General features: G+C 52.7%; 5 protein-coding genes and 1 pseudogene across 34 annotated transcripts; 3 read left to right on the plus strand and 3 right to left on the minus strand.

Moving 5' to 3' along the window:
• Positions 1-3,738: 3,738 nt before the first annotated feature.
• On the minus strand, positions 3,739-26,193 carry DRAXIN (dorsal inhibitory axon guidance protein). Of its 2 annotated transcripts, XM_081057713.1 has the most exons (8): positions 26,091-26,193; positions 13,336-13,817; positions 10,766-10,956; positions 9,530-9,641; positions 9,058-9,147; positions 8,000-8,056; positions 7,452-7,541; positions 3,739-3,985 (listed from the first exon to the last, which is right to left on the minus strand). In XM_081057713.1, exons 2-8 carry the CDS (start codon positions 13,784-13,786, stop codon positions 3,873-3,875), a joined length of 1,104 nt encoding a protein of 367 aa, XP_080913839.1. In that variant the 5' UTR covers positions 13,787-13,817; positions 26,091-26,193; the 3' UTR covers positions 3,739-3,872. The 2 variants fall into 2 exon arrangements, with proteins under 2 accessions (XP_080913839.1, XP_080913840.1); XM_081057714.1 differs by lacking the exon at positions 8,000-8,056.
• A 206-nt stretch (positions 26,194-26,399) lies between these two features.
• On the plus strand, positions 26,400-38,381 carry MAD2L2 (mitotic arrest deficient 2 like 2). 4 transcript variants are annotated; one of them, XM_081057748.1, is made up of 9 exons: positions 26,400-26,521; positions 33,808-33,859; positions 33,953-34,071; positions 35,359-35,430; positions 35,864-35,964; positions 36,742-36,836; positions 37,145-37,218; positions 37,717-37,809; positions 38,052-38,381. In XM_081057748.1, the coding sequence occupies exons 2-9, from the start codon at positions 33,820-33,822 to the stop codon at positions 38,091-38,093; spliced, it is 636 nt and encodes a 211-aa protein (XP_080913874.1). In that variant the 5' UTR covers positions 26,400-26,521; positions 33,808-33,819; the 3' UTR covers positions 38,094-38,381. The 4 variants fall into 4 exon arrangements, with proteins under 4 accessions (XP_080913874.1, XP_080913873.1, XP_080913871.1 ...); XM_081057747.1 differs by lacking the exon at positions 26,400-26,521 and adding an exon at positions 32,893-33,071; XM_081057745.1 differs by lacking the exon at positions 26,400-26,521 and adding an exon at positions 33,195-33,369.
• Positions 37,816-44,984, minus strand: FBXO6 (F-box protein 6). Of its 6 annotated transcripts, XM_081057717.1 has the most exons (8): positions 44,806-44,955; positions 44,155-44,307; positions 43,795-43,913; positions 42,699-42,991; positions 40,726-40,852; positions 40,153-40,248; positions 39,163-39,298; positions 37,817-38,964 (listed from the first exon to the last, which is right to left on the minus strand). In XM_081057717.1, the coding sequence occupies exons 4-8, from the start codon at positions 42,958-42,960 to the stop codon at positions 38,725-38,727; spliced, it is 861 nt and encodes a 286-aa protein (XP_080913843.1). In that variant the 5' UTR covers positions 42,961-42,991; positions 43,795-43,913; positions 44,155-44,307; positions 44,806-44,955; the 3' UTR covers positions 37,817-38,724. The 6 variants fall into 6 exon arrangements, with proteins under 6 accessions (XP_080913846.1, XP_080913843.1, XP_080913845.1 ...); XM_081057719.1 differs by lacking the exon at positions 44,155-44,307 and having other exon boundaries at positions 44,809-44,955; XM_081057718.1 differs by lacking the exon at positions 44,155-44,307.
• A 1,097-nt stretch (positions 44,985-46,081) lies between these two features.
• Positions 46,082-52,476, minus strand: FBXO44 (F-box protein 44). Of its 20 annotated transcripts, none has more exons than XM_081057738.1 (6): positions 52,281-52,470; positions 50,643-50,935; positions 48,612-48,738; positions 48,384-48,479; positions 48,137-48,272; positions 46,082-47,242 (listed from the first exon to the last, which is right to left on the minus strand). In XM_081057738.1, the coding sequence occupies exons 2-6, from the start codon at positions 50,905-50,907 to the stop codon at positions 47,060-47,062; spliced, it is 807 nt and encodes a 268-aa protein (XP_080913864.1). In that variant the 5' UTR covers positions 50,908-50,935; positions 52,281-52,470; the 3' UTR covers positions 46,082-47,059. The 20 variants fall into 20 exon arrangements, with proteins under 20 accessions (XP_080913864.1, XP_080913860.1, XP_080913848.1 ...); XM_081057734.1 differs by having other exon boundaries at positions 48,384-48,506; positions 52,281-52,382; XM_081057722.1 differs by lacking the exon at positions 52,281-52,470 and adding an exon at positions 51,893-52,024 and having other exon boundaries at positions 48,384-48,506.
• On the plus strand, positions 49,914-50,585 carry LOC308501393 (tubulin polymerization-promoting protein family member 2-like; annotated as a pseudogene). The gene has a single exon. The product of its transcript is annotated as a tubulin polymerization-promoting protein family member 2-like (transcript).
• On the plus strand, positions 52,421-57,914 carry FBXO2 (F-box protein 2). The gene is made up of 6 exons (XM_081057721.1): positions 52,421-52,555; positions 55,546-55,914; positions 56,338-56,467; positions 56,552-56,647; positions 57,123-57,261; positions 57,487-57,914. Exons 1-6 carry the CDS (start codon positions 52,534-52,536, stop codon positions 57,619-57,621), a joined length of 891 nt encoding a protein of 296 aa, XP_080913847.1. The 5' UTR covers positions 52,421-52,533; the 3' UTR covers positions 57,622-57,914.
• The last annotated feature ends 43,575 nt before the right edge of the window (positions 57,915-101,489 follow it).

The following is a 101,489-nucleotide window of genomic DNA, read 5'->3' on the forward strand; positions in this document are numbered from 1 at the left end:
CTTCCGTTTCTACCAAGCAGCCAGGTGATACTGGTTCTGGAGTACGCTGGGAGTAAGGAGGGACTAGAAAGCCTCTTGCACCCAGAAGTCATGGATCTTAAATCACATCAGCCGTCCTGACGTAGGATACAGAAAATACACTCCCTGCAATGTACGCCCTTCGTTCTGCAAACTGCCAGTTAGTTCCTGCCGTCCCCTCCCCAACACATGCACACACACTCCACACACCCTCCTCACAATCTCACATGAGAGTGAAGGTCATCATAGTCCCTTCCATCCCCGTGAAACCCTTGAGGAGCCTAAATGGTTTGCTTTGTTGGCCCTTCCCACTGTCTTTCCCAGCATGCACTTTTCCTTACTGTTCTGTGTTTTATAAAACATGTTCCTTGCAGGGCACATGTATCACTACTGTCTCTCCAGCTGGAAAGTGAATCCCATTCTGGGGAACTGGACGCCCATTACTCGACATTTGATTTTATTGGGTATGTTGAATATGGCTTGAAGGATTCACCAGAGCATCTGAGCAGAGGAAGGGAGCCACGGCTTTGCGATTTGACTTGTCTCTTACTACCCAAAGGGCCAGTGAAGCTGTCACGTTCCCATGAGACTTGGCCCTCGTGTTCTCTGACCCTCAGCGCACTCCCAGTAGGCTTGGGAGCCACTCTTGGCGATGTCAGACAAATCACAGAAAGGCAGCCTTGTGGGAACGGTGAGTATCTCTGGGGAATGGCTGCAAGGCTCCACAGGAGGAATGCAGGAGGCCACAGGTGACTGTCCCGCAGCTATTGGTTTCCACTTGGCCCCCTACTCTGCTCCCCACCGCCAGGGTATATTTTTAAAAACTCATGAACCTGTTATCACAAAGCCACCCACACCTCCAGCTCTGCCTCAGGGTCTGGAATCTGTGCTGCTGCCTCAGGCTGCGTCCAGAGCAGTTTTCCCAACCTCTTTGACCCACACTTCCTTTCTAATGGAGCATCTCATGGCCCCAGTGTTCCAGGGGTAACCGTTTGGGCAAGAAGCCTGAACGGTGACTTAGAAATGACCTTTGAATATGCAATGGATCATTATCAAAGAACAGAACACCTACCAAAATTATCCTCGAAAATAAATTAGCTAACACTGGAAGCTTATTATGTGCCGGGCACTGTTTGAAGCATATAAAAAGGTTTTTTGTGATTACTTCTCACAACACCTCTACGAAGGCAGAGTTATTATCCCCATTTTACAGATGAAGAAATCAAGGCACAGAGCCCTCAAGGAACTTTTCTAAGGTCATAAAGATGGTGAGAGGTGGAGCAGGCCTTTGGTCAGCAGGTGCATTCCCACAGTCAGTGGGACGAGAGCAGCCCTCAGACCCAGGTGCACATTAGGGTCACCTGGAGAGCTTTGAAAACACATGACACCCAGACCAACCTAGTCCAATTAAACCAGAATCTTTGCAGGTGGGTATCAGGGCCTTTAAATATTCCTCAGGTTATTCTAATGTGCAGCCAAGGTTGAGACTAGCAGACTAGAACAGGCATCTATTTGCAAACGGCAGCCTATGAGCCAAATCCAACCCCTGGCCTATTTTTGTGTAGTCTACAAATTAAGAGAGGTTTTTACATTCTTTAATGTGTTTTAGAAAATCAAGAGCCGAGTAAGAGTTGGTGACATGTGAAAATTATATGAAGTTCACATCTCACTGTCCATAAACCGTTTCATTGGAACACAGCCTAAAATATTTCTCTGGCCCCCCATGGTAAAGGTGGTCAAACCCTGGATTAGAGGAAATTGGCTTCTGTACCAGCAGAAGAAATTTAAGATAGACCTAAGGAAAAACTTCCTGCCAGGGAGGTTTTCTTAAACACTGAGGGGGGTTGGAGGTCCCTAACTCTGGAGTTAAGAGGATTCCACTCCCACCCCCCATTGCAAATGCTAAATGGAGGTAGCTAGTGCAAATAGGGCCTGAATTTCCAACCGTGGAATACTCTGGTGGGCAGTGACAGTTCTGTGGGTCCTCTCAGCTTTGTACCGACCTTCTGTTTTCCATTGCTGATGTCCGGGGCTGTCTAACTGCTGCCCCCCCAGACATAAACCGTGTTGGGTTTCCTGCCTGCAGCCTCACCCCGAGGCCTCCATCAGTCTCAATCAGCCACCACTGTGAGGCACACACAGGGCGGGCGTTGTCTGCTCTCAAATAGACAAAACTGCTGGCGGATTCGATTTCCAAAGAGCCGGCTTTGATCTCTTTCAGTTCCCCTGCCCCACCTCCCAATATTCCCATGTCCATTGAACTTGAATAGGAGAAATGGGCAAGCATATTTGGTTTCTCCTAGATCTGTCTGCTTTCCTTGGTGCCAGACCCCTGACCTCGACTGATTTCTCCCAAGGGAGTAAACAGCTCTGGCATCCTATGGGCGTGGTCCCACCCTCAGGCAGGTGTCCAGGCTGCAAGGGATTTGGATGGGGAAGCCTTTTGTCATTCGCAACCTGGTTTGCCCTGGACCACATGCCAGGGGGCAGTCAAGTGGCACTCCGGAGGTGACCTCTAGAGCCAGCTCTGTTGGGAGAGACGGTCTGGGTGGGCATCATGGGTCTGGCCTGTGGGGGGCAGTCAGCTCCAGATGGCACCTTGACTTCAGCAGCACCCCAACTCCTCAGTGGGCTCTGCTGCAGAAGTGTGGGAGGGGGTTCCTGACATGGTCTTCTGTGAGGCCTGGGAACCACGCGATGAAACAGCGTGGGTGCACATGGGCAAATGTGTGGGTTTCTTCAGTCCATGTGTGCAATAGATTCTCAAAGGGCAGTAAGTCCAAAAGGTAAAGAACCCCTGAGGTGGAAGCTGTCAGGAGAACTCCGAAGTATACGGCCCAGGACTGGGTGAGTAAGGCCATAGGAATCTATGGAACCCATCATAGTTCAGAATGCCAGTTTCCAGGCAGGCCCATCTGTTCCCATCATGCCTTACAAGCAAGCAGGTGCTTCCTGCAGGTTTTGTTTTGTTTTGAAGATGATACACCTTTGTCCAGGGAAGGAAAAGAGCAGTCAGTTATTGCAGCTTTACTCTAGCAAAAGGAACTACCATGGAGAAGCTGGGATAAGTCCTTAGTGGTGGAGGAGCAAGAACGTGGCCTGTGGAGGCCCACAACCTTGGCCCAGGTTCACAACCCAGATCCATGTTTACTCCCTGGGGCTTGGGTGCTCTCAGTGGGGTCCCAGGACCAGCAGCACAGACAGGCCGTGGGTTTGTTAGAAAGGCAGAATCAACTGAGTCAGAATCTGCATTTTCACCAGACCCCAGGGGATTCGTACACAGGTTAAGGTTTGAGGAGCACTGAGATAAGACCCTATATAAGTCATATGACTCAACTGTGCCTCAGTTTCCTCACCTGTAAATGGTGACAATGTTTACTTTAGGTTGTGATAACTAAGTGGCATATGCCATGAGTTTCGCACAGTGCCTGGTACATAAGAGGTGTTCCGTATTCATCTCCCGCCCTTGGGTTCCCTATCTCTCAGGGAGTTTCCATTTCTTTTCCTCTCAAAAACCTCTTCTTTTTTCAACTTGAAGCTGTTGCAGTGCTGCGGTAAGACAGTAGAGGGCACTCTCGACATTTCCATGGCTGAGAACCCCCGCGCAGGGCCGCAGGGCTAGTGTGGGTTCCCCAGGGGAAGGGCGCTAGGTGCAGGGGTACTGCTGCTCTGCTCCCGGGCAGGCAGTTTCCCAGAGCTCCCTTCCCGGGGTTAGTGTCCTGGGCCGAAGCTTGCAGTCTGTCATTTGGTCTCCCATGTGCTCTCCCACTGCTAGTTATAAACAAATTGCCCACTTCTGCAAACCTTCTGCCCTCAGTCCCCAGGCCGGTGGGGAGGCGCCTTGCGTGGGGCAGCTAGACATTGATGAAGGATCCCTGGTCGCCGTTGGCCGTCTCGGGCTCCACGCAGCGCCCCTTCCTCCGTGTGACCCTGCGGTTCCGGTGGAACTTGGCATAGCAGCGCAGCCCTAGGCAAGGGAGACAGGATTGGGGTATGCCCAGTCAGTCCCCTCTCCATCCTACCCCTGCACCCTCTCACTATCACTCCCTTCTTTATACTGCCTTACAACCAACCCATCCTTTGCCCAGCAGCCCGAATGGGGAAGAAAGGAAGGATGAACAGATGGAGCACAGGGGATATGTAGGGCCATGAAACTATTCTACGTGACACTGCAATGGTGGGTGCCGGTCATTATGCATTTATCAAAACCACAGAATGTACCACACGAAGCACGAACCCTAACGTAAACTATGGACTTTAATTAATTAATTAATAATAATAATGTTTCAAAATTGGGTTGTCAATTGTAAAAAGGTGTACCACACTAACGCAAGATAATAATGAGTAATGAGGAAACTGTGGAGGGGCAGAGAGGGTATGTGAGAAATGTATTTTCTGAACATTTTTTTTTTTTTGTAAACCCAGAACTGCTCTAAAAAAGTGTATTAAAGACTTTGTAAAGAGATACAAATTCTGCCCTCTCCCCATAAAACCCCCCATGACTCCCCCATTGTACTCAAAAGGAAATCTGATAACAATCTTCCTGCTCTGCTTCATATACCCGGCCATTTCCTGCCTCAGGACCTTTGCACTTGCTGTTCTCTCTGCCAGAAATCCCTTCCCCAACCTCTTTGCATAGGTGGCTCCTTCATGGCCTTCAGCTCTCAAAGAGACCCACCCTGGCCACCCTAATGAAAGCAGGTATGGCTCTGCTGGCCCACCCTGGGAAGGGTTTCCTGGCTGTGTCCCTCTCCATGATGGCCTAAGACAGGCATCCCCTAAGATACATGCGTAGATACACTTTTCATTCAAGGCCACATCCTCTGGATGGTGGGGGAAAAAGATGTCAGCGTGGCCTGAGCAAATCCTACATTTCAGGGTAGGAGTGACCGCAGAGAGAAGTCATTGCTACTTTAAGATCCCGTTATGTCACTGTCATGAGAACAAAAGGGCTGCTGTGAAGTATGTGCTTGGTGGTCTAGAACTGACACCTGGGTTCGTGGGCTTTTAGACCTGTGGCCACATAAGTGACATTTGGGAGGGGACGGGGATTCATGAGCACGAGTGGTTGGTAGCCACAGAAGCCCTTCCAGAACCCCCCAGAATCCAGGCTGGCCCTGACTGCTGGACTTCAGCTCTGAGCCCTGTGTTCAACATTCTGGGATATCTCAGGAGTCTTCAAGAGCCCTGGTCCTCATGAGGGTTCCTGGAATCCCATAGATCCGTGGTGTGGCATTTTGGTGACAACTTCCCCTCCTCCTGGACCATTTTAATGAGCTGCCTGAGCTGTCACTTCTACTCTTCACTTTTTTTTTTTTTTTTTTTTGAGCCTGAGTGTCCAGGGTGGAAGCAAGAGTTTTGGAACCGACCGTTGTGAGAGGGATCAGCTGAAATGAGCAGGTGGGGCTTTGGTTGCCGACATACCCTCTGGATGCCTTGAAAGCTGCCCCCTCCCACCTGAAGCCCAGGGGCGGAAGGAAGGATTCCTGGGCCACCCACTGTGTCCAGCCAGGCACCAACTGGGTGTGTACAGCTCAGTAGGGCCAAGTCCCCGGCATTTGGGCAGGCTGGACCTAGAGGCCAAGGACTGAGGTTTGGTCCCAACCCTGTTCTGGGCTCCCTCAACTGGAGTGCCTCCTGCCTATTGTGTACCTCAGTCTCCTCCTCTGTGAAATGGGGCCCTGGCCCTGCACACACGTACCAAAAGGCAGCTTGCCAGCATCCATCCCGCCTTCCGCCCCTGCCTGCCTCTATCCCCTCTCACCTCCCAGCTGGTCCTCCGTCTCCATTGCTGCCCCCCACAGCCCTGCAGCCGGAGAGAGCTTTTAAACTTCTAAGTCAGAGCATGTCACTCCCCTGCTTAAAACCTGCCTGCAGTTTCTAATCACAAATCAAACAAGGCTGACAAGGTCCTCTGACCAGCTTCTCCCACCTCCCCTTGTGCCACTTCCCCATGGCCACTGTGTGCCAGGCCCACTCAACATGCCAGCTTTGTTCCTGCCCGAGGTCCTTTCTTTGTTCTTGCTTCTTGCCTGGGATTCCCCCCACCACCGCTCCCAGACCCCCCATCTTCAGGTAGCTGGTTCCACTGTCCACTCCTGTCCATCCTTTCTGAAACAACTCCCAGACCTCTGGATTATTTTCTTTACAGACCTATTACTTTCTGAAGACATCTACTTATTTGCTTATTGTCTACTCATCTCACTAGAATGGACTCCTTGGGTGCAAACCTGCTGAATCCCCAGTGTCCAGAACAGTACCTGACACATAGTAGGCACTCAACAAATATTTCTTGACTGACTAGATGAATGAATAATCAGACCTATGTTGCTTTATTGCTTTCATAGCAGATAATTTCTGAGGCTAATGTAAGCAAAAATAGGGCATGCATGTCAGGATGGTTAAGAGAGGGACTGAGACAATATTCTCTCATGTAGGAGATGTGAACACTAATTGAATATTGAATGCTATTGAGTAATTATTGTTTATTTTTGGTATTGTTTTTAAAAGAATACATATCTTTTAGAGACATATACTGAAATGTTCGTAGATGAAATATAGCTCAACTCTCAGGAGTTGTTTCAAAGTCAAATTGAAATGGGGGAACAGGGAAGGGGAGAGACGCCACAGATTGGTGCTGAGTTGGTAATTATTTAAGCTAGGTGATGGGAAATGGGAGTTCATTATTCTACTATTCTAACTACTTAGTATATATTTAAAATGTTTCAGAATACAAAATTAAAAATATTGCCCTACTTTTCTAGCTGTGTGAGTTTGGGCAAGTCACTTAACCTCAGTTTGCTGACGTGTAAAATGGGGATCATAATAGCTCCCTTCCTGGGATGGCTGTGAAGATTTAAGGAGACCATGGGAGGAAAATGCTTAGCACAGAGCCTGGCGTACCTGGGCACACCCGGGCAGGAGGCACTACTCCAGGTGGGCGCTCAGAGGAGTTAAAGAGGTAGCCAGGCCAGTGCATCCTTCCCGGGTACAGGCTGGGAAATCCACCCCCCAGCCCTGTTATCACACTTGGAATGCCTCCCCTGAGATAGAATTCTGGCCTGTGAGCACCAGCCTTCTCGGATTTGATCTTATTTAAAGAGATAGGCTCCTCTTTCCTCCCTTCCACTCCGTCCAGATCATGGGAAATCATGCCAGCTTGTATTTCATGAGGTGAGAAAAGCAAATCTGAGAAACGATGCCAGAATTCAGACTAAATGAGTTCACAGATTGGGAAGGCCCTGAGCAAAGCTGTTCTTGCTTACGGCTTCAGCTCCCAAGGGATTCTCCCATCCCCTCCTTCCCCGCAGGCCCCTCAGTCCACCCTCTGCCAGGAAATCGTGTCCCCCACTCAGTGCAGACCCAGCTTCAAGGAGAAAGGGAGGTTTCGTGATTCTCAGAGTACAAGGGACCCCCTGGGAGTCCAGACTCACCTTCCACACACATGCAGTCGTCGAAGCATTTGTTGTTGAGGCCCCGGTTATGGGGCATGCAGAGATGCTCCCGCAGGTCGCAGCAGGTCCCTGCCAACACAGCAAGCACACATGGTCAGCCAAGCTGAGTGGACCCTCCCTGCCACGCTACACACGGTCCCACTGGACAAGAGATCCATCATCTCTGTGGCAGGGCCGTGCCCCAGTAGGGTGGGCCATCTGGTGTGCAAGACTCCCAGCCGGAACCACCGAAGGATATCGTGGCTGAGGCCCCTGGGGCATGTGGCAGAGACCCCAGCTGCCCCAGATGGGCTATTGATTGGTCATGGGAGGGGCAAAGGTGGTGTGGGATCACTTCTCAGGGAAAGCGGGTAGAACAGCTGGGGGCTGCAGTGTAGAGTCAGCTTGGAGCGGGGGTGGGGTGGAGTGGGGGAGCCTTAGGGATCATTGACACCAACGTCCTCTTTTGACAAATGGGGAAACTAAAGCCCCTCTCCCCTCCCAGAAGCAGATTTTCCAAAGCAGGCTTAAGGCGTGGCCTCACCCACCACAGAGCCAGCTCTCAGAGTGACCGTCCTGTTGGCCTGAACTCCAGCCTTTTCTTTCTGCTCAGGGTGAAAACAATGGTTTGGAAAGAAAACAGCCTGTCAGGGAGCTGGTAGTCTGGCTGGTGGTCTGGCTTACACAATGCCAAATGCTGGTTCGGTTGCTGTTTTGTAGAATATTCTGGCTACTCAATTAACAAGCATGGTGCCACCAAGGTGTGTCACGCGGATCTCCCTCCAAGGCATTTGCTGCCCAGCAGCAAAGAGAACAGTTAGCTGATGGCCTCTAGTTGTCAGCACCTTCAGGAGCCACCTGGGCTAAAGTCACAATGTCCCTGAGCAGCCCCAGCCAGTCGGGGTACCAGGGCCTGGCCATCTCTGCCCAAGGTGGGTCTCCCCTTGGAGGTACTCTTTGCTCTGGAGTCTTGGCCGGCCGAGACTGCATCACAGTTTTCCCTGTTAATTTCTGCTTTCTCCCCCTTTTATTGTTCACAGGCCTTACCTCCCCTCCCCTAGAATAAACCTGCTCATCTAACGCCTCTTCAGTATCTGCTTCCCAGAGGTCCAGACTGACCCAACCAGGGCCAGCAGGTTAGGACATCAGACAAAACATCAGGCTCCTTGCTGAGCATGTCATCAAAAACCTCCCTAGAAAGCCCAGGAATGTCATGATGGGACAAGGACAGAATTAAGCCCAACCAGGTTTTAGGAGGAAGAAGTCAAGAGAAGGACCATCCTGACTTCAGGCAGCGTGGGGCAGTGGTTAAGAACCAGGCAGGCCCAGGTTTGGGCCACTTCCCAGCTATGTGACCTTGGCTGAGACACGGCCTCTCTGAGGCTCAGTTTCCTGGCTTGCACATTGGGGATCACAGGGTCTCTTCCTCTGGGTTGCTATGAGGATTCAATAAAGTTCGACAGCAGCTCTCAGTAAAGTGGTAGCTGGAGTCGTTATTCCTTACGTATCCGTAGAGGGTCAGGGACCCGCAGGCCCTGGGGAGGTCCAGCCCACCCCACTCAGGGGGAGAAAGCACCCCGCCTTGAACACGATGCTGCTTCGGTACCTGGTAGGCAGTCTTGGTGGTGGTCACATGGTTCCCCTTCGGCGGGTGATGTTTCGTTACCATCACCAGAGAGTTTACCCCGGCTTTTCTCTGGGGACAAAAAGATCTGTGGTCAGTTGCTGGGGCCAGCAGAGCAGAGAGATTACGCTCGCGGATGCAGGTGTCAGAGTGTTCACACTGCCTCTCCCGCAGTGTGGCTCGGACACTCGGCTTCAACGGAGGCTTCTCTAAAACGGGATCCACAGCAGTACAGACATACCGTTTTGCTTCTGTTTTAGAGTCAAAGGAAAGTGTTTGGTATGTGATAAGCTCTTGAGAGCAGCGTTTCCATTTGGGGGGCCCGTGCTCGGGTAGACTCAATGCCCTGCCCCGCCACTGGGAGTAGCTGTAGGTCAGGCAGGGGGGACCAACAGATGGTGGTGCAGGGAGGCAGGGAGCCCACGCACGGGAGTGGTCGGGCAGGTGGACGTACCTTTCTTCTTTGCAGAGGGCCAGACCTCAGGTTTTAAGTCCTCATAATCAGTCCAGTCAAACAAGGCCATGTCCAGTGTGGGCATCACCTCCCCGTCAGGCCTCGGCTGAGCCTGCAGAAGGTGGGTGGAGAGGAGGGAACCTGTAGCTCCCAACAAGTGGAAGCTGGAATGTGGGGCTCCCGGGTCAGAGGGCAAAGGAGGGGGACCTCAGAAGCCAGCTCATCCTCTGATAGAATCCCAGCCCCGAGACACGGAGGTGCGGGCTCCGGTGGTCACTCAGACGATTTTCTCACCGTGCATTCACCAGCCCGCCAGGATGGTGCCTTCAGGTAACCGACCCAGGCGGAGGAGTTGTCCATCAGACCCTCTGAGGGCGGGGCTGGGAAGGCAATCATGCTTGCTCGGGGTCTCTACACCCAGGCGAGCGAGTTGGAGGAAGCCGCCTGCACACTTCCTGGTCCCTCCTCTCCCCTGAAGAAGCTGTCAGCTCTCCGTGGCACCATTGAGGCCGTGGCCACGGGTCACTTCCACTCACAGCCCTGGCCAGCCATCTCAGGACTGGATCTGCCCACAGTGGGCAACACAGGCAACATTCAGGGCTGGGTGCCCCACGGATGGACTTCAGGGGGTCTGCGACAGCATGGAGAGCCGTGTGTTTCTGGGGGGTGGTCCATAGCTTTTATCAGAACCTCAGGGGGTGCAAGACCCGGAAAGACAATGAGAAAGATCTATTGTTGAAAAATAAGGTTTCTTTCCTTCTACATATGTATTTTATTGATCATTTTAAATATTACTTTGAAAAAGAGAAAAACTTCAAAGCCACACTTACTCGCTTTCTCTGTCTCCATACATCTCCTTTAAAGGTTTGAAACAGATGTTAAGTGTTAACTAATGCTTGTTAATTCTGGGTCCTGGGGACCCAATTTTTTACATTGCTGTTCTCTGTACTTTTTGGTATGTATAAAATTCTCCCCCAAGGGCCTTCTTGATGCAGAGCCCAGTGTGCTGAGCTGGCACTGGCTTCCTTGGCTGACCCTCGAGTGAGCTCCCAGGACCACTTTCTCCGGGACAGTGGCAGCCCGTCTAGGACAGAGCGCCCCCCTGGGCTGACGGCCATTAGGAGACCTGGTTTCCAGCCAATCCCGGTGGTTTTCACCAATTCCATCCCACTCCTGTGCCTCATGATGTGGTCTCAAGGACTCTTCCAGCTCCAAGGCCATTCTGAAGCCCCTTACCTGGGGCCACAGAGATGTGACAGGCAGGATCAGGGATTCTTTCGTGGCAGGTGCTGCCTCAAAGGTGGTGAGGTAGAGGATGGTGGGGGCCAGGCTTGTGGAGGAGTCCTCCATCATGGTATCCAGGGGCTGGTCTTCGGAGAGCTCCACCTTCTTCCTCAGGGAGCTGGGACCTCGGACCAAGCCTTGGCCTGAGACAGAGCAGGAAACACAGGGCCTTTATCTGTTTGCTACCCCTCATCACCCAAAGCAGAACCTACATTTCCTGCTGCAGACAAAGGGGTAGCGGGGACCTTGTGACAAGTCATTGGCCCAGCAAACATCCCTGCTGCCTACCCTCCTGGGGAGGTGGAAATGGTGGACTGGAGATGCTTGAGTGTCTTGGGTGAACTTGCAGTGTTGCTGGGAGACAGCCCAAGGAGTCTCCCTCTAAAGTAACATTCTAGGAGGTCCACGCCTCGGTTGGCTGCATGCAGCCAGGGTGTAAGTGAAACAAATGGGAACTAATAGGATTAACGATGGAAGGCTTCCTGGAGGAGGTGAAATCTGAGTAGGGGAGCAATGTGACGAAGCTGAGAGGCATTGCAGAGAGAGTGGCCTTTGAAAAGGCTGGGAGGAGAGAGCCAAGCTTATGACACACAAGTGACTGCTTCCTACTGTCGTGATAAGCATCACCCTCTGTACTAAGCACCTGCTGTGTGAGAACCCTGTCGTACTACGCCTGGTCCTGCTTTACAAGTGTTATTTTATTTAACCTTTGCAGCAGCTCTGGGAGGTAGGTGTTCTGCCTTATCCACAGGGGAGGAAACTGAAGCACAGAGAGATCAGGTGACTTGCCTGAGGACACACAGTTAGAGCGTATTGAAGCCTGAATTCGAACTCAGGTCCACCTGAGTGCAAAGTCAATACTTTTAATCACCGATGCCACCTTCCAAGACACATGGGCATGAGGTAGGGTGAGTATGACCGGGCAGGGATGGGGTCGTCGGGAACAAAGGAGCTTTGAGAGAAGTTAGAGGGCCCGGGCTCATCCTTGCCTCGTTTTCTCAGTTAAGATCTGACTTTAAGGTTAGTTGGGTCAGTTGGGGTCACCTCACCCTCCAGAAATGAATCCCAGAGAATAGAAAGGGGACTTAGGGACCATCAAATCTGCTCCATTCATTTTCCAGACTTCACAACTGGTCAGCAGGGCTGGGGCTGGGCTTGGCCTCCAGACCTCTGATGTCCCCTCCTCCCCTTGCCCACTGTGGCTGGAGCTGAGCCAAATTGAGTCCAGCTCCGTGTGTGCCCTCTGGTTTGTCCTCAAGGATGCCAGGCTCCCCGCCCCAACCTGACACATGACCCCCAGGGAATGGGATGCTGAGAGTCTAAGCTAACCCCCCTCCCCACCTGCCAACTGTATTCTGCCCACTTGGGGGTTCTGAGTAGGCCTGGCAGGGAAGCAAGCTGCAGCTATTTGCAGAGGAAGTGGGGCTGAGACTCCACCACCCTCTTCCTGCAAAACCCCCACTTCATCCACGTTTTTAGCACTAGACCTGCCCCTAGAGGCAGTCTTGTCATCTGAAGAGTCTTGGAAATTGAGGTTTCTACCTGGGCTGGAGGCCAGGTGAGACCAGGGAGGAGCCAGCTGGGTGGAGCTGCTGCGACAGTTTGTTCAGAGACTGAATGGGCAAAGGGAGGGGGAGGCTGGGGCCAGTGGGCAGCTAGACGCTCACAGGGATGTGAGAATGTGGAGGAAACTTAGAGGAAGAGGAGGAGGGCTGTGGGGGGTGGGAGTACCCCATGAAACAAGCAGGGCAGAGGCAGGAAGAATAAGGATGTGACGCCTCTCCTGGGACACCTGCGTCCAGGTTGGAGGACTCTGATTCAGCATCACGAGAAAGCTGAGAATTCATTGGTAACAACTGCTCATTGTCCCTGCCACTTGCCAGGCACCATTCTCAGCACTCTACACATCAAGTTGTCTCCAGATCTAGACTGAGTGTAGATGGGGCCATTATCCTTATTTTGTAGAGGGAGAAACTGACGCACAGAAAGGTGACTTGCCCAGGGCCACACAGCTAGGAAGTGGTGGAGCCAGGATCTGAATTGGGCACATCTGGTTTCAGAGTCTAAGCTCTCAGACCCGGCTCTATGCTTCAGAGTTGATTACGTGATATGCTTGGAGGCCACTGAACTGGTCCATTTCTACTCAGGAGTTACGTTGGACGGATTTAGGTCAGATACAAAGTAGAACTTCCTAATTTAAGAGGATCATCTCCCGATAAGACCGAGCTTCTGTTGCAACATATCCCTCTCTTCCTCCTACGCTCCACTCGCAGGTCATTCCCAGCCTCCTCCTTTTACCAGATCCCTCTGACTTTGTGAGATAGCCTCCCCACCCCACAACCTCTGGGTGACCACTGCCTGCTTCCTTCCGGACCTCTGGATGTCCTCCCAGGGACCTCACGTCATTGACACTCCCAGCCTGCCCCTGAAATCCCCTTGGCTATTTGGATCTGAACCCTCTCCCTTCCCCCCGCCCCTCCTTTCCATTGTAGGACCCCAGCCTCTCCCAGACCTCCAGCTACCTCTGTGCAGTTTCAACCTCTCCCTGCGTCTCTTGTGCTCTCTGCCACGTTTCTTCACTCTCTCTGACCCTGGAGACCGGTTCTCCTTCTCAGGGTAAGGCAGTGCCAGCCCCAAGAGCAGATTCTTGTCCTGCAGCAAGCCCGCAGGACTCTTCCCAGGGAGCAGGGCCCCTGTCCCTTGCAGCCTGGAGGCCTGCCTTGTGGAGGTGACCACAGTGCCCTCCTGGGCCCGGCCAGGCATGCCGGAGCCCCGCTCCTTCTTGCCCAGGCCCCGCCGGGTGTGGTGGCTGGCCTGAGACGTCCACAGTGCTGGGCCCGGGAGGTTGATGTGATTCTCAGGGACGTTCCGAGCAGGGGTTCCAGGTCCCAGGGAGCCTGCCAGGCTCAACTCCAGGAGCACCAGGAGAACGAGGAACAGCATGGGGGCAACGTGGGTGGTGGTTCCAGCCATGGGTGGTTCCTTGCATGGGTTCCTTTTCTCCCTGCAAGGAAAGTAGCATATAAGGGGGCAGCTCGGCAGCCCTCCTCCCCCACTTCCCTGCTCCCAAATCCCCTCTCCCATTATTACAGCCCAGTGTTTCTCAACAAGACTAGAAAGGAACTTGGGTCCCCAGGGGACATTTGGCAATGTCTACAGACATGTTTGGTTGTCAAAACTGGGCAGCACTACTGACTCGACTGGATGGAGGCCAGGGCTGCTGCGAAACACCCTAAGATGCAGAGGCCCCCACGACACAGACTCACCTGCCCAGAAAGACCACTGTGCTGAGGCTCAGAACTCCTGGTTTACATAGTCTAAGCAGCATCCAGCTTCCAGAGCAGTCTAGAATTCCTTTCTCTGCATCAACCTCTGCCCTTTGAGTCCCCTAGAATGAGCTGAGTCCTTTCAAGCTCAGAAATAGGCCTCTAGTCCCCAAGACTGGACTCAGAGTCTAATCAAACAAACAGAATAATAGCGTTTGAGCACGTGCCACAGGCAGGAGTCGTGTGCAGCGCTTTCTGTGAATTTATATCACTTCGTCCTTTTAACAACTCTCTGGAGTGGCTCCTACTATTTTCTGAAGGGGAAGTTAAGGCTCAGAGAGGTGAAGTCACACCGAGTAAGTGGCATTCATGTCACTTGTATGCCTGCGCTCTGAACCCTAAGTGGCTGTCCTGGGACAGCCGTGTTTTGTCCTCACTCTTTTCTTTTCTTCCAAGGGTTCTGATGCAACGTGTTCCTGCTGGGCTGAAGCACTCTGGATGCTTGACTCTGGCCCTGCAGGGTAGGGTGAGCTGACAGCCCCCCATTCTTCACCCGAATCGGGGCCTCCTCAGGAAACCCACTGTTTTGCCCCCTTCCCACACCGGAGGAAGAATTGGAGCTTTGGCCTGTCCAGACGACTTTGGAACTAAGGAGGCCTGCGGCTGGGGGATGATGGGGGTGTCTGCCGGACTCTGGAGACCACCCCCTGCAGCCCCACCCCCCAGTGCCCACCCCTGCACCTGTCTCACTGCATCCAGACAAGCTCGGCACCAGGTTCACCAGGCTGATTGAATTTTATGGACTCCCCGAGGCCTCCTGTGTATTCCATGAGGCTCACAAAAGTGCTTACACAACGTTTCCTTGTGACCTGTGGCCACGTAATTGCCCAGAGCCGAGGAAAGGTTGGTGGGCCCATGAGGATTCCCGCATCTCCCTCCAGCCCTCTCAGTTCCTGCAGTCCTCACACTGGCCATCCCACCCCAGGCTCACTTTTAGCCAACCCTGACTAAGAGGCCCTTGACATGGGCAGGGAGGGCAAGAGGGAGAGGGGGGCTGGGGCCAGACCAGGCTGACCCATTCTGAGAGGGCTGGGGGTGGGGTGAAGGGAAAAAAAACAGCTCCCCCGACCCCCCACTCCTCCTAGCTGTTTACCCTGCTTTTCTTTTATCCCTGCCTGGTGTGTCCTGGTACCCTGGGAAGCCCAGGCTCCGGCCTCCACTGCCCTCCACTCTGTTCTTCCTAGAACCATGTATTAAGACAAAGAGGCTGTCCCATCACTTCCCATCTCGTCCCCTGTCCCTTGTCCCGGGAGCCACCGCACATCCCGGAGAGCCTCAGGGAGCCGTGTGGGACACTGGGATGGGCCTGTGACAACCCTGTCTCATCACACATCCTTGCATTCCTAAGACTATTAACTCTTCAGCCCTGGCCTACTTTCCTGGCCAGCTCACCCTCAACAGGAGGCTCCTCTGGCCTTTCCTTAATGAGGCCTCTGGAGGCTGGGGCTCAGGCAGCCGACCCCGACTCCTGAGATGGCCGGCCAGGAGAAGGGGGCCCATTTTACGGGGCTGTCAGTCAAACATTGTTTCATTTCGAGGGACCCCTCAAGCCCTGTTTCCAGGTCTGAGCCACATGCTGGCTAGTCTGCAGGCTGGCATTTGCCAGGTTTCACCTTCCCCTCCCTGTGTTTGAGAAAGGCTCTGAGTCTGTTGATGCTGTCTGCAAGCCAGCCCTGTCCTTCTGTCTTGCAGGGACACTCATAGCCTGGGAGAAACCCACAGAGTGCCCCCATCAACAGGGAACTTTTGAGGTGTTGGCTAGTGAATGGAATCCCCATCCTAGGGTGAGGGGGAGCAAGGCAGGACACCCAAAAAGTGCAGGCAAGAGATTTGGCAGAGGGGTGAGGAATGGGCAGACCCTTGGGAGTGTACAGGCAGCGTGCTGTCCCTGTGGCCACACAAGAGCCAGCCTCTGAGCTCAGTGAGCAGCCTGGGCACTGGTCTCAGGACAGCTTCTCTCCTGCAGAGCCAGGAGAGGAAGCCCAACCCCACACCCCTATCATGACCCCACCTGGATTTGCCATCTCTCTTTCTCCTACTGAAGTCCTATTGCTAAGACCCTGTCAATGGCCATGGGTCCATTCACATACGGAAAACAGCTCCCCCGACCCCCCAACTCCTCCTCGCTGTTTACCCTGCCTTCCTTTTATCCCTGCCTGGTGTGTCCTGGTACCCTGGAAAGCCCAGGTTGGGCCATCTTTATTCCCTCCCGCCCGTCATATCCTACGAATCATGCATTCAGCCTGCCTGGGGCACGGGAGAGCAGATTTCAGTGTGCAATGCTGGTACGCCCAGAGGGGGCCATCTCTCTCCCCAGAGTTTATTAGTAACATCCTTCTCCCAGACCCAGCCCATACTGCTGCCAGATAACTCTGATCATGACCCTCTCCTGCTCAAAACTGTCAGTGGCTCCCTATGGTCTTCCCTTTTAACCACCGACTCCGCACTTTGACACTTAAGACCTTATATAATGTGGCCCCAATCTAGCTTGGCAGCACTGACTTCTATTTCCTTCCCTTCACAGCCAATAGAAATGATTTCCTGCGCCCCCGAACACATCCCATCTTTCTTGTTTCTATTCTCCCTTAGGCCGTTCCCTCTGACTGGAAACCTCTCCCCTCTCCCCTCATCTCTCTGTGTCCAAATCCTGCCCATCTTCTGGGCCCCATCCCAAATGTCCTCTCATATAGGTAGCCTTGTTCACTACCCCAACTAGATATGCTCCCTCCTCCGTGCTCACACACAGCTCTGCCCAGCTCTTGAAGACCTCATGTGCCATTTCATGCTGGGCGATCAGCCTTTCTTAAAGCCCCTGACTAGACAGGAAGATCCTAAGGGGCTCTGTCTCTCTTTTTCTTCTGTTCCTATCAGATCTGTAGGTCCCTGAAAATAATAGGCACTTATAACTATGGATCGGAATGGAGGTGGATTGAGCACACACAAACTGACACCTGAGCAGAAGATCGCAAATATATTCTCAGAGTGTATGTGTGTGACAGAGAGAGAGAGAGAGAGAGAGAGAGAGACAGAGAGACAGAGAGACAGAGAGAGAGACAGAGAGACAGACAGACAGAGACAGAGACAGAGAGAGACAGAGAACGCTGGAGTGAGGGCTGGGGGACCTGGCACCACTTTGCCCTGACGACTGCTTGGAGATCTCTCTCCAAGCCCATGGGGCTTACGCAGATCTTGGCACAGCCCAGCAACCAAGATGCAAGTCTGGCAAAGAGCCACTCAGAAAACGTGGGCTGCTACAGAAGTCCTGCCAAGGATCCACAGTGATGAAGGGCTCCAACCCATTTCTGTCGCTCTGGAAGCCAGTTGGAAACTGCATCACAAAGCGCCAAACATCCAAGGGAAAAGGGGCAGCAGGCCCCCCACCTCCCCCCATCTCCCATCAGCCATGGACGGTTCTGCCTGTGGCTTGCTCACGAAGCCTGCTCTTCTCGGGCTGGGTCTGATCCCCGCACTCCCCACATTGGGGACAATCAACAGCGTGGAGTTGCCCCACAAGAGTTGTCAAGGGACATCAGGCCCACCCACAACCCAGAGACGGTGCCCTCACAACTGAGATGTAATAGTGACTCATTAAAAGCAAAGCGAAACAAAGGAAATCGATAATAGAAGCCGCCACTCCGTGAGCAGCTGGGAAGCCCAGGCTTACACGCTTATTCTGTCTATTTCTTATCGAATCCTTTCAACTGCTCTGCAGGGCAGGTCATTTTCCACCTTTTTAAAATGAGGAAACCGAGGCTTTGGGAGGATAAGCCACACATCCAAGGTGACACGACTGGTGAGTGGCAAAGCCTGGGTTCTCTCTGCACCAGTGCACAGGGGACACCTGCTTCCACCATGTACTCTCCTGTCATTGCTGGCAGTGCAGGCAGGACCCAGCAGGGGAGACCAGGCCCTGGCAGCTGGGAAGGGGAAACTGACCAAGGAAGGGAAAGGGGCTTATCTCATGCCCTTATCCTGTCCCCACACAATGCGGGAGAGTAGAGCTGCGGAGCTGTCTCCATCCAGAAGGCTGCCAGGAAGCAGCATCACATGCAAATTAAGGGAATTCATCCAGCCTGGAGCCTACGTTGATTCCTGAGCCCTTCCCCCCAACAGCCTTGCATTTGGGGTGGGGGTACACGAGACTAGGGAGGCTCCTGCCCCACCCGCCTGGCTGACAACAGTGGAGCTGCCACTAGTATCCCAGGACAGCCGTAGGTCCCGCATTCCTGCCTTGCTGATCAGCTCACCCGCTGCATGATGGGTTGGGTGGGGGGTGGGAGTGGGGGTAGCAGGAGGTGGGAGTAGGGCTGGCTGAGAGGAGTCTGATGGGAATCCTGGGGCAGGGGCAGGGATATCAGTGATGCTGATTATGGTACTCAGTCCAGGCTGTGAGCCAGACAATCACCCACTGGGAGAACTTGGCCCATCAACCCCCTGTCCTAACCCTGGGTCTCCTCCGGTGTGAAGGACATGTTTGAACCACTGTACTTGGTAGAGATATTTCAGGAGTCTCTAAGCATTTGCTTCTAACCTCACTTTTTAAAAATAAATTTTTCAACTATTTTGAAAACTGTAGTAAAAACAACACACTCCCAAAAGCATTCTCTACCCAATTTTCACAGGGGCACAGCCCCATGACTTAGGCTGCTCCTGGGTCGGTGAAGAATATTCCAGGGACGCAAGGAGAGCAGTTTAAAAGAAGAACTGTTGCCCTTTGCAACTACTCATTTACTGCTCCAGAATTTTCTGGACACGAGTCACCCAGGCCAGTTAGAAGTTCAGTCTTTTATCGACAAGTGCAACCGACATCCATTGCATTCTTTTCTATCCCTGGGGACAGCTTCTTTTTTTTCTCATTGATTTAAAATAAGGCAATGTTGTAAATTGAGGGCAAAACAGGGGTCACACAGCATCTCGAGGTAGAAGTTAGAGTCTGACTGTAAGTAGGACCTGAAGTTGTATCTGCAGGAGATGGAGAAAACTGTGATTTGGGGGAGAGATCACTGGTGGTGGTGGGGTGCTACACTGCTCATAGACACTGCCTGTGTTGGTTTTATGTATTGGGATTATTGATGTTTGCACGGGAAATGATCTGCACGGCTCAAAAAACTTGCGGTAGTGGGAGGAGAGGAGGAAGACCACTGGATCATTAGGTTAGATGATCCTAACGTGTGCCAAGGGAAGCTGGGAATTCATGATCCATCGGGACGAGGCTCCTCCGTCTGTCTGTCTGTCCAGCTGACAGTCCCCTGTGGGAAGGGATGCCAGATACCATCCTCCAGGGTCTGGAGTGAGTCCCCAGGGGCTAGAGACATGTACTGAGGCAGCATGAATTCAGAGGACATATTCATGAATGTTAAAAGATAAAACACAACACATATTAACTACCCCATTCCAGGGCCAACCCCCCAGCCCTCACCTGCCTTGCTCTGTTCATCTCTCTGTGCCCGACCCTCAGGCTGATGGGGTGACTGGGGCACTTCTGTCTTTCAAAAGATCTTAAGAAAAGGATGCAGGGTGCTGGAGTGGGGGTGGGGGGGCTGGACAGGGAGGGGTCCTAATTTTTGCTACTTCTCTGGCCACAACTCAGATCTTGAAATGATCCTTCCCCTGGAAATACCCTAACCTTCTTCAGCTCATAAGGAACTTGAAGGCAGCCGCCCTCTGTGAAACGTGGATGGGAAGAGACCTCTGACTCCTGAGAGGCCGAGAAACATCTCCAAGGAGATGGTGCTCCCTTAAGAAAAGCCAAACTTAGCCCAAACACACTGCCTAACTCTGGAGCAATCTTCTCGGGCCCAGGTGATGAGCTCTCTGTGGATCTGGGGTTTCTTGGCCTGCCAGGTACAGCTGAGCACCTCACAACTTCCCTTCCAGGGACGTGGGCACTAGCAGCTGAAATCTGTCCTTCAGAGCAGCAGACTCAGGCAGGACCAGCCTCCAGGTGGGTGCCCCCTTGTCACAAAACTCTCTCCGAGGTCCCTCCGTGCTTCAGGTAATGAAACAGCTTCCTAGGCTGCTCTTTGCCTCGGCCCCTGTGTTTCACCAAAACATTCTCCGCTTCAGGTCAGAACAAAGCTGATCACTAGCTCTCCAGCTTAAAACTCTTTAGTGGGCATATGTACGACACACACAGCAGACAAGATGAACAACTCCTTAATATGGAAAGAACTGTCACCCCACTCTCAGCCCTCCACACTCCAAGCCTGGGAGCCTGCGGGCAGCAATAGCATGCCCAGATCCCCGATTCTAGTTCTCAGGGCAGATTTTGGTAGAGGCAGAAATCCTCTCTGATGTTATGTTTCCACACTTCCATGAAGATTTTACGGATGCTCTAAGTTGGAATTGACCTGCCTGACTCTTCCCTCTAACACCTCATCATCATCTGATTGGACACTTCCTGGAATGGCTGGAATTAAAGAATGGAGGCCGCCATCCCCAGGCCTCCATCCACTTTTAGAAAAGTGGGGCCACTCTGCAGTCAGCTCCACAAACCTGGAATTCCAGTTGGAGGATTTCAGGGCTCCTGACCCCTTGGGAGCAGATTTCTGTCTTCTTTTGGGGGAGATAACTTATTCCCCCAGGGCTGAAAAATCGGCACTAATTTTGCTAGTTCAATCAAAATATATTCTAGATGAGAGTGGGGGGTAGGTGGGTGAATCCTAAATTCATGGGCTGGGCTCTTTCCAAGGCAATTTGGGACTAGACTTTATCCCTCTATCCCCTCCCACCATCACACCCTATCTGTGACATGGGATTCTTAGCCTGTCGTGAGATTTGACTATTTAGGAAGTCAACACTCTTGTGTGCTGTGTGTGTGGTTCCGGGAAAGGATGGAGACCAAGCAGTGTCCATCCTTTGGGGTGGGTGAGACTTGAAAAAGCTGCCCTGGGAGGGGCTTGTTGACAGCTGGGGTCTTGACAGTCATGAGCTATTCCCTACCCATCTCCCTGCCTCCCTGAGGCTCTGCACACCCCCAAATGCCACCTGTCCAATAGGAAGGAGGCTCTTAGCTCCCCCTAGGTCTCAGAATAGCCAGAGACCCCAACTCCTCCACAGAACGTTGTGCAGACCTCTGCCTGTCCACCTGCGGAGCACCAGGTGCTTCTTTACAATGGAAACTGCTGGGGAGAGTGACACCAGGTGGTCACTGTTTGCTGAGCTTCTCCAGGTGCAGGACCTGGATACCATGCAAAGGAACCTGCTCCAATCTGAAGGGAGACACAGGGTCCCTCTGTCGGGATATTGCCAGTCTGACTGGGGAAAACAGCTCTGGCCCTGCTGAGGTCCCAGGGTGACAGGGAGGATCCAGGTCTTGCCTTGGACTCCTAAACTGATGAGAGAGAGAGAGAGAGAGAGAGAGAGAGAGAGAGAGAGAGCGCTTCTGCCCTCAGGGCACTCTTAGACTAAGCAAGAAAGGCACCCCTGCCTAGGAAGCCTCCAGTCTAACGGAGGAGATCCTGTTGCTGCTCTTAGGGACTTCCCATTCTGACAGGAAGGACACAATTTTGGCCTCGGAAGTTCCCAGAACAGGGAAAACATACTCTTTGCTGGAGGGTGCTTTTAACCTGGGGCAAGGACACAGTCCCTGCCCTCCAGGTGTCCCCACTCTGACCTGGCAGAGGCCACAGGTCTAATGAAGGATTCAAGCAGACATAACAATTACTGATTCAAAAACACAGATGTCAACCCAAACCCATTGAGCTGAGCCATGCGAGAGACCCACTGAGCAGATTAGAAGAACTGTGTGACCTTGAGCAAGTCATCTAACCTCTCTGAACCTCAGTGTCCTCTCCTGTAAGATGCTGGTGGGTGTGAGGATGAAGGGAGGTAAGTTATATGAAGTGAGTGGTACCCAGTAAGGGCGCAATAAACAGCAAGTGTTGTTAGGAGGAGGGGAGAGAGCAGGAGTTGGGGGGGGAGGCTCCTGGAAGCATCTGTGTATTTGTGCGGGCAGGGGGGCAGGCACAGGTGGCCACATCCTTAGTCCTTGGTGAGGTGATCGATGGTTTCCATGGGGCAGGGCAGGACAGGCCCCGGACAGCCTGGAGGGGACCATTGTCTTGGCAAATGAGGTTTGGCTTCCCCCACAGGGGCAGCCCCATCTGCTTTCATTGTTGCCAACAGCAGCCTTGGGAATTCCCACCCCCCACCTCCCTGTGAAGGGATGTTGTTGGGGGGGGGTTGCTCCTCAGGCGTCCCACCCACCCGGAGGCTTCCAGCTTTGTACTCCTCTCCCCCAGTTTCCCACCCCCATCTCCGGAGACGGAGTCCTACTTCCTGCTATATGTTATAGGTACTGGCTGCTCTCCAGGCCACCTATTCCCCAAACTTCATTATCTTGGTTCTCAGACAATTTAACATCACTTGCTGTTTAGTCAGACCCATCACTTAATCATCAAGTGACAAAATGCCGGCTGTCAGCTCTGGCAGAGGCCAGTGTAGAGTGGAAAGACACCTGGAGTCAGACAAGCCTGGGTATGAATCCTGGCTCCAGCACTTAATAGCTGCGTGACCCTGGGCAAGTCAATTAACCTCTCTGGGCTTCAGTCCCACATCTGAAAGATGAGTATGTTTGCGTATCATGTATTGAGCGTTTACTAAGCTCGGTCTAGAGCTTTAGCTGCACGATCTAACTTAGCCCTGTGAGGTAGACAATATTTTTCAGATAATAAAAGCAAACATGACTCAACATTGGGACAAAGATCTGGAGGATTTGCCCAAGGTTGCATAGTAGACTAAGTGGTAGAGGTGGGATGTGTACCCATGGCCATCTGCCTCCAAAGGCAGGGGCATGGCCATTCCTCATGCTACAGTGACAGATAGCAGTGTAGATGCCATAACTGACAGGCATGACACATGCTGGGGACCTTAACTCAGAGCCTGGCACAAAGAGCGCCCCTAAACACTTGTGGGCTCTAAAATTAGTTCATCCCAGCTGATCTGGTTTTAAGCAGAGGTCTCATCCTTCACACCCCCACACACATCCATGTGTACACGTGATCAGTGCCAGGCCATGGTATTGTGGTGTGGGGGCTGCCAAAGCTGGGACCTGGCGGGAGAGGGGACAGCGTCTCTAGTGGCAAGGATTCAGTCACCTTCTCAGAGGCCTGTACTCCACTGGCCAGAGGCCCACTCGAGAGGAAGGGCTGGGGTAGGACAAGTAGGGGGCCTGAAAGGGTCAGAATAGGGGTGCTTGTATGATGAACCCCTTGGGAACACGCCCAGGACTCTTCTCTGCTGGGAGGTCTCTTCTTCCTAGGCTGTGGATACAGGGAGGTCAGGATGCAAATCCCAGCGCAGCCACGTCCTGGCTGGGCCAAGTGAAGGAACTCCCTCCCAGTCACATAGCTGCTAAGCGATCAGCTGGGATTCAAACCCACTCTGCTGGCCTTGGGCAGTCACTTCCCCGTCCAGTCTGTTTCCTCTGCTCTAATCAGTCACATTAATCATCCTCACCTTCCAGAGGGATTCAGAGCCCCCAGAACCACAGGGATACTCCAGGCGGCTTGCTCCCCCTCCATTCTCCCCAGCCATGGTCTTTTGCTCCAAGGCCAACTCTGCCCCTGGCCTGGCCAGCAGGACCCAGTAGCACCCAGGGATAACCTGCAGCTTACAAGTTTTAGTTGAATCCTGACTCATTCCATTGACTAGAACAAGTGTGCAGAGCACGTACTGTGGGTCAGGCCCTGGGATGACAAGTGGAACAAGACCCAGACCCACCCAGAGAAGTGCAGACCTCCAGAACAGGGAGGCAGGGGGAGCAGGAGGGCTTCCCACAGGAAGGGACATCTGACCTTGGCCTGCAAAGTGGGCAGACTTCCATTGCACACAGGGCAGGGGAGGCATTTCGGATAGAGGAAAGAGCCCTATAAAAACTCAGAGGAAGTCAGGGTAGGAAGACAGATCAGCTGTGGATGGGGGTGTAGTTAATTTAGTGGCAACAGGGAGCCATTGAGGGGTTAACGGCTGGGAAGAGGGGTGGATTGAATGGTGAGCAGGCAGAGAAGGTGCCATCATTTTCATGTGGGTGAGAAGAAAGGACACTCTGAAGAAGGTTCCTAGGGGTCGCAAGGGCTGCTCAGCTGGCTTTCCCCGAGGAAGGCTATGGCACGAGACGGCAGGGCCAGAGATGGTGGAAGGCCCTGGGTTGCTCGAGTTGGTCCCGTCTGCCAGGCAGAATCATGAGCAGGAGGCTGAATGAGGTGTGTGTGCTCCAGTCCCATTCTTGCCTCCCTAAAGAGAAAGGCTCTAGATGTCAGCCCTGGCTGTGGCTGAAACCAAAAAAGCCAGGAGAACCTGGAACTCGCCAGGTGGGAGGTTTCCCTCTTCTGGAGTTGGCCTCATTAAACCACCTAGCTCACACACTGCAAACTCCTGGGGTGGTGTAGTACCTGTTATGACGACGTAATTGATGGTCAGAGGGCCTGGGAGCTTACACAGCAGGTTCCGGGTCCAGGAAGGAGATCCCCCCAGAGGAAAAGGAATGGCTTGTGTGTGAGCTAGTACCATTGAAAAAGAAATCATTGCAAGACAGAGGTTCAGAACTGGGGATGAGTCACCTGGATGCCTCATGATGAATGACCAGCTGTTGGCAACAGCGACAGCCACGCTGATCTCATTTTGAAAGCAGAGACCCTTTTCACCTGATGTTTAAACTCTGATTTTAGAACAAGCAGAGGGAGAGGGAGAGAAAGAAGAGTGACTGTAAGAATGCAAATGCCTGTATGGGGTTTTCTTCGGGGTGGTAGTGATGTGGAATGGGGGTATAGTCAGGTTTCTCTGCAGTGTCTCTCAAGCCTTGAACTTTTGATCCATTTTGCCCCCCCAACGCCCCCGGGACTGTAGACTCCGTCCACGAGTCCCAGTGTGTGTACTGTGCTGGTATCCAGACTGCTTTTTCCCTGTTTCCAAACACATTTCTATAGGCAGGCGCTATTTTGATCCTGGTTTATGAAGGGAACACAGGCTCAACGAAATGTGTTCCTTTGTCCAAGTTACTCCCAGAGCCTGTCTGCCTGACCCCAGAGGGATGGTACTAAACCAATACCGGGGCACCTTTTGTGCGTGCCACCAGGCTGGGAGGTGGGCAGCGTGAAGTGCACTGGGCTGGAGAGACCCGGCAGAGGCGAAGGCCGAGGGAGCCCCAGTGGAGGAAGGAAAGAAGACTTGGCGGGAAACCCAAGAACCCTCTGGTCGCAAACCCGGCGCCCGCAGGCGGCTGAGAACCCCAGCGCGCTGATGGAGAAAAGCTCGCACTGGATTGGGAGACTGGCTGCGTGGGAGCCAGAGAAGGGTGTTCAGTGCCGTCGGGGTTGCTAGGGCGAGGTACTGGTCCCGGCCTAATTCGAGGGCGCGGAGCCAATGGCGGTGCCGACGGGGGACGCACCCCAGGGTCCCTTCCCCTCCCCCCCGCAACACACCCCAGTCCCCTGGGCAGCCTCGAAAGGAGCAGGAGGGCAAACCCGCCAGCTTTACCCGGGCTCAGGGAGTCTTCGAAGCTTCTTGGAACGGTGGCGAACTGGGGTTCCTGGCCTGAGAGACCACCAGGAGACTCAGAGACAGAGAGACAAAGGGAACGGGTCCCAGAGGGAGAAGGCTCGTGCCGAGGACGGTAGTGGGCGAGAGCCGCGACCCCGAGAGGGCGGCGAGCGCGCGTGCGAGGCAGAGTGTCACAGCGTGGAAAAGTGAGTGTCCGGCGAACGGTGCGCGGACCAGGGGCCGGGAGCAGAGCCAGGAGCCGAGGGGAGAGGCAGCGAGGAGCCGAAGAGGCGGACGGACGGACGGGTTCGAGGGCCGGTAGGTCAGGGAAGAACGCAGCATCCTCACCTCCAGCCTAAGTCCCCCGCGCTCTCCGCCGCTGAGCGCGCCAGGTAGCCCACCTTTGTCCTGGCGCGCCGCCAGGTGAGGCGGGAGGGCGGGGCCGGGGGCGGACCAAGGCCTGGTCTTACCTGTCCGGTCGGCGGGGCGGGGACCGAGGGGCTCCGGGCTGAGCGCCTGCGGAAGCCGAACGCAGCCGAGGGCCGAGCAGCGAAGACAGGACTGCGCGGTGAGGTGCGCGGGCGGCAGGAGGATGTGCCCGGGCTGCGCCGGGATGGAGGGAAGGGGGCGGGGGCGGGCGGGGAAGGGGGCGGGCGCGCGGGGAGGGGCAGCGGGGAGCCGGCTCGGCGGCCCCCCGCCGAGGGGCAGCCCGGGGCCGGCCCGGGCCCCGCGCGCTCCCGGCCCGCGCGCCCTGGCCAGCTGGACTCGGCGTTCCGGGCCCGCTCCCCAGAGGCCTCGCCGCCGCCGCCGCGAGGGCGCGGGGCAGACAAAGGAGGCAGACAAAGGCGGGCGCAGCCGGGCAGCCGTGCGGGCATCGGGCGAGGCGGGCCCACTCCTCCTGGTGCGTAAGAGCCACCTCGGCGCGGCCCGGGGCGCGTGGGACGGGCGGTGCGCGGGCAGCGGTGGCACAACTGTAGCGCCCCGCCGGGAGCGGGCGACAAAGGGCCACACAGGGGGTCCTTGGCCGACCCCCAACAATGGATCCGAGCTGAGCGCTCAGCTGCGGCCGCGTCTGGCCGGGTGGGGCCGGGCCGGTCCCCAAAAGGATTATTCCGCCCTAGGTTGTCAAATGGGACGGAAGAAATGCCGGGTGTGAGGGAAGAGGGTTGAGGCACGGCGGGGCCTTTGTAGCCTCCGAAAGTACGTGAAGTGGCGGGCGACGTTCTAGGAGAGCTCGCTCTTGGATGTAGGGGCGTGGGGTCTTCAAACGCTACCTGGTGATATTCCGGAGCGCTGATGGCCTCACTAGTGCTCCCCCAACCCGCCCCAGGAAAGGAAGCAAGAGAATCCCACCCAACACACACACACGCACACACACACACGCACAAGCAAGACAATTCTACCCAACACACGCACACGCACACGCACAAGCAAGACAATTCTACCCAATACACACACACGCACACGCACAAGCAAGACAATCCTACCCAGCACACACACGCTCTGTCCTCCCCTAGCCACTCCCTGTTCAAAGTCTGTCTGATGCTCCCCGGCCCGGACAAAGCCAGTGCCCCAGGCTGGCTCATCCATCACCACGCGGGGCGCCGTGTCCTGCCGACCCCGGGAGTCCGGGAATGCCGTGTTATGGGTCCCGCGGCCCCCATAACTCACAGCGGGGTCAATGGAGCCACCGGCGCTGCAAAGATCAAAGAGCGGTGGGGCGGGACCCGGCACGCGGGAAGCCGAAGTCTCGCCTGGCGCCCAGAGCTCAATCGTGGCTTCCCTTTCGACTATTTTCTCCTTTCTCCAGAGTATGGGAAATTATGGCTCAGAGGTTTAAGAGCTCCGCTCTGCGGTCATGCTGAATGCCTGGGCTCCTCTTCTGCTGCCATTCCACGGTCTGTCTGGGCAAGTCGCTTAACCTCTCTGAGCTCATTATTATCCCTAACTCTCAGGGTTCAAAGGTTAAGTGCCATGGACTGTGTAAGGAGATAATGTTCCTAAGGTTGGAACCATAGGAAACGCTCTAGAAGAGTTCATTGCTATTGTTACTGTAATATCAGCCTAATGGACAGCAGAATGGATTGATGAAGGGGCCAGACTGCTTATTTACTAGAAGGTTTGAATCCCCCATCCCATAAATACCTATTGAGCACCTACTACGTGCCAGTTCTGTTCTGGGCACTGGGGCTACAGTAATGAACAACATAGACCAGATGCCTTGCTCTAATGGAGCTTACATTCCAGTGAAGGAGACAGATAATAAGCAAGTGAACAAATACCTATATAATAAATATCAGGTGGTGATTAGTGCTGTGGGGGGAAAAAAGCACATTAAGGGGAGAAAACATGGAGGGGAAAAGGTGTTTTACATAAGGTTCCCAGGAAAGGACTCTTTTGTGAGGCAGCTTTTTAGCAAAGAAAATGAGCTAATGGGCCATGGGGCTGGGAGTAGTAGAGTGATGCAGGCAGAAGGGAGAGCCAGTGCAAAGGTCCTGAGGCAGGAGAGTGCTTGGTGTGTTTGAGGAAGGACAGCAAGGCTGGAGCAGCGTGAGATGAAGGCAGAGAGTGAGAGGATCATGGGAGCGTGCAAAGGCCACGGTAAAGACTTGGGCTTTTCGTCCGAGTGAGATGGGAGTCATTGGAGGGTTTGGAGCAGAGCAGAGACGTGATCTGACTTAGGTTTTAACTCTGATTCACTCTGATTCTTTAGGTTGAGAATAGACTGGAGTGGGGCAAGGACAAAAGCAGGGAGACCAGATAGGAACTGTGCCAGAGAAGAGGTGATGGTGGCTGGGGCCTGGGAGGGGGACAGTGGGCATGATTCTCCTTTTCAAGAATGAAGCTGTGGCTGGGCATTCACTGAACCAGAAGCAAAACACCGGAGGCTCTAGGCTGAATGCTGCTGCTGTGGCTCTACATGAGTGGGTGATCTTTTGCCAAACTTGGACACTGTTCTCCCAGAGCAATGCAGTAGGAAAAGGCAGATGTTAGGGGAGGCCTGGACTCCTAGCCCGTCAGGTTATGGTGAATTTGGACCTGAGTTTCCCCATCTGTAAGATGTGGTAGTTCAATGGCCCAAGTGGAAACAACTATCCATCAACTGGTGAATGGATAAACCACATGTGGTGGATTCATATGATGGATTATTATTTGGCCACGAAAAAGAGTGAAGTACCAATACACACTATAATCTGGATGAATCTTGGAAACATTCTGCTGAGACATAAAAGCCAGACATAAAAGGCCACATATTGTGCGATTGGGTTTATATGAAATGTTCAGAATAGGCAAGTCTATACAGATAGATGGTAGACTACTGGTTACCAGGAGCTGAGGGGCGGGGAGACTAGGGAGTGACTGCTAAAGTGTTTTCCTTTTTGGAGTGATGAAAATGTTCTGGAGTTAGACAGTGGTGATTGATGCACAACTTTGTGATGATACTAAAAACCACTGAAATGCACACTTTAAAGGGGTGAACTTTGTGGTTTGTGAATTATGTCTTAATAAAGCAGTTATTTTTAAAAAGTGGCAGTTGAGCTGGATGATGCGTTTTTACGCTGTGGTCCAGGATGACTTCAGAGGGCCTGAAGACTCCAAGGGGTCAACAACACTGGGGAGTCAGCTGAACCCCAGGGAGAAATGGCAAGTTGGCCTCTGCCCTGGCTGAAGTGTTGGAAGCGCCCAGTATAACTGGCTAAGGTCAGGACTTTGGCTTGGGTTCAAGGTCAGCAGTGGACCCAAGGAGCTGGGGCAGCTGTGCAGGTTGGACCTCACAGCAGAAGCCCAGATGAGGAGAGGAACTGTCTGCAATCTCTTGTTTAGGGATCTTGGCCTATGAGGATGCATGTCCTCCTTTAGGGCAGCTTGGGGCTGCCGGCTGCCTTGGGCAATGAAAATGGGGACGGAGCTAAGCATGTTATCGATGGGGTTTTGAACAGCATGATGGCTGGTCCAGAGTGTTTGTGCTGGGGGCTTTAGATAGTGTGTAGATTTTAATATCATTTTCATAATAGCCATTAATTGAACATTTATGTGCCAGGCATTGTGCGCTTTATATTTGTACAAACATTATTTCACTTACTCCTTGTTCAACCCTATGGAATTGGTACTACTATTATCTCATTTTACAGGCAAGAAAACTACACACCACCACCACCTATAGCCCAAGCACTGAAATCAGAGGTCTTTGCTTCTTATTCTGACTGTTAGGATTCTAGTCAGGCAAGTAGCAATGAGCCACTGTCTGCCATTGTTTCATTCCTCCACTCCTTTTTTTTTCTTTTGATTTTTATTAGAGAACAGTGTATTTTTCCAGGACCCATCAGCTCCATGTCAAGTCGTTGTTTTTTTTTTGCAATCTAGTTGTGGAGGGCGCAGCTCACTGGCCCATGTGGGAATCTCACCGGGCAACCTTGGTATTATGAGCACTGCACTCCAACCACTGAGCCAACCGGCCACCCTCATTCCTCCATTATTTCATTCACTCATTTAACACACACTGATTGAGAACCTGGATTTGGCCAGGCTCTGGGTGAGGGGCTGGACTAAAAGAATGAATGAGGCTGGGTCTCTGCTTAGGGATTGTTTCAACTGGCTGGGTCCCTGAGCATTGGGGTATCTTTGGGATTGTCACCAGGCTATATGTGGCTGACTCTGTGGCTCCCCTCACTTTCCTGTGTTTGGTGTCCTGGGAACCTTAGGCAGGGGTGGGATCCATGATGGGGCCTGTGATCAGCCTGGTGGGTATGGGAAGGGCTTTGAAAGCATCTTTGGGGTCTGGATACTGTTGCCTGTTGTTTTTCCCAGTTCACTCACTGTGTGCTTGTTCAAAGAACCTCAGGAACGCTCTTTTGCCCATACAGGCCTTAGTCTTTGTTGGGCCTTTGTATGCAAGACTTTCTTGCATCATGCTTTCTTTCTCTTCTTTTCAATTTAAATATTTCTTGAGAGTTATTTTCTCTCTGTCCTCATTGCAGACCCTCAGGGACATGCACCAGTTGGCAAATAAGCTCTCTCTCCTCCTAAACATCCATCCTTCCCTCCCAGACACCCTCCTACATATTGTCATTATGGTGAAAAATATGCAAATAACTTTGAAAAACAGTCTCCCAGCAAATGGGTATTCAAAAATGTAATAAATTAACCCCATAATATAATCTGGGTCCCCTGACCATCCATCATGCTGATGAGATTAAGATATGAAAAACCAGATGCCCAGAGCCCAATGGATGGAAATGACAGATGAATTTTCATAGAGCTCCCCTATGGCCCCTACCCCTGCCCCCATCTCCAGCTTCTTGGTTCCCATGGAACCTGAGGACATCAGAGGTTTAGGGAACATCTGTCCAGGCTGTTTATTTCATGAATGAGGAGACGAGGCCTTTTTGGGGTTAGGTTTGTCTCCCACCTGCTTTCCTCTGTTTGTGGCTGGCTCTGAACCCAAAGCCCCAAGCCTAGGCATTTTTATCTATGGATTTTTGACAAGGTGGGTACCCCAGTATTAAACATAGGTTGTTGGGACCTCAGTTTCCCCACTGGAAGAATGAATGTTGGATTGTAAGTCCTCCGAGGTTTCTCTGAAGTTCTTTAGCCCTGTGTGTCAGGAGATGATTGGGTGGCTGGCACTATGCCTTCTTAGGGCAGAGGGCTGAAGCTGGGGGCGCTTGGAAGGAGGGCCTGACATGTGCCCCCATGTTGCCCACACTGTGCCCTGGAGACCGCCCCACAGGAGTAGCTGGGCTCTGAGCATCTCCACCCCAGGCTCCAGTCCTAAGGGACATTTTACAAAGAATTGCCCCTCTAAGACTGCCATTTTCTGTCACCCATGAAAAAAGCTGCTTGAGCAGCCTCGAGAAAGAGGCACAGAAGGACCCTGGCTTTCCCCAGTAGCCAAGCATCACAGTGATTAAATCTCAAGGAGCCAGGGGACACCTTCTACAAGCCAGTGAGCTGCCTGGCTGACTGCTTGAAAATAGTTTGCTCCTGCATGGCGTGACGTGGGGAGGGTTCCCAAGTCTTGAGAAGAGTTGCTGTGCCCAAAATGTGCTGCCAGGTCCACCCGTTCCTGAATCATCCATCTCTCTGGGTTAAGTGTTGCAGTTTTATGAAATGCAGACTTTTCTAGGGAACAGCCCAAATCGCTTGTGGCAATTCCCACACTTTCTTGGCCATTAGGGCCCCCGGGGAGCTTGTTAAAGGGCCAGTACCATGCTGTGCACCCTGACTGATTTGGTAGGTCAGGGAGGCCTGGGTTCCCAGTATTTAATGGGCTCCCCAGGGATTCTGATGCATATTTCCAAGGACAGCTTTTGTGACCTGCTCTGCTGGCATTCCTGGCTTAATGGGCCAGGACACTTATTCCCTCCTCTGCCCCCACCCCAACGGAAATGTGTAAATGAAGGTTTGAAAGCTTCTGAGGTGAAGGACGGTGCAAGTCTCCTACATTTCTGGCTAGACGCAGATAGTCACAGATAGACGTGATTCCTAACAAGCTCTTAATGTCTTTGGAGGCAAGCGACAAGGTCCCCTGACTTCTGGTTCTGACTGGTTTCCCATAACTCACAGCGGCTTCTCTAATCTTAGTTTTCCCGCCTGTAAAATAAAGGAGCTGAAAATAAGTTGAAGACCTGGAGTCAGAATAGAAGTCAGAACTGGGTTTATATTCCAAATGTGTGGTTTTGGCAAATTAGGGAACGTCTCCTGAACTTGTTTCACCATCTATAACGTGGGTCTGTAAAATGGGTGCTTAGCGCCTAAGCTTAATGAGGGAATTAAAGAAATCAGTGCTTGACATAAAATAAGCGCTCAATTCATGCTAGTAATTATTTTAATATTAATATCATTATTTCCCCGGGGCTTCTCAGCCCTTTCACAGTCCCTGGGGACAGCTCCAGAACTGTAAATATAGTGGCCGAGACACCTCTGCCCGCGCTTCCCCCAATAGTCGCGTTGTGTGACTCGGACATTTTACTTAACCCCTCTGAACCTCATTTGGCTCATCCCTAAAATGGGGACAATTATAGTAACTATCCCATAGAATTGTTTTGAGAATTTAGTAAGATAATCCACGGACACAGTTAACTCAGTGCCTGGCACGTGGATGGACCTTTATGAAAACCAACTGTTACGATGCATCGGCCCCGACGCTTTATCTTCTTCGGAAGTAAAGTCAGGCTGTACAGGTTCCGGGTGGGGGTGGGGACGTCCCCGATGCACCCTTGTCCTCCCCTGTCCCCGCCCCGGAGCCGGCGGATTCGCTTTCGGTTGGGCAGCTGAGTTCGGGGATGGTGACTCCGAAGCTAGCAGTAGATGTCGCTGTCCTTAGTTCCCAGCTGTGACCTCCACCTGGCCCTCACCAGCAACACGTACCCACCCCCGTACCGCGCCTCCTAAAGCGAAAGAAATACCTCGGGGAGGAAGATTCGTAGCGATCTGATGTGGAGACTAAGGTTTTTTTTTCTCGCGCCCATCCAACATTGAAAGGCGGCGCGGCGCAGTCTCAGCCCACTCCGACCCAGGGATCTCGGGCGCCTAGGCCAGGCTCCGCCCCTGCCAAACCCCGCTGGGGCCGCGTGTGGGAGTGGCGTGGCCTGAGAGCCGGCGCTAGGACCCGCCGCAGCGCGGCGGACGTCACGAGAACGGCGCCCTGGCCGCGCGGGTTGAGCTGGAGGAGCAAGTGGTGGGGTTGGTGGTTCCCGGCGCCGGGGCCGGGCCCCGAGCCCCGAGCCCGGAACCGAGCCAGAGCCGGTACCAGGGGAGGAGAGTGGCGGGGTTCCCTTGGGGGAGGGATCTAGCCAGGCAGGGGGTGGAGTCTGATTCCAGCCTAGGTTCTCTTCCCGCGTGTGCCGCTTTACGCTCCCGGCCCTGCACATCCAGCTGTTCCCTCTGCGGCCCTTTTTGCCCGTCCAGCTCTGGCCTTTCCTGCCCCCAACCCCTCCCGAGACAACGGGCGAGGGGGCCAGTGGGACAAAAACCTCATCGAGGTGCAGATGATGCCCCTGAGCGATGACGCCAACGTGGGGGGGGGGTCCTTCCCAGTTCCCTTGCTTCTGTGTGCGGGGGTGGGGCGGTCCTGCCTCGATTCCCCTCGCAGGCGCAGGCCGAGTGGAGGGCATCTGGAGGCGGGAGGGCCCAGCTGCTGCCTGGGCTTTTGGAACCATCCCCCAGTACTGTCCCACCCCTTAGGTGGCGTGAAGAATGACCACGCTTACGCGACAGGACCTCAACTTTGGCCAAGGTAGGGGGGCTGGACCTGCCAAGCTGGGGTGGGGGGCGAGGGAGGGCTGTGCTGGCCGGCTTGCGTGAGCGCAGCGGGCTCTGCCCCTCGCAGTGGTGGCCGACGTGCTCTGCGAGTTCCTGGAGGTGGCCGTACACCTAATCCTCTACGTGCGCGAGGTCTACCCGGTGGGCATCTTCCAGAAGCGTAAGAAGTACAACGTGCCTGTCCAGGTGAGCCCTACAGCCCTGCTGGGGCCACTCCCACGTCAGAGCCGGTGGAGAGTGGATTTCTTTGCTCCCTTCCCCGCACTCAGGTTCAAGCCATTGTTTCTCAGTCTAGTTGTGTAGGACACAGCTCCCTGGCCCATGCTGGTATTATGAGCCTTGCGCTCCCCCCGGCTGAGGCAGTTGTAGCCAGTCATTGGTCCGCTGCTCACAGCAGCTCATGGCAGCTCTCTCCGGCTGCCGGCTACTCATGATGGCTCCTGGCCACTCATGATGGCCACCAGCTGCTCATGGCAGCACATGGTAGCACACAGCAGCCCACCTGCTCATGATGGTTGCCAGCCACTCACGCTGGCTGCCAGCAGAGTGGATTTTTTTAACTCGCCTCCACCTTCAGGCCCACCCCCTCGTTCATTCTCCAGCGGCCTGGCCTTGCTTTCCAGGTGCTGGCAGCTGCTGGTAGCTTGACAGTCTCCTACCGCTCACTGCAGTGGCTCCTTCCATCCCTTCTGAACTGGAGTTTCCCTCCCTAAGTTACCGACCAGTCCCTCCATCAGTTGTCCTCCGGGTCATGGCTATATTTAAAAAGATGCTAGTGAATGGGTGGTTTGGGGAGAGGATTCCTGTAAACCTCAGGCACCTTTGCTTTGCCCTCATTTACCCTAATTATAGATTAAAAAGCAGACAAAACCATAAGCTACGCTATCCGCAGTCTCTAGAAGTGCCTGCCCCTTAGAAGGCACTCAATAATGACTGAATACCGGAGGTGGTGGAAGCTTAAAGGATGTACGGGGGGAAAAAAGAAACAGCACTTACTGAGCACCCACTGTGTACTAGGTACTTAACTCACTTAATCCTCACTTTTTTGAGATCTTCACAGATGAGCTTTATTAAAGCTCAGTGAAGTAATTTGCCTGCAAACACACAGCTCTTACTTTCAGATTCTTGAGTTTTGAAAATTGATTCAATTTCTGGATCCCTTCTCCGGAAAAATGCCCATATGCCCAAATGCACACAATTTAGGGACTTCTCAGACTCTGGAGGAGCCCATGCACCCCACAGTAGGAACCCCAAATTTATATTAGGTGCTGATGTTGAGACTGAATTCTTCTAACTTCTCTCCGCCTGTGGACAATTCAGAGTTCTTAGCACCATGATGGGAAGGGGGGGCCCTTAGGGAAACTTTGGACCTCTCTCTGGAGGCAGACTTGGCTTTGGGCTCCTGGAGGGGGTGTCAGGTGGTTTCCCCATTGGTGCTGTGGGCCTCACTAGCCATCTTGGCGTTGTGTGCAGATGTCCTGCCACCCGGAGCTGAACCAGTATATACAGGACACGCTGCACTGTGTGAAGCCACTCCTGGAGAAGGTGAGGGCACCAGGCCCCCAATATGGGACAGGGTGATGTTGAGGCCATGCAGGGTCCATGACTCTAACACCCAGAAGCCTATTCCCTGCACCCTGGAGAACACCTCAGTTCTGGATTCTTCTCACATCTGTTTTTCTCTCCCCCATCTCCAAGTTCTGTCTGGGCTTGGCCCCCTCAGGATTTCCTCCTCCCATCTTGTCCTGCTCTCTGAGGTCCAGGATCCTCCCGGGCAGGCATTCTCTCCCCTCAGCCTGTACCACTCATGTCTGGGGGTGTCTACTTGAACCTCTCAGACCTCTCTGTGGGCTCTCAGAGACCCTCAGCCTAGAGGCTGACCAGGGCTGTGAAGGCTCCCTTTCCCATCCTTGGGCAGGGAGGGGGCAGGGCTGGGGATGAGGACGGGTTCTGGAGAAGAGTGTTCCTGTCCTTGCAGAATGATGTGGAGAAAGTGGTGGTGGTAATTTTGGACAAAGAGCACCGCCCAGTGGAGAAATTCGTCTTTGAAATCACTCAGCCCCCGCTGCTGTCCATCAGGTGAGTTGCCCACCTGCTAACTGGTGTGAGGTCTGTAGAAATACCCTGACCCTCACCCCTTTAAAGCGGCTCCTGAGTACCTTGGTAAAGGTCTGACAGGACAAATGCCAGGTGTGCCAACCTATCAGGGCCTGTGAGTGGCTGAGTCACAGCTGGCTGCCACGTGGTCTCTGGACACCACGCAGGTTACACAGAGAACCTCCTAGCCTCCTGTGTCACACCTGCAAAACCACAGACAGCACTGCCGAATGGCTAGACCCAACCTCACCTTATAGATGGAGAAACCAAGGTCCAGAAACATGCCATGAGCTACCCAGGGTCATCCAAATGGTAGCACAGCCAGGACAGACTCAGTGTCCTGGCTTCCCAGTCAAGTGTGCAATCCAGTCAATTAGAAGTTGACCTTGGGCAGGTGTGTTTGCTAGTCCGCTGCTGGCTTCCTGTGGGGGAGGTCAGGGCAATAGAATCTGTCCCCACTTGTCGTGTGGCCTTGGACAAACCCTTTCCCTTCTGGCTTGGGGTCTTGGTTTTCAGACTGGGAGCAGTAGCACATTAGAACCACCTACGGGGTCTCCCTACACCCCTTTTCCCCCATCCTAACTTAGTCTGGGATGGGGCCCTGCATTGTTTTTAAACTCTCCAGGGGGGTTTACGATGCAGACAAGGTAGGTAGCGGGGCCCTTAAGCCAGCTCTCAGAAGCACCTTCCAGGGTTGATTGCCTGCTGGTGAGACGGGGGCGCCAGGGTGATGGGAGACCCTCCTCCTCTCCTTCCCAGCTCAGACTCCCTGCTGTCTCATGTGGAACAGCTGCTCCGAGCCTTCATCCTGAAGATCAGTGTGTGTGACGCTGTTCTGGACCACAACCCCCCAGGTGAGCTCCCCCTCCCCCCTCCCTGGTGTTTCCATGGCTCCCTTGGGTTGGTCTGCGTTTTCAAGCTCCTGTTTGGCTGTACCGAGCCTCGTCTCTTCCTTCCTGCTTTTTAGAACCCTTCTGAAAGTTCCCCTCCTTCAGGAAGCTTCTCTGATTCACTCCACCCTGGCTTCAGTCTCCCTGTTGACTGTGTTTTGCCTTAGCATTTGGTTTCCACTCTGCTCTGGGGGGTTGCCAAACCAGCTAGGGAGGTAGGGAGTACCCAGGCATGGTGTGGTCCAGCCTGGACCAAACTCTTGCTTCCTCAGGCTGTACCTTCACAGTTTTGGTGCACACAAGGGAAGCCGCCACCCGAAACATGGAGAAGATCCAGGTCATCAAGGTGAGATGACACTGGTCTGGGTGCGGGGGCGGGCAGGGAGACAGCTGGGAGGCTCTGAAAACCAGACGCCCAATTTTGAGCGGGCAGGGCTGCTAGCCATGGCCAGTGTAATCACACATAGCTTATGGCAGTGCCTGGCACCCAGTGGGTTCTCGTTGTGTGTTATCTATGTGGCCACACACCTGCCATCGCTCCACCTGGGCACTCAGCCCTGAGACGCACGTGGGGCCATATGCTGGGGCTGCCAGCTCCCGAGGGGTTCTCCAGGGAGGGGGTGCTTGACCACGAGTTTCAGAATCTGTGCCTGGGGCTTGTTAAATCACTTAGGGGGCCAGCCCAGCTCTGACCTACAGACTTGGCCTGCCTAGTGGAGGAGCCTGGGAATCTACTTCCCTCGTGATTCTGATGCTCCTCAAAGCTCTGGAGGGGAAGGGGGGAAGCAAAGTGAGGGCAGGCCAGGTTCCAGCCCTTCATCTCCTCACTTGATTGCCTTCCTAGGACTTCCCCTGGATCCTGGCAGATGAGCAGGATGTCCACATGCATGACCCCCGGCTGATACCCCTCAAAACCATGACGTCGGACATATTAAAGGTGAGCTGCATGGGGACCGGGTAAGCTTTATTCAGGGTTTGCTGAGGCCTTGCCAGACAGCTTGTGGACAAGGCTAGGGGGAAACTACCAAGGAATGCCTGGCATAAGGCTCCTCCCACCTCTCCCCTTTCCCTTAATGCCTGGCTGTGGCCACGCAACCACACCCCGTCAGGGGCTCGTGGGGCCTCCTTACAGGTGCCCTGACTGTTCACCTGACGTGGCTGTTTGTTCCTGTCCACTAGATGCAGCTGTACGTGGAAGAACGAGCTCATAAAAGCAGCTGAGGGTGTCTGCTCCCCACGGATGCCACAACTGTTGGACTTTGGGGGCCCCAGCCGAGGGGATTGCTGCAGGGCCACCCTCATTCCAAGTGCTCTTATTGCCTCTGTATGGACCGCCCACCCTCCAGCCCGCAGCTGCTCAGGTCTGCTTGTCTTCATGGAGTAATTCTCCCCAGGAGGGAGGAAGGGCGCTGGGACCTCGATTTCTCAGCCTTTTGGGGTTCAACTGGCCAACACTGTCTGTCTCAAATATCATGCTGTGAGTTGTTTCAATAAAGGGGCCCCAAGGGCTGACCTGGGCCATCACTAACTGGAGTGGGGGGGAACAGGTGCAGCCAAATTAACCTGGGGAAGGGGCTGGTTCTCTACCAAAGTGCCAGGGACCCCCTTACGCGCCACTCCTAGACCCAACCCCAGGCTGGTTTTACTGAAAACATTTATTATGACAAAAGGTCAGCTATGTAACAGTGGTGCATTACCACCAACTGGTAGCTTTGCCAAAGTTGGAACTGGGCAGATCTTGGGACAGGGGCTATTACTGCCCACTGTAGGCTCAGCTCTTGCTTGGAGGGGCCCTTTGGCACTAGGCTACCCCAGACAGAGGACGGAGGAATGGCTGTCAGGTGACAGGCTGTCAGAAAGGCTTGTAGAAATGATGTGGAGAGGGCAAGTGGGCAGCTGCCTCCTGCCCCTGCGTGGTCTCAGACTGAGTGGTAGAGGGCGCTGGGTTCCTGGTCATCTTAGGACTGATGGTGATGCTGCTGTTGGTGACACGGGGCCCGTACCAGCCGGCCCAGTACTGGGTGTCTTGGCCCCCATGCTGGAAGAGGACGTAGCGCACGCCTGGAGGGTAATCCGAGAAGGTGTGGGAGACCTGGAGGGAGGGCAGATGAGGTGACCACCAGGACTGGGGAGGGGATGAGATGGGGTGACTGCTCACACGGAGAAGGAAAGGAAGGAGCCGGGTCCTGCAGGGGGGAGCTGCCCAGGCCAGAAGGCAGGCGGGAGAGCTGGGGGCATTCTCGGCCCTGGGACTACCCGTTGCCTGCCATGCAAGCAGTTGAGGCCTCACCTCTTTCCACCTGGCATCGCTCCACTGTTCGATGGTCACAGGTGGGGGCTCGAAGGAGGCCAGGACGATGTAGTCGGCTGAGAGCAGCTGTACGCGGATGGTGTAGGTGCAGCCACAGTCTACTCTGGCAGCAAACCTGGGGGCGGGGGAGGCTCAGGATTATGTGCCCCGCTAGGATGGCCCTGGAGGTAGGTGGGCAGGCAAGCAGCAGGCCTCCGAACCGGAGCTCCGAGGGTCATTTCCCTGCACTGCCCACGAGGCCCACGAGGCAGTCTATGTGTGCTGGGCCTGTCACCCGATCTGAGAAAAGAGGCAACCCTTTTGGGTAGCTCTGAAGATGTCACCTTAAAAAGCAAACGGCTCTCTACAAAGGCCAGGGCTGTCAGAGCTGTGTCCCCTGGACATTTCAATGGACCAGGCTGTGGATTCAATGGGAGATTGAAGGGGTGGCCTGTGTGGTGGGGACTGGCAGAGCTCTCCCTCTGCTCAGCCATACTGCCCCCCGCCCCCACCTCTCCACCCTCAGCGTGGTGGTCCCGGGGCCTGGATGGAACTGGGGTCCTGCTTGTGCGGTGGGCCCAGGCAGAGCCTGGCACAGCTCTGCACAGAGCGGAGCTTGAGAAAGATGTGGGATGAAGAGTGCAAAGGGGCAGGGGAGGCAGACAAGAGGCATGTGAGCAGCTGGGAGGTTCAGGAAGGCTGGCTCTTGGTTGTCCCTTCCTCCACTGCCTGTTCGTGACAACTCATCTGTCGGCCTCAGTCTGCCCATCTGTAAACTGGTTAACATCTCCTGCTGACATAGGGTGGTGGGGAGGCAGGGAGGTACTGCTGGTTGAGTGCTGAGTCTGTCAGCAGCGGGTGGGGCCGGGTTGGCCTGGCTGTCCTTGCCCTAGGACACTGCTGGGCAGAGCGGGCACTTCCCCCAGGCATTCTCAGGAAGACAAGAGGGAAGCACGCAGAGGGTGGGACTCGGGCCATGGCCCCACTCACCAGTCTGTGACTGTGATGTCAGGCCGGACCGTGTCCATTAGCTCCTTCCAGTAGCCCTCCGCTTTGAGGTCTACCAGCTGGGACTTGAGGCATAACCTGGGGAGCAGGAGGAAAGGCTTGCATTCCCAGGCCTGCTCTGCATGGCCTGGACCCAGGGAGGTGGTTCAGGGGACCCAGCAGTTTCCCCTGACCGCCTTAGGACAGCCACTGGCTGGTGTGAACTCGGGCTCCTACCTCAGTGCAGGCCCATGAGAAACAGGCAGGGAGTTGGATCCCCTTGGGCCCCAAGGAGGGCACCCCTGTGAACTCACGTTCCTAGATTCGGAACAGCCTGTAGACACCCCTCACTTACCCTAACTGCCCCAGGAGCTCCCAGCCTCCTTAAAGGGGTCTCCACCCCCACTGCCTATAAACCCCGCCACTGAGTTTATTCCTGCTCCCGGAAGCAGTAGGTTCTGAGCTGGTTTGGGAACATCAGCTCCCTGAAGCTTCACAGAGAAGTCCTAACATAGGTGTGGGATTTGCAAAAAGTGTCCCTGCCACCCCCTGCCTGCTTGGTTCAGTTTGTCTTACTCAAAGGATGTGACAAAGTACTTCTTGACTCTTGGGTCTGGAAAACTTGTCCCATGGTCTCCGGGGATGCTCTCCACCTTCCAGCGGTGCCCACCATTGGAGTCAATTCGCCAGGACATCATATTCTCTAGGAAAAACAAATCAAGGTGAACTCCCTGTGCAAACGGATAGGCTGGTCCTGGGAGGGAGGGTGAAAGGCTCATGCTCAGATCTCAAGCACCCCAGCTGCGCTTGGAGTGCCCCTACAAAGCCCCCTTCTTCCAACACGTTCTCACCTGTCCCCACCATATCAGCTCTGATCTGGGACCTTCGCCCTCCCACTTTGTCCCTAACTAACATGACTCCTAATGAAACTGGAAAAAGTATTACCAGAAATCCTAAACCAACCTTTCCTCACTTTTGTGTTGTGGGGGTGGGGGATGGGGCTCTGGGAAATACCCAAGTTTCAGTTCTCTAAGTATTAAATTATGAAGGGCCTATGATGCTAGTTGTGCTCTTAATGGCTAAGGTGAGTTTCTCCCAACGTGGACTGTTTATTTGAAGACTGACATCCTAACTATGTAACAGATCTGGGTACCAGAGACCGATTTAGTTTGTTAATGGTTCTTGGAAAGTTCTGCCCAGGGTGGGAGGGATAGCAACTGGGAGAATGGACACCCTCTGGGTTGGTGGTGGGATAGCATCTCCGTATTCATGGAAGGATCCCCACCAGGTTGGCTCAGCAGGTTCTGGTCTCCCGCTTCAGACTGAGCTGGGAGGACCTTAGTAAACAGCAGTGTTTCTCACCAAGGCCTTCCAGAACAATCTCCAGGGGTGCTTTTCCAAATTACTCCCTTGCTCCCTCTACAAGGAGCCCTTACCTATTCCCCAGGTGCCTGGGGTCCCCCAGTAGAGAACCGGAGGAGTAATACAGAAAACTAGGAGCTGCGCTGCACTGAGTACAGGCCCAAGGGGAGGTCCGAGCAAGGCTGGGGTAACCACTGCTGGGCCCAGGGCCCAGTGCAAGGCAAGGCTGCAGGTTGGCTCTGTAGGGCTGTGTGAGCTGAGCTGGCAGCCCGGCTGGGCAGTGCTGAGTGGAATCTGGGGGAGGCAGAGGGATTGAGTGTCTGGAGCGCTGTCTGGGGCCTCTGAGGGGCAGAGGGCCTTTGGCAGCTGGGCAGTTCTGGACCTTTGGGGAAGACACTCATCTTGGGGCCTAACGCTCCCACAAATGGAGCCAACCCTACTTATCTGGCCACCTCCCAGAATCCACGTGAGGACAGAGAAAGAAAACAGACACAAAAGGGATTCTACGAGTACAAACTATGCCTCTTAATTGCTGCTGTAGCCCCAACAGGAAGCATGGGGCCTGGTACATAGGTGCTAAATAAAGGGAAAAAAAACCCTGGCAAATACATGAGAACATTTTGGGCTAAATGGGACTCATGTTATGTGATTGCACTCCCCTCTCAAAATCCTCATTTTCTTCATCTGGATAATGGGGATGCTGGGAGGAAAATTACATCTGGGAAGACCTCAGACTAGTGCCTGGCACAGAGGAAGCCCGCCATAAACATTAGGCAGCTTGGACTGAATGAACTCAAGGGGGGAAGATGGATCTGCAGTTCAGTCCTTCAGCAAACGTTTCTTGAGCACCTGCTATGTGAAGGCATGGTTGTAGACACTGTGTAGAGTGGCACGCAAGATCCATTAGGCCCCTGGAACTCGAGGTTTGGCAGAGGAAAAAAACGAGATAAATAAGGTAATTACAGGTTATGAAAAGTGCTATGAAGAAACTAAATGGGGGTGGCACGACAGAGGTAGGGAGCACTGTTTTTAGATGGAGCAGGGCAGGTCTCTGAACTGAAATCCCAAGAATGAGGAGGAACCAAGGGAGCATGGTGGATGCCAGGGTTTGAGAGAACACTCCAGGTAGTGTGGGAATAGCAAGCACAAAGGTCCTGAGGTTCTGGAAAGGGCGGGGAGCAGCCCACCTTCAGCACAGGGGTTGCGTAGGAGGTTCCTGCGCAAGCTGCACAGAAAGAAGAAGATCTTCCAGTCGGCCACAGGCTCATCCCAGTCTTCCGTGATGAAGCCCTCCCGCAGGCATTTGCGCTTCCAGAGGGTCGCGACATCAATGAGGTCGCGCCAGAGGCTGCAGACAGAGCGGTAGCGCAGCAGTTGGCGGGCGGGCACATGCGTGAATACCTCCAGCAGGATGTTCTCAGGTAGTTCATTGATGCTGAGCAGAGCCATGGCTGGGGTGGGGTGAGGTGCACACACAGGTCTGTGGGGGGCAAGAGTGGTTATGAGCCCTGACCAAGGAGGTGGACCCCTCAGATCCCCAGGGACCTGGTCCAGGGACTCCTAATCCTGCTGCTTCTGTAAACCGAGGGCTCAGTTAGGGAGCATGTGAGCACCCTTCCAGCACATAGCAGACCCTCATCATATGAAGTGGTCGCGTGTCACACATATTTGAAAGAGAGCAATAAAAGTATTAAAGTCTTCAGCGACTAATTTTTTTGAGGGCTGTCCCCCGCCACTAAAAAAAAAATAATTGCTTAATTTTAACTCATTGGGCCTGGTGAACAATAACATTTTGCCGAGGCCACGCTGTTATCTGCAAGCTCTGGAAGGGTTTGCAGTGGTATTTCAGTGCTGTGAATTCACTGCTATACAATCTTTATGACACCCCCAGACTACGTCACAATTTCATTAAGTGGTGGGGCTAGTGCTGAGGATCCTACTTCTTCTCCCCAAATGGTTTACTTTGGCCTGGAAGGCAGATATGATAAAACACTCCAGTGAGGAGTCCCGCCTCCTCCCAGTTCTGGGGTGATGGTCAAGCTAGAGCCCCCTTTGAAATGCCCAGAAATGGAAAAGCAGATAGAGGGCCCCCCAGCAAGACTGCCTGGGTTTGAATCCTGGCCTGCGGTGACTGACTGGGAAGCTGGAAAAAAGGGGGTGATAACTGCCAACCTCAGAAGGGCTGGCACAGCTGAGTTAGTACAAGTAAAGCATTTAGCACAGGACATGGTTACTAACAGTTCTATCATTAGAGCAAAACCAAACCAACAGTCATAGAGCTACCTGCCCCAAGAACACCATCCTCTCTCTACATCTGAATCGCACAAGGGTTTTGGAGAATTTCCAGCGCCACCACCACACTGTCTGGGGGTGGAAATGAGGGTGGGCACACACTCTGGCCCCTGCCCAGGTCGGAGCATTTGAGCATGGCAGAGAAAAAACAAACATATATAAGGCACTTGTCCGTTGTGCGACCTACTATGATGCAAAAAAAACTTGTGGCTAGGTCTTCTGATTTTTCAGGAGGAATTCTAAACATTTTTTAAAAATATGAAACCTGTCAATTTTTAAACGTTGGCAACTTCTAAGAACACTGTTTAGGCAAAAGTCGCTGGGCTGAGGTCGGTACCAAGAGCTCCTCACCCGGGTCTTTGGCTCTGGTCGCCTGTTATCACCTCCCTCCACCCTGTTTCCGTCTTCCGTGGGCCTAGCGTGAAGCCTGACTGCGCGGGGTGGGGGTGCGGGCGGGAGTGACGCCCATCCTCGGGCGTTGGAGGCAGAAACCTCCACGCCAGCCTTAAAAAGCCACCTCGCACTTACTGGGCTTCCCACGTGCGGGGCCCAGAGTCACGCGTCGGTCTTTTCCCCGTCAAACCCCGCCCCCACCAACCTCCCCCTCAAAGCGCTGTTACTGTGCCCATTTCTCAAAACCAGAAGCTGAGTTGGGGGAAAGTCAGGCGCCCTCCCCTGGCCACGAGAGCCTGCCCGGAGGTCCCACACTGCCCCCGGCAGGGGTGTCGCCTGGGAGATGTGGCTGCGGTGCTCGCGGACGCCGAGCCTGTTTTGGGGCGGCTCGCCGGCCAGGCCCGGAGTCGGAGGCAGGGCTGGGCGGCGCGGGATTCCACGCAGCCCTCGCCCCGCCCCCCAGGACCCCACCCTGCGGTCCCAGGAGTCCCAGCTCGCCCCGGGCGGCGTCGGCGGGCTCGGTTATGGCCCCAGGTCTCCCCTCCCGCTCCTTCGGAGCTGGACACTCAATCCCTCCCGCGCTCGTCGCCTCCCCCGCCTGCCCACCACGACCTGGCCGTGGGGCGCAGCGCCCCGGCGGGATCGGAGCTCTGCGTCACCCGGGAGTCTGCGGCCTCCGCGGCGCGTCCGCTCTCGCCCCGCCCCGCCCCGTCCCGCGCCGGCGTCACGCGCCGCGCTCGGCCCGCCCCTGCGGCCCGGCGGGTGGTGATCTCGGTCTCGCAGGGCCAAAGCCGGGGGCCCCTCCCAGCCGGAGGAAAAGGGCTTGGGAACCTTAGGCCCGGGGCCGCGCTACGGGAGCCCCAAGACCGCTTTTCCTGAATCTCTCAGTCTCCCCCACCAGGCGGTCGGCGGCTCAGCAGCCGGAACTCGTCTCTTCCCTTTGCTTCTTCCTCCTACCTCCTGGGAAGCCCGCGGCTGCTTCTAACCAACTCCCATGCCCCCACGCCCTGCACCTGCGCGGGTCACTTCTCAGACCTCAACCGTAACCTGCTCCCTAGATGAGGAAGGGAGAGAGGACTGGTTCCCCTCCTGGTGGATGATGGCTGAAAATGAGCCTGGCTCCGTCTGGCTCCTACTTACTTTCCTTAGGGTGTGACTGAGGGCAGGCCTCAGTTTACTCAAAGATTAAAATCTCTGCATTTTTTGGTCAGGATTAAATTCATTAATTCCTTTCTTCATTCAACAGATAATTATCAAGCATCTGGTACTTCAGGCAGCCACAAAGGGTTGTGCAGGCTGTGCACTGCACAAAGGTGCCTGGCCCAGGTCACATTAACTCCTCAGGGCTGCATCTTCTCCAAGGAAGGGTGTCTATCCTTTGCTAACTTGCCATACAGCTAGTGAGTGGTGGTCCGTGCCCTGGCTGAGGCCCTAATCTAGCTCACTGTTGAATGAGATAATTAAATTTAACAGTGTTTATTAAGCATCGACTGTGTGCCAGACACCATTCTAAATGTCTTGGCTTCATCTAATGTCAGTGAAACTCTCGGCAGAGTAAGGAGTGCCCAGTAAGCAGTGCCTGGGATGTCACTGCTGACCCAGAATGAGGTGTACGTTTGCAGGGGCTGCCCAGGGATAACCCCACCCCCACCCACAGCCTTGTGGCCAGGCCCCAGAGGAAGCTAGCAGGGTTGGAGAGTTGCTGGGGTGAGGTGTTTACAACTCACTGAGGAGTCTTTCCCACGACCCTGCTTCTGTGATGGTCTGGCTTCTGAAATGTCAATTCTTCTGTACCTTGGACAGAAGCCACACATGTTGTACCTTCTGCAGGTCTAGGGCCTCCCATGATGTTTGCCATTTCCCCCCAGAAACCACAGGGCACAAGTTGGGCTGGGAGAACCTTTTATTTGGCCACATACAGCAGGGGCAGGATCAGAGCACTGCTGTCCTTCCAGCAAGGGGGCGGGGATGGAGTGGGGGGGGGTGGTAGGTCCTGGGAATGGCAGTTCGAAGGGTGGGGTGGGGGCTTGGAATGTTCTCCAAACCACTGGCCTAGGCATGGAGGTGGACAGGTGGCCCCTGAAAACCCCACACCCCACATATCCTGTGCTCATATAGCCTAGCTCTCAGAATCAGAGCCCAATCTTGCCCCCACTTACCCTGGGTTACCATGCACAGGATTCCGGGGGTCTTTGAGAGAACCCCATCCCATCTGGCTGTAGGGCTTCACTGACACTTCAGTGAGGACACTTCAGACCTGGCGTGGACCCCATCCCACCTGAGGCCTGCCCATCTCAGACGAGGCCTGAACCTCTGGGCCAAAGCCACCTCTCTGAATAGGTGGGCAGCGTGAGAGCTTGGGAGCAGCAGAGAATGGGACAGAGGCCAGGCCAGCAGAATCCTCCTCTCACCCCCATCTGTCTGAGCTACTTAGTCTCCTCCCAGCATCTGTACTATCCAGGGCAGCCACAGGCTTGCCAGATGTCTTCATGACTGTCCCTGCTCTGAGGACCCTCACAAAAGCCAGGGAAAAAGGGCACAGGAGGGGAAGGTAGAAACACATCTAGGTTGCCATCTGAGCTTGGAGACCCACCCTCAGAGTCTGAAGAAAGAGCTCTGGAGAATACCCCGTACCTCTCTAACCTCGGGGGCCCGCCCCGTCTCTTAAAGGCACCCACGCAGGCCTCCCCGCCATCACTCAGGTTGAGTCCTCAGGCGGTGAGCTGGCTGCCCACCGCAGGTGAGGGCTGCATGAACCGAGAGGCGCCACAGAGGTGACGGGGTGGGGGGGCAAGGATGAACTAAGAGGTCTGGGGGAGCCTGGTCCACCTCCCCTTCCCAAGCCCAGCCTTTGTCTGATAGTTTACCAGTCAGGGTTCTGCGGATGGGGCTTTGGGGGTGTCAGGGCAGCGGGGGGCCCGATGGTGATGCTGCTGTTGGTGACCCTCGGGCCGTACCAGCCGGCCCAGTAGTGAGTGTCCACGCCGCCGTGCTGAAACCAGATGTAGCGGACGCCGGGTGGGTAGTTGGAGAATGTGTGGGAGACCTGGGAGGGGGCAGGCAGAGGGAGGGAGACAGGTCAGGGGAGCTGACCATAAGGGGCTGATATCTTAGAGCTGGACCAGGAGTCAGCAGAACTAAGTTCTAGTTCTAAGTCTGTGATTTGGGCAGACGGCCTCCACCTGCTCTCTCTATGCCTCAGTTTCCTCATCTGTAAAATGGAGTAAAATCCTGGAAAGTCCGCTCCACAGGTTTACCTAAGTGCAGCTCAGAGGAACTGAAGGGAACTTCTCAAGCTGCTAAAGGACGTCCGATACAGTCATCACGGCACATGTGGCTTATTTAAGTTAAACTTAATTAAACTTAGATACAATTAAAAATTCAGTGCCTCAGTCACACTAGGCATCGGCTCGTACTAACTGTCAATATGTGGTTATACAGGCTACCAGACTGGACAGTGCAGACAGACCATTTCTATCACTGTGGAAAGTTCTATTGAACAGTACTGGTCAAGATCAGGAGGTGGCAAACTATGGCCTAGGGGCCCACTGCCTATTTTTGTAAATAAAGTTTTTGTGAAACAGCCATGTCCACTTGCTAAAAGCTGCTTTCACAACATAACCACAGGGGTGAAGAAGAGCTAAGTAGTTGTGACAGACCCAGTACGGCCTGCAAAGCCTGAAATGTTTGTAGCTAGCCTTTTAAGAAAATGTTTGCTGACTCCTGGTCTAGATAATAGTAATAAGCAATATTAGTAATTAATAATAGTGAACCTTTTTTAACATGGCTTTAGCAGCATCATTTCACTGATGTCTTTCAGAGCTCAGAGCAGCTGCAGCCAGGTGAAAAGCAGCAGAGGTGGGATCTGAACCCAGCCCTGTATGGCCGCAGTCCCAGCCTTGGCCAGTGTGCCTTCTGCCCCCTTCCCAACCCCACATACCTCCCTCCACTTGGCATCGCTCTTCTGCTGGATTGTTGCTGGGTCTGGCTGGAAGGTCCCCAGAGGCGCATGTGCTGACGACAGGAGCTGAACGCATAGCTGGTACTTGGACCCGCAGTCTGGCCTGGCTGCAAACCTGCAGGCAGAGAGGGAAAAGCCCATTAGGGCCTTGGAGATGGGGGGCAGGGTGGGGGTGGGGCGCCTGATTGGCAGTGCCCCCCCCCAGACCCTCGCCCCAGCCACTCACCAGTCTTTGACCTTGATGTCCGGCCGTGTGGTGTCCATCAGCTCCTCCCAATACCCTTCGGCCTTGAGGTCCACCACCTGGGACTTGAGGCAGGTGCTGGGGGTGGGTGGAGGGTGGGAGGGGCTGGGGCTCACCATTAGGGCACTGCCCTCCCAGAACAGGAGAGACCCCAGGGTGCAGTGACTTGGGATACCCCCAACCCCAAGACCCCCTGAGCTTGTATCTTACTAATAAGAAGTCACGAAGTATTTCTTGACCTGGTCATTGGGGAATTCCTTCCTCTGGTCTCCAGAGAGATCCTCCACCTTCCACTCATCACCTCCATTCACATCCAGGCTCCAGAACTCAAACCCCTCTGGCAGGAAAGCAGAGTTCACATTAAAATGAAGACCCTCAGTAGTCACCCTCTCCCAGGAACCCTTCCTCCCGCTCTTCTCCCTAGATCTTGGCAGTTGCCCTCAAGCCTCGTGCTGTGGGACACTACAGATCAATAGTGCCCACATTTTATTACGTGCTTTCTATGTTCCTGGTACACGGTTAAGTGACTTCTACTGGGAATCCTGAGACATGTGATGATATGAACTACTAGACCCCTTCTGTAATAGAGAATGCTGATGCTGGCCAGATCTGGGACTAGTCCTAGCACTACCAATGCTGTGTGACCTTAGGCAAGCTGCTTTCCCTCTCTGAGCCTTGGTTTTGTCCTCTGAAAACTGGGGTCAAGAACAGGGACTGGTAAATTTTTTCTGTAAAGGGCCAAAATATTTTAGGTTTTGTGGGCTATATAATGTCTCTGTCACAGTCTTTTTTTAAAATAATGCTTTAAAACTGTAAAAACTATTCTTAGCTCCTGGGCCAGATGTGGCTCATGGACCATAGTGTGCCAACTGCTGGTCAAGAACATGGTTCGTGGGGAGTCAAGTGAGACACGCATCAGAAAGCTCTGGACAGCCTGGAGTTGTTTTATCATCATTTTGTTCCAGAATTTGGCCACATAATAATTAGTTCCCATCCCATCCCAGTGTCTAGCAGATGAATGATAACATAGCAAGGGAAAAGGGGGGCTGTGGATGACTGTAGAACTCTTGATTTACTTGTAATATGCTGGAAAGAAGACTGGATCTCTCATTCATTCATAAACAAAACTTCCTTTGACCTCTGGGACAACCCCAACAGGTCTAGTCCTGGAGCTGGGAAACGAGGCCAACAAAATATGGCTGACTTCCTGGTCTTGTGTCTGAGGCACAATTAGTCCTAACTGGCAAACATTCCTTCTCCTAGGAAAGGTCACTGGGGAAATAATCTTAAGAGTGCAAACTGAGGCCACTCTTGGCCTCAGTCTGCTCATCTGAAAAATGGATGTACTACCAGTATGTACCTTTTAGGATTATTGTGAGAGGATTAAAGGAGTTAAACCAGGGGAGTGAGGGGGGTGTTGAGGGAGCAGGAGTTCCAACTCAGGGGCTCCCAGGGTCCTGTCCTCCCTGCCCCTCCTCCCACACCCCCGAGTCTCCACTCCTACTGTCCCCCCCCCTCCAGGTGACTATGGCATCAGAAGCAGAAAAACATTCCAGCGGGTTGCTATCTTCGGAGAGTCATCAAGCAGTGGCATTGAAATGAACAAGAACTTCTCCAAGCTGTGCAAAGACTGTGGAATCATGGATGGCAAGACAGTTACCTCCACTGACATGGACATCATGTTCAGCAAAATCAAGGCCAAAAATGCCTGAACCATCACATTTCAACAGTTCCAGGAGGCAGTGAAGGAAAGGAGCCAGAAGCTGTTCAAGGGGAAGAACCCGGATGAAGCCCTGGAGAACATTTATGAACATGTAGAGGGCAAGGGTCCAGCTACCACTGGTGTTACTAAAGCAACAGCCATGGGCGGGGTGAGCCGGCTGACAGACACCAGCAAGTACACAGGCACCCACAAGGAGTGCTTTGAGGAGAGTGGCAAGGGCAAAGGCATCGCAGGACAGGAAGAGGTGACTGACAACTCAGGCTATGCGAGTGGTCACAGGGTGCTGGCGCCTATGATGAAAAGGACAACTAGGGAGTAGCCTCATCTTAACCTGCCAGCCCTTGACCCTCCATCTTTAATATCATGGAGCCTGGGAAACAATACACATCTGTGTGTACAACAACAAAACAACAGAAACCATCCAACTTGCCTGGCTCCTAGTAAGTGCTTAATAAGTGTTAGCTGGCCTCTTGACAGTGTGTGTGTTGAGGGCATGCCAGACCCACTCTGTACTTCACCTTCAGCACACGGGTTGTGCAGGAGGTTCCTGTGGAGGCTTCGCAGGAAGTAGAAGATCTTCCAGTCGGCCACAGGCTGGTCCCAGTCCTCCGTGATGAAGCCTTCCCGCAGACATTTGCGCTTCCAGAGGGTCACGAGGTCGATGAGGTCTCGCCAGAGGCTGCAGACTAGCCGGCAGCGCAGCAGCAGTTGGCGGGCAGGCACATGCGTGAACAGCTCCAGCAGGATGTTCTCAGGCAGCTCGTTGATGTTCTCCACCGCCATAGTTCCTGGCTTCTGGATGGACACTCTCCTGTGATTATTGAAAAGCTAGACTACAGACCTAGGCCTCTCCCCAGGACCTGGTATTTGCAGCTCCCCATGGTGGTGGAAGTTCCCATCCCAGGTCTGCCATTTACTGTGTCAGGAAAGTTACTGTGCCTTTCTGAGCCTCAGTTTCCTTCTCTATGAAATGGGGTCAGGAACAGTAGTTACCTCCTGGGGAGGGTTAAAGGGGCCCGTGACACAGCAGAAGCTCAGTAAAAGGTGAGCTATAATTTTATTTTAGTTTTTTACTGGCACCTTACAGCAACATCTAATAGGCTAAGGAGGCCTAGGGAGGTGGCAGGATCGGTCCAAGGTCACACAGACGGGCCGAGCGGAGAAGGAGCCCGAGTCTTCTCTGCTTCGAGAGAGTCAGCCTTTATCAACAGGCCAGACAGTCTTAGGGGTGGAAATAACAATGCGCACCCCCTCGGAGTACTCCAGCCTGCACGGTGCCTTCTCCATTCTCTCCCCCATCCTCATAAAGGAGGAAGGGGGATGTGGGGTGGATAATTATTGTCTCTGGTGGAGGTCCAAAAGGCTCAAGCGACTTTCTCAAGACTAGAGGAAATGACCTGCTTAGCTAGCACTGGAGAAGGGGTGGGCTTTGGGGAAAGGCCTTTCTTATACCCCACCCCCACCCCCGTGGCTGGGCTCCAGCCCCAAGTTCCCCTGTGCGTCTTCGGCCTCCCATCCTGCGTTGACTTTAAAATGTCCCCCAAAGTCGGGGCTCGGAACGCTGCGCATCTAGGGCGACCCCAGCCCAGGTTTCCGCCCAGGCCTCCGCAGGAGACCCTACCGCTCAGCCCCCGCGGCCTGGGGCTCGTCTGCGCCGAGCCTCCCTCCACGCACTGCGGCGGGGCTGGAGCCGCCGAGTCCGCCCACCAGACCCCCGCCCGCCCGCGGCCCCGCCGCGGCGCTTCGGGCGCCTTCTCCGGCCGGTCACCTGAGCTCATACGCCGCTGCGCGATCCTGCTTGGCCTCCGGAGCAGAGCGCGTCTCCGCCAGCGATCACGGACGGATGAGGCCCCGCCCCGGCCCGCCAGGCCCCGCCCCGGCCCCGCCTCCTCTCCCCTCCCCGCGGCGCGTCCGGGCGAGCGGCGCCTGGGACGCGCCCCCCGCCGCAAAGTAGGAAAATTACCGGGGGGGTGCGGAGGTTGGTGCCGGGAGGAGCTTCTGTGCCCCGCACCTGGGCCGCGCTCCCCACATCCTCTGCACGACCCACACTTCCCTGCCCCCTCGCCTCCTCCCCCAGCAGCCGCTCCAGGAGAGAGCTGGGAGACGCCTCAAATTGGACCACCCCCCATTAAAAAAAAAGAAAAAGAATTCTTGACCTTTCCAGGCCTCCTGGGTCCGCCGCGGAACCTGCAGCCTCAGGCCTCCGGCCCACTGCTTCGGACTGCGGGGCGCCCCGGCGCGGGGCCAAAGGCGGGGCGGGGGCGGAGGCCCGGGCCTTTAAGAGGCGCGGCGGGCGGGACCCGACCCAGACGCGGGCAGCACCTGGACTCGCCGCTGTCTCGGGACTTGGGCAGCCCCACAGCGCTCCGGCTCCTCCTCCTCTTCCTCTCGCGACCGCCCTCCGCAGCGATGGACGGAGACGGTGACCCAGGTAGCCGCAGCCGCCCGGACCCCTGGCCCCCTCGCTCAGCCCGGGAGGGGAGACCGGGGCAGGCGGGCGAGTGCTACACAGAGGGGGCACCAGAGAATCCCCACCCCAGACCCAGCGCCACAAACTTTCACCCAAGCAAAGCCCTTGAGCCAGTCTCAAAAGAGCGTAGTTCTGTTTGGTATCTTGGTCTGGCGGAAGGCCTCGAGAGGTGACAGGCAGGGAGGGAGGACTCCTGGGTCCCATTTACCCAGGAAACAGCATAGGAGTAATCTATCTCATGCTCCTGCCTCCCAGCTTCCTAGGGTCTGTCGGGCTGGGTCCGGGACGCTCTGGGGTAGAGGAAGCTTGCAAGTCTTTTTCTTCCATCAACTTCTATTTGCTAGCTCTGGTGGGTGAGCTGCCTGAGTCCCCGTGGATTTCTTGGGGTTATGGGACTCTCGCCACCCCATCCCAGCCTTCATCCTGGGCTCCTTGGTCTGGAGGGGCCGCCTTCATCTGGTTGGCCGGGCGCCCAGTGGGGACCAGGCCAGCGGTGAGGTAGAGTTAGGGCGCCAGCTCTCACTGATGCTCAGAGCCCTCTGAGACTGCCCAGTCATCTTGTCTGGCACCAGAGATCCCCCTCCCCATCCCTCCAGCCGGCCAGGCCTGTAGGGGTTGCCTGCTGAGTCAGGGTGGGAACAACCTGTCTGCAGATTCCTCAGCTGGCCCGTCTGAGAGTGGGCATTGCTTGGGGGAGGTAATGGGAAACAGATTGATGCGTGCTCAGGGAGCCAAGTCCCCCTCCCAGTCTTGAAATTCCCACTTCTTCAGCTCCCACTCCCAATCCGTGACCCCCTGGCCACACCATTTATGTGGCCTCAGAATGGACTCCTGCTTTTTCCCAGGGCCTAGCTAGTCCCTGGACTCCAGGGCCCAATCCAGGTGAGTGAGTCAGCCTTGGAGGCAGCTTCCATGGGCCAGATAACTTTCCGACAGCAACAATGTGGGGAGTTGTGTGTGCTTGGTCAGGGGTGGGGGGGGCCTGTAATCAGATCTAGGGCCTCAAGTGCCAGGCCTGGGGCCAGGAGAGGGGACTGGGCGAGGTGCACCTTTCGGGGGAGCATCAGGTGTCCACCAGGGCCAGGGCAGGGGGAGGGGTGGAGAGGTGAGGACACTGGGCACTGCTCCCCAGAGAGCTGTGGGCAGCAGGATGGGCAGGTGATGTGGCTTCAGGTACTGGCATTTTCCTCTCTGCCTTCCCACTGTTCTGCGGTGTGACTAGAGAGAAGCCCGGAAACCTCTCTGGGCCTTACATTTCTCTTGGCCAAAAGGGAGGGGGGGAAAGCCCTACATCATAAAAGATGTGGCAAAAGAAAAAGAAAGCTAATAATGAAGGGAACGTGCTGGGCTGAATAATAAGTTTCACTAAATAAGATCGACTGAGGATTCACTGTGCGCTCTGGGCTCTGAAGAGGGAAACCCTGATTTAGCTGTCATGGGTCTGACTGTGTGGGGTGGGGGAGCAAATGCTGCATGTGAGGAGGTAAAGGGCTAGCAAGCTGGGTCCTGGCAACACCCAGACCTGGGTCCAGGCCCTGCCCGTTCCCACCACCATCTTTGCTTTCCAAGGTCTAGCCTTTAGGAACCCCCCATCCTAAGTCTGAGAGTTGTGGCCTCCCCCATCACCCAGAGTGGCCCTGTCTCCTCCCCACTGTCTCTCCGTCCTCCAGAGACACTGGGCACTTGGTATCTGTTTACTCAAGGCTTTGCTGGCCTAGCTGAGGCCGACTGGGATCCAGAAGACAGTCCAGCCCACAGCTACTGACATCTGTCCACCTCCTTACAATTTAGAATGCCCTTGCCCCCTCCTCTGGGGATTTGACCTCAGCACTATCTGAATGGCCTGGCACTAGGATTACCCCCATTTTATAGATGAGGAAACTGAGGGCCAGGGATAGGCGGAGGAGTGAAGAAACCTTCCTTTCCCAAGCACTTATTACATCCTCTCTGACACAGGGTCTCATTTAACGAGCCCCTCTCCCCCATCCCCAAGTCAGACACCCCTGATCTCTTTCCCTTCTCCAGGCCTCAGACCCGCATGTCCCCTGCCCTAATCCTAGCAGTGTGACCTCTGGCGAGTCACATCATATCTCTGAGCCTGACCATTTTCATCTGCAGAATCAAATTCATAACAGTACCTCCTAATTCAATGAATTGTTTTATTGAGGTGCGGTGGGGCCAGCTGACTGGGTTCACATCCAGTCTCCATCCACCCATTTGTCATGTGATCCTGGGCCATTTCACCTCTCCATGACTGTTTCGTCATCAGTGAAATAGGGAGAGCAATGGGAGCAACTTTAAAAAGATGCTGCGTCTTTAAAGAGTGAATAAAATTAAAATGCTCAGAACAGTGCCCACACTTGCTAAGTGCCCAATAAACATTAGCTGCTGACAGAGTGCCAGGCAGGGTGCCAGATACGAGGCACTAGGAATGAAGCAATGAGTTTCCCAGGCCGGGTTCCTGCCCTCATGTCCTCAGTCTAGTCCCTGAGAAAGGTGTTTATAAATCATCACATCTTAGGACAAAATCTAGGAAGGACCGGAAGTTGGGCTGTGGGAGGATATAACGGGGCAGTCTGGGAGGGCTTCCATGAGCAAGTGACAGGAGCAGGGATATCAGAAGGTGGTGAAGGATTAAAGAAGTTTGTATGTGAAAGGCAGCCCTGTTAATATTATCAGTTGTTGTCTGCTCAGGGATGGGGTGTTCTGGCCCTGCAGGGGAAACCGAGGTCTCTGAGCCCCGCTCTTTGGATTTGGGGCTGGTCTGTGACCCTGGTTCCCTTGGGTCTCCTCCACTGGGCACCAGCCCTGGTCACAGAATCTCTGGCCCCCGCCGCGGATTGTCCCAGGGTGGGTGGGGGGCGGATACCAAAGACACATAGCGGTTCTAGGACTTGTAGGGGGACAGTCTGGGGGGAGTCACAGTCCCCCTCCCGCCCACCTGCCTGCAGAGAGCGTGGGCCAGCCGGAGGAGGCAAACCTGGAGGAACAGCAGGAGGAGGCGTGCGCGGAGGAGGCGAGCGCCGGGGAGGAGCGGCCAGAGGAGGAGGAGGAGGCGACGTCGTACCTGGACGAGCTGCCCGAGCCGCTGTTGCTGCGCGTGCTGGCGGAGCTGCCGGCCGCAGAGCTCGTGCAGGCCTGCCGCCTGGTGTGTATGCGCTGGAAGGAGCTGGTAGACGGCGCCCCCCTGTGGCTACTTAAGTGCCAGCAGGAGGGGCTGGTGCCCGAGGGCGGCGCAGAGGACGAGCGCGACCACTGGCAGCAGTTCTACTTTTTGAGCAAGAGGCGGCGAAACCTGTTGCGCAACCCGTGCGGGGAAGGTGAGGGACAGGCCCTATTACCCCATGGCCGGGGGGCTCAGCTTTCTCTCCTGGAAAATGGGCCATAACAATGCTAGCTTGCTTTGAGGGTTAAATGAGATAAAGCGCTTGGCATGATGCCAAGCACAGAGTAGCCCCAATAAACACTGTAGTATTATCTCGCGGTCTGCCTGCTCCCTGGGGGGTCTCTTTCCCAGGTCCTGCCACTCCCTATGAGCCGGGGCAAGACAGGCCCTGTAGAGGACTCTCCCAGGAGGGGAGAGAGAATCTGGAACAAACAGGAAGGGCCTCCCATTCAACCCCACCATCATCATACCATTAAAGTACCATTTCGCCCGACTCCGACGACTGGGGTCACAGACAGCGCTGCCACACCCTCAGCAGGGACTGGGTGATTATGGGGTGTCTGCCTTGTTCCTACAGAGGATTTGGAGGGCTGGTGTGACGTGGAGCACGGTGGGGACGGCTGGAGGGTGGAAGAGCTGCCTGGAGACTGTGGGGTGGAATTCATCCACGATGAGAGCGTAAAAAAGTTCTTCGCCTCCTCCTTTGAGTAAGCAGATGGGGGATCGAGGGGGGAAGGAGGGAAAGGGGGTCTCCAATCCTTCCTAACTCCATTTCCTCCCATTTCCCCCAGGTGGTGTCGTAAAGCGCAGGTCATTGACCTGCACGCTGAGGGCTACTGGGAGGAGCTGCTGGACACCACTCAGCCGGCCATCGTGGTGAAGGACTGGTGAGCAGAGGGGGGGGAGCGCTGGGTGGGGGCGGGGGGCGGGGAACTAAAGCTACTACTCTGCTTCAGGGGCTGCTGCTTCCCAACTCTAGTGGTTGTGGCCCGGTGGGCCACCGTCTCCAGGAGAAGGTGAAATCCACCTCCCTTCCTGAGTTTAAATGCTGGCAAAAAAAATTTTTTTTTTTAATCCGTCTGCAGTCCAAACAAAACGTGTCTTTGTGGGCTGGCTTTGGCCCCAAGATTGGGTCTGGCCCACCTGGGTTTTAGCCCTTGGGTTTGGACCTAAGGCAACACACTTTCTCTCTCTGGCCTCAGTTTCCTTTTCTGTAAAATGGGGACACTGGCAGTAGGGCTGGAAGAGTTACCTTTTGTAGAAGGCCAGGCCCATGGTACCTGGTCAGCCAAGCTGAGGCCTGTCCCTCTTCCTTGTCCCCTGCCCTCCCTCTTCCCCGCTTTCTCTCCCTCCTTGGGGCAGGTACTCGGGCCGCAGCGACGCCGGCTGCCTATACGAGCTCACAGTGAAGCTGCTGTCCGAGCACGAGGATGTGCTGGCCGAGTTCAACAGCGGGCAGGTGGCAGTGCCACAAGACAGCGGCGACGGTGGCTGGATCGAGGTGAGCACCGAGGAGCTGCGGGTAGGGGGCGGCACGGTGTGCGATGGGCGGAGCTTGTGGAAACCCCGACCCATGGGCGGGGCGGGCAAGAAGGACCGAGAGGTGTGGAGGGACCCAGGACTGAGAAATCTAGCGGGGCTAGCTAGAGGCGGGTCAGTGCCTAAGGTGGGGTAGCTGGGAGAGGACTTGGGTCCCCAAGCCTGACCCTTCTCTTCACCCCCCCAGATCTCCCACACTTTCACTGACTACGGGCCCGGCGTTCGCTTCGTCCGCTTCGAGCACAGTGGACAAGACTCGGTCTACTGGAAGGGCTGGTTCGGGGCCCGGGTGACCAACAGCAGCGTGTGGGTGGAGCCCTGACTGACCACGCCTCCAGCTTCCCCCAGCTGCCCTAGAGCGGCAGAGGCCTGGGGTAGATTGGCCTTAGTCTGTAGCATCCACACTTTCCCCACCCCACGCACTCCTCTCCCGCCCCTTACTCCAAGCCCAGTCCCCACACAGGTAGAGAAGGGTTTTGTTGGCATATATTTGCATCTGAAAAATAAGATGGGTGAGGGCTTGGGCTTGGGTTGGGCCTATCACTGAATCCCCCACACCTAGCACAGTGCCTGCCACAAAGTGGGTGTTCAATAAATATTATTTGTCCAAGGAAGAAATGAATGAACAAACGGATGAATGAACACCCCCTCCCTTTGCATCTTTCTCTGTCTCCTGAGGGCCCTTGGCCTAGCCTGGAAAAATACTTGGCGGGGCTCCAGCTGCTCTGGTTTCCAGGGCCCATTGGGCCAGTGTGCAACCGGCCAGGCCTGGGCTGACTGGACAAAGGCTGGGATTGTGAGACCAAGGAGCGGGGAGCTGGGCCTGGCGCCTGACTGACACCCAAGCTGTCCAGAGGCCAGAACAGGGTGTGTGTGGGAGGGCCGCCCTCCAGGCCTCTCTTGATCCCCCTTCCCATTATTCCTTTCTGAGGCACTGGGGGTGATGGCAACGCCTCATCTAGGGCCGAGGGATGGATGCCCGTGACCTGGAGTAGGGGATGGATGGGAGGTGGGGGTGTGGGAGCACGGAATGGGGCCGCTTGGTCTCCCTCTTCAGTTCATGCCCACTTCATGCTGGTGTTGGATTAGACAGGAGTCATTAGCATCTGGTCTCATTGGTCATTTTCCAAGCCCTGCCCAGGGCCTGGCCCCTGGAACTGGTTTGAGGGGAGGGGAGGAGAGAAGAGTGTAGTGCCAAGCACTCGTTTTCTGGCCTCCCCAGCAGGTCTCAAACCCAGCACCTCCCCAGGACCCTCAGCTGCTGGTCTGGGTGGTGGAGGGTCTTGAAACATCTCTCCTCTCAGATATAGTGACCAATAAAATCTCCATGCCCCTCCCGCTTTCCTTTGATTCTGAGTCCTGACGCCACCTGCTGGTCAGGTGAGATTGCAAGGTTTAATCTGGGGCCCACCTGCACTGGTTGATTGGTTCATTCATTCACTCATGATTCCTGAAGCCCTCATCCTGGGGCAGGTCCTGTGTAGGGCCCTGAAATGATAGGACCCTGTCCCAGTAAGGGTCAGCGGCCTAGCCACATTGAGGAGGGGGCTCCGTGGGAAGGGATATATCCACTGTCCTGAGGGGCCTCCCGTCTAATGGTGGAGGCATAGTCCCTGCTCTAGGGACAGCCTCAGTGTGACAGGAAGGCAAAAGAACTCAGAGAATGCCCAGCTTGAAGGTGGAGGCACAGCTCCTTGGGCAATTCTTTCTAGGGGATTCCACAGTTTGGTGGGAAGGGCACTGACCACACCCACCAGCGTCCCAATCAGACAAGTGAAGTGATGCTTTGCCCTGGGGGCCCAGTTTGATGAGGAGTCATGAAAGAAGAAGGTCCCCCTGTGAGTTCCCATGTTTAAGTAAAGGAGTAATAGGCAAGGTGAAGCTTGGGGTGAGGGGCGAGGATGGACATGTGGGAGCCAGTTGGGGATGAGTTGAGAGGACCAGAGCCCTTTGGGGCTATGAGAGGAGGCCTGACAGAGAGATGCAGTAGGTGTGAGAGGCAGGGAATCTGGGTCCGGGTGCCTGTGAGGACTGGATGTCAGGGCAGGAATTTGGGGGGCATGGAAGGTGCTGCAGGTGGGGGAGCTCCCCTCATGAGGCATTCAGGAAAGAGGCCCATGAGGGCTCTGGGGCTGGAGACATGGAAATGTATGTGACCAGTAGCCAAAGCCACGGGCACCACTGGTGAGGGCTGGGAACAAGTGGAAGTGAAGCAGGAGAGGGCCCAGGGAAATCTCGGTCTCTGGAGCCACGATGGGGAAACAGCATCCAGGGAGGTGGGGGTGGGGTGGGTAAGACGGTGCAAGCCCAGCAAGGCCACCTGCCTCGTCTCAGCGGAAAGAGCCAGAAGAAGCCCAGAGGCCATTTTCTCCAACCTGAGGCAGCTGTGGTCTCTCTCTCTCCCCAGGGCACGGGGCTGCAGAGGAGACTTGGGGATCTAATAAAGGGTGGTCCAGATCCAATGTCCCTGAGTGACTGTCACTGGGGGAACATTGGATACACTGATGGTATTTGGCTCGGGAAGACTCAACAGCTGCTCCTGAATCGTCCTCAAAGAGCTGACGCTGCAGGGGGAGGCGGGCATGCAAGTTTCACTGTGCACAGGGCACGTCCTGTCACTGCTTCTGTAACCCAGTTGGAGGAGGAGAGGGGGAGAGTATTGTTGTGCCCCTTCTTCACATGAGGAAACTGAGTATGGGAGACTTTCCTGGGAATAACTGGGGAAGTGCAAGTTTCAATCCGGGTGCGTCTGGCTCCAAGTACTGCTAACCCCTTAGCTATAATATATTGTCTTTTCTCTAGAGGGCAGAGCTGGGCCCCCAGAATGCACAGTTACAGGACTGCAGGTACCAACTTCCTCCAAGGGAATACCTACACACTGTCCAGCAGGGGGCGCCTAAGACTCCTCTCTGGACAGTGGGCAGTGTCTAAGCCAGACATACAGATGGGTTAGGCCCTTCGCTCAGTGCAACCGAACATCGCTAAGGAGGGAGAGGATTGCATGTCCCCTAAGATCCTTTCTAATCAGTAGATATTTATTGAGCACCTACTACTTGCCAGGCAGGGATAAAACAGACAAGGACTCTCCTCCTGGAATATACAATGTAGATGGAGAAACGTATAAATACAAGCAGCTAAATAAAAGAATAAGATAATAACCAACACGGTATAGCACTTAATATGCATGCCAGGTGCTGCTCAATGAGTTTTATACATATTGATTCACCATAATAACTATGAAATGGGAACTATTATCACTTCCATTTTCACAGATGAGAAAACTGAAGCATAGAGACGTTAAGAAACTTGCCTGAGGCTGCACCGCTACTAAGTGGTGGAACTGGAATTCTACTTAGCTGCTTAGGCATTTGACCTCCAGAATATAATAAACAAAGTAGAAAGTGAGGGTGGGAGTGCTATTTTGGTCAAGGTGATCAGGGAGTACCTCTCTGAGGAAGTGACATATGAGTGATGATGAGGAACCGGCCATGCAGACATCTGGGTAAAAGCATTGCAGGAGCAGTAAGTGCAAAGGCCCTGAGGTGGAATGGACTTACTTACAGATCAGAAAGGCAGCCAGCATGGCTGGAGCTCAGTGAGCAAGTGGGGAAGTGGTTTGACATGGGATTGGATAGGTAGGCAGGCAAACCTGAGTTTCCTGAGCGCCGAATGTGTGTTCAGTCTTATAAAGTATAAGTGCTATCGGAAGCAGCTATGACATCGGTGTCCTTTAAGAAAACGCTTTGCTGTCCAGCAGGAGCTGGGAACGGGGGTTAGGCACCAGCAGCTGACAGTCTAGTTGATGGAATCAAATTTCCAAGAGTAACAGAATGACCAATGAGAATGACAGGGATGCTGGTGACAACAACAGACGTTTGCAGCGGCCTTATGGGTGCCAATTCATGTGCTAAGCACACAGGCTCATGTAATCTTCTCAACAGCCCTCTCGGGTAGATACAGATATTGTTATTTTACAGATGAAAGAGCTAAGACTCAGAGATGCTGGGGAACTTGTCAGGGTCATGCAATGAGTAAGTAGTTGAGGCTGGATTTCCAGCTCATGTCCTAGCCACATGGTGGTATAGGACCCTGGTACACGATCAAAGATGGGCCATGCCAGGGCCCAACAGAGCAGGCGCAGCAGCTAGGGGCTCTGAGGTGAGGAGGAAGAGTGAAATGAAGATGAAGATGGGGTTCCGGGCTTCTATGCAGATCATTGCCCGGGGAGAAAAAGGGCATGTTCAGTGTTTCTGGGCCATCTTGGTTAAGGGGTCAGGGAAGTAAGATGAATTTTCTTTTAGATTTCTTGGTGGATCCCTTCGCCATTTTGCAATGGGAAAAAGTCCCCCTTCCCTTTCTGATTCATTTTCTTTGTAAATCTGAGTTTTTGCACACAGGGTGTGTTTTAGTTGTGGACCTAGAGGGAGGAGGGGAAGAAGGACTAGTTCCTCTATGCACCACTAGGTGGCAGCATTGTTAAGGGAGTATCCAAAACGGGCTGGTCCGGCCCAGTTCTTTGCACGGGAAGGGGCCTCAGGTAGAATTTGAACCCAAAGCCTGATTTCTCTTCATTGCTTGGGGCTGAGTCTGGGTCTGCAGGAGCTGGGCCTCCTGCCTCACTCTGGGGCTAATTTTATAACAGACGCTCCTGAGAAACATTTAGGAGGCTGGATCTTCCGAGGCTTAAGTCCTACAAGACTAGGAAGGGCTGGTGGTCTCCAGAAATCCAGCCCCAAATAGGTCTGGGGCCTAGAAGCCCAAGTGTGTCTCTACCTCGGCAGAGCCCCGGGGGCCACAGTGAACACAGAACACCCAGGCAGATCCAATCCTGATCTCCTGGTGAGTAATGACTTTGCTATTTTCCCCCCCATAAATTAAACCTAATCTTGTGTTGACTCTGCTGAACAAGGAGAATAATGAGGAAGATTAAGATGAGATGGTATTCATTCTCCTCCAACAAAAGCCAATTAATTGTCAGCAGGATTAACGTCTTGAGCCGAAGCTCTGCAGACAGGGCAGGCAGGGTTGCGGGTATCTCTCGTGCTTCTGCCGGGGTTTGTTGGGGATACAGCAGGAAAGATTTCAGTTAGATGTAAGGAAGAACTGCCTAGATGAGGGAGGGGGCTGGAGTCAAGGCAGGAAATGTGACACGCGTGGAATCACCCACCCAGGTGATGTTTGGGAGACACGATTTCCTGACTCCTGCACGTACCGGGCATTTGCTCTCTGAGGCCCCAGACTGCTGACCAACTCCATCCCAGGCCACCTGGCACCCTCCCCTGCCTTTCCTCCCCCAGGGGATGTGTCTGTGATCTGTGTCAGCCTCACGGGCTCGGGGGTCACCTGTGATAAACAAACCTGCGTGCAGGGGTTTCCAGCCCCCTCCCCAGCCTGCTTTCCCTCTTCCCTTCCTCTCCCAGGAATCAGGGAGGCCCTACACATCCAGGGTGAAGAGCATGGATTTTGAGATACAAACACATGGGCTTCACCTGGCTTTGTTCCTCATCCCATCTGCAAAATGGGACCTGCAGCCCCACCCCCCAATCTGCTTTGCTGCTCTGAGGAGCTCAAGTGCCCAAGGTTCCAGACACAGCTCCTCACGTCTACCAGGCTCTCTGCATAAGATGGGGGGCTAAACAGCTGGGCCCACTGCTACAGGGCTAGGGCTGAAAGGCGGGAGGGGACTGATATTTGTTGATCTCCTACCCCATCTACATTATCTCATCGACTTCCCACTCTCAGCCCCTGGGGAGGCTTCGTTTTGCCATCCCAATGTATGGAAGAGGAAACCGAGGCTCTGAGAGGAGGGTCTCATGGTTGAGGTCACAGAGCTGTAACCTGCAGAGCTAGCTGTGCAGGCGCCTGGGTCCGAGGGTGCCTCAAAGCTTGTGCATTTCCCTAACTCCACATTGCTTCACGCACATGAAAGGCATTCAATCGTACGTGCTGAATGAATGAAACACTCGTCAAGTGTTATTTCTGGTCCAGTAAATCCCTGTTTCAACTCTCCCACATCTTGGTAACTCCCAGAAGTAAATGGATTGTGTGTGATTTGCAAAATCCTTTCGGGAATTCTTGGCAACTCACCCATCCTACCTCTACAGTTAAGAGAAATTCACCCTTCCATCCAGATCTCAGAGCTTGCTTCATTTACTTGGATTGATAAGGTTTTGTTATTTTCTGAGCGTGGCGAAAGTATCCCCTATTGTCCACATTTTATTGTCCATGGTATTTCACACCTACTATGTGCTCACTGCACGTGAGGTGTGTTCAAAGCGCTACTCGCGCGTGGTTTTATTTAATTCTCCCAGCACACCTGTGTACTATTACCATTCCCGTTTGAGAGGCTGTGATAAAACTGAGGCTCAGAAGAGTGTGGTTTCATCCAAAGCCACACAGCTAGGACTTTGCAATGCTGTCGTCCACCTGAGGTCCGTCTCATGCCAGAGCTGGAGTTCTCCCTGCATGATGAGACTTTCATGGAGATTCCAGCCCTTCAGGGGGTGGGGTTGGTGGAGGGCATGGGCCTCAGGGTTCAGTTGGAGCCAATAGGATTTCTGTGTCCCATAAACCATACAGTTAAACTCAGCCTCACAGGTAGACCTGTGGTTCATAGGTGAAAGCACTTAGCATTCAAGCATTTATTGAGCACCTTCTGTGTGCCAGGCACCTTGTTATGCTCCAAGGATACAGTAGTGAGCCAATGTGGTCCTTGTCCTCTGGGAGTTTACAGGCTAAAGGGGGACACAGCTCTGGATTCCAGTCTGACCCTCCCTCTCTGTGTGACCTTGGACAAGTCACTGACCCAGGTGGTGCCTCAGTTTTCTTATCTGTAAAATGGGGCTGATCATAGGTCTTACCTCAGAGGGTTGTTATGAGGATTGAATGAATTGATATTTGCAAAGTACTTAGATCAGGCTCTGCACGTAGAAAGCGCTGTATATGAGTTAGTTAAATAAATAAAATGAACAAGCTGGGCAACTACAGTCCCATAGTAAAAGGGCGGTGAGGGGGAAGCCCCTGTATTTTTGGGAGCCAAAAGGAGGGGCATCTAACCTGGATCTTAATCAGGGAAAGCTTCCTGAAGGAGGCAGTGAATTGACCTGAGGAGTAGTTGGTAGGAAGGTAAATTACTACCCTAGCCCAGGAAACGTCCTTAGCTTCCTGTCTGTCCGTCGGAGCTGTGGTACTATCCGGTCTTTTCCTGAGCACATTGTCATAATTTATCAATATGCTAAGCACCACAGTGTTATCTGAGTTTGAATAGAAATCTCTGTCCTCAAGGATCCATGCTGGAGGGGGATGGCGGAGAGGGTCCTGAATCTTCCCTAGGACAGCAGAAGAAGACCCTAGATGGGTGGGCAGGTGCGGGGACGTCTCCAGTGGTGGAGGGTACAGCGAGACCCTCAAAGCCTGCATAAAACTGTCTGAAAAAGAGCTCTGAAAAAACTGCCTCTGAAAAACCCCAAAAGAAAAAAAAAAGGAAAGGGAGAAGCAGGCAGGGAAATGATTTTCTCAGCCGGCCTTCTCGGGGAATTAAATCTTGTTTTTTGTCACCACCGAGTGGAATAATCCAATATATTAAAGCAGAAGCCCCCCTCCTATTTATTGATATGACTTTGGCCTAACAGTCTTGGCGCTGCATTTGGAATCAGATGGTCCTGGGGAGGGAGGGAAGGGAGACGTCAGCCCCTGGATCAATTACTCTCCTCTCCGACACTGGGAAAATGAATTATTCTCTGAAAAGCAGGCCCCTCATCCGATGAATTCTGCACTGCAGAGCTGCAGAGTTATACCAAATTGAATTTGGTTTTTGAGAGACATTTAAAACCAGGTGGAGTGTGTGTGTTGGTGGGGGTGTCTGGCAGCCACTGAGGCCTCTGTTTCCCGCTGGGGAAGCCCCCTGCTCACAGTCCTCTGGGGTGGGGGGCAAGAGGCAGCCATTCCTGAGGGCGCACCTGCACTCTGCAGGGGTAAGGCATTTTGTTTCCAGCCTGAGGCTCAGAGAGGTGAGGTGGCTTGTCTGAGGCTACACAGTGACATGGTAACCAGGGTTACATTTTCGTCCCTTGTCTTCTGAGTCCTGCTGAAGATGGCCTCAGAGTACCCCCTATTCCCCCAGGGATCCTCAGGTGCAATAAGTTGGGGTTGGGAACTTTTCACTCTGGAGCACTGGTTCTGCCCATCCGTAGCTGTATGACTTGGGGCAAGGAGCTTAACTTCTCTGGGCCTTGGTTTCCTCATCTGAAAAATGGGGTTTACTAAAATCCTTGTGCCGGTTGTCACTCTGTCAGCTACAAATGACAGAGGTGCAATTCAAAGTGGTTTAATTCAAAAGCAGATTTGGGGCTCACATGACAGAAAAGCTCGATATAGGTCTCTTTCAAGTATAGCTAGATCTAGAGGCTCCAGTGTTTCTCTTGTGTCTCTCAGCTCTATGTGGCTTCATCTCAGGCAGACTCACTCCAGAAGGGGCCAGGCACTGCCAGACCTGTCTTTCCAACGTTAAATCAGTGGGTTCCCATGCCCACCTCTGAGCCAGCTACCATGGTGAGAGGGATGGCAGATATCCCGAGAGGCACGACCTGGGCTGGAGTCACGCAGTGGGAACCAGAGGCTGAGAGAAGAAGGCAGGTGCTGTGGGGCATGAAGGAGGGGCACTGGGTGTTGGGACGAAAACCTAACACGGAGTCTCCCTCCTCGCAGGCCTTGGGCAGGGATGTGGGGTGTTTGGCACAGGCCCTAGCACAGGGCAAGCTCTCAGCCAAGCACAGCCCTGCGGCCCTTCCAGTGTTCATGGAAGGGGATGCAATGTTCTCTGGGCAGGATACCAAGGGCTCTGCCCCGACTTCCTCTGCTTCCCTCATGGTCTCCCACTCCATTTGCTGCTCCAGCCCATCCCCAGGCCAGGTCCCAGCCTTCAGCCTTCTGCCTGGCCAGAGGTACTCAGGGAGGGGGCGTTCTTACCCCACACAGTCTGGGAGCTGCCCAGGCTGCACTTTCACTAATGACATGGAGAGATGAGGAAAGAACTGCCCTGGATTTGAGCAGGTTTTCAGAGCTAATGAGCTAGGGCCCAGGGAGTCGCTGGGGAGGGGGTCGCTTCTGGCGCAGGCTGGGGTTCTGCTGGGGCTGGAGGCCTGGCCAGGGACAGAGGTGTGGGGGCCTGGGGAGGGGTGCTGGAGGCTCTGTGCCCCTGAGCTGCGAGGAGCTCACCCTACAGTAACACTGACTGCTCGCTTCTCAGTTGGCCCTGGCCAAGACAATTTTGCCATACTTGATTCTCTCTAGCCTGTATTATGGAAATACTGGGTATTGTTTCATTTTCCCTCAAATATAAAGTCATGTTATCATATTGCATTTGCCTTTGTATATTACAACCCCGATCTTGGAGATTCTGATCCATTCTACTCTAGTTTCTGATCCACCTGCCCCTGGGATCAAGGAAGGGGCAGAGGAGGGGATAGAGAAGATGAGTGTCCTGTTTTGTACCCACCACACAGTGGAGCACCACTGGCATGGTCTGTGTTAGGGGTTTCCCTCCAGCCCCTGTCCTGCACCTTGCCAGTTACAGATGAGGAAACTGAGGCCATGTTGGGGGAGGGAATGAATGTGCCTCCTTGAAAGTCAGCCTTCTCCTGGATCCTGCCTCCTCAGTTGTCGGGTCAGGTGTGAGGAGGGAGGTCAGCATTCCTACCCCTCTTTCCTTTGGGTGGAGAGGAAGGGCTTGGAGGAGAACTCAGGCTGGTGAGGGGAGTGCCAGCATCAAGAAGACTCTGGAGCCAGGGAGGAAATCAGGTAGGAAGTGGGCAGAGCTGGCTTCTGAGGGGTCCTCAGGTGTCTGACCCTTGCCCATCAGGGACACGGGACCTCAGGAACCAGAGGAAGAGGTGCTGACACACACAGAGCAATGGACAATGGACTTGGAGTCTGATTCTGAGAGTTGGCAGAGCACTGAGGCCTGGGTGCAGAGTGACCAGCTCCATTCCTTCCTGGCTGTGTGACTCTGAGTAAGGCTCCAGACCTCTCTGAGCTTCAGTTTATTCATGTGTCAAATAAGGAGAAAGATTGCACCTACCTTGCTGGGCGGTCCTGAGAATGAAATTGGATGCTGTATGTGTAAAGCACCCTGTGGAGCCCCGGCACCACTGTGCTCAAGAGAAATGTTAGATTTTATTCGTATTTACCCCGAAGACATAGAGGCTAATCCAGGCCTCTGGAGAGGGGCCAGGTCAAGAGGTCCTGTGAAGGACAGGGAGTGGGGGCATCTAGGGCTTCCTTCTGTGGCCCATGGAGGTTTGGGGAAGGGGCGGCAGGGCCAAGCCCTGGCCGTGCTTTGTCTGTCCCCAGATCCAGGACCTTGTGCGAAAGAAAACCTTGTCTCTTGGACTCCCCGTTACCATCTCTTGGATATCTGGGGGGCTATCCAGAGAGAGGGAGTCATTTTCACTTTGGGCAAAGGCAGCTGCGGAAGGTAGAGGGGGCAGGTGAGGTTGGAGGGGAGGGAGACGGGCATGGCAGAGCTGGGGGTGCTTTGTGGGGACAACCTCCCCATCCCTGGACTTCTCTGAGCCCTTGCTGAGGATGGAAGTTTCTTTTCAAAGTGTGGACTGGGATCCTTCCTTTTCTGGCTTTCTTAGTGCTTCCTTGCTTTACTTCCTCTGTCTCCCTCCCCCACTGCCCTGTGTCTCAGCCCCTTACCCTGACCAGCCCCTGCCTCTGTGCCTCTCCATCATGCCTCTCCCAGTCCCTCCTCAGCCTGTTCATTCCCCAAGTGGGTCATATAGGGGATGGAAGCATCTTTAGCGCTTATGGACCTGAGGAGGGGTTGGGGGTACCTGGTGCAGAGTGGAGACTGGGTCAGAGGGAATTCAGAGGTGCTCTGCCTCCAGGAAGCCTTTCCATAATCCCCTCTGTCTTTTCTGTACACCCCCCCGCCCCGGACCAGCAGCCTGGAGCAGTGGGCATGGTTGGAAAAAGTGCAGCTAGAACCTGGATTCAAATTTGATTTTTACCGCTAGTAAGTTATTTACTTTTCTGTATCTCAATAAAGTTGTTTTTTTTCTTAAATGGCCATGATAATGCCGACCCAATAGGGTTAAGTTTATTCTACATAAAGCATTGGGCACACACCAGCTGGCCCAAAAGCTGTGGCTTGGGGAACAGAGGTTGAAGACTTGGGTTAGAACTATTAGAAAGGACAGCAACAGGGTGAAGGTAGAAGGCGCTTCAGCCTTACCTGAGAGCAGGTGTACCCAGTCTTGAAAGTGTGTAGGGTGGAGGGGTATGTGGGTACACACACCCAGCTGTCTCCTTGGTCTGGCCAGAATCCCTGTAGCTTCAGTTTTAGGCCCCCATATTTTTGCCCTGAGAAGGCATTGGCACTGCCTGTCTTCTGCCAACTCCTCTTCCCTCCCGAGTAAAGTGGCCTGCGGCATAAGGACAAGGAGAATGGGACTTTCCAAGCCCAGAGCTCAAGTTCACGTGCTGCTGCCTTCTCCCAGGGTAGCCTTGGGCAAGTTACTCAACTTCTCTGAACCTCAGCTTCCTTCCCTGTGGAATGGGGTCATAGTACTTACCACACGGTGGTGCCGCCAGAGCCAATGAGACAAGTGGTTGAGAAAGTGATCTGTGGCTGTATGTGTTCTGCAGAGGTTCTGCCAGAGCCGAACAGCTTTCTCTCTTATGAAACCCTCCTTTGGGGATCTACCAATGCCTCAAACTCTCAGCCAGATTCTGGGCTGCAGCCTCATGTCGCCCACCTCCCTGCCCCCATTGCTCATGGCTTTGGGGAGACATTCACCCAGCCTGCTGGTCTTACGGTAGACTGGAGCTCTAGACCGACCCTGACACACTGGGCGGATTTCTGGCTTTATCTGGGCTTTTGTTAGCTGGACTGTACAGTGGGGGTGACAACCTCTGCTTTCTCCTTCTCTCAGCCCTAATTCCGTCCGATAAGAACTTGGTCTGATGGTGAGGACCAGAAAGTCCATGCAAATACACCCTAACTGATCACTTGCACTTCTCCAAAGCCAGCCTCTTCTGAAGTAGTGGAAGCAGCTAACACTGTGGCCAGAGAAGGCAGCCCGTCTATACCCTGTCCAGAACCTAAAAAGAGAGCAGGGGTCAACTTGGAACAACAAAAACCTCAGGCACAACCTGCCAGAGCCTTGCAGGTGGACTTTTGCTTGGCTGGAACTGGCGATTTGCTGTGTCAATAGGGGCTGGGGGTCAGGGACTAGTCATGCTGTTTTTTGGGTGCCTCTGCCCCACACCCGGGATTTAGTCACTTTGAAATATGGGAAGGCAGAACCTTCAGGGAAAATTTGGGTTTTTGTCACTCAGGTCATCTGCAGTGGCTGCCTTGGGAGGGATAAGATTCTCAGAGCAAGATGACCAAACTGGGGGCAGGGAGGTAACCTCTGCAACTGAGAGGAAGCAATCGGTGTGGTTCAGGACCACGGACAGCATCCCGCTGGCCTCTAAAGACCAGAGACCCGACGAGTGGAAATCCTGAACGGGAGAGTTTTAAGTAGACAGGGGTGACACAGTCTAAGAGAAGGAGAGACGGGGGCACAAGAATTATTGGGCACTTATGTCAGCCAGCACAAGTGGACGCTTTAATACATTATTCCAACATGGCCTCATCTTTATTCTCATTTTACAGTGGAGAAAATGAGGCTCAGCAAGGTTATGTAAGCTGCTCCAGGTCACACAGCTAGTTAGTACTAGAGCGTGGTCCTTAGTTCAAGTTTCTCTGGCTCCAGGACCTCTTACTGTTTCTCTGAGCGGATGGGAGAGGCACAGATTCTGCACACTTGTGGTAACGATGACCTCCATGCCACTGGATTTGTAGCTGGGAGGCTGGGTCTGTGATTGTATGTGTGGTTATGAGTACCTCTGGGTACCGCGTATGCATGAGGGTGAATTCAGTGGAGTGTGACTGTTTACAAGAGGCTGCATGAGTCTCTGTGGGATCCAGAAGATGAGAGTTGGTGTCACATCTTGGAGACCCTCCCTCCTCCTGGAAGGAGATCTAGAATTCACTGCTGGCCTTTTTTTAAAAAAAAAAGCAGTTAAAGAATAGACCAGAACTGATAGCTAAATTAAACCTGCTGAGAGCGCCTGTTTAATTGAAAATGCCATCTGTAATTTAAATGTCAGAATCAGGATGGTTATTACGGTTGCCTTGAAGACTAGGTCTCATTTCACAGTTTCAAAAAAGGCTAAGAAAAGCAGCAAATGGACCATGGCCTGAGGCATTGTGGAGCGATTAATGAGTTCTCTGGTCCCACTGAGCTCTGGCTCCTACTGCAGCCACCACAGAGGGAGTCTGGCTGGGAGGTGGGAGCTTAGGGTTTGGGTTCCAGGGTTCAGCCTCCTGCCTCACCCACTCTGTTCCAGCCACCACTCAGCTTCAGAGCAACCTTTCCAAAGTGCAAGACTCATTTCGTCCCTCCTCAGGGTCTCTGTGGCACTTCTGCGATGAAATCCCAACCTCTTAGCCTGGCATTCAAGGCAAGGCCCTGCCCACCTCTCCAGCTTCAGCTCCTGCCACTGCCTGCTGCAGACATCCTAAACGTCCCCAGACTTTGCACTGCCTGAGCCCTTTGCCTGCAAAGCCATTGCTTTTCTTGTCTACCTGGTGAGCACCACTTATCGTTCATGACTCAGCCCTGGTGTCATCACCTGCAGGAAGCCTTCCCTGACTGCCCCATGCTTCCTCGAAGCACTTAGCTAGAGTAAGTGCTACCTTCTTTGTCTCCCAGGGCCTCTTCGCTCACCTCCATAACTGACTTACCACTTACCATTATTCCCTTCTTAACTCTTCTTACCACAGTGCTATCTTTTCTCCATTCACCTTATGTTACGAGCTCCTCAAGGAGCCTCGTTCATGTTGAGACCTGGTGCCCTGCCCTGAGCAATCATCATAGCACCATTTATCGAGCACCTACTATATATATCAAGGACTGTCACTAGTCCCATTTTAGAGATGGAAAAACCGAGGTCTGGAGAATAACTGTCATAAGCCAGATGGCTACCCGTGGCAGAGCTAGGACTTGGATTGAGGCAGTCTGCCTCTAGAGGCTATGCTTTAACTGTTATGCTATCATGCCCCATGCCAGGCCCTCAACTTAGAGAATGTTTGTTAATTGAACACACGAAGAGCTTTTCAGGTGTGTTTCTGTCTCTGTCTCGGGAGGAGATGGGTTATAAACTCCAAAGGGAGTTAAGCCAGCCCCCGTGATGACCTTCCTGTTGCTGGAGCTCAGGCCTGGTGCTTCCTCCTTACATGAGAGGCCTGCAGGAGGGGGTCCCTGTGCCCAAGGCCCCCATGGCTTCAAGGCGGGAGTCCTTGTATCCTCTTTTACCCCTCCACAGACAACTCTGCCTGTCCATGCTCTGCCTGTGGTCCCCTGGGTGCACTTCATGAAACAGTGGGGTACAGTGGGCAACCAGGGCTGATGTCCAGTCCTCTACTTACAGCTATGACCTTGTCAGGACATTTCACCTCTCTGAACTCATTCTCTTTAACTGAAATGGGTTCATAGTAGTATCTAACTTGGAGTGTTGAGGACTCAGTGAAAGCATGGAAATATAGTGCTTCACAGAGACATACAGCAAAGGTCCAATGTATGATAGCTGTATCATTCATTCATTCATTCATTCATTCATTCATTCATTCATTATTTCCTTCTTAGCCCATGTCCGGGGGAAGAGACTGTGCCTGTTCTGTGTTCCTGGGTCACCAACATGTAGCTTTGGGGGATTTTAAACAGCTTAGTGGAAAGAGAATTTCCAACATCACATATTTGTTCTGCGACTGGTATTACAGCCACTCTGCTGTCACCATGGCCCTCGACCACACCTCCCACCCCCCTCCAGCCCACAACTCATCCTCATGTTCCATCTACCCGCTGTCTGCTGAGTCCCATCTCTTCTCTGGGGTTGTCATGCAGCCATTTGTCCCCTCCACCAAGAGAAAAACAGAGAAACTCATTCCTAATTAGATGGGTTTCTGTCTCCCCAGGTCTTCACTTCTTGCATTTTCTCAACTTATTAGAGGAAATCGTATATCGACATTGTATTGATTTGCATAATTCAGATATAATTAGGAAACAGATTTGCCAGAGTGGCAGGCCGCGGGGTTGGTGCTGCTGTGTCTTGCTGACCTTGGGGAGAGCTTGGAACTGGGCCTTTAACCCTTTCCAAGTTCATGGCTCTCATTCTCTGTAAGACCCTGTAGACGTGCGTCCCCAGAACTTTGCTCCTTATGCGGTTTCAAGGCAACAGGTTTCTTGCCCCCAAAGTATCTCCTTGCCTGGCCCAGCATCAGAATTCTGACCGTGAAGGCTGTCTCGTGGGGGCCATGGGGATGTAGAAGACATTATGCTGGTCTTAGGGGCCAGTTTGCTTATGATGTCCATCATCTGGAGGGAAGAAGAGGACTTCAGGGTAATGACCTTCTGTCCATAGGAGGGAAAAAAGCACAGCCACGTAATGCTTGAAGCGAGACGAGAAATGAGTGCGACCCAATGAATGGTATTGCTGCTGTGGGGAAAAGTGCGTCCTTGGAAAGATTAAGAACATAACGAGGCAGAGAAGCAGATGAAAAATGCACACCCATGCCTGTTCTGTCCTGTAACCATTTCTGCGCGCCTTCATTTATTCATCTATTCACTCACCAAATATTTATTGAGGTTGCTTTTATGTGCCAGGCAAATAGTAAAGAATTAGGTGTCGGCACTGGGAAAGCAGACGTGATCCCCTCATTGTAACTGGAAGATATGATTTCACCCACTCCAGCCCAAGCGGGTGGGTTTGGAACCAGGATTTAGGGCCTGGGGAGGAGGGCAGGCTCTGGAAAGGACTAGTGCTCAGAAGGCTATACAGTGCTTCACGTGAATTGTGCCTCTGTGTATTTCGCCTGTGAGCTGGTTCTGTCTCAGGAAGGCAAGTGACAGCATGGGCAGTAGGGTGAGGGCATTGCCAATCAGATGACAGCCTGGGAAGTGACAGCACAGGCGTGGGGCGGGGGTGGGGTTACCAATCAGATGAGCTTCATGGGAAGCAGGAAGAGGGGCAGGGAGTTTCTCTCCATACCCAATCCCTGCCCCCACTCCTGCCCCAAAGTGACCTCTCCTGTTCCCCACACAGCCCTTGCAGAATGGCCCTCACCAGAAGCTACCTCCAATTTCCCCTGGGAGTAATCTTCAGGCCACTGATTTACTCGTTAGCTGTCACCATGGGCACTGAATAATAAGGCCTCTTCCTGTGGAAAGGATATTAGAGACTGAGATGGGAAGGGCTAGGGCAGTGTGATATTTATTTCCTCGGCATTTGCTGTGATTAATCACAGGGCTGTCTCTAAGCTGCTGTCAACAGCACCATAGGCCCATCTGCAGGACCTAAGACACTTTCCCAGTGTCCCAGGGGCCGCTCGCCCGGTGACCCAATGCTGTGACTCTTATTCATTCATTCATTTGGGAAACATTTATTAAGCATCTGCTGTTTCCTATTATGCACTGGGCTGGGGGGCTGGACATACAGGGGTGGACCAGCCAGGCGTGGGCTTTGTCCTGGAAAGACTAAGTCATATTACATTCTCTATCCTTCTGCTGCCACCCAGTAGGCGACACTCTGTTCTAGGCACTGGCTGGGGGTGGGAATTCATTCCTACATTCTCTGTCCTGTCCCCTTCCCCTCAAGCCCACCCCACCCCATCTATGTCCAGATGGTTAAACAAGACAGTCAATCCCTAAATTCTCTGGTGATATTTCCCAACTCTGCTTTCCTTGGGTGGGAGAAGGAAACCTCTACTTTTTCCACACCAACCTGTGTCGGGCCCTTCCTGATGGTGATGGTTACTCAATTATCTCATTCAATCCTCACTTTACAGATGAGGCAATTGGCCCAGGGTCACACCTAAAGCTGTGTTGTGCTGGGCAGACTCTTTCCAACTTGGCTTTCGCTGATGTCTGATGGGTAGTTTGAAACTGGCCACGGTGGGAGTATTTCCACCATGGAAAGTGGCAGATGCTACAGTTCAGGCCTTCCCCCTTTTGGAGAGCTGGTTGTTAGGCATTTATTGCACCTAAGTGCTTTGACTTAGTACTGTCCTCTGAAGCAGCAGCAAAGGGTGGGGACATATTGGAGCAGCCAGAATGTCTGTCTTCCTGGGTAGCAGCTGCTTCAAGCTGGGAGAACTGAGGAGGAGCAAAACAAATTCCTCTTGGGGAGTCAGGGGTTTCCAGCTTCTGTTTGGCCACTTTTCAACATCACAGGTTGTTTTGGGAATCAGATTGGTTTCTGCTCCCCTCCTCTCCCACATCCAGGCTAAGGATGGAGTTAAGACCTTTCAGCGAATTGGGTTCTCACTCAAGGTCAATCAGTGTTTTTACTAGCGTGAGTGAGAGCTTTTGGCGTTGCTATGAGGACAAGGCAGGAATCTGGTGGTGGGGTGGAGTGGTGCACTGAGGCCCCTCCTCAGAGATAAACACAGACACCTCCTCTAGTATACCCATTTTGTGTGCCTGGGATTTTGCGCCCCCGCGCACCCATTCTTTTGACCTCAGCTTAACTGTCATCTCCTCAGGAGATCCCGATCAGTCTCTCTATAGTACGTTTCTCTGCACCCACAGTTTTCTTTTAGTTTATTTTCTGTTTATTTCTTTGTTTCTTTCACTAGAATGCAAGCTCCGTGAAGATGGGAAACTGAGGCAAGAGGGTCTTAGCAACTTCAGATGCTTCCTCCTCTCCTCATCATGGCCTCCTGATTTCCAATCTGGGGAAGACGTTACTCCCAGCTGTTTTCTTTTCATAACTCAGCTTGGGTCAGCATTAGGTCCCTGACTGGGAGTCACAGCCCTGATCTGGCACCCTGGTTTTGGTATTTACTAGCGGCGGGATCATGGAGTGGGAACAGAAAGGACAACTGGAACAGAAGCTGTCGGAGACAGGAAGCCCATTCCCCCAGCCCCTAGCCCAGCATGAGATGGCTCCATTCTCCCAGGCACAATTTTCCTAAACACTTCCCTGCCTTCAATTTGTTTGTTTATTTATTTTTTTACTTTTGATAATTATAAAAATAATTCTTTCCAGCGGCGGGACTTTGGAAAATGCAGAACAACATTAAGACAAACTAAAAGTCATCTTTTAGATAAGAGAATCATGTTGACTTTCCCGAATTAGCTCTGCCTACCCGAGCCCAGGACCCCACCTCCTCCAGCAATTATAAGTAACATTAAAACTGCCTGCTGGACCAAGTTATTACTTCCAAGAATAATAGTCTCTGTTACTACAAGAAACTAATTAACAGCATGCAATGAGGGGAAAAAATTCAATTAATTAGTGGCTTAATAAGCGTTGGCAATGACTCTGGCCTTAGCTTGGGAGTTGGGGTATGGGAGATGGAGACCCCCAGAGGACTAGGGGTGGGGCCGGAGAGGTGGGAGAGGAACACCGTGCTTGGGAATGGGGTGTCCTAAGAGGCTGTGAGAGAGTTGTCCACAAGGAAAAAAACCCGTTTCTATTTCTGCAAGTGTTTTTCTCTGCCTCCTGGGCTGAGGTTGTGGTTAGCATGGCAGCGTGGTGGGGCGTTCTTAGTCTTGTCTCAGTGTGGTGGTTTGGTGGCTGCAGGGGAAGTGAGGTGAGACTCCCTTTTCTGTCCTGTGGGCTGAGAACGGGAAGGGGAGCTGGGCACACAGGGTCCCCTCTTCTCTCTCACAGCCCCTGCTTCTGGAGCCCTCACCCTTTCGAGTCCTCCCATCTCTCCGCCAGAAATTTGGAGTCACCCCTGACATTGCCTTTTCCTGAAGCCCCACCTCCACCCTGTCCCAAAGTCTTGTGGCTGCTACCTTCTAAGTGGTTCTCCCACCTTCCTCGTTCTCACCCTCAGCCCCTCCATAGCCTGCATAGCGCTCTTCCTGGGATTCCTGCAGTAACCTTCCCGTGTCCAGCTCCTTCTCCTCCAGCCTGCTCACCACCCAGCAGCTGCGGGGAGCTCGCTTTGACACTGTCCTGCTCACCACTGGTGGATTGAATGGGTTCAAGGCCCTGCTTTGAGCTACAAGGCACTGCCTGGTCTGGCCCGCCCCCAGGCCCACCTGGTGCCCCCATCATTCCTCTAGACTCTCTGTGCTTCAGGTACCATATCTGCTTCCCGTTACTTCAACAGGGCAACTGTGGATTTGCCATAAGCTCTGGCACTCAAGGCTCAGGGCTCCTTTGATTACACAGGCCCCTTCCTCCAGCACGGTGCCCACATGGTCAAGAGTATTTGTAAAATTTTCGAATGTAGATGATGCTCATTGCCACCCACTGTCTCTTTTCACTCCGACTTCTCCACCTTTCCCCTGCCCTTGGGGCAAAGGGCGCTGGAGGGGCCATGGGCAGTTTTAGAATCCATCTAAAGGCATCTAAATCCATCTAAGGCAAAACTGAGGGGGGATTTATTTAGTGGGGGTTCAATGGGATTTATGGATGTGGTTCATTGTCTCTGAGCCTAGCTAAGGAGCACTCCCTCCCGTTGCACTTGACCCACCAAAGGTCACGACATGAAGACACAGGGCCAGAGCTGGATGCATGAAGTGAGCGTGTCCTTCGGTGCCCAGCCCAGAAGGTTTGGCATGTGCCGAGTGGGAAGTCAGGCATTGGATGTGGAGAGTTTTAAGTGGAAGATTGGGTTCTCATCGAGGCCTTGTCAAAACAGGAGTACTTTCCAGTCAGGAGCCTATGGGAAAATGCATCATATACAAATAAATGCACTGCGTGGGTGTGTTTCTTTTCCAATGGTAATCATGTGAAATGGAATTGATCAGAATTCCTGTTTGTCGCTGTGTGAATTTCCTCTCGCTGCTGTAACAAATCATTACACACTTAGTGGCTTAAACATTACATAGTCATTATCTTAAGTTCTGGAGATCAGAAATTCAAAATGGCCTGAAATCAAGGGCTAAAATCAAGGTGTTGGAAGGGCTGCATCCCTTTTGGGGGGCTTTAAGGAGAGAATCAGTTTTCCCTCGCCTTCTCCAGCTTCTAGAGGCTACCTGCTCTCCTTGGCTTGTGGCCCCTTCTGCTGCCTGCCATCTCTCTGATTCTCCTTCTTCTCTATCTCTCTTCCACTTTCTTTTTTACAAATTAGTCATGGGTTGTTTTTTTTTGGGGGGGGATGGGAACAGGACTTTATTGGGGAACAGTGTGTACTTCCAGGACTTTTTTCTAAGTCAAGTTGTTGTCCTTTCAATCATAGTTGTGCAGGGCGCAGCTCAGCTCCAGGTCCAGTTGCCATTGCTAGTTGCAGGGGGTGGAGCCCACCATCCCTTGCAGGAGTCGAACCGGCAACCTTGTGGTTGAGAGCCCACTGGCCCATGTGGGAAACGAACCGGCAGCCTTCAGAGTTAGGAGCATGGAGCTGTAACCGCCTGAGCCACCAGGCCGGCCCCTCTCTTCCACTTTTAAGGGCCCTTGTGATTACATTGGGCCCACTCAGATAATCCAGGATAATCTCCCTATTGTAATATAAGCAATTTTAATTTTATCTGCAACCTTAATTTTCCTTTGCCATGTAACCTAACATGTTCACAGGTTCTGGGGGTGAGGTCACAAACATCTTTGGGGGCCATTATTCTGCTGACTCCAGTAGGGCACAAACTTGTAGCAGCTCTACAGACAATGAGCACGTCTGTGTGTGAAGCCACATGTTTTATTCATACCATATAACAAAATGTATTTACTATATATGACTGTGTTATATAGGTATGTAGGTTAATATGTGTGTGTGTGTGTGTGTGTGTGTGTGTCTGTGTCTGTGTGTATTTCACGCAATCATGCTGGGGGCATTATCTTTCCATCTTCTCTCAGGAAAAAGATGGTAACAATTTTGACATATGAAGAAGGAATCCAAGAGTATGCAGTCAAAAATGTAAAAAGAAAATATTGTAGAGGTGTGTCAGGCAATTTATAAAAATATATGTCCCCCCTGGATTTTGGGATGCTTGTGCTATTTTTCTGCTTTAAAAATGTGTAATTTGTAATACTTTTTCATTTAAATAAGCATTATCTTTATTTCATTCTAAACTTTATTTAGAACTTTAATTCATTCTAAGTAAACACTAATTTCGTGTCCAATTTTGCATTCTGTTTTAAAAAGCCCCTCCCCTCACCCAAGTTGTATAAACTTCAGGTCCCATGAAACTAGGATCCCTTGCTGCTCCCACCCCAGAGCCTTTGTACACACTCTTCCCTATGTTGAGAGCTCTTTATGCCTCTCTTACCCTATTCTCTTGGCCCATCCTTCAGATCTCCACTCGAGCTTTAGTTCTTTACAAAAACCTTCTCACACTGCATCTTCCCCTCCCCAGCTCGGGTGGGTCTCCTGGGCTTCTCCTTTGTGGCCCCTCTGCCATTATAATCAACGATTCATGGAAGTGCTTGTTTATGTCTGTCTCCCCCACTGGACTGTCAGCTCCATGACCTTGCGTGTCTTGCTCACGGCTGTTCCCCTTCGTGGTTAACACAACCTAGCACTCAGTCAGAACTCCATTATTACGGGTAGAGTGCGAGGATGAATGGAAGGGTGGAAGGATGGTGCGCTCATGATGGGAGTGAAGGTGAATGCTTCTGAACACAGACACCTGTCCAAGGTCGTGGCACTCTCATGTGCTGGGTTAGGATTCAAACCCAGAACTTTGCCGTGTCAAAGTATGTCCTTCCATAATGCCTTCTATGTGAGGCCAAAGGCCACTTAATGGGTGCCCATGTGGTGCGTGGCAGAGGCGTGTGTCAACAATTTTAAGGCAGAAAGTTGGTGAAGAGCTAGCCTGGATTAAATCATGGGGGTGATAGGGAGCCACAGCTGGTTCTGGAGCACTACCAGCTGTCATGGTCTGCCCTTGCAGGAGTATTCTCTGGAGCAGGGCCCCCTGGCCTGGCCTCATCAGCTTGGGCTGGCAGCCGGGCCAGTCTCCCAGCCCTGCAGCCAGCCTGGCTGCACTGACTGGCCTTCCCACGGCCCCTCCATTATGCCTATCAAAGCCAGCTGCTGTGGGCCAGCTGTTTCCAGCGGGAGGCTGATAAGGCCTTTATTGAATTTATGATTTTAATTTATGACAATTCTAATCCCATTATGGGTTCCCTTTTGTCTGCAGCCTGCATGGTGGCAGAGTTTAATTACGGCCAAGCAAGGTTTCCCCTGCTCTGGGGACCTTTCCTGCCAGTCCCAGAGGTCCATCCCTGGTTGCTTGAAAGAGTTTCGTGGCCCTGGGACTGGGGGTGGCGGGGTGCAGGGGAGGGGAAGGAGAGGCGTTCTGGCGTGCAGAGTGGCAGGCTGCTGCAGCACTTCCTGCAGCTGGCAGCTGCACCATGTAGGACGTTTGGTGATGTCCAGTGAGTGACAATTAAGACTGCAGCACGTGTCTGTGCTGGGGGAGCAGTGCACAATCTGCACAGCTGTACAGACAGCATTGGGGGTATCAAGAAATAGCCAGGGCCCTAGGAAGGAGAGGAGGGAGAGCTCAGAGATCTTCCAGGACCTGTATATGAAAGGTGCTGAGAAAATGGCCATCTTGGGGTGGGTCCAAGACTCCACTGCCTACCCAGAAAAGGAGATGGCTTCCAGGTGGTCAGGGTCCCTGGAGGGAGGTGCAAGCCAGGGAATGGGCACAGTGACATCACAGAGCTCCTTCTTGGCTTCTGTGGGGGACAATACCGAGTGAAGCTGGAAACACGGTGACGAGGGGTGAGAGGTCAGGATCAGGTGCTGATCCCAGCTCTGTCAGGAGTAGCCATGACCTTGGGTCACATTTAGCCTCTGTGATGCTCCTTCTTCAGCTGGGAAATTAGGGGCAGAACCATGCCCTGCCTGGGTCAGAAGGAGAGAATCATTGGGGTGGGTGTGAAGTGGAGGAGGCAGGATGAAGGGCCCGAATCAGGACGAGGGTCAGTGGGGGTACCAGGCTCAGGCTCTCTAAGGCCTGTGCCCAGGCGAAGGTGAGGAGGCCCAGGCCTGGTCCTGCAGCTCAGGGACTAATAAGAGAGTCAGGAATGATAAGAAGGAGCCAGCTTTGGCTTGTGCTCAGGCTTAGAAGTGACAGTGGCCTCATATGTTACAAAGAGAGTCCAATATCTTACCTTAGATCCTTTATCTGTAAAATGGGCATGAGAACAGTACCACCCTACCTTCCCCACCACCGGTAGCAAGGGCCGTGGGGACCTTCTTGGTGGAACAGGGCTTGAGGACCGGGTGAGTGGGGAGCAGCATTTCATGGCTCTCTGGGCCTCAGTCCCTTCATCTGTAACTGCTGGGTTAGGACCAGATGACCTCTAAGAATCCTTACAGCCCAGGCGTTAGCAGGGTTGATGAAACAAGGAGGAGGCGTCAGTCTGAAGGAAGAAGAAGGGTGGAGCTTTTGTGGATCTGCTGGTCTCAGATCCTGACTCTTTAAGAACCAGATGAGGCTAGAGGAAGCACATGGGAGGAGGAAACACCGTGTCAGGGTTGAAAACTCAAGACACCTGCAGGGCTGGAGCAAGTCACTTCAAGCAGTCAGGGGGAGGTGCAGACTGTGGCAAACTGGAGTGTGCATGTCCTACCTAAAGGGACAGCCATTTCTTTGCTCCCATGATCATTGCCAGGTGAGGATGCTGATTCTGGTTGTCAGATGTCTCAGTCTTCGCAGGTGCTCCCATCTGTAAAATGGGCACAGTAATAATAACTGTCTCACAGCGTTGGTGTGAGGACTAAGTGAGATAATAAAGGCAAAGTGCTTAGAACTGTGCCTGGCACATAGTAAGTGGCAATGGCATGTATTGATAATTCTACTACAAGAGTTATGTTCTGTTTACTCAAGAGACCGGATGTCTTTTTTTCCGTGACCTCCAACATACTTAAGGTGGGGGTGTTTTATCATTGTGGTCCAGTTGTGTGGGGTCTTTGGACCAATGGGCTTCCCTGGCTGCCCTTGGACTTGGTTTGAATGGCTACTGTAGACAAAAAAGATCTGTGATCTGGGAAGAAAGCAGATGCCGGAAATGCTGCTGTGAACAGAACTCTTTGAATCACCTGGAATCACTTCATAAAAGTATTTATTTTACCTGGGGAGGTTAGCCTGAGACATACACGTTGCTGGAAGGACTTGTCAGGCTTCACTGAGCTGAGAAGACTGTGACTGAAAAGCTTGGGGAGAAGGAGACATGTGGTGAGGTGCCGAAACAATGCCCGTTGGAGAAGGAGCCTAATCGTGAACCTAAAAGAGATTCCCAATTGTGTCCAAGGACAAGGAGGGCATGGGAATGACAAAGTACTTGTATAGCCCATCCTCTACACTGAGTGCGTTCCTAATTCTGCCAGGGCTGGCAGAAAGAGAGGGTGTGAACCCGTGTGCGTGCATACATGCCGGGCACGTGTGCAGCGTGTGCCTGTATGCCCACTGCTCCACCTCTTCCAAAGGCCTCGCCTTGATTAACTCCAGCTGGTCTGGATTACATCTTCTCCCAGATCTTGAGCTCCAGTCCTGGATCTTTGGATAACCGGGTATACTTCCTTAGGTAAGTCATTTACCTTGCTGTACCTCAGTTTCCCTTTCTGGAAAGAGGGTTGATCCTTCTGGCCCTACCTGTTCCAAAGAGGTATGGTCAGGACGCCTTCCGATGGTCGTGTTTGGGGTCGGATATGCCTTCTCTCGTCTGCAGGGCCTTCTGTAGTTTCAAGGCTTGTTAGAGCCTGACCATGTCTGACTCCTGCCGAGACCCTGTGAGGCAGGGTGGGTGAAGGCAACCCAGGTTACAAATGGGGAAACTGAGGTTCAGGGGTGTTTCAAAATATAGCTTTTTATTATTTAGGTGTTGTGAGACCAGTAGATGAGGAGGCAATTGCTATTAAAAACATGGTTTGTTACTCACAGGTCCCAAGAGGAGGGGGCGTTGTGACAACGGGTGAGAACTTGGGGCAGCTGGGTCCAGTCACACCCCCACCCATATTGTGTGTGTGTTTGAATATGTAGCACAGAGCAGTGTGACTAAGCTCCCTCGGGACCTGATGGAACAGGGAGAGACGGGCAGACACAGGCATTACCTCTCCCCCTTTCAATACTCCTCATTCCCATCCAATACTTCTCCACGAAGGTCCTGCCCTGTGCCAAGCATGGCCTCCAGCCCTGAGCTACAGGGACTTTCCTGCTGTTTCCTAAGACAACTTAGCACAGGGGCAAGCATCCCAGTCTGGGAGCCAGGACACCTAGATGTGAGTAATAGCACTGTCGCCGAGCTGCCCAGTTATTTTGTGAGGCTTGCAATTTGGTCTTTGCATCTCCATTCACGATCTCTGCTCTCCCTTCCGGCTTCCCTCGTAGCTAAGCTTTTATCGCTTGTGTCTTGAGGACATGGATATGCCACACTGGCATCTTTGCATATTTCTCCCCTTCCAGCCTCAGCCCTTGATGTGATGCCAGGCCTGGATTCTCTGGCTGCCGTGCATGCACAGGCCCCAGGTCCTGCTCCTCTGGCAGCTGTGCAGACCTGCCGCTGCACAGGAGGGTTTTTCCCCTTTTGATTCCTGCCTCTTGTCTCCTTATCCCCTGTGCTACGTATGGTGTCCTCCTTTTCCTGTGGTGTTCAAGACTCTAATTAAGTGGAAAAGGCTTTTACTTCTTCCAATTCTCCAGTTATGAATAATGATATTGGCTTATAAATGAAAATTGCTTTTCTATTTAAATTCTGGGTTTTTTTTAGTTTTTTTTTTTTAAAGAAAGTATGAAACCAGGGCTCTTGGGTCATTTGCAAGTTATTAATTTCAAGTGGAGTTCTTAGCTAGCTTATTTAATGGTGAGGGGAGCACAACTGAGTGAAATGACTAGGATGTTAATTACCTTGAAGGCTTTTATGTATGGTTTTCCTTCCATGTTGGTGGGGGGTCTCGTTGGGAAACACGACTCTGCTTCTGGGGGGCATGAGAGGAAGTGGGTCCTGCAGAGATGCTTGCTCGGGTCCCAGAAGATTTTCCCTAGAGCCTACAGCATTCTGGGCCAAGGTGGCCGGCATGCCATCGTGCCTCGGTCAGGGGTCTCAAAGCCAGACACAGATAGAGGATTCGTCAACACTTCTTCCCAATACACAGTAATATGAACCCTTGGCCTTCACCTCCACTGAGGACAGGCCAAATGGAGGTGGGTCGACATGGTGGCAGGAGACACTTTGATTAGTTCAGTGTTTCTAAAATCTCAGTCATTTCAGCTCTGTGTTGGCCATACTGCCTGTTCTATTATTTACTTACGATTTTTATTTCCATTGACTCACTTAAAAAAAAAACTTAAATTTAGTTTAAAGGGAAACTTTATATCACCACCATAAGTGGCAAACCGGCATCCCGAGTCATAAATTCAAAGCAACATAAAAATGAATACATGGCTATTAAAATAAAAAATGTCCATGTGTGCACCATCTGAAGACACTCCCACATGGGCAGTGGTGTATTTACCACGCAGCGGGAAACCTGGATCAGTGAAAGAAAGGACTTCTTGACCTTGTGGCCCATGCAGCCCCCTGGTGGGGGTCAGGAGACACGTGAGGGCTGAGGGGGAAAGGACAGTGTGCAGGTGGGCAGGTGACCAGTCCAGAAGAACCCGTGTTCTCTAGGGTCCTTCCCAACAGATGCAGCTGAAGGTAGGGGGCCATAGGGAAAAAGGTGCATCTGCAGAATGTCTGTATATTTTGAACTTTAGGGAGTAACATGTAAATAATATGCAAATTTCACACCAGCCAGCGTTTGTTTCCCTGGGCAAATTACTCAGGTGTGTTGGGACAGCAATGTGGCTAGTCTGCCTGAGGCTTCTGCTCTCATCTGATCTTGGGTTCCCAGGAGCCACAACAGGAGTGAGAGGACTGTCAAGATAAAGGCAGCAGGCTCTGCTGCTACATTGCTGTGTGACCTTGGACAGACCACTAGGCTTCTCTGGACCTCTGTTTCTTTGTCTACACATGAGGGAGTTGAATGAGATGCATCTGGAGACCCTATGATGATTTATTTTATGTATCAAATTGGCTGGGTCAGGGTGTCCAGATCATTCTGAATGTTTTCGTAAGGGTATTTTTAGATGAGATTGGTATTTAAATGAATGAACTTTGAATAAAGCAGATTGCTCGCCATAATATGGGTGGGCCTCATCCAATCAGTTGATGTCTAAACAGAACAAAAGACCAACCTCCTTCAAGCAAAGGGTAATTGGGCAGCAGGCAGCTTTGAACTTGAACTGCAACATGGGCTCTTCTCTGGGTCTCCAGCCTCCTGGCCCATCCTGCAGATTTTGGACTTGCCAGCCTCCATAATCATGGGAGCCCATTCCTTAAATAAATCTCTTTCTATGCACCCACACATATCCTATTGGTTCTGTTTCTCTGGAGACCTCTGACCAACACAGTTGTCCTTTAGCCATTGGCTGCCTTTGGTATCAGGCAGAGCAGATACGGCTCAGGGGGAGCATGGTGGCTGGTCTCCAGTTTCCCCACAGCTTTTCTGCTGCCCCTGCATAAATGGAATAGAACAATGCAGCTCAAAGAGGCTTAAACCACCAAGGGGATTTATCAGCTGCATTGCTCCGCGTCCTGCGGAAAGTTAGTCTCGAGGGTCGTTTGGCTCAGCAGATCAGTAGTGTCATCCATTGCCCAATTGTTTTCCCATTTCCTCTATTTTCTATTCCTGGTGTTAGTTTTGACGGGAGAATGACTTCCCTCATGGTGGCAAAAGGCCTGCACAGTTCCCTCCGTGCCTCCTAGTACAGAAGGAGTGCAATGTCTGCCCAGACTTCCAGCAAAAGTGCCCACTTCAGAGCCAAAACCTGTGGCCAGGGGAATGACATGAATAGATCAGCTCAGACCTGGTTTCTCTAAACCAACCACATGGCAAGGGGCATGGGATTACTTTGTGGCAAGGGGGATTGGGCCTAGAGTGGGGTTAACCTCCTTCAAACAGTGTGCTTTGGGGGCTTGTTTGGATGCTGAGCTCAGAGGTTTAGCCTTGTGTGGTCCAGGCACCTCCCCCTTTCCTTGTTTGCCTGTCCACTTCTTTCTCTTCTCTTCCTCTCCTCCTTCTCCTTTCCTCCCCTGTGGTCACAGGCTGCAGCCCTGCCCTGGCCAGCTACCCAGTCACGCTGCTGGGAATCCCTGATGTGTCCATTGTTTGTATCTGCCCAGGATCACTTCTCCCTCTTCTTCTGGTGACAGAACCTCTCTCCTTTGAGGAAACATCCCCCTGTCCGCTCCATTTAGTTGTGGGAAGCTCTTCATCACTGGACCCCTTGCTGCTTACACAAACAGTCACGAGGGCCAGGCTGAGCCAGTCGGAGCTCCTCTCTGGGATTTTGCATCTTTTTCCTCTAAAGTCACTTGTTGAGATGATGTAAGCTGAAGTTTCCTATAGACTCATTCTTCCCTGCTATGTGGAGAGAGAGAGACCCAAGAGGTCGAAGGACATTAGTCCCTGGACCCAGCCGTGTCTGAAGCTAGCATTGTCCTGCCTGGATTTTTCAGTTACTGGAGCTGCTAACTACCCATTCCCCATGGAGTAGCTTGGGTTGGGCTTTTGTTGCTTGTGACGGAAAGTGCCCGACTGGCGTACCAGCTTTCATTCCTTTATTGATTTTATCAGCACGCATTCAACACTTCTTTTAGGCCAGGTCAGGTAATGATGGAAGATAGGTACTATTACAGTCCCTTTCTCGTAGGTGGGGAATGGAGGCATGGAGAATGGAAGCAACTTCCCCAAGGTCATTCACCTAATAATGGTGGAGCTGGGATTTGAACCTGACTCTGCTTGTTTCCAGTTGGCCAACTCTAGCCAGCAGCTGCCGTGAAGCCATCCATCCAGGTCTGCAGTGAGGAAATGGTGGCGCCGGGATTTTCTCATGGCAACCATTTCCACTTGAGTGTCTGAGCCTCCAGCTGGGATCGGATCTCTTCCCCTGAGAGATGGGAGGGCCGCCTAGGCTGCCATTGGCCATAAGCACTGATGTTAAATGCCCACCAGCTTGGCCCATTGCCCCCTCCTTGGCATTCAAAGCCCCTGGGCCAGGGGCTCGCTGATTTCCCAGAGACAGAGTGGGTCCTGCAGAGGGTGTAGTGAAGGAGGCCTTGGCCTGTGTGTGACTGGCCTCAGGTGGCCATTGTGGGGACTGGGAGTAATGGGGTGAGGGGAAGGATACTGAGGGGCAGGTGAAGGAGTCCCGCTCTGCTCCAGGCTGCAGGCAAAGTGGTAATTTAATTTTGATCTTTGGTGTCAGACCCTCATGGTGGTGGCCCATCACCCCAAGCTTTCCAGGGTCCTGGTCTCTCTGCTGTGTTGAGCAGGGTGAGAGGTGAGGGGCTAATCTTAGCGTCAACAACTCTGTCTTTTTTGGTAAGAACTGTGCATTGTAACAGGGGCCTTCTGGAGTTAAGACGTTACCCCAAAGATGAGGAGGGGCAGGGCTGAAACCACTAGAATCGCCTTCCTGGGGGTCCCTGGGAGATCCCAGAGAAGCTGGGCAGTTCTTGTGGGGCTGGGGGAGTCCTGGTACCCACTCTCAGCTCCTCAGGTAACCACCCCCTCCCCACCAAGCTGCTGTCTTCCTGCCTTTACCTCATTAGGCTGCATTCTCTCCATCCTGAAACACTCAGGATGAAACCTGCTGTCTCTGCTGGGATGCTTTCCAGGATGAGTCCAGGGCACCCTGCTGTCCATCTTCCTGGACAGGAGGTAGCCACCATTGTCAGCATTGTATAAATTCAGTGACAGTTGATTATATTCAGATCAGCACTTGGTTGAGCACTGTTACTTCTTTCACTGTTGTTTCTCTCACTTAGCATGTTTTCAAGGTTCATCCATGTTGTAGGATATACCAGTACTTCATTTCTTTTTATGGCTGAGTAATATTCCATTGTGTGTGTAACCCACTTGTTAGTCAGAAGGACCTTTTAGAGGCTTAGATCAGACCCTGCCATGTCCTGCCCGCGGCTCTTCGATGGCTCCTTCGGCAATTAGAGGGAGCGCCATACTTCTCCACTAGCCCCGAGGCTCTGCATGGTCGGACACCTGTGTCTCTGACCCCTGCTGATTTTCTGAGCCATCATCCATCATGCTCCAGCCACACTGGCCTCCTGGAAGTGGCCAAACTCACACCGGCCTCAGGGCCTTAGTCATAGCTGATATCCTCCGCCTAGAAAGTTCTCAACCCAAATCCCATTTTGTTTGTTTGTTTTTACTTTTTATTATGGAAACCTTTCAAACAGACACAACAGGACAGGCAATATAATAATAAACCTCCCCTCTATCCATCACTCACATGCAACAATTATTGATTCATGACCAGCCTCGTTTTACGTATAGTCCTACCTACTTCTCCACTGTATTATTGTGAAGCAAAACCCAGACATGCTGTTATTTAATCTGAAGATATTTTAGCATTATCTCTAAAAATAGAGACTCTTCCCCAAAACACAACCACATATACTATTATCACATCTAAGAAATAAACTATATTCCCTCATATTATATCTAGTCAATGTTCAAATTTCCCCCACTGGCCCATACATTTTTTTTTAAAGGATTTTATTGGGGAAGGGGAAAAGGACTTTATTGGGGAACAGTGTGTTTTTCCCAGGACCTATCAGCTCCAGGTCAAGTTGTTGTCCTTTCAGTCTTAGTTGTGGAGGGCGCAGCTGAGCTCTAAGTCCAGTTGCCATTGTTCAATCTTAGTTGCAGGGGGCGCAGCCCACCATCCCTTGCGGGAGTCGAACCGGCAACCTTGTGGTTGAGAGGACGCTCTCCAACCAACTGAGCCATCTGGCCACCCAGGAGCTCAGTGGCAGCTCGTTGTCTTCATTCTAGTCGTGGAGGGCGCAGCTCGCTGGCCCATGTGGGAATCGAACCGGTAACCCTATTGCCCAGAGCTCACGCTCTAACCAACTGAGCCACCCGTCCGCCCCCCATACATTTTTTAACAGCAATGTTTCCGTTTATTTTCATTGCATTTTTATTTGGAACACTGTGGGGTCCTGCCCATCTTGATTCAGGTGGTTTCTTAGTCCAGCTAAGTATTCTTTTACTTTGTCCTTGATTATGACTTCTGCCCCATTTGTTCTGTTTTCTTCAAGAACACACGTTTTTTTTTAGGTTAAAGGCGTAGTGGTTTGTCTAATCAGTCCCTTCTCTCATCATTCTCTTCCCAATCTTTTCCTTTGTCATCCTGGGAGGATCTGCTCCATAGTTTGATTTTGCATCTCAATGTAATTTCCCACAGTGACTCGTCTATTGGAACCCTTGGTCATATATCTTTTAAAATTTTGTCAATAGTTTGTGAAATAATTTAATGGGATAATCTAAATGTTGAAATTTGTTGATATGTCTAAGTCTTATCGTAAGTTGACTCATCTCCCTCCATCTCCTCCTCCTCCTTCCTCTCTGTCTGTCACTGTCTCTCTCTGTCTCTGCCTCTCTGTCTCTTCCTCCCACCTTTCCTCTCCCTCTCTCCTGGTAATCGATGTGGTGAAGAAACTGAGCTGTGTATATTTTACAGTATCCAGTTGTCTGGAGTTTGCTGATTGCATCTTTCATGGTGTCCTTGAACATGTCCCCTAACATGTCCCCTTGTCCCTACAAAATAGCAGCTCATCCAGAGGCCTGAAAGGAGTCAGGTGAGATATTTCAGCAAGAATATGTTGAAGCTCAGTACCTGGCTAATGGACGGAAGGGGTTCCCAGGAGGCGGAAATTTCAGTCTTAAAGCCAGGACAGTCTTGGGCACATTGGGATGCTATGGCACCGTACTTATCACGTAGTAGGTGCTCATTAAATATTTATTGAATGCATTCATGCAAACTAGAGATAGGTATGTCTTGTTGGATCTACACAGCATAGAACGAAATGTACTTTAATTAGATAAGTGTTACAAACCAGAGTATCGCACATGGAAATCTGGATTCCTGCTTTCTGGGAAAGTTAGATGACGTCACCACCTGGAGCCTACATTCCACACAGCTAGCCGTGAACTTGAAGCAGACTTTTGGCTATCTGTGTAGGTGGGCCCGTGCTTGCTAATTCCCAGCAGAACCCATTGCTCATATTGTCGGAGCCTGCCGACTAGACGAACAGTCCCTGGAAGGGGGAGCGGGAATGAAAAAAGAGACACACACACATATGATGATGCTGCAGGTCTCCAGTGATGCTGGAGGTCTCCAGTGATGCTGGAGCAATGATTTAATCACCTTCACCAATATATATACCCTATGGGTACGTGCAGTTTAACAATAACATGGGTGCATTACCTCAAGCAAAATAAATTTTTAACTTTTACACAGAAACTACAGAATCATCACAAAGTTTCCTAGTCATAATTATTATAGAAAAGAGACTACTAAAATGTCATGATAGCCACCAGTTATCTGTGTCTGGGAAACTGGCCAGTTCCATCTCATTCCTTAGCAACTTGTAAACATTCTCAAGGTTTTTTACCTTAGAAGCTGAGACAAGTTAACTATATACTAGCCAGTTCACAAGGTTTCTGAGAAACAAGAAATCATGGCTCCCCACATCATATTCCACTCATCTCCCTACCTTCTTGGACCTGGAAGGTATTTGGGTTTTTTTTTGTGATCTGATGGCCTAGAGGTTGGTCACACAACCTTTTGAACAGATAGACTTGGGTTCAGATTGGGGCCGGGACACCTACTAGTTCTGAAACCTTGGCTGGTTTCACTCCAGTTCTCGGGGCCTCAGTTTCCTCACTTCACCTCTTTCTCCTCTCTTTAGGGTTAAGGCGTTGTTGTTTCTAGACACTCCTGTTACAATGTGAAGGTCTTATCAGGTTGGAGGACGTATTAATCCATTATTCCTCTTTTCCCGACCCCACCCTTCAAATCAGAGAGCTGGGCCCTGGAAGGCCAGTGTCCCCCCTCCCACTGCCCCCACCATAGCCTTTGGGGGATACTGAGCTCCATGCTGGCTCAGCCAAGGCTGGGGTTGCTGTGTAAGACCCAGTGTGCTCCAGGCTAATGGCAGGGGCAGGAGAACCAGTGTGGGGGTTACCATGGTGATCACCCCATAGGATGGGTGTGGGGTTGCTTGGTCTGGACCAGAATGGGGAAGAGAGAGGAAGCTTGAGGTAAAAGGCTCACGAGACTCTCTGGGGTAGAGAACAGAGAGCTGGAGCTGACTTCCCTTTCAGGCTCTAATCCCTCTTAAGATGCAAATCCCCGGGAGGACCGTTTGTTGGCTGTTTTCAGTTTCTAATGCTGCAGTGGAAAGTGGAAGATTTGAGGCTCTGGCAGCCTGAAATTGGGCACCTAGAGTCTCTCCGTGTTTCCCCTCCTTATCCCCGCTGACCACGTAGGAAATGCAGTTCAAGGCAGCCTTTGGGGGTCTGGCTTCCCCATCCTGGTCCATCAGTGTCAGCCTCTGCCCGCCCTGGGCTCTGGTGGAACTGAGAGAGATACCATGCTGTGCCCTAAACTTCCTCTCACAATCCCCTCCTCCCTTCCCAGTTGAACTGTCCCCTCTTCCAAGAAGTCTTCCTGAATACTCCCTCCCTAGCTCTGGTGAGGCGTACTCACTGTGCTCCCTGGCAGCCTGTATTCCCTTCATCACAGCTTGGGTCACTCTCTGGGACTGTCATACTGAGCGATTTCTCCAGTGGCATTGTGAGTTCCCAGAGCTCAGGGGCTGAGGTCTGCCTGGGTCACCGTTGTCTCCCTTCCACCTGGTGCCTGCATGTAGTAGACGCCAATAAATATGTGTGAATGGATGGAGGCAGACATGAGTCACCACGGCATAGTTTAGCTGGAGCTGGGGTAAAGGTGAGAGGGGCGTGGGGATGCTGAAGGGGAGAACTCAGAGAGGAAGCGGGGTTTCTCCAACTTGGATAGGGGCTTGCTTGCCGAAGCCCACCTCCACAGGGGCCTTGCAAAGTCACCTCCTGTTTGCTGCCCTTGCAGTTTCTCATGACCAGTATCACGACCAGTCGTGGGGATGGCCACTGCTGGGGCAGTTGCCTAGGTCCTCAGAGGTGGGGACCTGGGGTTGCTACCTCCTGGGCTGGGGTGGGGGAAGAAGAGGGACCGTGTGTGTGTGTGTGTGTGTGTGTGTGTGTGTGTGTGTGTGTGTGTGTAGCCAGAGCCACTGGTCCCATCTGTCATGGATCGTTCAGGACCCAAGGGCATCCCTTCTTCTCGTTTTCCCCTGGGCATGTCCCAGTCTCTTTGGCCTTTTTCCCCAAACCTACTTAACTAGGGTACGGAGCACTGGTCAGTTGCCATCCTCCAGCCTGCCTGGCAGAGCAGGTGGCAGACCCAGTCACCTTTACCCGGGAAAGATACCTAGAGGTGGGGGTTGGGGGGTTGGAGGGGGCCTCCCTTCAAAAAACACCCTGTGCTCGGGACTTCTTCCTGAGGTCTAACCCAGATCGCTAAGGCTGCACGTCTGTACAAATGCTTCCCTAGGGAGCTTGCCCTTCACCAGGCTGTTCTGGCTCCAGCTGTGCAGCCCTGCCCTGCCCAGACCTCCAGCTGTCAGCGGCCTGCTGTGCTGGGGAAATAGTGCAGCCTTTCCCCCTTTCTCTCCATTGAGTTGAATAAGGGTGATCATAAACGTGGCAGGTTCATTAACTAGAAAATGCACTCCAAACCACACAAATGAAAATCAACCGACTGGCTAAGTAACATTTTTTATTGCTTTGCTCTTCATGGGTGAGAAGGAGGTCTTTGTCTCTGTCTTCATGTGTATCTGAGCATCTCCATCCCGGGGGCTGCAGGCTCTGTTGGCTTTGGCCTTGGCCTGACCAAGTGTGGTTCTAAAATGTTGCTCTTGGGGGCGGATCAGCTCTGCAGGATTCACTGATGGCTGGCAGGGCCCCTGCAGAGCAGGATGGGGAAACTGAGACCCAAGGAGGTGCAGTCCTTTTTTCAAGGTCACCCTGGCTCTTTGGGCCTACGAACTTTTAAGGATCCTACAAAAATATCTGAGACCTTAATATATTTATTGGCTACAAACTGGGAAAAGAAAACTGTGAGATTGAAATGAATACATGTTAAACGTCTACCCAATGTAACATTAGGTCAACTGCAGTAGTTATCACATTTGGTATTCAGAAAGGTGTCAATACCCATGATGGTAAGTTGTCAGCTACATTTTCTCCCTTGGTAAGAAATTCGGGGTAGGCAAGAGAATGCATGAGAAGACACAACCTACTGCCTGTTCAATCATTTCCTGGTAGGCAAACAATTGCAAGAGCAAAATTATAAAAGTCCTTTAAGAAATAGTTGGGAAAACGTTCTATTCCATCTGAGCTGTTGGTGCACTTTGCTATGATAGAGGGCTTTAAAAGTCCTCTTGTCTTGGGCCTGCCCCTGGTGTTGGGGAAGCCTCAGCCAGGGCCATTCCAGCACCTTCACCGCAGGGAACCCCTTACCGCAAGGAGGCAGAGGTGTGTAGAGGAGACAGAAGGAGCAGGGGGGACCCCCTCCTGCGCCTCTGATTCTGTTGCCAAGGTCCCTCTGCAAGGCTGGTTGCCATCTCCATCAAGAAAAGCTATTTGGAGTCTCGGAACATAGCTGCAAACCCACTGCCTGGGCAGTGTTGGGAATAAAGCCACAGATTTTATTGGGGAGAAACGGGGTTTTGGGAGAAACCCGAGGGTTGGGTTTGGCCTGGCTCTGGCTGTGCAGAGGTGTCTCAGAATTGGTCTGTGAAAGGATGCCTATGACTGGACTCGTGGCCCATCTCTGGTCCAGCATCAGGTCTTAGCCTGGCTCTGCCACTAAGAGCTGTGTGACCCTGAATAAGACACTTTCCCTCTCTGGGCCTCAGTCCTTCCCTTGACAACTGAAGATATTGGACCATTTCTTGAAGTCTGAGAGCAAGAAGAGGTCTGTTAATGAAATCTCCCCATTTTACAGCTGGAAAGATTGACGGTCAGAGAAGGGAAGGGATCCATTCAAGGTCACACAGGGAGACAGGACGGAAGTGAGGCCAGAACCCCCTCCTGGTTTCCATCATGCCATCCCACTTCCCATTTCTCTAACTTACTCTAACACAGAGGTGGCACCTGCTGCAGGACAGACCAAAGGGACCCAGCCCCTGTGGGCACCACGGTGTCCAGGGCCTTAGGCTGCCAAGAGCAGGTAACCTCAAATCATAACCCCAAGAGGTTCTCTCTCCATTCCTTCCCCCACCCCTGAGTGAATGCTGGACTTTGAGTCAGAAACCTGGGCTCTAGACACTACCTCCCACAGGTAAAGGATGTGTGACCTTGGGCAAGGCACTCAAACTCTGATTCTCAGCTTTCTCATCTGTGAAATGGAGCACAGATGGCTCTGCCCACCCCTCGGGGCAGGGGGCGGGGCAACAGTTACCGGAAGCTATTTCCCGGGGCCTGGACTTCCTCTGGGGGAGGCACCCCCCTGCCCACCCAGGAGAGATGTCATTGAGTCTATAATTCATTGCATAGAAACCACTCCATCTGGAAAGAGGAGCAAGCAAGAGACTGTTCCTTTCCGAGGCCATGGAGGGAGGGGCTGGCCTGGTGCTGGGAGCTACAAATATCATCCCACAGGACGCCTCCCTGTCCCAGGGGCCCAGGGACACAGGAAGACCCAAGCTCAAGGTGGCACCTGCTGCTGCTGGCTCCTGCCTATCCCCTCTCCCACACTCAGTCCCCTCCACCTCTGATCAGAGAACCCAAGGGGCCCAGAGTCCTTGAATGTGGCCAGAAACCTCTTGTTTGGGGTCTTTGCCTGAGTGAGTCTTCCTGGGTGGGGCTGTGGCACTGGGCATACCTTTCCTGGGTGGGCGGTACAGTGAGCAGCAACTTGTTTCCAGCCTGTGGCCAGCTGACTCAGGAGAACAATCTGGGTAACAGTGAGCACAGGCTCCCTTGAGTCAAACCATCTGGGAGGAAATGAAACTGGGATTATACACTGAGAATACCTCTGGTCCTCTTTCCTTCATCTCGCTCTTCTTCCAAAAGAATTCAAAGATGAAATCATAATGAATATTGATCTTTCTCGAGCACCTGTTATGGGCCAGGCACTGTCCCAAGCATTTTGAATGGATCGTCTTATTTAATCCTCACCACAGCCCTATGTGAGTAGGTTCCATTCTATAGATGGAGAAGTTGAAGCTCAGATGACATGGCTAGAAAATAGCAGAGTAGAGATTTGAAGGAGAATCGGAGGCTCTAGAGCCTGAGCCCCTAACCACTAGGTGACACTGCTCTGCTGACCCTTTGACCATTAATACCCTGGGAACTGAGGTGCTTACTGGAGCCGTGGGACAGCCACCCTCCCGCTCTGGGCCTGGCTCCCAGGACTGAGCCTGACTGGCAGGGGGCCTCCAAATGCCCTCCCTGTGACTCTGTTTACTGCAGGGGTGTCAGCTTCCTGAGGCCCCTGTGCCCGGCCCTTGACCCCGCCCAATGTGCTCAATAGTTCAGCTCTCACTGGCAGGGGGCCAGGGACTGGGAGGGATTAGGAGCCAGGAGCCTATGGGTTGAGAACAAGTGGGGAGGCTCATTAAATGAATGAAAAAAATCTGTCCCTGCAAATGTGGCAGATCTCTCTCCCTATGTCCCCCTGGCCCTGCCCTATTGACTCGATTCAGTGTCATTGATTGGCAGGGGCGCTGTGAGAGCCAAGGGGCAGGAGATCGATGTCCCAGGCCTGGTGAGATTGTCCCTATGGAGCAGGGCAAAGAGGACCAGCTGTGGTCCTGATGCCATTTGTGACCCCTGTCTGTAGAAAGGAAGGGGACGTCCTCCTAGGAGACCAGGTGATGAGAGTCCTGCTTTTGTGACTTCTTCCTCCTTCCCCTGTACAAGGACCGTTGAGCAGGTTTCCCAGGGCACCGGCTGTGCTGCCCCTTTGGCCCACCTGACCATCCCCTTCTCTCTCAGTCTCCCTACTACGTGCCCAGAACCTGCTGTGGCTCCCAACTACCTCTTGTGTCAATCTATCACCACTTCTCACTTTACACCCACCTTGCAGGGCGCTTATCCAGATCCCCATCTCTAACTCTGATTACTTCCCTGACTTCCAAACCCACACATCCTCCTGCTCATTGGGCCTCCTCCCCACCTGGATAACCCCAGTTCCCTGAGATTCAACAAAGCCACGCAGGAGCCGCCATCTTCCTTCTGCAACGTCCCCACCACCTGGTTTCTCTGCCCCGTTTCCCCATCCCAGTGCCTGGCAGACATGCACACGTTATAAACACACAGGTCAACATGAGCCTTTCAGATGGGGTTCCGTGTGATGTAGGGAGCCAGCGGGGTAATGGGGTAGAGTGACTGGCTGTGGGGTGGGGCGTGTCTGGTAGTCAGGGGCAGCCTGCCTGAGAAAACGACATTAGGCCTGAGAGCGGAGTGATGAGGCAGCTGGCTGTACAGGGATTTGCAGGAATAGCTTTCTGGGCAGAGGAAATGGCCAGTGTAAAGGGCCTGAGGTGGGAGCAGTGTGGCCAGTGTGTTTGGAAGCATCAGGGGAGCCAGTGGAGGCCGAGGATGGGAAGTGACATGGAATGTTGTGTGGCGTGGAGTCAGAGCGCTCACCAGGCAAAGAGTTTGAAGTTTTTTCTAGGTGCAGGAGCCATTGGGGGTTTTCAGGGAAGGGGGGCAAGTCACATCATCTGATGTATGTTTTTTTAAAGGATCCCTCTGGCTGTTGGGTGGGCAGCGGAGCTGGAAGCATTTAGGGAGTCAACTTGGAAAAGGAATGTAGGGAAAGAGATATAGGAAGAAGCCGTCAGAACTGCTTTTGGTATATTTTGGAGATAGAAGCGACAGGACTTGCTAATTGGATGCAGGCGGTGGGACAAAGAGAGGATATAGGCTGATGCCTGGCCTTTTGGTCTGAGCACCTGAAACGGAACAAGGATGGATGGAGCAGGTGTAGAGGGAAATAGAGATTTCTGTTTTGAATTCCCAGCCTACTGAGAATTTGCAGCAGGCAGCTGGATATAGGAGACTGGAAGTGGAGAGAGATGTCAGGGCTGCAGATATGAGTGTTAGTTGCTAAATGTAGGTCCAGTTTCCCGTCTTTGTGCTCGCGCTTTGCATCTCTGTTTCCCATTGAACCGTGAACTCCCGGAGGGCACAAGTGGGTCTTATTACTGTTTTATCTCCAGTGCTTTGGGCAGAGGCCTCCCAGGAAGTTCTTGAGGAAAGAATAAAAAGCATAAATATCTGTTTCACCTATTCATTAAGAAACATACGCTGGGCACTTACTCTGTGCCTGGCTCTGTTCTAGGTGCTGGAAATAGTCGGGAGTGAGACAACGTTCCTGCCCCCTGGGAAGTTAGGCTCCAGTGGGTGAGATGAGCCATAACCAAACCAATGAATATATAATGTAAGGAGAAACAGTGATGAGAAGTAGGAAGAAAGATTAAGCGAGATCAGGAGAGAAAGAGCACTGGGAATGTTGTTTTAGGAGGGAGGTTGGGGGCGGTCTCTTTAAGGAGACACATTTGAACAGAGACCTGAGTGAATGAGAGGTAAGCGGCTGTGTGGATATCTTGGGGAAGAGCATGCAGTCAGATGGAAAGCATGTGCAAAGGCCCTGAGGTCAGAACATAGAGCCCTCTGTGCTGGAAGCTAATGGTACTTCAGGAAAGAGACATTTGTCGCCTAATGAGAGTCGGCCAGAATCTTCCTGTTTCTCATATTCATGCAACATGTTTGAAAATTGGCTAGTAGGAATGTTCTTTTTCCTTTCCCATAATTTCTAGAGAAGGAGCCACTGAGTAGAGAGGTCAAGAATCTCTTTTGGGGAAAGAGGAGAGTCCCATCGTTCTTCAGGCAGGACTCTCAGCTCCCCAGGGGTTTGCTCTGGAATCCCTTCCTATTATTGGGGGGAGGGGAACAAGGTAAGTTCAGTGACACAAAGTACCTTAATGATAGCGCTGTTTAGTAGCCTAATGCCTTCATGGAGTTGTTATCTAAGATCGCAGAAGGTACCTCAATGCCACACTGCCTCAGAGGGCTGGAACGCCTCCACCCCAGGAGGCTTTCACCCCAATTGTGTTATTGTAGCCTCACAACATTCCCACTTAGAGGTGGGGGCAGGAGCAGCACCCCCAGTTTAGCAGTGTCAACTTCAGGGGTGGAGACAGACCTGCAGTCAGAGGCCCCAAACTCCCCCCTCTGGCTCTTCCTCCTTACCCAGCAGCCTCTAGGTTTTTTTGGAAAACTGAGATCGCCGTCAGCTCTGAGTCTCAGTGGAGAAGCCCAGGCAGCTCTTTGACTCATTCCTTGTACGTTCTCAGCACACCCATCACACCCCCGTCCTGTTTCCCACCAATAGGTTTGCCTGGAGGGACTCTGATTAGGCATCTAGGCAGAAGGGATGAGTGTGTGTGTGGGGGGGCAGGAATGAACGTGTGTATCATCTAGGGAAAGAGGATGGGGGACAAGGGCTACCCAACTTCCCAGAAGAAAACATTATTTTGTCTCTTAGTAACTGTGACTCTTTGAAACTGCTGTCCAAACTCAGTGTCCTTATTTCCCCCGGCCAAGCCTCTCTAGAAGCCTCTGCCTTTGGCTCTCTATCTGCAGCTGGCCTCCCCTCCAACCCTGCCCTTCTCATCCCTGGTCAGAGATCCTGTAGGAGGCTGGACACGAGTCAGTGGAGTCCCTGGGCTGGGAGAGACAGCTGTTCCAAGTGACAAAATTCACAACCAGGGACAGAGCCCACCTTTTCTTTAGGCTCATTAGACCAACACCAATAACAGCAGCAACAATAATAATACGGCACTCATTACGTGCTAAAGACTTTGCACACAGTCTCTTAATCAAATGTTATTATCCCCATTTCATAGAAGTGAAAATTGCAGTTTGCACTTGCCCAAGGTCACACAACCGATAAGAGGCAGAGGAGGGATTTGAACCCTTGTCTGGCTGACTGCACCACTCACTCTGCCTGTGCCCGAGCTCTCAGCCCAGTCACTCATCCGCAGGCCTTGACTGCTGCCTCTTCTTGGCCATCTCTGGGTGCGGCTGTTCCTTATAGGGGCCTCTGGCACTGGTTTTCCCACAGCACGTAGGCTGGCCTCTCTCTCGAGCTGGCAGGCTGTGGATCAGGAAGAAGCCTGGGCTCCGGGCTTGTCAGACAATTGCTAACATGCCAGGCCTAGGGCTTTGCGTGTTCTACTTGTTCATTTAATTTTACCACAACCCTATGCGGTTGGCACCGCAATCATCTCCATTTTACAGATGGGGAAAGTGAGGCGTGGAGAGGTGATCACCACACAGCTAGTGAGTGGCTCAGCCAGGATTCACATGCAGGCTGCCTCCAGAGAGCTGTCATAGTATTTGATAGTGATTTACGGAAAAGAATTTTCAATGTAAAAATTAAATCAATTTATCTGTACATTTGCACAATTGCCTTTACTGAAAGGCATGCGATACTATGAAATCAGGACCATCTCAGAGCATCTGTTACGTATTTTTATCTGTATTGGGAGGCTGTGAGGGGCTGCCACTCACAGACAGGCTCTGGAGTTGGGTGAGGGGGTCCTGAATTTAAGTCCTGCATCTCCCCCTCACTAGCTGTGTGCCCTTTGGCAAATTACAGACCTTCTCTGAGCCTGTTTCTTTCTTTGTAAGATGAGAATAATAACACGCTCTACCTCATGGGGTTGTTGGGAGGATTAAATAAGAAACCACATATAAAACACCTGGCATAGTACCTGTCATGTAACGATTCAACAAATAATAGCTTTAATTATTTTTAAAAATCTGTAACTTGTTTGTGGTGGTTTGGTGGGGAATTCAAGTGGTGAGGTGGGGAGTTTTCTGGGGTCATGTCCCCAGTGTTCCTGTTATCTCTTGCTGCATACAAAATCACCCCAAAATGTAGTGGTTTAAAATAACAGCATTTATTGTGCTCAATATGGGCAGGGCTCAGGGACAGTCTATCTGTGCTCTATGTGGCGTCAGCAGCGAAAGCTGGACGGGGGCTGCAACATCCACCTTCAAGATGGGCTACTCACGTGCCTGATGCGTTGGTGGGGTGGGCCCAGAGCCTCATTTTGTCTCCATGCGACTCTCTCCACAGCCTGCTTGGGGTTTCTTACAGCATGGTGGCTGGATTCTAAGCGTGAACAACCCAAGAGAACCAGGTGGAGGCTGTCTCACCTTTTATGAACTAGATTGGGAAGTCATAACATTGCTTCTGTTGAAACTGTAATAAACGTCCTCCAGACTCAACGAAGTAGAACTCATAGAATCCATTAATCAATGGGAAGAGTGTCAAAGTCACATTACAAGAAGATCATGTGGGATGGGAGATATCATTTCATCCATCTTTGGAAAATATGTCCTCCTACACTCAGCCACCAGTCTATTTTAATAGTCAGGATGGGTGAGGCTCTGTCTTGAATCTCAGTGGCTTTAACACAAGGAAGCCATATTTCTCACTCTAGCTGCAGTCCATGTAGGTTGGCCAATGCCCATTGTCTGCCCTAATACACTCAGGAAATAAAAACATCCTGGCTCCTTCTGATTCATGATACTGTTGTCTTAAACTTGTGCCTTTGAAGTCAGTGAGGAAGTGGAAGAGAAAATGTACATGAAAACATTGGGGGTTTTATGGCTAGATCTCGAAGTGGCACCCAACACTCAGCCTGCATCTCTTTGGTCAGATTCCAACTAGGCCCCAACCCGGCTGCAAGGGGAGCTGGGAAATGTCATTTTCCTGTGTGCCCAGGAAAAGGAAAGGAGATTGGTAATCACCTAACTCTGCTACACTCACTCATCTTAGAGCTCACATAGAAAGCACAGGGATTGAGGGTGTATTGTTCACTATTGTATTCCCAGTACCCATAACATTACCAGGCATGTAGTAGATGCTCAGTAAATGTGTCTTAAATGAATGAATGAGTGAACAGAGAGATGGCCTCCACTGTGGCTCTGGCTTATGAGCTTTCGGGTGCACGAGACTGAGTATCTTAGTGTTGATAGGTTTGGGGAGTGGTGGTTCTCATGGAAGATGTAGAGTTCAAGTTTAACCCCGCCTCCACTGACCCACCAAAGATGCCTTGTGGAAACTGTGCCCAGGGTGCAGTTGGAGTGCTCGCTATGCTTCCCAGGACTTGGGGAATGGGTTGCAGGCGTTTGCAGTAAGCAGCTTTGGCACATGGAGGTGAGTGCTAAGGGACATGGGTGAGGAACCAATAGCATCTGTCAAAAGAGGGTAATCACAAGGGGTAGGGAGGAAGATTACCATGTTTCCCCGAAAATAAGACCTAACTGGACAATGAGCTCTAATGCATCTTTTGGAGCAAACATTAGTATAAGACTCGGTATATTGTATTGTATTGTATTGTATTGTATTGTATTGTATTGTATTGTATTGTATTGTATTATATTATATTATATTATATTATATTATATTATATTATATTATATTACATCATATTGTAGGCCGGGTCTTAGATTATAGTAAAATAAGACTGGATCTTATATTAATCTTTGCTCCAAAAGACGCATTAGAGCTGATGGTCCAGCCAGATCTTATTTTCGGGGAAACACAGTAGAAGTGTTCCTGGGGTTGAAAAGTCTTCAGAAAGATAAGAGTCTCGCTTCAAATGTAAGGGGTCATGGTTAAAACGGATTGAGTATGAATACCCACCTATCCCTGGCCCAACGCAGACGTCCTGGAGCTGCCTCAACTCCTACAGCGCAGAGTGACTAATGCCCAGTGCAGCCATCTGGCTGCTGCTTCTGGCAATATGAGAAGCGAGGTCTTGCTTGGTTTCCAAGTGAGAAATTAGTTTCCTGGATCAGGAAGCTGATCCTGGCTACCGCCTGGGAGATGCAGCTGCTGCCAGGGACCCTGGGGGGCTGTAAATATGGGGTGTCCCCCTTTTCTTCTGGGGTTCTGGAAGTCTACTCTCCCTACTCCCCTGTCCCTTCTTCCAGTTCATGTCCCTTCTTCCAGTTCATGTCCCCATGGATGCTGGAGCCACTGGCTGAGCTAGGAAGCCAGAATAAGTGCCGTGAGGGGTGGGGGACTGATAGGAGGCAAATTGGGGATGTTAAGTTTCAGGGGCTTGGAGACCATCCAGTTGAGACAGGTTACAAAGTAGGCAGCAAGAAGATACTTGATAGATCCTCTATTAATTTGGCAAAAAATAGAAGAAAAAATAGGTTAACTTGTCAACTTGGCACCCATTCGTATC

This window comes from Rhinolophus hipposideros, assembly GCF_964194185.1.
Source record: "Rhinolophus hipposideros genome assembly, chromosome: 8".
In the NCBI taxonomy this organism is placed as follows: Eukaryota; Metazoa; Chordata; class Mammalia; order Chiroptera; family Rhinolophidae; genus Rhinolophus; species Rhinolophus hipposideros.

Coding starts and splice junctions, on each gene's coding strand:
- DRAXIN (XM_081057713.1), bottom strand. CDS start 13,786: ATGGCTGGAACCACCACCCACGTTGCCCCCATGCTGTTCCTCGTTCTC. Junction 9,642..10,765: donor TCACATCTCTGTGGCCCCAG/GTAAGGGGCTTC, acceptor CACCTTCTGCAG/GCTCAGCCGAGGCCTGACGG. Junction 3,986..7,451: donor CGACTGCATGTGTGTGGAAG/GTGAGTCTGGAC, acceptor TCCCTTGCCTAG/GGCTGCGCTGCTATGCCAAG.
- MAD2L2 (XM_081057748.1), top strand. CDS start 33,820: ATGACCACGCTTACGCGACAGGACCTCAACTTTGGCCAAG. Junction 33,860..33,952: donor GGACCTCAACTTTGGCCAAG/GTAGGGGGGCTG, acceptor TGCCCCTCGCAG/TGGTGGCCGACGTGCTCTGC. Junction 37,810..38,051: donor TGACGTCGGACATATTAAAG/GTGAGCTGCATG, acceptor CCTGTCCACTAG/ATGCAGCTGTACGTGGAAGA.
- FBXO6 (XM_081057715.1), bottom strand. CDS start 43,931: ATGCTCCGACCTGGGCAGGGGCCAGAGTGTGTGCCCACCCTCATTTCC. Junction 42,992..43,794: donor GGATGGTGTTCTTGGGGCAG/GTAGCTCTATGA, acceptor TGCCCCCCACAG/ACCTGTGTGTGCACCTCACC. Junction 40,249..40,725: donor TACTTTGTCACATCCTTTGA/GTAAGACAAACT, acceptor CCTGCTCCCCAG/GTTATGCCTCAAGTCCCAGC.
- FBXO44 (XM_081057734.1), bottom strand. CDS start 50,907: ATGGCGGTGGAGAACATCAACGAGCTGCCTGAGAACATCCTGCTGGAG. Junction 48,273..48,383: donor GACATCAAGGTCAAAGACTG/GTGAGTGGCTGG, acceptor CTCTGCCTGCAG/GTTTGCAGCCAGGCCAGACT. Junction 47,243..48,136: donor GCGATGCCAAGTGGAGGGAG/GTATGTGGGGTT, acceptor GCCCCCTCCCAG/GTCTCCCACACATTCTCCAA.
- FBXO2 (XM_081057721.1), top strand. CDS start 52,534: ATGGACGGAGACGGTGACCCAG. Junction 56,648..57,122: donor GCCATCGTGGTGAAGGACTG/GTGAGCAGAGGG, acceptor TCCTTGGGGCAG/GTACTCGGGCCGCAGCGACG. Junction 57,262..57,486: donor GCGACGGTGGCTGGATCGAG/GTGAGCACCGAG, acceptor TCACCCCCCCAG/ATCTCCCACACTTTCACTGA.